Raw genomic sequence first — 114,374 nt, forward strand, 5'->3', positions numbered from 1 at the left:
CAGTGTGACCTTGAACTTGACATTCTTCTGCCTCTTCCTTCTCAGCTGTAGGATTACAGGGGTGCACCAACTCTGCCACTTCCAGCATAGTTTTCTTTTCTTTCCTGTTTTTCTTCCTTCCATCCTTTTCTCTCAAGGCTCAACTGGTACTGGAGGCTATGTGATCAGAACAGATAGATAGAGGAGCTGGGGAGAAGAGTCACAGAAGAACCAGGTCAAGGACAGGAGTAAACTAGAATCAAACCCTAAGAAGGAAAGGCTTATTTATTTAGCCAGTCCTGGGGCTTGAACTCAGGGCATGGGTACTGTCCTGAACTTCTTTTGCTCAAGGCTAGCATTCTACCACTTGAGCCACAGTGCCACTTCTGGCTTTTTTTTTTTTTTTTTTTTTTTTTGCCAGTCCTGGGCTTAAGCTTGTCGGGGTCCTTCATCCCCAGTCCCTCTTGAGGAGGGATGGGAAAAACACACCCCAACCAGTCCAAGCCACGAGAGGAGAGGGCCCACTGTCCTCCCGCATTCAGCCTTGCATCTCCGGAGCACGAACAGAAATGCCATGCACCTTCCTCAAGGCAGGAATCTTTCTCTCTCTAAAACTCCCCTCCTTATATTGGGTGCGGGAGCCTATCAGCACAACAGGTGGGCAGGATAAAGAGGTCCACTTGTTTACCCCTACTACAGGTCTCAGCAGAAAGTTATTAGAATGGCATTGGCCCCCAACAAAGCTCAGGGCCTGAGCACTGTCCTTGGATTTTTCTCAAGGCTAGAACTCTACCACTTGAGTCTCAGCACCACTTCTGGCTTTTTCTAAGTATGTGGTACCAAGGAATCAAACCCGGGTCTTTGCATGCTAGGCAAGCACTCTACCACTAGGCCGAACTCCCAGCCCCACTTCTGGCTTTTTGTTGTTGCTTATGTGGTTATGAGAAATTGAACCCAGGGCTTCATGCATGCTAGACAAGCACTCTACCACTAAGTCACCTTCCTAGCCTTGAAAGGCTTTAAAGTAGAGCATTAGATTTATCATTTTAAAAGCATTGCTCAGCCAGGCACTAGTGGCTCATGCCTAAAATCATAGCTACTCAGGTGGCTAAGATCCGAGAATTGCAGTTTTAAGCCAGCCCAGGTAGTGAGAGTTTGTGACTCTTTTTTTTTTTCATATATTTTTTTATTGTAATTAACAGAAGGGTTACATTATATTCACCACCAAATAGAGGGTGCATTACTTCACAAACATTGATACCCTTTCTCATGTCTTGGTCCCCATTTCCCTCCCCCCACCCCTGTGAGACTCTTATCTCTAATTAACCACCAAAAGCCAGAAGTGGGAGTGTGCCTCAGGCTATAGAGCACTGGCCTAGAGTGAAAAAGTTAAGGGAAAATGCCCAGTCCCTGAGTTCAAGCCCCAGGTCAGGCAGGAAAACAAAAAAAGGAAGACAGGGAGAGGGAGAAGAAGAGGAAATGTAATGCAGCCCAGCACTCGAGTGTCAAGAGAGTGTGGATCCAATCTGGGTTCATAGAAAAGAAAGAATAAAGTAGAAAAAGGAGGAGAGAGATGGAGGAAGAAGAGAAAAGGGAAGAGGAGAAAGGAGAAGAAAAGGAGATGGATGAAAGGGAGAGGAAGAAGAAGAAAGAAGGAAGAGGAAGAGTGAGAGGGGCACCAAGGGCCAGCCTGAAGTCCCCCAGAGCAGAGCGAGATGGCAAGTATCCATGACCCAGCCCTTCCCCAATTATGGAGGAGAAAACAACACTGAGCCAGGAGCTGTGTCAGCCATGAAAGTGCAGCAGATCTCAGATTTATTGTGTGGGCAATTAGTTATATATGTTGTACCCAAATTCCTAGAACCCCGAAAAGACCACCAGAGGCCACAGTCAAAGCTAAAAAGCAAGGGTCGTTTATTACGAGTCTAGACTCGGACCTCCGCGTACCCGTAGCCAGCAACTCTAAGAGGTCCTGAACAAGGACCTGATTGGCTATTTGGTAACTCAAACCACTGGTCGAATCAGAGCTCAGGTGTCTAACCACTGAGCATCAAGCTGTTGCCACCTGAGGTTCAAGTACATGGGCCCTGAGCAAGGGGGGAGGAGGTCATTCCCAGAACATGGGATGATCTTGGCACAACATTCCCCTCTTTCCCATGATACTTCTAGAGCCAATCTTGGATCTCTGCATACCATAATCACACAAGGGCCTAAGAGTCCAGCTAAGGCAGAAAACAGGGTTGTCAACCAAGGGGGAAAATTCCTTCACTTTACTCCCTTTCCCATTTTAACACCATTAGGTGGAAATGCACAACTATGAGTATTTACCCACACAGAGTCCCTGTCCAGATACTGCCCATAACTATTATTGATTTTGGCGGCGTAACTTAATTTTTTAACAGGCTACTTTTGGTCCAATCAATCTTCCAAGTTGTCTCGGCCGAGGGTTCTATGAGGTCTGGAAATGGATCCACTGACTTGGCATGGGTGTAATGGATCCAAGAAGCTACTCCGTCTACCTTGAGGGCGGTGAGGGTGGCGAGTATTGTCAGGATGACCTGAAAGGGCCCTTTCCATCATGGCTCCAGATTTTCTTGCCGGTGGTGTTTCACGAGTACCCAATTACCCGATCTATAGCGATGAGGCACCAGAGGTGGTTCCGTCTGGTACAGGTCCCTCAACTTGGGCCAGACTTCTTGGTGAGCCCTTTGGAGGGCTTGGAGTGAAAACAAAAGTTCAAAATCACCATCCTCTTCTTTTTTTAACAAGATTTTCTTTAAGATTGGGTAGTATAGGAGGAGGTCTACCAAACATTATTTCATAGGGGGTAAGTCCTAGTTTAAAAGGGGAGTTTCGAACCCTGAACAGAGCATAGGGGAGAAGAGCTACCCAGTGTGTGCACCAGTCTCCATGGTCAAGTTAGTTAGGATCTCTTTTAATGTTCTATTCATTCTCTCTACCTGTCCTGAACTTTGGGGTCTGTAGGCACAATGTAATTTCCAATCTGCCCCAAGTATGGAAGCCAGTTCCTGACTTACCTTCCAAACAAATGCAGGTCCATTGTCCAAACCTATCATTACTGGAAATCCATACCTGGGTAAGATGTCCTCTAGTATCTTCTTGGCCACTATCTGTGCAGTTTCCCTTTCTGTGGGGAAGGCCTCGACCCATCCTGAGAAGGTATCTACAAAAACTAGCAAATACTTATATCCATACTTCCCTGGTCTTACTTTGCCCCGGCCCGCGGGGTTCAGTCAACTGAGACCCGAGAGGGAATCGTACCTAAATGAGTGGGACAGCCAAACACAAGGAAATGAGACCAAGACAGTGTTCTGATCAAGGTCTGTTTATTGAAAGTCACAGGGGGTTTATATAGGGCTTTAAAGCAGGGGCTAGCGCGGCAGAATTTTTAATTTGCAAGAATATCATGGTAAGCAGGAAACGGGGCCTGAGAAAACAGGACATGGGGCAAGTTAACCTGTCAAGATAACAGTTCAAATATTCCTTAACATAAGGCAGAGCAGTCTATAGATTATCTTTGCAAGATAGCTGTCCGGATGTCTCTAAACACAGAGCAAAGCAATCAGTAAATAAAGATAATGATCCAGATGTCTCTTAGCACAAAGTAAGTGGCCTAAAAGTTTTTTACTAAGCCTATCATATTAAAAGTATTAGGCAGCAAGTTAAGAGACCCTGAGGCAGTCTCCAACATTACTTCAGTAAAGTCAACCTCCCAATAGGCTCCTGGCTTGTCCCCTTGCTGCCTTGCCCCTAAATTTTGCTGATTTCTCCTTACATTATTTAGTTGACATACTCTGCAACCTGAAATAATCTGATCAATTTTGATGGCTGCCTCCTTAATTCGTAGTCCAGTTTGTCTTATTAAGTCTTGCATCTTTCTGGCTCCCAGATGAGTACTATGGTGAATTTTTTTTTTTTGCCAGTCCTGGGCTTGAGCTCAGGGCCTGAGCACTGTCCTTGGACTTTCTCAAGGCTAGAGCTCTACCACTTGAGCCTCAGCACCACTTCTGGCTTTTTCTATATATGTGGTACCAAGGAATCAAACCCGGGTCTTTGTGCATGCTAGGCAAGCACTATAACCACTAGGCCAAACTCCGGCCCATATGGTGAATTTTTTGTAGCACCTTCATCCCTAATTTTTCTGGGAGTACTATGTGATTCCTGGAATCTCTCCACCATCCATCGAGGAGCTGTACCATAGGTAGTTTCTCAACCCATTGCAAGTCTTCCTCCGTATACCCTGGGATCGGTGGTAAAACTCTGGGTCCTGGGCCTGGGAGTTGGAGGGCTAGAGCTGGAGTTGAAGATAAAGCCACCTCCCGGGCAGTCTGGTCAGCCAGATGATTGCCCCTGGACATAAGATCTACAGGTTTCTGGTGTCCTGGGCAATGGACTATTGCCAGTTTCTTTGGTTCCCAAAGAGCAGCCAAGAGTGCCAATATTTCCTCCTTATTTTTGATGGTCTTTCCTTCTGCTGTGAGGAGGCCCCTCTTCTCTGTATATTGCCCCGTGTATATGGGCGGTGGCAAAAGCATACCGACTGTATAAACTGTCAGTCTTTCATCCTTACCCTTAGAGCTTGGGTTGAAGCCACCAGTTCCCCTCTTTGTGCTGACGTTCCTGTAGGCAGGGACTCAGCCCCGATTACTTCAGTCTCTGAGACTACTGCAGCCCCTGCATACCTCTGTTCTTGGTGCATAAAGCTGCTTCCATCGGTGAACCAGACAATCTCCGCATCTGACAGAGGCTTATCTTGCAAATCCTCTCTTACTCCATGCACTTGGGCCAAAACCTCAGCACAATTATGAAGTGAGGCTTCCAGGTCTGGATCGGGCAGTAGCGAGGCCGGGTTAAGAGCAGTTGGAGACTGGAAGAGAATCTTAAGAAGAGGGTATAACCATAGTCCTTGATAATGAATAAGCCGGGCGTTACTGAGCCATTGGTCTGGGGGCTGTTTGAGAATGCCCTCGATGACTAACATGGAAGTTTTTTCTTTTTCGGGCATTCCCTAGCCCAGAGACCAAACCCTTTGCAGTAAGCACATTGATCTTTGCTCAAATCTCGACCTGGAGGCCTCGAAGATTGTGGGCCACGTGAACCTCTTTGTGGTGGTCTTCCCTGTTGAACTACAGCAGCCTGTACTTTAATCATTCTCTCTTGGCTCACACCAAGTAGAGTCCAGCGGCAATTCTCCTCTGCTTCAGAGCTCTCCAGGGCTCTGCCATTCCCCAGCCCTGCACGTTTCTCCTAATCACCTGCTTTCTGCCTATGACCCCTGTCTGGACCTTCTGACACCCAATTTTGTGTTGCCAATGAGTTGGAAGTCTTATTTCTACTAAGGGGATTTGTTAGTGGTTCCTTCAGTATCTTCCATCTGTACTGTGTTTTATTTGTTTTGGTGTTTAGCTTTGCTTTGTTTTGTCTATTTTTATACCACTACTGGGGCTTGAGCTCAGAGCCTAGGTGCTGTCCCTGAGCTTTTTTGCTCAAGGTTGGCACCTGACCACTTGAGCCACAGTTCCCTCTCAGGCTTTTTGCTGTTTCATTAGAGATTTTGGTGTTTCCTGGAGATAAGAGTCTCATAGACTTTTCTGCTTGGGCTGGCTTTGAACCATCATCCTCAGATCTCAGCCTTCTGAGTAGGCAGGGTTCCAGGCTTGAACTACTGGTGCAGATTTTGGTTTTGTGCTTTTCAAGCTCATCTTCCTTCTGAGAATGCAGAGTATGGAATACCATGACAAACTCGCAATGCTATTTTTTGTGCTAGGCCTGGGGCTTGAACTCAGGGCCTGGACACTGTCCTTGACCTTTCTCAAGGCTAGAGGTCTATCACTTGAGCCACAGCACCCCTTCTGGCTTTTTCCATGTTTGCGGTACAGGGCTTCCTGCATGCTAGGCAAGCACTTTATCACACACTTCTGGCCCTCAATACTATTTTTAACTGCTCTCCAGTGCCTAGGAAATTAGTCCAAATGATGTCCTGACATGAAAGACGTGACCTGAAATCCATAGGAAAAGCAGAGCTGGGCCACAAATCAACATAAACCAGGTTCTCAGCTGCATGCCCTTTTTCACAAGTTCTTTCCATTAGTTCAGAAGCTTGAGAAACCCATTGAATGCTGTTTCTGGATCGGATGAACTCTAGGCAATGGTTTTCAGTGGAGAGTTACTGAGGAATCCTATCACATGCAGTCACAGACAAAGCACCTGTGCATTTATGGCTTAAAGAAAACTGCCTTACTGGGTGCGGTGGCTCACGCCTGGAATTCTAACTACTCAGGAGGCTGAAATCTGAGGATTGTGGTTCAAAGCTAGCCTGGGCACAAAAGAACGTGAGAGTATTATCTCCAATTAATCACTAAAAAAATGGGAAGTGGGGCAGGAGCTCAAGAGGTAGGGCAGTATTCTTGACTGAGGAGCTCAGAGACAGTGCTCAGGCCCAGAGTTCAAGCCCCATGATGGACAAAAAAAGAAAGAAAGAAAGAAAGAAGGATAAAGAAAAAAGAAAACTGTCTGAAGCTGGGTGCTGGTGTTACGTGCTTATAAACTGAGATACTCAGGAGGCTGAGAGATGAAGATTGAGGTTTGAAGCCAGCTCAGGTAGAAAAGTTAGTGAAACATTTATCTTCATCTAGCCACCAAAAAGCCACTAATGAAGCTGTGGCTTAAGGGGTAGAGCATCAACAGAGTGAGCATTCAGGGACAACACCAAGACAGAGTTCAAGCCCTAATACTCTCACCGAAGAAATGGAAAGAAGGAAGGAAGGAAGGAAGGAAGGAAGGAAGGAAGGAAGGAAGGAAGGAAGGAAGGAAGGAAGGAAGCTTTCCAAGGACACTAGCAATGCTACTTACTGTCTTGTAGCTCATGACTGATCTTGTATTCACAGGAATGGGACTGAACTTTTGAACCAGACAGACCTGCAGTCAAAACTAAGCTTGTAAACCATGTGCCCCTGCCTTGTAGTTGGAAACCAGCAAAGACAGGAAAATCTGTGAGCCTCTTATCTCCAATTAACTGTCAAAAAGCCAGAAATGCCTTTTTGTGGATTAAGTGGTAGAGTGCTAGCCTTGAGGAAAAAAAAATCTTAGGGGCAGTGCCCAGGCCCTGAGTTCAAGCCTCAGGACCAGCACATATGTCCACAGGCAGGTGTGCATGTGCGCATATAGGCACACGCGCGCACACACACACTGATAGCAGTGCGAATGCCTTAGTTGAGCTCCAGGAGCCTTCATCTCCTCACTCCAGAAGACTTCTCTGAGGGCCTAAAATAGGGCAACTACTCCTGGGTTGTTCTCTCCTGGGACATGTAGCCCTTCCTTATGATACTTGTCACATGTGTGATTTAAGAGTAAATTGTAGTTACTTGAGTAAAGTTTGTCTCTTCCACCACTTGGTAAATCCCAGTAAGAGCAGAGTGCAAACTTGCTCTACTTTGTCCAACCAAGGCTGAGCACGTAGGAAATACTTATTACCTACATGCTATTGAGATGACAAATAAATTAGCAGGTCGATGGATGGATGGATGGGTGGATGGGTGGATGGATGGATGGATGGATGGGTGGATGGGTGGGTGGATGGATGGATGGATGGGTGGGTGGATGGATAGATGGATGGATAGATGGGTGGATGGGTGGGTGGATGGATGGGTGGATGGATGGATGGATGGATGGATGGGTGGATGGATGGATGGATGGATGGGTGGATGGGTGGATGGGTGGATGGGTGGATGGGTGGATGGATGGGTGGATGGGTGGATGGATGGATGGGTGGGTGGATGGATGGATGGATGGATGGATAGATGGGTGGATGGGTGGATGGGTGGATGGATGGATGGGTGGATGGGTGGATGGGTGGGTGGGTGGGTGGATGGGTGGATGGGTGGGTGGGTGGATGGGTGGGTGGGTGGATGGGTGGATGGGTGGATGGGTGGATGGGTGGGTGAATGGATATTGAGAGATATGTTGAGATCCTAATTCGTGGCTAGAATTGAAAAGCTGATCCTTCCTTAGACATCGATGCGCTTCCAATTTCTTTATGGTCAGAACTATACCATGTCCTTACCAGCAGCCCCCACTCTCTCAGCTTCCTCTCTTCCCTCGGTGTGGACACACACACACACACACACACACACACACACACACACACACACGGCCGGTCCAGCTTCAGGCCGCGCCTGCCCTCTGCTGGCAGAAAGGTGAGCACGAACTTCATGGTACTTTGTTACTGGATCCTGAGCAAGGCCAAGGGCTGAGGTCTGAGCCCAGTAGAGTCCAGAGAGCTTCTGCAGGACTGAACTTCTCACATCCAAAGAAGTGTCCTGTCGCCAGGCATGGTGGCTCATGCCTGTAATCCTAGCTAGGAGGCTGAGAGCTGAGGATCGTGGTTTAAAGCAAGCCTAGGCACTAAAGAACAAGAGACTAATCACAAGAAAACAGGGAGTGGGGCTGTGGCTTCAGGAGTAGGGCAGTAGACTTGAGTTGAAGAGTTCAGGGACAACGCCCAGGCCCAGAGTTCAAGCCCCATGACCCACAAGAAAAGAAAGGAAAGAAAGAAAAGAAAGAATCAGGATCTATTTATTCATGAGGTTTCCACCCCAATAATAGTCACCTTCCAAAGGCCTCTACATGATATTTAGTCTCATATCACTCTCTTTAATACCTCATGTTGGGAATTATATTTTAACATATGAACTTTTTTTTTCTATTGTTCGTCGTGGGGCTTGAACTCTGGGCCTAGGCACTGTCCCTGAGTTCTTCAGCTCAAGGATAGTGCTCTACTACTATGAGCCACAGTGCCAGTTCCGGCTTTCTGGTAGTTAACTGGAGATAAGATTCTCTTTTAAAACTTTTTAATGTATTTTTATTGTAATTAATAGAAGGGTTACATTATATTCACCAGATAATGGAGATAAGAATCGCATAGACTTTCCTGCCCAGGCTGGCTTTAAACTGCCATCCTCAGATCTCAGACTCCTGAGTGAGGAGCTAAAAAGCGCCCCCATTCTGAAGCAGCAGCCATCCTGTTGTTTACATTAAACTATGAGTGACCCAGAGCACCCATGAAGAAACAGGATTGTGGTGTCCATAAGTTCCAGGAACTGACTTGTTGGTGTTAAAATTAGATTTTACGTAAAATCCAAGGATAGCATTTGTTTTCCAAGCCATAAAACTACCCTCACACAGCTGAATAGGACTCGACCGGCGTGGGAACCTCCCGTTAGCTCCCACCGCCCTGATGTCCCTGACCCCCACCTTATCTCACTCAAACACCTGGTTGCTGTGTTGCTGTAAATCTGTGGTGTTTGCCTTTAAAAGCCCTGTAAAATTTCAGCTCAGGCCTCCTCCTAAGCTCTGCTGTGTCGATGTGAGGAGAAAGCCCGAGCTGCAGCCCGCCTGAATAAAGCCTTGCTTTTGCATTTGGGAGCATCTGACTCTCGGTGGTCACCTTGGTGGTCATCCTGAGACTTGGGCATTACACTGAGTAGCTAGGATTCCAGGCATGAGCTCCCTGTTTTAAGAGTAAATAAAACTTAATTACCTCAGGATGAGTAGACAAACTGCGGTGACAAAGACTTCAAGAGTGACATCAAAGTTGTTGCCCTTAGAACACAAAAGACAACATTGCCTTTATCTGCAGTGGAAAATGCAATTGTAACAGAGGAGGTGAGGGAGCATAATCACTCTTATTTGACAGGATTACGTTTGAAGTATTAGATATTTAAGGGAAGATACCAAATAGTATCCTTAGTATACCAAGGTATACTAAGGATAAAGACCAGGAAGGGCCCAAAGAGAGACAGAGAGAGCTGGCTGAAAGGTGGACTTTGGGAATTAAAGATTCAGTGGAATTTAAAGCTTTGAGGAAACTAGCTATGACAACCGAAGGAGATGCAGACAGCCAGCAGAGAAGCAGTCGCTGACCCCTCCAATTTCCACCAGGGAAGATAAGGAAAGTTGGGATGAGACTGAGAACCAAAGCATTGCAAACTAAAGAGTTAGGAAACCAATGCAAGCCAGAGATCAACAAATCACCCAGGAAACAGTGCTTTGGCGGCCTTGTTGCTGTCACAGGAAGCCTTGCCCCCGAGCCATGGCACTCAGGAGGAAACAGAGTTCCACTGTGCCTGAGATGACTGGCCTAGAAATAGAGTGCCTTCTGTGGTGACTAGAAAAGGAATCCCAATTTGAGTTGTGGTTTTGGTCCTAGAAGAGGGAGTGAGCGCCTGGAGACCGAGCACCTGGCAGCTCACTTCCTCCTCAGACAGGCAGGCCTCTCATGAGGCACAGGATTTTTTGTAGCCACTCCTGCCCTCTGCTGGTAGGAGAAGGCACTGACATGTCTTCATTACACCTCATTGGACCTAGAGGACTCAAATGGGCCCCCTCCCTCTTCCTCCCAGTTCTAGTCCCTCCATCCCACCACACTGACTTTGGGGTTTCTTTCTGAGGCCATTTAGAGACCCACCTGAGGATTTAGGTTATCATGGAATACTAATGCAATTTTCATGTTGAAGACTCTGGAATCATCCTCAACATGAATGTAATTCCAGGTCAGCTGGTTTCATCTCCCCACTACTGTGTTCCTCACTTCTAAAAGGAAGGCATTAGGATAAAAGACCTCACAGATTCCCCCTTTATTTGGGTGGGGGAAGCTGGGACTTGAACTCAGGGCGTAGGCACTGCCCTGAGCTTCTTTTGCTCAAGGCAAAAGCAGTACTGTACCACTTGGGCCACAGTGCCACTTCTGGCTTTTTCTGTGTATGTAGTACTGAGGAATCAAACCCAGGGCTTCATGAGTACTAAGGAAGTACTCTACCACTGAGCCACATTCCTAGCCCCTACAGATTGCTTTTTTTTTTTTTTTTTTTTGCCAGTCTTGGGCCAGTCTTGGACTTTCTCAAGGCTAGAGCTCTACCACTTGAGCCTCAGCACCACTTCTGGCTTTTTTCTATGTATGTGGTACTGAGGAATCGAACCCCGGTATTTGTGCATGCTAGGCAAGCACTCTACCACTAGGCCAAGGCCAAACTCCCGGCCCCTAGATTGCTTTTTATTATTTCACACTCTCACTGGTTCTCTGAACCAGCAACAAGGAATGAGTGTGTGTGTGTGTGTGTGTGTGTGTGAGAGAGAGAGAGAGAGAGAGAGAGAGAGAGAGTCTGTTCAAAAGAATGGGTATACAGTGGGGGCGACCAGCCGCAATCCCTTCTGGGATAAGCTTAGTTGCTCTCCTCCATTCTTTAGAAGTTACCCAGCTTTCTTCAAGCAGTACCCACAGCTGCATGTAGCTGGTACAGGGAGGTAATGATGAGTGCTTTACCCTGAGCACAGTGCACAGTGCCCATAGCTGAAGAAACTTGAAGTGCTGGACGGCAAGGTAGCTTTGAGCAACCCTGTGGCCAAACACAACGGTCCCTCTTATCTCCGTGCAGAAAGGCCTTCCTGGGACTGCTATTTTACATCATCCCCCAATTACAAAGAATAATGTAATGACATTAGCCAAGACACTGAAGGAGAGCTCATGATAATCAAACGCTAGCACAGGCCCATGTGTCACCGTCTTTTTGAACTAAAAAGTTACCCCAAGTAGCCAGAATCATTTCCTTTACATATGTCTGTATTCATTCCTGTGTCAAACGGGGTCTTCGCTGCGATTTGAGGTTGGTGACACAGTTTCCAAATAGAGATATTTCAGTGCTTTCTGTCATTTAGGTCATTTGGATTGAATCTAAAAGCGAGGAGCTGAGTACACACAGAGGGACCTGTACAGAGCCAATCAGGAAAATGGGCATGGAGGTGTCTGAACAAAATTGTTTGAACCATTTAAAGAATGGTTGAGGACAAGCAGGAGCCTGACTCAGGCGTCAGGATACCGTAACAAGACTGGTTGTCATATATCGGGATATTGCACTATCATTACTGAGCAAATAGATGAGATGACAGTTCAGGGGTGAGGATTGGCGTGTATGGAGACTCCTGAGCTTTTGCCTTAAAAGAAGAGACAGAAGGGACTGGGAGTTTGACCTAGTGGTAGAATGCCTGCCTAGCATGCACGTTAACCTGGGTTCGATTCCTCAGTATCACATGCACAGAAAAAGCCAGAAGTGGTTCTGTGGCTCAAGTGGTAGAGCACCAGCCTTGAGGAAAGTCAAGGACAGTGCTCAGGCTCTGAGTTTAGTCCCCAGGACTGGCAAAAAAAAAAAAAAAACACAGACAGACAGACAAAAGTACTGGGAAGGTGGCTTAGTGGTAAAGTGCTTGTCTGTTATGCATGCATGCATGAAGCCCTGGGTTTGATTCCTCAGTACCACATACACAGAAAAAGCCATATGTGGTGCTGTGGCTAGAATGCTAGCCTTGACTGTAGTCTCAAGTCTAGAACAATCAGTCAGTCTTTGGTGCTAATCTTTTATCATGGCCAACTGCAAGGATACCTCTCAGATTAGGCCATGATATAAATTTTACATGTAGATATCTCATGTAAATGATCTAAACTTGTTTTATTTCCTATAACCATAAGTGCAAGCCCTTCTTACACACACAGACACAGCTGAGCCCCCATGCATCACAGGTTGCAAGTTCCATACTGACATCCACAGGATGGGGGGGGCAAAAAATGTTTGACTCTTGTCTCCAATAAACCATCAAAAATCCAGAAGTAGAATTATGGTTCAAGTGATAAAATGCTAGCCTTGAGCAATAAAGTTCAGGTACAGTGCCCAGGCCCTGAGTTCAAGTCCTAGGACTGGCACACAAACACACACACAAGAACTTCCTTCATGAGCCCAGCCAGGCTTCAAACTACTTAGATCCCCCCCCCCCTTTCTGTTGTACTGTGCTTGCTAGGCAAATAGCTGCTGTTTTAATTCGGCCCTGTCTGCTTTTAGGGTTACTTCCTTGGATAGAGACTCTTGTTTTATACCAGACTTAACTCCTCCTATCTATATCTCCCGAGTAACTTGAATTAAGGATAGGTACTACCATGCTACTTCACTCGCTGGTTGAGATGGGTAATGGGTGTCTGTATTTTTTGCCTGAGGTACCTTGGATCTGGAATGGTCATGATCTCTAACTACAAAGTATCTGGTGTCTAAGCATGAATCACCTTGTCCATTCCTTAGCATCCTCTGCCTGCCCCTTCCAGTATTTGAATTTTGGATCTGAACACAATCTTCCTATGATAAGCTTTTCTTTTTCTTTTTCTTTTTTCTTTTTTCTTTTTTTTTGCCTGTCCTTGGGCTTGAACTGAGGGCCTGACCACCAGAAAACTGGAAGTGGCACTGTGGCTCAAGTGTTAGAGTGCTAATGTTAAGCTGAAGAGCTCAGGGACAGCTCCCAGGCCCAAAGTTCAAGCTCCACAGGTGATAAAGGAAGAAAGAAACAAAAAAAGAAAGAAAGAAAGAAAGAAAGAAAGAAAGAAAGAAAGAAAGAAAGAAAGAAAGAAAGAAAGGAGAAAAATGAATTTAAGGAAGAAATAAAGGGGAAAGAAAATGATAATGGAAAAAGAAAGAAAGTAGGAGAGTTAGTGGCCACCTATAATCTTAGACATAAGAAGAAAGAGGCAGAAGAATGTCAAGTTCAAGGTCAGCTTGAGCTCCATGGCTCATGACTCCATGAGCTCCATAGCTGAGTGTTAGAGTATCTGCCTAGCATGTCGAAGGCACAGGAATCATCCTCAGAAAACAAAGGGGTGGGGAGAAAGGCATGAAGCAAAGACTAAACAGGCAAAAGTCAACATCATCTGATTCCCAGTAACTCAACAAGGGGCAAAGAGCCCCGGCTGAGTCTCCTAAGCAGAGCCACTGCAGCCAACACGGCACCCATGGCACTCTGAGCTCAGCGTGAGGCGCTGGGATTACAGTGGCAAAAGTCAAGATGGCACCTCCTGCTAGGAGAATGATTACAAGAGAATGGTGAAGGGAAGAAGCAATGAGATTTCACTCAGGTCTGTGACTCACTAATTGTAGAATCTTGGCAGACCCTCTTTTTTTTTTTCCAGTAAAAGAATGTACCACTTTATAAAGTCCAGTTTATGAGATTCGAAGATTTCCAGTCCAAATCTGTGTATAAATTACAGGTTAGAGGACAGAGTGGAGGGCTAATTCAAGTTACTAAAACAATCTGTTCTATTACATACACAAGATGCTCACACCTGTAATGCTTGCTACTCAGGAGGCTGAGATCTGAGGATTGCAGTTCAAAGCCAGCCCAGGCACCAAGGAGACTCTTATCTCTAATTAATCTCTAGAAAATGGGAAGTGGTTCAAAGGTAGGGCGGTAGCCTTGAGTTAAAGAGCTCAGGGACAGTGCCCAGGCCCAGAGTTCAAGCCACATGACCCACAAAAAAAAAAAAATGCTTTGAAGTTTCTTATAATGGTTCACTGGTACCTTAAAAAATAGGACAGGATTTAATAGAATAGATGAAATGTCCTCCAAATACTTAACTTTTGGACATAGTTCAATGGGCTCTGGTAAACAGTAGAGGTGTAGAGAAATGGCACAGAACCCATCCTCCATAAGTTACAAAAATGACTGCCTCATGCAGACATGAAATACATTCCTTTTGGTTTCAAATGGTCTTAGCTCTTCAAACTAGCAGCTGAAATTTAAAAGAATTTCCAAATGAATCAACACTGTTGTTTTCATAAACTAGATGGAGCAATCTCTGCCAGAATGCAGAAGTTGATCATAACTGAAATGTAGATGTAGAGAGTAAAAGTGTAAATGGAGGGAGAGGAAATGCTATTAAAACTAAAGCTGACCAAGACATGAGAAAGGGTATCAATGTATGTGAAGTAATGTACCTTCCATCTGGCAAATGTAATGTAACCCTTCTATTAATTACAATAAAAAATATATGAAAAAAAAGAAAACACAAATTAAAAAAAAAAAAACAAAGCTGTTTTTCCTCTCATGGCCTCTGGCCCCTAGACACATAGAACAGGCAGCCTATGCAGAAAAAATGTCTGTGCTCTGTTAGACACGCCTTTATCCATAAAATCTTTGGCATAATGACCTCTGGGTGGTACATAGGGGCTCAGCTGTGTCTGTGGGTGGAAACTGGGCATGAGCCTATGGTTACAGGAAATGCAACAAGTTTATATCATGTACACAAATACAAAGTACTTGAAGTGTTGGTTTTTTGGTGGGTCATGGGGCTTCAACTCGGCCTGGGCATTGTCTCTGAGCTCTTCAGCTCAAGGCTGCCACCCTACCCTTGAGCCAAGCTCCACTTCCCATTTTCTAGAGGTTAATTGGAGATAAGAGTCTCACATCCTTTTGTGCCAGGTCTGGCTTTGAACCAAGATCCTCAGATCTCAGCCTCCTGAGTAGCTAGGATTTACAGCATGTGTGATGATTATAAGCATCTGGCAGGTGACATCACTGAGTGAGCAGGCAAGACAATGTCAAGAGGGGGGAGGCAGCCAGAGAGACTGCTGGGCCAGTGCTCTCTTCATTGCAGTGATGGGGACTCAGTCTCCCTCTCCCCGCAAGCAGGACTGCAGAGGACACAGGAGTGGAAACTTGTCTGTGAAATGGACCTGTCTTTCTGGACTTGGTCTTCCAGTGGCCTGAGGAGGCACAGCTTCCAGAGCCACAGGGGTGCAGCAGGCAGTGTGTGTGTGGGGGGGGGGGTGCACACAGCGCCTCCCCTGTGCACAGGAAGACATGGGGTGGCCTTCCTCACAGCACAGCAGCCAGCAGCACTGCCCTGGCTGGAGGCAAGTGAAGAAAAGGAAGTGGGCTGCTTGCCCAAGAGATCCATGTGCCAGCTGTGGTTTTGCAAGCTCCACACCCAGTGCCCACTTGACCCTGCCCACGCCACTCCCAGGGCCTGCACTATATCTACTGAGCCAAGTGGGGGCCAGTTGTCCCAATCCCCCAGACAACCAGCGGCTGTGTTGTCACCCGGGAGTGGCACGCAGACACAGGTAGGACGCGGGGCCCTAGAGCTGAGGGCCAGGGCTGGGCTGGGCAGCACTTGAGGGAGGGCTAGGAGGCAGACAGGGCCCAGGGGGTTGCAGTTTGGGAGGGATGGAGGGAGAATGAGTAGGGGACCCCACAGCACACAAGTGAGCCGGGGTGCAGGCGCACTGAGCTCTCTCCTTTCTTGCAGGAAGCATGGGGCCAGGGCTGCTGGGGTGCAGAGCTGCTGTCCTGCTGGGGGTGATGGTGCTCATGGGAATGCTGACCCCATCCGAGGCGCCACCCCCGGGTTTCACCCCGACTCAGTGGTTTGAAACCCAGCACATCAATATGGTCTACCCACAATGCAATGCTGCCATGACTGTGATTAATGGTCATACTGGGGTTTGCAAAAACAAGAATACTTTTCTTCATACAAGTTACGTTGATGCTGCTCGTGTTTGTAACACCTCAATTACAAGATGCCGTAACCCTAGACAAAACAACTGTCATGACAGTCCAAATGCGGTGGACATAACAGACTGTGACCTCATAGCCTCAGTTTACCCAAACTGCAACTATCGTCAGACACAAGCAGTCAAGTTCTACACGATTGCTTGTGACCCCAAAACTCCACGGGACACGGTTCCATATCCGGTGGTTCCGGTTCACCTGGATAAGACATTTTAGCTCCTGTTGCAGCATTCCCTGCGTGGCTCACCTCCAGCTCCACTGCCAGCCTGAAGAGCCAGCTCCTCCATCACCCTGCACGCGGGATCCTCCCCTCCTCCAGTCCCCACCCCTTCCTGCCTCGCTCACCTCTGTGACCTATGCAATAAACATCTTTGCAGAAGCATCTAGATGCTGTGTGTCTGAGTTTACTGCTCTACTCTCCTTAGCCACTCTCTGGCCTGGACACATGGCCTGAGGCTTTGGGGAGTAGAGAGATGGGAGGGTGACGGGCTGTTTGCAGCAGAGGAGGAGAAGCTTTTCCTTTTTGTTTCCTGAGGCCAGCAACCATGGAGTGCAGAGTTGTGTCTCTGACAAAGACCCAGTGAACAGAGTGCTGTGCTCAGGCTCCTCTGAGGTCTCTCCACTCTCTGTGTTGACCTGGGCTTTCTTGTAAGGCCCTGGGGTGTCAAGTTGTGTGTTCATTTCTTGGTTTTAACTGACACAATTATTTTCAGATTTATGGGATACAGTGTGGCTTTTGTGATAATCATAAGATGTACAATGATTAAATCCAGATAAATGCCACTCCATCACTTACCATGTTGGCTCATTCAAAGTCCTCTCTGGCAGTTATTTTGAAATACACAGTAATCTCTTCTGAAATGAAGAGTATCCAAGTGTTTTCTTACAGTCTTCAAGTATGTGTTTGTTCTGCTGGTTTCTTTGTTCTGCAGGACTTAATCTGATAAGAGTCTCAGGCCTGTTGAACTCTGAGGATTGTGGTTCAAAGCCTTCCTGGGTATGAAAGTCCACAATAATCTTATCTCTGATTAACTAGCAGAAAATTGGAAGTAGGGCTGTGGCTCAAAATAGTAAAGTGCTAGCTTTGGGCTGAAGAGCTGAGACAGCACCCAGGCCCAGAGTTCTAGCTCCATGACCACCACCAACAACAACGAAGTAGGTGAGCCAGGCACTGTGGCTCACACCTGTCACCTCAGCTATTCAGGAGGCTGAGATCTGAGGATCAAGATTCTTGAGCTAACAAGTTTAGTGTTTTGAGGAAATAATGAATACAACAAAATGAGTAAGAAATTGTTAGGTTAGTTCCAAAATTACCTTTTCTCGCATGTCTTTAAGAAAATGTCTTAGTCATGTGGTGATTGAGGAGTTCACTGCTTAGCATTGGCAAAGGTGAGAAAAGCTAAAGGACAATAGCCAGGCCAGAGTTCAGCCTGAGTATGGGCACAAGAAAAAAAGAAAGGAAGGCCAAGGGCTCACACTTGTAATCCTAGCTTCTCAGGAGGCTGAGCTCTGAGGATCATAGTTCAAAGCCAGCTCAGGCACAAAAGTCTGTGAGACTCTTTTCTCCAATTAGCCACCAGAAAACTGGAAGTGGCGCTGTGGCTCAAGAGGTGGGGTGATAGCCTTGGTCTGAAGAGCCTGAGCTCAGGGTTCAAGTCGAACATCCAAGAAAAAAACGAAATGAGCGAAGAAAAAGGAAGGAAAAAAAAGGAAGAAAGGCAGGGAGGGAGGGAGAAAGGAAAGTACTTAAGCTATAAAGGACATCTGAAAATGAGAAAGTACAATTTGCTCACTATTTTTATATATGTGACTAGAAACAAAACTGTTCTTACTTGAATCTAAGTGTATGCAATACATATAAATATTACTTTCACTCTCCCAAGTATTTGAACTCTGGAATTCTGACACAATAATGTTGATCTCTGCAAGGAAACACTACTGAACAATGCTTACCAGGTCTGATGGATACACAGTCACACACACACACACACACACACACACACACACCCCACATACCCTGCCTCATAGATGGGGTTTACATTACAAACCATCAGAGGAAAGCTGACATCTTGGATAGGATAGAACCCTTTAATTCTAATGCCATTTCCATCTGAATGTAGCACTTTCCTCATACACCGTGTGTGTGTGTGTGTGTGTGTGTGTGTGTGTGTGTGTGTGTGTGTGTCAGTTCTGAGGCTTGACCTCAGGAATAGGGTACTAAAGTACAGCTTGTTTCTTGTTTGTTTGCTTGTTTTTGGCCAGTCTGGGACTTGAACTCAGGGCCTGGGCACTATTCTGGGGTTTTCTCAAGGCTAGCACTCTATCACTTGAGCCACAGTGCCACTTCTGGTTTTTTATGTGTATGTGGAACTGAGGAATCAAACCCAGAGCTTCTTGCATGCTAGGCAGGCACTCACCACTAGACTATGCTCTGGGCTGTAAAGTATAGCTTTTTCACTCAAGGCTACTGCTCTACCATTTGTGCCGGAGCTTCACTCGCAGCTTTTTTTCTGGTTAATTGAAAGTAGAGTCTCACAGACTTTCCTGACTGAACTAGCTTTGAACTACAAGGTAACAGCTTAAGCTCCCACCATTCTACTCACAGTCTGGTCTTAACTTCTCCAAATTCAATAGTAAAACTTTAAGTGAACTTCTTCCTTCTTAACACTTTACAGTAAAATATGTATTTTTAGTGTAGACTTTTAGCACTTTCACTATACAATTTTTCTCCTTATTAGGTCAAGAGCTTCCACCTTTTTACTTAAAGGAGGCACATATAGCTTCTCTTTGATATATGTACTTTGGCAACATCACTGCTTTTAAACTCTGAAGCCACAATTAAGAAAAATAATTGTTACCTGATTTCAAGTACCTCAATACCATGAGAGCCAACAGGATAATAAAGAATACTATTAGAGGGCCAGGAGTTTGGCCTAGTGATAGAGTGCTTGCCTCACATGCATGAAGACCCAGGTTCAATTCCTTGGTACCTCATAAGTAGGAAAGTGGCATTGTGGCTCAAGTGGTAAAACACTAGCCTTGAGGAAAGCCGAATGATAGTGCTCAGGCCCTGTGTTCAAGAACCAGGACTGGAAAAAAAAATACTACTAGGTAGATGCCAAGGGAAGAAAATCCATGAGATCTTTAGTCTCCAATTAACAACCAAAATAAGTGAAAGTGGAGTTGTGGCTCAAGTGGAAGAGTGCTAGATTTGAGCACAAAAGATCAGAAACAGTGATTAGGCCCTGAGTTCAAGGCCCATAACCAAAAATAAAAAAGTATACTCAACAACTTTACACTTGTAATTTATATAAATTCATTAATGGAATTTCCCACTGTAGGTTTTCAAAACAAAGTGGACACAGGGAACTAAAACCATGGAAACTGTGTATTAAGAGTCACCACACTGTGAAAAATCACACACAAGGAAATCCTTGTTGTCTTGTGGCCAGTGACATATCTGCACATCTGGATGGTAAAATGTTGTTAACCTATGACAGAAACTACACACACAATGGTACAGATAAGCACACACACATATACATATACATACACCAAGAAGTGACCCTTTGCATTTTTTGCCACTCCCAGGACTTGAACTGAGGGCCTGGGCACTGTCCTTGGGCTTTCTCAAGGCTGGTGTTTTACCACTTGAGCCACAGCACCACCTCTGGCTTTTTCTATGTATGTGGTGTAGAGGACTCAAACCCAGGGCTTTGTGCATCCTAGGCAAGCAGTCTACCACTAGGCCATGCTCCCTAACCCTGTTTGCATTTATACTTGGGCATATTTTATATACATATATATGTATATAAAACACACACACAACACACACACACACACACACACACACACACACAATGAGAAGTTGTTAAGAAAATGAATACTCATTGACTTGACAAGAACACAGAGGTGGTAGTGGCCCATGCCCTCAGTAACTCAGGAGGCAGAGTAGGAGGGCTCAACTTTAAAGCCAGGCTAGGAAAAATTCAAAAGTCTCTCTCTAAAACGTCTGAGAATATAGTTCAAGTGCTGGATCATTTTTCAGAGATTTTCAGAGGCCCTTGGGTTTAATCCCACCAAAAAACAAAACAAAACAAAACAAAATAAAACCTAGGACCTAAAAAGAGTTAATATAGAAGGAAAAACAAACTCAAAATGTCTTAGTCACAGTGTATGGGGAACACAAGCTGTCATCCAACTCAGTTGAGTCCTGGTGTGTGTGTGTCGTGGGGCTTGAACTCTGGGCCTAGGTGCTGTCCTTGAGATCTTCAGCTCAAAGCTAGTGCTCTACCACATTGAGCCACTTCTGGTTTTCTGGTGGTTAATTGGAGATGTGCCCAAACTGGCTTTGAACCATGATCTTCTGATCTCAGCCTCCTGAGTAGCTAGAATTACAGGGGTGAGCCACCTGCGCCCAGCTGAGTCCTGGCACTTATTGAAGATAGCTGCAGATCCCATGGTTGAGAGCTCAGTCTTCAAGGCCCCCCTCACTTCTGATGCCAGTTATAAGCTCCAAGTTATTTTACCTGGTTTCTGTGCATACACTAGGTGGGGTTTCCCTATTGTCCTCCTCTAGGGCCATGAGTTTGGCCTAGTGGTAGAGTGCTTGCCTAGCATGCACGAAGACCCGGGTTCAATTCCTAAGTGCCACATACATAGAAAAAAGCCCAGGACTGGCAAAACAAAAACAAAAACAAAAACCTAATGCCCTTCCAGGTCATAAAGTTCATTCCCAACGTATCATCTTGTGAACATGGCTGTTAACTGGTTCCCCCTTCTTCCTTTGTCTCATTGTCTTGTTTTCCCCATCCCCTTCCCTAATTCAAATAAACAAATAAGTGTATATACAATACACCAGGTCAAATCCAGCAATACCAGGGGATAAACCATAAGGTTAAAAAAAAAAAGGAAAGAAATAACTTGAAAAAAGATGGGAAAAAGATGGTGCTGACACACTAAGGACCCATCCTAGCTCTTGCCCACAGAGAGAGAGAGAGAGAGAGAGAGAGAGACAGACAGACAGACAGACAGACAGACAGAGAGACAGAGACAGACAGAGAGACAGAGACAGACAGAGAGAGACAGACAGAGACAGACAGAGACAGAGACAGAGAGTTTAGGGGGGAGAAAGGGGAGTCCCAGGAGCTAACTCCCCTAAGAAATCAACAACTACGAAAGTAGGAAGAAACAGAGAACCATAGGAAATGAAAAAGAAAAACAGAAAAAGTGCATCTCCAACTCACTCAAAGAAAAAGAATCCCGAGGACCCCTCCCCCAACCCTCGTGGGGAGCCTCTGAGCCACAAAAGCGGGGCCAAGAACTCCAGGACTGCAGCAGGCTGCAGAATTCAGATGCAGGAAAATCACACTGCCTGGGCTTAGGACAACACAGGCAGCAGCTGAGACAGCAGGGGAGACACACAGACTAGGAAGGAGCCTTCAACACCCTAGAACAGCCCACGACCAGACACGGGATCCCCCATTCCCCTCAGGAGAGCAGTGCTGGTGATGAGCTACCAGACCCCTCTTCGCTCCTGCCCAGGAAGGAACGTCAGATGCTAGAGGACAAGGAGCCCAGAGCCCTGCCCCCAACTCCACTCCCCAGCCCAGGCCATAGAGACTGGAGACTGACAGACACTAAGACACTAAGACCACAGCACTAATCATGAAGAAAGCGCGCATGCGCATTCATGGGCCAACATCTGGCAGGGTGCTCTGCTGCTGGGAGCTGGTGGGCAAACCAGCAACAGTGGTGCTATGTAGCTGAGCCATGGGCATGCGCACAGCCAACAACTGCCCTGACTGGGAATCAGATGTGCCCTCTGCCCTATTATGGAAAACTCCAACTCACACATCTTTGACTGGGCCCTGCTGCTGGGAACCAGGCAGGCAAATCAGTAACAGCTGCGTTTATCTGACTGAGACCTGGATGTACAACTTCAAGCCCCTGTTGGGAACCCATGGGCATGCCAGCAAAGGCTGAGCACTTCTGAATGCTTAGACACAGCACCACTTCCAGCTTTTTCTATGTATGTAGCACCAAGGAATCGAACCCGAGTCTTTGTGCATACTAGGCAAAGCACTTGACCACTAGGTCAAACTCCCTGCCCTCCCCACTTCTGTTTTAATCTGTCTACCTCTCAGTGTTTTCTATTTAATCTGTAGCCTGGTATTCCAACATGTTGCCTCAGGTTATGCCTAGCAACATCTCCACTTTCCACTCCCTCGTGATAGGAGTTGACTGACAATTATCAGCATATACTACACCTTTCCAGGTCCATTCTCTAAGGGTGTGTGTGTGTGTGTGTGTGTGTGTGTGTGTGTGTGTTTTGTTTTGTTTTGCCAGTCCTGGGGCTGAACTCAGAGCCTGAGCTGACTGTCCTTGGACACTTTTGCTCTGCAACTTGAGCCACAGCGCCACTTCCAGTTTTTCTGAATATGTGGTACCATGGAATCAAACCTAGGGTTTCCTGCATGCTAGGCAAGTGACCCTCCTTAAATCGCTAAGTGAAGAGGAAAGAAAGCAAGCATTGAGAGCAAATTGTCTGTCCAGAGCATAGCTCAAAGACTCCTTACACAGCCTTGATGCTAGTGGGTCATGTTGCTTCTACAGCACTGAAAGTCTGGGTATTTTTCTCAAAAGCATATGGCTTTGAACCCTCTTCTCACCCTGTCTTTCCTGGATGGACCTCCCTAGTTCATTTGATAGACAGTCCTTTAAAGAGCACACATTATTTTGTCATAGCAACAATGCCTTTTCACAGCACAGACTAGATTTAGGGGGGAAACTATAAATGCTCTCTTGTTACAATTTCAGATTGACACAAAGTCACCTATTATTCAAGCCTTTAAAGCTGGCTCCAGGTCCATTTTGGAGTTTGTGTGTGCTGTTACACTCAGTTTGGGGCCAGAGTTATTATCTCTTGATCTCTGAAGAATGGGAGTTCATCCTATTGAAACTCTGCACTTAGCCTTTGTTGCTCAAGTAGAAGCTACACTCCTCACATCCACATAAAACCAACTGAGAAGCTTATCTGTGCTTTCTCTCTTTCTTTTTGTTTGTGCCATTCCTAGAGTTTGAGCTCAGGGCCTGGGCATTGTACTTGGGCTTTCTCAAAGCTTGCGCTCTACCACTTGAGCCACAGTACCACTTCCTGTTTTTGCTGTGTATGTGGCACCGAGGAATCGAACCCTGGGCTTTGTGTATGCTAGGCAAACACATGGTGTTTTCTTAACGAAGCCTTCTGAAAAGCTCTGATTCTGATGTTCTTCATTGTGAACTTGGTTTCTTATCAGCTTTTTAGTAAGATCACATGACTGGCTTAGTTTTAAACAGGTGTCTTTTTTTTAAAGATATAATTTAGAAACTATCAAATCCATACAAGTTATTTTTCAATTCACTGAGTCTTGGCAAATTCCTGGAGATTGTCCATTGGCCACCATAACCCAGCTAGATAGCATGTGATCACTCTAAGGAGTTTATTCATGCATGTTGTCAGCTCCAATCTTAATCAGATTTGTGTTTATGAATTTTTCTTTTCTGTATCCCATATAAATGGGATAATACAAACTGGGTAGTATTTTGTATCTAGCTTTATTCACCTAGTAATGTTTTTGAGGTTCATCCTTTTGTGATGCATATTGATTCTTCATTCCTTTTTATTGCTGAATAGTATTCCATTTCATAGAAACAATGCATTTGGAGCCAGGAGCATGGCCTAGTGGTAGAATGCTTGCCTAATATCCATGAAACCCTGGGTTCAATTCCTCGGTACCACGTATACAGAAAAAAGCCAGAAGTTGTACTGACTTAAGTGGTAGAGTGCTAGCCTTGAGAAAGCCCAAGGACAGTGCCCAGGCCCTGAGTTCAAGCCCCAGGACTGGCAAAAAAAAAAAAAATTCATTTTCCTTATCTATTCGGCAGCTGATGGTCATCTGGATTAGTTCCATCTTTTGGACACTACAAATAATGCTGTATGCACACTTGTATAAAGGTGTTTGTGTGGGTATATGCTTTCTTTCTCTTAGCACATTCCTAGGAGTGGAATAGCTAGGTTTTACAATAAATTGCTGAGCTTTTCTAAAAACCTTAACTAATGTGTATCATTTTACATTGCCACCGGCGAAGTGTAAAGTGTTCAGTCTCTTCACATCCTTGTCACTGTCAGTACTGAGTCTTCATATGTAATTACAGTCATTCTGAAGTATGTGCAGGAGCCGCTCAACGTCATTTTTATTTGCATTTCCCTAATGATTAAGTTTAGGTAGTTTTTCATGTTCATATTGGTCTGACTCCAGTGAAATGTATCTTCAAGTCATTTGCTCATTTTTCAATTGACTTTTCTTATTATTGAAAATTATCTTCATATATTTTTCTACACATTTCCTTTCCAAATATGACTATTTTCTTATTTTTTATATATATGTATATATACATAATAAACTTTCATATATACACACATGAAGTAAAATTTCTAAAATCTGGGCTGGGAGTTTGGTCTAGTGGTAGAGGGCTTACCTAGAATGCACAAAGACCCAGGTTCGATTCCTTAGTACCACATACATAGAAAAAGCCAGAAAGTGGAGCTGTGGCTCAAGTGGTAGAGCTCTAGCCTTGAGAAATCCCAAGGACAGAGCTCAGGCCCTGAGTTCAAGCCCCAGAACTGGCAATAACTAAATAAATAAATATTTTTTTTGAAAAAAACTTAAAAATGTGATTGAAATGACCTATTTACTTTCTCCGGTTATTTTTACTGTAATTACAGTTTAATAAGTCAGGTAATGAGCCTATTTCTTAATGGACCATGTTACTCCTTCCCTCACTCTCTCCCAGTTTTTCCCTCCTATCCCCATCCACAAGTTGCCCAGTTCATTTTCAACCAAGTGTCTAGTGGTACACTGCTGCATTTCTTCACCCTTTTCCCTCCATTTCTGTGCCACCACCTACCCTGCTAAATAGAGAGAAATAAAATACACAACACCAAAGGAAAAACCTCTGTTTCCATTTCCTGGAGTTCCTTTCCATACAAGATACAACTTTCATAAACATGTTTTATTTGCTTTATTACCATGAGAACTGAAGTTACTGTCATGTCCTATTAAAGGGAAATCAATCTAAAATACATACTGGTGCTTTTTAAAAGATAGCAATTTACTATTTTATCTAAGTGATATCTAATAATATATAATATACTATTTAATTTGGTATCTTATCTGTGACAAAAAATGTTGATTATCCATTCAAAATTTTCATTAATATCTGAACCAATCTTGGTGAAAATACAACAAAGATTCAAGAATTATTGAGGGCAATACACATTATAAAGACATTATATCCCACATTTGTTGCATGTTCTTTAAAAGGTACTTAATCAAAGCCTAATTTGCATTTCGGCTAATTTTGTATTTCAGTATTTGCTTTACAACAGATTAAATTATCTCATTTTTTTCATTTATTTATTTACTTTTTGTAAGGTTTGCAAAAAGGAAATTCCACACAATTCAAGAGAAGTGGGTTTATTGTGAGAGGAAGAGGGCAGAACACCAGCTGCCCAAGATGGAGTCAATTGGATCAAGAGAGCTCATGGTGGGAAGAGATTATATATGGGAGGGGGTGTGGCCACAGGAGAAGCAGAGGTGACCTCTGAGGATGGGGAAATACCTCAGTCTGGTGGCTCCCACTGTCGTATGCCAGTCTCCAGGGTTATGGGTGCTGGGTGGGATTTCCAGGGTGCATGCAGAGAGAGAGCTAAAGGAAGGGGCCATTTCTTCCAGGCAGACCTAACACATATGCATTGGGCTTGAGCACTGTCCTTTAGCTTTCTTCCCTCAAGGCTAGCATTTGAGCCACACCTCCATTTCAAGCTAGTTGCTGGTTAACTGAAGTCTCCAAGATTTTCCTGTCCACATTAACTTCACTCCACATCCTCAGCTTCAGGAGTAGCTAAAATTACAGGATTAAATCTTAATTCTAACAACTTCACAGGGCAGCAACTATTATCTCAGTGCTCAAGAATTCAACTTCAGAATGACAGACCGTACAGAACAAGCATTTTATCCTTATTCCCGGACTCCCTCATAACAAAAACTAGTCATCAATATTACATTACTGCTGCCCTATTCCTGACACAAATTGGTAATATGAAATAAAGTACTACAAAACTTCAGTGTGGCAGCACAATCCAAAAACCAGGAACACTGAAAAGGAGGAAAACACAATTGTTGCATACACCTCAAGTTTCCTATAACACATTCAGACTAGAAGTCTGCTTTACTAAAATCCAATCTTAATGATCCAAACATAAACCACATTTTTAACTTTCCTCATATTTTATCCCATAATTATGGTATTTGGACTTTTTCAGATACAGCAACAAGGAACTCTTATCACCAGATTTCAAGGCCATAACTATTAAGTTGGTTTAAATTGTTGCTACAAAACTTAAAAAGAAGAAAAGAAAAAAAGAACCTCTGTTTAGGCTGGGAGTTTGGTCTGGCAGTAGAGGGCTTGCCTAGCATGCACAAAGCAATATGTTCGATTCCTCTGTACCACATAGATAGAAAGCCAGAAGTGGTGCTGTGACTCAAGCAGTAGAGTGCCAGCCTTGGGGAAAAGGTCCAAGCACAGTGTTCAAGCCCTGAGTCCAAGCTCCAGGACTGGCAAAAAAAAAAAAAATCTGTTTAAACTCTGTTTTTGACCCTGAGCACTTTTATCTTCTGAAGTCTCTCCTTAATTACAAATGAGATTAAGAACAGAAGCTGCTTCATAAGACTGGGGGAACCCAAAGTATTGTAAGTTTCTGGTACCGTGTCTGGTACATACATGCAAGGATGAGTTCGTCTTGAAGAAAAACTAACAAATCCAAGAAGGAAATATACTTATTAACCCGGTTCAATATTTATTAAACTACTTAATAAATTACTTCTATTATCTTTAGCCGCCTTAAAAAAGTGACATGATTTGCCTTGTGTCATATTTTTGTTACAGTATTCTCCCCCTTTTAACACAGAGAAACAACCCGACTCAGAATTTTCCAGGGAGGAGAAGCAGGACACGGGTAAGGTACTGCATCCAGAAATCACCGTTTCCAGGCCAGTCCCGCACAGTCCAAACCCACCAACGCCGTCCCGCCGTCTGCTCAGCCACTCCGCGGAAGACCGCGTCCACGCCCGTTGTGACGTCATGACGTTCCCACAAGTCCCGCCCACACAGCATTTCCGCTCCACGGAGCTCTACATAGTGATTGCTTATTGGCTACTAGCACACATTCGCTTTTCTCATTGGCTACCACTGTCCCGGAAAGCTCTGCGGAGAGGCCTTACCGCGATGTTAGGCTCAGGGTCGCTGGTGCTTCCACTTCCGCTTCCGGCTCACGTCTGAAGCCATGGCGACCGCTCGGGAGCTAAGGTTCTTGTCACCGGGCCGGTGGTGCCGTACCGTTCGACAAGTTCCCGGAGCCCGGGTAAATGCGTACTTCTTCTGTAGGACAGTCCCCTTTCCGTCTTGCAACTTTCTGCCTTCTAATCAGCATTTCTTTCCCGGCCTGCAGACTCTCGCCGCCCAGGCATCTATCCAGATAGATAACCAGACTGATTTCCTGCAGAAGAAGCCCCATCGTAAACACCCGGGCATCCTGCACCTCCCGCACCTGCGGCTGCCGCAGACCCTGGCCAGCGCCGCGCAGCTGCAGCTGCTTGGTGAGTTACTGCCGGGCAGCGAGGCCGCGAAAGAAACGGACCCGGTCCTCACGCCCTCTATTCCTCTTTTTATCTTTGACCTGTAGAGAAACCGATACCTAACATGGACAAGCGGGTGCAAGCACTGACCAATTATCTCTGGAGCCGACACTTGCCCGTAGAACCCGAAGAGTTAAGACAAAAAGCTATGGATCTTGAGAAAAAAATCCTGGAGAATCCAGGTAGGATACAAGAAGAGCTAAGGAAAAGGCAAGACCACCGAACTGGGATGTTTTTATTTAGATGAAATAAAAGGTCTTGGATAGCTCCCTGCCCAGTACTGGCTCTGAGCTTTCCTATTCTCTGCAAGGATAGGAAAATGAGTATAGTTTAGGGGCTGGGAGTTTGGCCTGGTAGTAGAGTGCTTGCCTAGCATGCACAAAGACCTGGGTTCGATTCCTTGGTGCTACATACATAGAAAAAGTCCAGAAGTGGTGCTGAGGCTCACGTGGTAGAGATCTAGCCTTGAGAAAACCCAAAGACGGTGCTCAGGCCCTGAGTTTCAAGCCCCAGGACTAGTAGAAAAAGAAAAATTAGTATAGTGTATCCATTTATTTTTACAACTGCAAGTTCCTCCATATTTTCTTATCAGTAGATTAATGCCAGACAGCATAGAGGGAAACAATCATGAGACCGATTTTCACGTTCTTTCGTTCCCCATGTGGCATCTTAAGTTGTCACATTCTTAGTTTCAGGGGAGTGGAAGAAATGTGCAAAATATTGCTCTTATCCTTTCAGTCTCACAACTCTACTATAAAACTTGTGGGAAAGGGTTGCTTAAGTTAAACTGCTGTTAGAGGCAAAATACTGATATACTCTAGTTGTGGTGGTGATTTGTTTTGTTTTTCTTGCGGTGGTGTTTGTTTGAACTCGAGGCTTTTTTACTTGCCAGGCACATGTTCTTTTGCTTGAGCACCACCTCTAGTCTTTTTTTTTTTACTGTTTTTTTTTTTCATATATTTTTATTGTAATTAATAAAAGGGTTACATTATATTCACTAGATAGAAGGTGCATTACTTCACAAACATTGATACCCTTTCTCATGTCTTGGTCCCCATTTTCTTCCCCCCACCCCTACCCCTCATCTTGTTTTCCCCCCTTCCCTATCCAATTTCAGATAACCAAATATGCATGTATACAATATATCAGATAACAAGGTGAAATACTGTAACAATTTGAAATAACCAAGGGACAGCAAAAGAGATGAGAGATAACAGTACATTAAGGACAACAATCACTCATTATATGGCTTTTGTTTCTATATCCTAGAGGTCCTTTCATTTAGCATCATACTATATGGCCTTATGTATCTAGGTTTTGTTCTTTTGTAAATCTCTGCTAGGAGAGCCCAAGGTTTCTACTGATTATAACAAATGAGGGAAACCATTGAGCCTATGTAGAACATATGCTCTGGTTATTTTTGAGATAGGGTCTTGCTTTTTGCCCAAGTCAGTCTAGACCTCAGTCTTATATACTTGCTACTATAACCTGACAAGCATGTGCCATACTCCCACTTTTTATGTTGAGATGAGAGCTTACAAACTGTTTTGTCCAAGTCAGCCATCTCTACCCATTCTCCACCTCCAAAGCAGCTATGATTACAGGCATACACCTGTAGCATCCAGGCTGCTATTGTTACTCTCACCCAAAGTCTTTCTCTAGATTTGGCATCTCTCTTGGCCTCTGAGGCTTTCCTTTGGTAGCAGTGGGGGAGACTGAATAAGCAATACAGTTATTGGAACCAATCCCTGTTCTCCCTAGGTCCTCACTTCCAGTCCTTCTTCTCATCCCAGACTCATTTCAGACAGAGGAGAAACTCCGTGAAGCAGTACTACGTGCCCTGCGCAGAACAACCTACCATTGGCAAAATCTAAAGTAAGGAGGACTACAAAGGGTGAAAAAGATACATAGAGCTGAGCTCCGATGGCTCATGCCTGTAATCCTAGCTATTTAGGAGGCTGAGATCTAAGGATCACAGTTTAAAACCCGCAGTCCAGGCACAAAAAGGCTGGGAGACTCATCTCCACTTAACCACCAGAAAACTGGAAATGGTACTGTGGCTCAAGTGGTAGAGTGCTAGCCTTGAGCTGAAAAGCTCAGGGACAACACCCAGACTCAGAGTCCCACCACTGACCAAAAAAAAAAAAAAACTAAAGAAAGAAACGGTTAAGGGGATAGGGATGAGATTGGGTGTAATACAATATAAATGTGTAGAGCTATAACAATAAAATTGCCCTTGGTATAACTTAATATAAGACTAAAAGAAAAGAACTTGAGATAGAGAGTTGGGAATAAATTACAAGTTGGAATTCTAGAAAGCTACCTAACCCTTGTGTGTTGGAAGGAGAGGGCTGAGCTGGAAGAGCGCTTTCTAAAACGTGTTCTCCATAAGTTTAGAAAGTAACTGAGATTGAGATGGTTAGTCAGTAGGTGTGACTCCAGGGATGGGTGTGTGATTTTCATGGCAGCTACAATGAAGAACTGAGCCTGCTGTATATGGCAGCAAGACTGGATGGTGGCTTTGCAGCAGTCTCCAGGGCATTCCATGAGGTAAAAGTCTCGACTGCATCCTAAGCATGTGTGTCCTATCTGTGTGTGGAATTCAGGGCCTGCCCACTGTCCCTTAGCCTTGTGTGCTTGAGGCTAGTGCCCTATCACTGAGCCATAACTCACATCCATTAATTAGTCTCCTTGAGAAGGATTCTTTTGGTGTCTACACATTGTTTTAAAAGGTTCACTTTCTCCCCAGAAAGGATTCTGTGACCCAAAGAAGGTTTTAGAATCACTGTTTTAGAACCTTCCTACCTGAAAAGTATTGAGTCTCAAAATACATTCCCCTCTCCTCTATAATCATCCCCCTAACTCATACTTACTAGATTTCTAAGTCTCTGTCTTTTGTGGACCATTCTACATTTCCTCAGATCCATTCTAGAATTCCAGAGTTCAAGCCACAAACTTTGATGGACTTTGGATCTGGTACTGGTTCTGTTACCTGGTGAGTACTTTTCCTCAGCATGTTTTTGTCAAATTTATCCTTTTTTTTTTTCCCCATCATTTCAGTATCAGGAGACTGGAAAACCAGAGGTGGAATAGGAAAGTTGGACCTACAGTGTTACTTCCCTCAGAGGGCCAGCCAGAACTTAAATGTCAAATTTAGTATTTTGGAATGCAGTATCAATAATAGTTTTTAACATACTGGTCAAAGTTTTTCTCTCAAAGATTTTTTTTTTTTTTTCCAGTCCTGGGGCTTGAACCTAAGGGTTTTTCTCAAGGCTAGCGTTCTGCCACTTGAGCCAAAGTACCACTCTCGGTTTTGTTCTGTGTATGTGGTACGGAGGAATCAAACCTGGTACTTCATGTATGCTAGGCAAACACTCTACCACTAGGCCCCACTTCTGGCCCCACTTCTAACAGATTTTTTAAGTCTACTTGTTTCTCAAAAATTGTGAATGAAATAACATTGCTAGTTTTTGTAACTCTAACATAACACTCTTTCCCCAGGAGTGGAATTGGGAAGAGGAGTAACTAGGAATGACTGTTGTTATGAGAACTCATAGGTGGTTTTGTTATCCCAGGGCTGCTCACAGCACTTGGGGCCAGAGCCTACGTGAATATGTGTGTGTGGACAATTCAACTGCTATGTTGAACTTGGCAGAAAAGCTACTAAAAGGTGAGAGCAAGCTATAAGAGAGGGCACTTGCAAAGCTGAGGAAAGAAATATGAGAAAGAGTACTTTATTGGGAAATAGAGATATGACTAAAACTAATAAGAAGAACCTTAAAACAGAGCGTATTAGAAGCCTTTGGCAGACTGATACACAGAATAGGGAAACTGCCCTTTATAATTTACTTATACTATTACCTCTTATTCTTTTTTTTTTTTTTTTTTTTTTTTTTTTGCCAGTGCTGGGGTTGAACTCAGGGCCTGAACACTGTCCTTGGGCTTTCTCAAGGCTAACACTGTACCCCTTGAGCCACAGCACCACTTCCATCTTTTTCTATGTATGTGTTACCGAGAACTTGAACCCGCTTCTTCATGCATGCTAGGCAAGCACTCTTACCACTAGGCAAAACTCCCAGTCCAACCTCTCATTCTTATCTAGTGTTTTGTTTTAATTTGATATTCAAGATCATGTGTTTGGCTCACTATCTCTTCCGTTTTTACCAGTGGTCATAAGCTTCATCTTTATTTTTTTATTTTTTTTGTCCCTGAGTTCTTCAGCTCAAGACTATCACTCTACCCCCTGAGCCACAGCACCTCTCGTTTATATTCTTAGTTATCACATCTCTTCCTTCCTTAGGTGGTTTGGAATCGGGAGAGCCTTACATTCCAGGTGTCTTTTTCAGACAATTTCTACCTGTATCACCCAAGGCAAGTAGCACGGTTTATTCTAAGTGTGGAATATACAGATAGAGCAATGTGGACTCACCTTTGTAATCCAGCAACTAATATTGGAAGATAAAAGAAAGCAATAAAGAGACTAGGGCAAGAGTTTAGGGGGTCTGTTATAGTCTGGGAATGTGGAGATGCTTTGTCATTTCCTTGTGTTGGTCCTCAGGTACAATTTGATATAGTCGTATCAGCCTTTGCCCTAAGTGAACTGCCCAGCAAGGCTTGGCGCACTAAGGTGGTTCAGACTTTGTGGCGTAAGACAAACCATTTTCTGGTGAGTTGAAATCCCTTTCCTCCTTCAAGCAGCTTGTGGTCTCGGTGCCTTCCCTCCTTGTCTGCTTTTATTTATTTATTTATTTATTTATTTATTTTTTTTGCCAGTCCTGGGCTTGAGATCAGGGCCTGAGCCCTGTCCTTGGACTTTCTCAAGGCTAGAGCTCTACCACTTGAGCCTCAGCACCATTTCCGGCTTTTATCTATGTATGTGGTACCAAGGAATCAAACCCGGGTCTTCGTGCATGCTAGGCAAGCACTTTAACCACTAGGCCAACCTCCTGGCCCCCCTTGTCTGCTTTTATGAACATTTTTTCTCCTTTGTGAATCTCTGAGTGCCTCCTTAGTCTCTGTTTCCCTTTCAGGACTCTTACTTATCTGTTGCTTTTCTTAGCCGAAGACCTTGACAATGTCTTGTAATTCAAAGCTTCTGCTTATTTCCACCATTTGTGAACAGGTATTGGTAGAGAATGGAACAAAGGCTGGGCACCGCCTTCTCATGGAAGCCAGGGACCTAGTCCTTAAGGTATGTTTTCTTGTCCTTCCTTCAGCCTTCTCCCTTACCTTACCTTTTTGTTGTGAATTACTATTTCTTTCTTAAAAACTATACTCCAGGAGTTTGACCTAGTGGTAGAATCCTTGCCTAGCATACACAAGGACCCGAGTTCTATTCCCTAGTACCACAGACATAGAAAAAAGCTGGAAGTGGTGCTGTGGCTCAAGTGGTAGAGCTCTAGCCTTGAGAAAGCTCAAGGACAGTGTTCAGGTTCTAAGTTCAAACCCCAGGACTGGCCAAAAAAAAAAAAACCCTAAAGTGACTATGTCATACATTTACAGTGGTGACTCAGTCACTAGACACACAAGGTGATGATACAAGGAAGTAGTTGGCAGGTGAGAACCTATAGATCAAATCTAGTCTAACACCAGTTTTTGAATATGCTATGATATTCATGTTTCTGTTGTCATTGACTATTTTACTACAAACTACTGAGCTGAGTTATTCAAATAGATATATTTTGCCTACTTCCTGGCTATTTATCAACTAGTTTACTGGCTGGGGCACTGGTGGCTTAGGCCTGTAATCCTAGTTATTCCAGAGGCTGAAATCTGAGAATCACATTCAAAGTCAGCCCAGACAGAAAAGTCACTGTAAGACTTTTATCTCCAGTTAACCATTCAAAAACTGAAAGTGGAGCTGTGGCTCAAGATGGTAAAGCATTAGCCTTGAGAAAAAGAGTACTGTGCCCAGCACCGAATTCAAGCCCCATCACCAATAAAACAACAACAAAAAAATAGTTTACTGATCCCTAATCTAGGACATTGTTTACCCAAGAACACTATCTCTATTTTTGTTTTGAGAGGCTGCTGACAAGGGAGCACACTATACCATGTGCCAAGTTACTGCTACGAAGAGAAAGTTCTTTGTTTAGAGTATTAGAGACTAGCCAGCTTAACTCAAAGAACATAGTTCATCATTATTGGAATTCACTAAAAGTCTTCATTTACTAAGTACCAAGATTGAATTATGAAAATAAATCCCATATACTGGGTACCAGTCTTTGCCTGTAATCCTAGCTACTCAGGAGGCTGAGTCCTAGCCTCTCGGGAGCATCAGTACCGGCAGAGAGTGGCAGGGAGGGAAGGAGGGAGAGTGAAGGAGAGGGAGGAAGGGATTCCCTCTATGCCCTAGGCCCAGCTTTATTTCTTTTGATTTTAGGGAACAGAGAAGGTATCTTTGGACCCTCGACCTAGTTTTGTCTTTGCTCCGGTGAGTATTATTTCCTCTAGTTCAGACACACAGATCTGAATTCAAGTGTGACCAGGAAAAGAGAGAATAAAACTATGCTACTTGCTGTTCCTCTGTGTCCTTAATCTACTTTTTTCCTAGTAATTCTTGTATCTACTCCTGTTCTCCTTTCTCCCTGGCCCCTCTTGGCTCTGTCATGGTTAAATTTTATGATGGCTGGTTCTTTTGTCTTATCTCATGTCTTCATTTGTGTTCACAGTGTCCCCATGAACTTCCTTGTCCCCAGTTGACAACTTCTCCGCCCCTGGCGTGTAGCTTCTCCCAGGCTTATCATCCCATCCCCTTCAGCTGGGTGTGTATCCTAAGAATTTTGCAATGGGGAGAAATCACCTGGGAAAACAGGAAGAAAAAGAGTCAGAGGTGGGAAGGGTTGGCAATTGGCAAGTGTATAGGTTAGCCAGCAGATCTTAGAACCTGCATGTATACAAAATAGAATATGCAAAAGGAATGCAGGATTATGGGAGAAAGCCAAAATGTTGCCCCCTATATAACTTTTTTTTTTTTTTTTTCTGATTTTTCTCTTAGAACAAGAGACCAAAGGAGGAAATTTTCTCTATGGTGATCCTGACCAGAGGGTCTCCAGAGGAAACTAATCGCTGGCCCCGTCTGACCCAGCCTATCCTTAAACGGCCTCGCCATGTGCACTGTCACCTGTGCTGTCCAGATGGCCGCATGGAGCATGCAGTCATCACAGCCCGCCGGCATGGCAAGGATTTGTATCGCTGTGCCCGCGTCAGCTCCTGGGGAGACCTTTTACCTGCTATTGTTTCCGCTCAGTCTCCCCCGTCCTCTACTGATAACCCTCTGAGAGATGACAAGAGTGTGTCACAAGCCTCCCATCACCTCTGCCAGAGCTAAAGTAGTCTGATGTCTAGGAGAGAGCCAGTTTCCCTATGTGTCTGCATTTCAATGACTGTAGTAAATTGTTTAAGAATAAAAGTGGATTTTAACGTATTGGCATCCATTGTCCTGGCCTATACCGCAATGGGGAGAATCCCAAGATGCTCTGCTTCTCATACAACCCTGGAGCTCAGTCTTCTGTAAGACTGTGCTGCTTCTGGGGCCGGGAGTTTGGCCTAGTGGTTAAAGTGCTTGCCTAGCATGCACTAAGGCCCGGGTTCGATTCCTTGGTACCACATACATAGAAAAAAGCTGGAAGTGGTGCTGAGGCTCAAGTGGTAGAGCTCTAACCTTGAGAAAGCCCAAGGACAGTGCTCAGGCCCTGAGCTCAAGCCCAGGACTGGCCCTCCCCCCTCCCCCCCCAAAAAAAGATTGCTGCTTCTTTCAGACACCAGGACTTCTGGGCAGACACTCCAGGAACAGTGGGGAAAGCTACCCCCAGCTTCCAGAAAACTGGCTCAACAGGTCTCAAGGATATTATGGGCCACCTAAACAGCAACTCCCCCCCCTTCCCCCCATGCCAGTATCTTTTTATGTGTGTTTTTTTCTTATTTTTTTGTTTGTTCAACACACACACACATATACACACCAGTGACACTGGGGTTTGAATTCAAGACCTTGCACTTGCTAGCAGGCACTGTACCACTTGAGCCACACCTCCAGCCTTTTTTTTTTCAATGGGGTCTTGGTAATTTTCTGCCTAGGTTCGCCTCACATCCTGGTCCTCCTGAGTAGTTAGAATTATACACTGAGCCACTGTGCCTATTTCATTTTTGAGATATTGTCTCACTGAGTAGTCTGGATTATCCTTGACCTCAGGATCCTCCGACTTGAGCCTCCCAGTACTGAGATGGGATGTGTGCACTTCCATGCTTTCCTTCCGTTTTGCAGGGTCCCTCTGCTTCACTGAGGTCTTCTCTCAAGATTGGTTCCGATCATGTCCTAGTGGTCCATTGTCACATTTGTATATCTAAGCAAGATACGTGTGTGTGTGTGTGTGTGTGTGTGTGAGAGAGAGAGAGAGAGAGCCCTCTGGGGCTTAAACTCAAGGTTTGGGGACTATTCCTGAGCAGCTTTTGCTCAAGGCTAGCACTGTATCACTTGAGCCATAGCTCCATTTCTGGCTCTTTTGGTAGTAGAGATAGGAATCTCATGGATGGGTTGGGATCATGGCCTAGTGGGAGAGTGCTCGAAGCCCTGGTTCAAGCCCTGGGTTCTATTCCTTGGTACCACATAAAAGAAAAATCCAGAAGTGGTGCAATGGCTCAAGTGGTAGAGCTCTAGCATCGAGAAAGCCCAAGGACAGTGCCCAAGTCCTTACTTCAAGCCCCAGGACTGGCCAAAAGATATTTTCATGGACTTTCCTGCCCCAGCAGGCTCTGAACTACCATCCTTAGATCTCAGCCTCTTGGATAGCTAGGATTACAGATGTGAGCCACTAGCTCACATTTTTTGTTTGGTTCATGGCTCAAGCAGATTTATCTTAAAATGTAAGACATGCCAGACTAATGACTTGGCTCAAATAAGTACTTAGACCTGGGTCTAATTCCTAGTATCAACAAACAACGAATTGTCCCTTTACACTTCTTATTAGAAAATGCCAGCAGATCCCAGGCAGATTTGTACACCATACACAACTAACTCACTGAAAACCCCTTACAGAGTTTAATTAAGAGTATATAAGAAGTGACTGGGAGTTTGGCCTAGTGGTAGAGTGCTTGCCTAGCATGCATGAAGACCCGGGTTTCATTCCTCGGTACCACATGCATAGAAAAAAAGCCAGAAATGGTGCTGAGGCTCAAGTGGTAGAGCTCTAGCCTTGCTAAAGTTCAAGGACAGTGCTCAGGCCCTGAGCTCAAGCCCAGAACTGCCCCCCCCCCCGAAAAAAATAGAGTACATAAGAAAAATCCAGAAATGGAGTGGTGCTGTGGCTCAAGTGGTAGCCTAGAGAAATCTCAGAGACAGTGCTCAGGCCCTGAGTTCAAGCCCCAGGACTGGCAAAAAGAAAGAAAGAAAGAAAGAAAGAAAGAAAGAAAGAAAGAAAGAAAGAAAGAAAGAAAGAAAGAAAGAAAGAAAGAAAGAGAGAGAGAGAGAAAAGAAAGAAAGGGCTGGGAGTTTGGCCTAGTGGTAGAGTGCTTGCCTTGCATGCACGAAGACCCGGGTTCAATTCCTCGATACCACATACATAGAAAAAAGCTGGAAGTGGTGCTGAGGCTCAAGTGGTAGAGCTCAATCCTTGAGAAAGTCCAAGGACAGTGCTCAGGCCCTGAGCTCAAGCACAGGACTGGCCAAAAAAAAAAAAAAAAAAAAAGAGAGAGAGAAAAAGAAAGAAAGAAAGAAGAAAGAATATCAGAGAGAGTACCCTCTGAAAAGGAAAACAGTACACCATAAATCCACCTTTCCCTAACAAGCATGACTGTTACATGTGGAAAGAGCGCAGAAGAGGAACCCGTGGGGAAAAAAATAATTTTAGTCTTAGCTTTAGTGGACATCTGGTGGACCATTATTTTTTTGTGATATAACAAAATTTCCAACTGTAATTGTAGGAATGGCAAGGAGACTAAAGGTCACCTTGACCAGGGAAAGAATATGCTTTACCTGCTTTATTTTTTTTTCTGTGTATATGTGTGTAACTTTAGGTAAAAATGATTCAACTCCCTTGGAAGAGGGGTAAAAATAATTTTGTTATGATTCAAGTCTCTTAGAGGAAAAAAATGTAATGGGGGCTTAGTTACAGAAATGTGGAGTTGAGACAGTTTCAATGTTGCAATGCTAGAAATCTCCATTCTTCACTGACTTTGCCATGCCTGGAGCTATTTTTCTGGAATTACAGGAAAGGGGAGTCCCCTCATTTGCTAGTTGCCACAAGTCACAGCTGCAGCACCTCTCAGCTTCACCTCTACCCCCAAGTGGCCCCAAATCCCCTCTGAAAAGCTTGGGTTCAGATATCAGCATAGCAACCTTGGGATGCGGTGGAGAGGGCTTGGAAGGCTTAGATCAAATATCCTGAAGGGGGACCAGATTGTCCTCCATGCAAAATAACTGAGAAGTAGTTAGCAGAAATTGTCCTATTTGGGGTTAGGTCAACCCCAGGCATAAGCCACAACTCTCAAGAGCTCTTGGATTAGTCATAGCCTTGAAGAAAAGGAGACAGCACTGAGCGGTGCCTGGCAGGGAGTCTGGAGTTTCTGGTTTGGAAGCTCAGGAAGGCGTGAGCCAGGGGAGGGGCCTCCAGGTAGGGGAGGGCCCATAGCTAGGCAGGGCCCTACTGAGCTATGCAGCCAAGCTGTGCTATAGCAGAAGCAAGCAGGACAAGGGATACGAGGACAGCAAGCGTCTCCTGAGACTCAGGAGAGTGAAGACACTCCTGACTACCCAAGATACCCCTCTACCCCTCCTGCTCCACTTGAGGCTTCTGCTTGTCTTGCACCCCACAAATGGAGGCATTACTGGGGGCCAAAATTGGTTGCCTGTTTGCCCTGCTGGTTCTTACCCTGGGCTGTGGCCTTATTCCTATCTGTTTCAAATGGTTCCGGATTGATGCAGCTACAGGTACAGCCCTACTCAATCTTTGTCCCTTTACCCTTAGTCTCACCCTGTTCTAACTCCTGGCTTTCATTCTCTCACCATTCTCAAGCTCCAGATATTGGGATACTGCCTTGTTACTCTTTAGTCATCTGTGTTTATCTCCTTCTTGCCAACTAGATTGTAATTTCTGCTTTTTCTTTTTTTTTTTTTAATGAGGTCGTCGCCATCAAGTCCTCAGCCTTCTGGGTTGCATCTCTGCTGGTGTTTTCCTAGGAGCTGGGCTTATGCATATGAGCACTGAAGCCCTGGAGGGCATTGAATCAGAGATCCAGAAGTTTATGGGCCAGGTGAGAAGCAACAATGGCAGAGTTGAGCATTGGGGCTGCAAAGCCAGAGTGATAAAGAGAATCTAGGAATGGAAAAGAGAGGGAATGTTATGACCAAAGACAAGGGTAAGATGGCAGGGAGGATAATAGCTCTTGTGGGTATGGAGAATGATGAAAACAGGTCAGATTGGACTTTAAGGAAAACAGTGTTGCTGAAAGGTCAGAGCAGGAAGGTGAGCTGTTGCCGCCTCCCGTCTAATTTCTGTTTCTTCCTTCCTAGAACAGTACAAAAAGGAAAGGAAATTCTTCTGATGCTGCCAGTTCCACTCAGGTAAGTATCTTCTACCAGTCCTTAGGGGGCGAAGAGACCCAGAGATTCCTTTTATACTCAGATGTTTTTAAGAGGAATATGTGAAAAATACCAAGACTCCCTCCTCTCAGCTTAGATAGTATGACAGAAAGGAGTCCAGTTCATTTATGAAGCCCCAGAAAAGGTTTTGCTTTTCCTCCTTTCCTTATATTCTCTCTCTCTCCATATATATTTATATATATGTATGTGTGTACATATATATAAATATATACAATATATACACGTGTGTGTGTGTGTGCCAATACTAGGGTTTGAACTCAGAACTTGGGCACTGTCACTTAGCTTTATCTGCTCAAGGCTGGGGCTCTTAGCATTGAGCCACAGTGCCAGCATTTCCACCTTTTTGGTGGGTCATTGGGAACAGGGTCTCGCAGGCTTTCTGACCTGGGTGATCCTCAGATCTCACCACTGGAGCCAGGCTTCTTTTCTGTATGTTTCCATATCTATGGATACTGTGTTGCTTAGCCCCTCTGGAATACTTATTCTTAGTTTCATTCTCCTCCTCTTAAATTCCCAATCCCGTACCCATCCAATGGTCCATCTTTCTTGCCTCCCAGCTCACAGCCCCCTTTCTGTTCGTAGGTGGAATATCCCTATGGAGAACTCCTCATCTCCCTTGGCTTTTTCTTGGTCTTCTTTTTGGAGTCATTTGCATTGCAGTGCTGTCCTGGGGCTGCTGGAGGATCAACACTACAGGAAGAGGAATGGGGTGGTGGATCTAATGGTTTTGGATTCCACAGCCACCCACCTCTCCCCTCTCCCCCACGGGGTCCCCTTCGAGCCCTCGTCCTCTTGCTCTCACTCTCCTTCCACTCAGTGTTCGAAGGTCTAGCTGTGGGGCTGCAGACCACAATAGCAGGCACCATACAACTCTGTGTTGCTGTCCTGGCTCATAAGGGGCTGGTCGTGTTTGGTGTAGGACTGCGGCTGGTGAAGTTAGGAACGGGATCACGGTGGGCTACATTTTCCATACTGGCATTAGCTCTCATGTCCCCCTTGGGCCTAGCCTTAGGGATGAGTGTGGCTACTGGGGACTCTGAAGGGGGTCAGGGCTTAGCCCAAGCTGTATTAGAAGGTGTGGCAGCTGGCACATTTCTGTATGTCACCTTCCTAGAAATTCTACCCCGGGAGCTAGCTGGTCCTGGCGCCCCCCTGACTAAGTGGTGCTGTGTGGCTGCTGGTTTCACCTTTATGGCTATTATTGCCTTATGGGCCTGAAAGAGTCCCGCTTGTGGTGAGAGATCTATCTAGAAGGATTCCTCCCTGCACCAGGAGACAATTCTCCATGGCTTTGGCTCTCAGAGTTGTTGGGTTTTTTTTTCCCTGAGACTAAAGGACATTGATGAGAGATATCATTCCCCAGAAAGTAAACCCTACATTTTCTTCTTTTTTTGAGAATTATAAAGAGGTTACTAGTGGGGCTGTGTTCCACACAGGAGAGGGAGGAACATGTCGTCTCTGCCCATCCAGGTAGATCCTTTCTAACACTGAAGGTAGTGATAGGTGGTACTCTGCTAGGTGGGCAGAGAAAGAGAGAGAGAGTGCTCACCTATCCTGGCAGGAGATCTAGGGCAGGGTGGAGTTCAGGTAAGGGGGGTGGGGGACATTCCGCGGATAAAGCTGTAAACCCTGCCTTTAACCCACTTGAGATCCGTTTTGTCACTTAGAACTAAGGAATACTTAGGTTCTACGTTTATTGATGTGGAGAACTGACAAAAATGTCATCACTTCAGGGTTGATGTTTCTCCTGTTGATGCTGCTGCTATGTTTTAATAAAATACCATTTGACCCTCTCCCTTCAGCTATATTGTAGTTTATTTCTTCAACTATTTAGAAGCTGTCCTGTAAGGAAAGTTGGATGCAGCGTTTTCATTTGGAATTGGGATCCTAGCTATTCAGCCAGTGGCAGGCCATGCCCTAGGCATGAAAACATGGTTGAATTCTGTACGTATGTGTGTGTGTGTGTGTGTGTGTGTGTGTGTGTGTGTGTGTGTGCCTGCGCATATGCACACCAGTTCTAGGGCTTGCACTCAGGGCCTAGGTACTTCCCCTGAACTTTTTGTTGTTGTTGTTCAGTGTTAGTGTTAATACTATTTGGGCCACAGCTCCAATTCCAGCTTTCCCCCCCCCCAGTAGTTTACTCCTGCCCAGGCTGCTTTAAATGATAATCTTTACATCTCAGCCTCCTGAGTAGCTAAGATTACAGGCATAAGCCACTGGTTCCAATTTTTAAAAGCCTCTTTCCCCTTACCCACAGTTGTTCAGCCAGCATTCCCAGAGTTTACAGGGAAACAGCTTTCAAAGTGGAAAGCAGGGGAAATCAGCCAGGCACCAGAAGATCATGATTATAATCCTAGCCACACAGAAAGCTGATATCTGAGGGTGGTAGTTCAAAGCTAGCCCAGGCAGAAAAGTCTGTGAGACCTTTATCTGCAATAATTACCAAAAAGGTGGAAGTGGAACTCTGGCTCAGTGAAAGAATGCCAGCCTTAAGGAAAAAACTAAAGGACAGTGCCTAGTCACTGAGTTCAAGCCCGAATACCAGCACACAAATAGAGAAGTCAATGTTTTTCCTACATTAACCATCTTACCCCACTCTCAGTACCACCTGTGAGCCGTCCACAATGTGCCCGGCAGCCTCTCATCAGACTAAATGGAGTCTGATTCTATCAAGTTCTCGTTTTTCCCATCAAGCCCTCTGTGGCCTGAGGAACACTATTGTTTTCTTGAACCTCTGTCTCTTTCTGCTAGTCTCAGGTAGAAGAATTAAAAAACAGTATGTTGGAGCCAGGAGTTTGATCTAGTGGTAGAGTGCTTGCCTAGCATGCATGAAGACCCAAGTTCAATTCCTCAGTACCACATACATAGAAGTGGTGCTATGGCTCAAGTGGCAGAGCTCTAGCCTTGAGAAAAAGTCCAAGGACAGTGCTCAGGCCCTGAGCTCAAGCCCCAGGACTGGCCAAACACACACACACACACACACACACACACACACACACACACACACACACACCAAGACCCAGTATGCGTAGAGAGCAGAAAAGGCTCTAGATAATTATTTAGGCTGACTACTTGGCTTTGCTACCACTTAGTGGCTTTCCTTCTTCTTGCCCTAACAGTTGTCTTTCAGTTTGGGTAACCCTTACAGTGTGTTGTTTTCCTTAGAAAGGAGTAAGGAAAAACTCAAAAGCAGGTTATGGGTTATATAGAACCAGGGTGAACTGGATAATGCCTGCCACACAGCCCCCTCTCCTCCCAGCACACAGAGAAAGAGAAGCTGCCCCTGAGAGCACACACGAGCTCACACACACACACCCTTACCAATTTGTCTCCTGATATTTTATAAGTGTGGAAACCTAAATAGTCATGTGGTCAAGGTCTCCTAAATCTGTCAATAGAAGATGGATGGGGGATTCCTTCATCTCCCCAATTTCCTAACAAAACCCCAGGTCCAGCCGGGTGCAGTGGCTTATGCCTCGAATCCTAGCTACTCAGGAGGCTGAGATCTGAGGATCACGGTTCAAATCCAGCCTGGGCACTAAAGAATGTGACTTTTCTCCAGTTAACCATTAGAAGACGGGAAGTGAGGCTGTGGCTCAAAGGGTAGGATGGGAGCCTTGAGCTGAAGAGCTCAGGGACAGCACACAGGCCAAGTTCAAGCCCCATGACTGACCAAAAAAAAACAAACAAAAACAACCCACCAGATCCTTGAAATCCTCACCAGGAAAACTAATGTTGAGAGAGGTGAAACTTTTAGCAACAGTTTATTTTAGTATAACATGGTTAAAGTAAGGTTTCTTTATACTAAAACATTTCAGAATAACAAGGTGAAATAAGTGCCTTTGTGTGTCTCTTCCTGTTCCCCATGTAGGAAATAGGAGTTAAAGACTCAAAACGATGGCAGTATGAGATTCTTGTAAGGTTCACCGAAAAGAGTCTGCCACATGGTTCCTGCAGAAAAGAATTTATTGGGAAGAACGTAGACTGCTGCCCTGTGCAAGATGGAGGGTGCAAGGGGAAGGGAAGATTGACTATATAGAGAGAGGGTAAGGAGGGGGTGTGGCAGCAGCTAAGACCTTAGAGCCTAGCCCCCCCCCCATCCTAGCCGGCAGTTACCTGGGTGGGGGCAAGGACTTGTTAGGGAGGGGGCATCCAGCCTCCCACCCCCACCTCAGTACTCTAAGCAGCCCCAACACTGGTTCTGGATAGACAAGAATGGGTTCTACTTATTCTAAACTTTCAAGATGTTTGGGGGCCTACCCAACATAGGTATTAGGGCGGGCAGGGAACTTTAGGCTTTCTTGTCTCAGATTAACTTTTTATCTTTTCTGTCTTTACAAGCATCCACCCAGAGTCGCCACATTTTCTAAGCAGAGGGTAGATTTAAATAGAGTCCAGTCTCCCACCCCCTCCCCGACTTTGTAACAGCCTTTAACTGGAGAGAAGCTTAACGGCTTTGCTGATTGCTTCCTTGTTCTAGTTGCTTAGCCTTGATTTTTTATATATATATTTATTTAAAATAGCATTTCCCTGTCTCCTCACCTATTTCTTCCGCTTGGCCTCTTTACATCTCATTTCCTTGTTTACCAAATAGGAACTATAAACCTAGTTTATACACTCAGCGATTGGTGAGAAAGCAAGTCTCAGACAAAAAAAAAAAATATATATATATATATGTATATCTATACATATAGTGGATGGATGGATAGATAGCTAGAAAGAGAAGAGAGAAGAGTCTTGGGGGGGAAACTTCCTTAAACCACCCTTTTATTATGTTGTGTTTTCTCTTCAGTATGAAATTCAAGACCATATAATACACTCTGAACAGCATATTTCGAATTAAACACTGTACTGTTGCTTTCATACACATTATTTCAACTTCACGGCCCTTGCCCCCCTCTACCCCCTCCCTCCCACTGCGCTGCAGTTACATCTTACCCTGCAGTAAGTCTAGGCAAACTAGCATTCAGCATAGTTAAATAACTTGATTACCTGGCAGCTGGGCTTCAACCTTGTTTTGCAAAAAGCTCTGTAAATAGATTCTCTCCTCCTTTCTCACCTTTACTTATCTTTTCTCCTATCTTCCATTCATATGCTAGGATCCCAGAACAAAGCATATATAGTAGTACACTGGGTAATTAAGACAGGTTTGATAAAGGGAGTATTTATTTAGTCAGATGTGGGTGGGATTTAGACAAAGCAAGAAATGATGCAATACCTTAAGGTTGAGTGGATTATAATTAGACTTTTACCTAGGCTGAAGAGACTAAGGTCTCGAGTCCTTGCTTGGGGATTAAGTCTCAGCCCTGTGTCCTCACCTGTTTACAAAAATCTATCAAGTTTCTGTTTCTGAGATGTTTTCCTAGTGAGATGTACAAATTCCCAGACACAATCTCCTTACACTCATTGGAATGTCACTCTTCCCCCCTCCCCCTATTCCAATTTTTTCCCCCCCAGTTCTGGGGCTTAAACTCGGCCTCAGCCTTGTCCTTGGGCTTTCCTCAAGGGTAGAATTCTACCACTTGAGCCACAGCACCACTGCCAGCTTTTTCTATGTATGTGATACCAAGGAATCAAACCTGAGTGTTCATACATGCTAGGCAAGCAGTCTACCACTAGGCTAAAACTCCCAGCTCCCCAGCCCACATAACATCTCCTTCTTAGAACTGACTCCCCTACCCTGAATTCCCATGGTCCACAGAATGTGACCCAAGTGACTGTCCCCTACAATTTTGTTTAAATTCTGCCCATACCTGACTTCTGCTGCTGCCTCCATTACTGCTTGGAAAAGGCCTGCAGGGCCGAGAGTTTGGCCTAATGTTAGAGTGCTTGCCTAGCATGCACAAAAATCCAGGTTCTATTCCTCAGTACCATATATATATATATATATATATATATATATATATATATATGTATGTATGTATGTATATATATGCCGGAAGTGATGCTGTGGCTCAAGTGGTAGAGCTCTGGCCTTGAGAAAGCCCAAGGACAGTGCTCAGGCCCAGACTTCAAGGCCCAGGATTGGAAAAAAAAAAAAAAAAAAAAAGGCCTGCAGGTCTATCCTCCAATAAAGGCTTGAGCCCATATCAGTTGCTCACCTCTCATTTCTTACAAAGGGAAGGGAGATGGCTGGGAGTTTGGCCTAGTGGTAGAGTACTTGCCTAGCATGCACGTGGACCTGGGTTCGATTCCTCAGTACCTCATACATCAAAAAAGGGCCTGAAGTTGTGCTGTGGCTCAAGTGGTAGAGCTCTAGCCTTGAGAAAGCCCAAAGACAGTCCTCAGGCCCTGAGTGCAAGCTGCAGGACTGGCAAACAATAAAGGGGAGTGGGCGCAGGAAAAAACCTCTCCTTCTAATCTTTAATCTGCTTTGCTTCCCATATCTTGCTGGATGAACCCAATCAGAAACCAAAGGACAGAAATACCTGCTTGGTATATGATCTCATGAGGCAGAGCACATAATATGGAGACCTAGAGTAGTGAGCTGATGTCTTTCATCTCACTGATTCTCTGCTATATCGAACTGAAGTTATCTTGATAGGAATTGGGTAGGGATGAATGGAAAAGAACACAATTCTATGGAAGCTAGAGAGCAATTTCCAGTATGGAGGGTTTGGATGACTGTAAGAAAGAAGACAGGAAGTGCATTAGCCTGTTGTATCTCTTCCCAGGGTTTGTAGGTCATTTGATGTTATCAGCATTGAGGCAGATGAGGCAGAGGTTGAGATATTTCAAGCTCAGGTGATCCGGTACTTTCTGTTGTTGTTAATTTCTTCCCTCGCAGGGGCCTTGTCTTTCCTCTCAGCTTCTCTTCATTAAGTCATCCGTGCTTTTTTTTTTTGTCCCTTTCCCTGAAATTCTTATCATCCAGAACCAGGAGCATCTGTAACTTGGTAAGTGGGTTTAGAGTTGGATTAAAGGTAGAAAGCGATTCCTTACAGAGAGTATTGGAAGAATATCCACACCAGGGAAAGGAAAACCATTTTGTTTTGTCATTTCCAGACAATATGAGTTCCCAGCGGGGGGCCAGAGAAGGACGTAGGAGAGAAGATGAAGATAATAAGAAAAGAAAGGATAACTGTAGATATAAGAACCATAGGCAAACCGAGAGCTGGCACTTAGGACTAGATGACAGATATTGGAAGAGGCTTTGCTTCAGCCAGTTTTAAAGAGATAAAGCCTCTAGGCTGGGGAACTGTAATCTCAGGAGGCTTAGATCTGCAGATTGTGATTCCAAGTCAGCGCTGGCAGGAAAGTCCAGGAGACTCCTATCTTCAAATAACCAGCAAAAGTGGAGAACTTAGCTTAAATGAAAAAGCTAAGGGACAGCACCTAAGCCCCAAGTTCAAGCCCCAGTATTGGGGGAGGGAGGAAATAACTAACTAGAAAGAGCTGAAAAATAAAAATAGCCAGATATTGTAGTGTACACTTGCAATTCCAGCATTCGAGAGCTTGAAGTAGGAAGATAAGATTAGGAGTTCCAGACTAGTCTAGCAATTCACAAAGGGGAGGAGGGAAGGAGGGTGGGGAGAAGAGGAGGAAAAGGAAGAATTGAATGCCAGAGACTCATGGCTATAATTCTAACTACTCAGGAGGCTAAGATCTAAGGATCTTGGTTCAAAGCCAGCCTAGGCGGGAAGGTCTATGTAATTCATTTCTAATTAACCATTTAAAAATAGAAGTTGAGCTGTGGCTGAAGTGGTAGAGTGCTATCCTTAAGCAAAAAGCTCAGGGCCAGGGCCCATATCCTGGGTTCAAGCCTGAGGACTGGCATCAAAAAAAAAAAAAAAAAAAAAAAAAGGAGGAAGAGAAGAAAAGATTTGAGGAATAGAAAAAAGGTTAAGAGGAAACTAGTAAAATAATCAAGAGAAAATATGGACAATATTCTTGTCTTTTCAACCTATTCCTATTTCCCCACCTCTTACCCTCCACTCCCTAAGTAAACAGAACATCCTTTAAAGAGTCAGGTTTCCATTTCTGCCACCAATAAATGGTTCTGTGAGGTAACCCTTTGGAATTCTGGTAACCTTCGCTTTTCTTTTTTTCTTTTTTTTTTTTTTGCCAATCCCAGAACTTGAACTCAGGGCCTAGGCACTGTCCTTGGGCTTTCTCAAGGCTAGAGCTCTACCACTTGAGCCACTGCACTACTTCTGGCTTTTTTTTTTTTTCTAGGTATGTGGTACCGAGGAATCAAACTCAGGGCTTCATGCATGCTAGGCAAGCACTCTACCACTGGGCCATGCTCCCAGCCCCACATTCCCTTTTCTTTAACGCTGAGGGTTTGGTTTGGATATGGAAGTTGCAGGATGACAACTTGTGGAGTGAGATGGGAATAGCATGCAAGAGCTTCTCTGGAGCAGGGTGAGAGGTCAGTCCTATCAGGATAAGAACATCCAACAATAATAACGAAGTCCTGGAGTAATCTGTGAGGCACTGAGCTGCCCTGAAGGAGTCTGGGAACATCTGGCCTCCCTTCTCGTTACAGGAAGTAGTTCTTTCCAGGCTCCAAGCTGATAAAGTCCAAAGAATGGCTGTCAGAACTTGAGTGGGTTGGTATGTGCATACGTTCCAACCATCCAGGCATCCTCCCCTTGCCCCTGACCTGAGGGCCATCCCTTGCTATGAGGAAAAGTGAGCAAAAGGTATGTGGGAGAGATTTCACCTAGGCACCAGGCTGCAGGGATGTCTACAGAATTGTGTTCTGAGTTTCTGTCTTTAGATTTCTCAAATGTCCAATGCATATCACACTTTTACTGTGTACTTAATCCAATTTGAAGGTAATTCTGGTGAGATTGGAGAGAGAGAGAGAGAGAGAGAGAGAGAGAGAGAGAGAGAGAGAGAGAGAGAGACAGAGACAGAGACAGAGACAGAGACAGAGACAGAGACAGAGACAGAGAGAGGAAATATATTACATTATCCTGGGCACCATATAGTTTACCACACATCTGGCTTCTAGTCAGACCAGACTCTCTGACATCGTAACCACTTAGGAGGCTGAGATCTGAGGACCACAGGTTAAAGCCAGCCCCAGCAGATAAATCTGAGAGACTCATCTCTAATTAACTAGCTCAATGTGGCTCAAATGGCAGAGTGCCAGCCTAGAGCAAACAAAAAAAGCAAGAAGAATCCTGAGCATAAGCCCCAGTGCCGGCACGCACACACACACACACACACACACACACACACACACGCACACACACACATACACGCACACACAGAGGCAAACTGTTATTTTCCACTTAGTCCTAAAGTCTTGGCAGAAAAGTGGTATTTCCCATAGGGACATTTTCTCTAAGTTTTGGAGTCTCTCCAGTGTTTTAACACCTACCCTCTCACTGCAGTCTGTTGTTAGTGTAATCACGCGTAATTTAAAGACACGTCACTTAGAGATAGGCTCAGAGAAATGAATCGTTGAGGGATTTTGTCATTGTGCAAACATCATAGAGTGTGTTTACCCAAAGAATGCTATAACATTGCCAGGTTCTCTGGGACCACCATCATATAACGTTGTCACTGAATTGGCTGAAATGTTATGTGACCCTACTTCGCAGACTCACCTGTGAAACTCTCCGTGCTATCCAAATTTCTCATGAAGAAACAATAGGCCCTTTTTACACTGTTTTTCTGTTCTACTCTCATTGTCATTGAATGTTCTCATTGCTATCTGGAGCTTTAGTTCCCACAGTTTGTGTAGCACTTCTCTTGGGAATGAAGGGAAGATCAACAAGATTTCTAAGCTTGAAGCAAGGGAGGAGTTTGAGTTTGAGTTGTTACACCTCACCCCTGACCTCTGACCTCTGACCTTGAGAATGGACATAAGCTGCAGGATATATCTTGCAGGACATGCATAGTGGGCTGAATTGCAAAGAAAAACAGGGCTGTCGAAAGGGAAATGTAGGAAAGGCCCCCAAGAATTGAGTGGAGTGATTAAGAACCAAACTAACCACAAGGGGGTGCTATGTCTCCATGCGCTGCACTAGACAGCCATGATCAACAAAGTAGGTCAGTCAAGGACAGCAGCCACCTCCTTTCTCTAGCTCCCAGCTTCCTTCTATCTAACCATCTGTCTAGTGCAGACATCTGTAGGAGAGACAGGGCAATTGTCACCGCTTTCATATGAACATCTTTATCACAGACACAGAGGCAAACACAATACACATGAATGTAATTGTCCCCCTATCGAAAGATGACCCTCTTAATAGTCCAAGGAGATAAACTGACACGGGCTTCAACTCTTTTCCTTTTGTTCAATGTGTTTTTCTGGGAGTCAGGTGACCCCAATGACTCTCAAAATGGCCCTTTCTCTTCTTTAGGGTGGCATTCAGCACTTCTTTCTGCACACCCTGCACCGTCACTGAATGTGAGTTTAATATGGCTGCTGACACTTTCAAAAGTGCCTGTTCCGTTTCTGACTCTGACCTACCACATTTAAAATAGATTCAAACCAGGCACAGGTGACTCACATTTGTAATCCTAGCTAGTCAAGAGGCTAAGATACAAAGGATCATGGTTCAAAGCCAGCCCAGGCAGAAAAGTTAATAAGATGCCATCTCCAAAACAACTAGCAAAAAGCCAGACTGGAGACTTGGCTTATCATTGAGCAAGTGAAGACCCTGAGTTCAAACCCCAGTACTGGAGAGGGGGAAAATATTTGTTGTTAGGGGTTAGGGAGCAGCTCACAGATGCAGGATACATTGGATTCTGTCCCAGTCTTCCCTCCCCGAAAGTGCCATGAACATGTCCTATTTCTCAGTCCTAGCAATCAGTGCACCAGAACTAAATGCCAACTGCTTTGTCTGCAGCTCAGCTGCATTGAGGAAAGTGTATAATTGGTTTTTTGTTGACTTTTGTTGTTGTTTTGGTGGTTTTTTATTTTATTTTTTATTTTTATTTTTTGCTGATCTTAGGGCCTGGGCACTTTTCCTCAACTATTTTCACTCTACCACATGAGCCACAGCTCTACTTCTAGCTTCCTGGTAGTTAACGGGGAGATGAGTCTCACAGACTTTCCTTCCCAGGCTGACTCTGAACCACAGTCCTCAGATCTCAACTTTCTGAGTAGCTAAGATACAGATGTGAGCGCTAGCACCAGGCTAGCTTTTGTTTTTTTGTTTTTTTTTTTAAATGAAGCACACTTATAATGGCCAGGTAATAATATCCCATTCACAATATAAATATAAACTGCCTTCTGGTTTTTTAATTCTTGTGCCTCAAGAACCAAGAAACAACTGGCAATAGCTACAAGATATCTGAATTCTGCTTGCTCATGGTTCTTTATATTTGTTAAAAGGCTTCTTGGAAAGCCAGATACTAATGGCTCCTACCCACTCAGGAGGCTGAGATCTAAGGATCAAGGTTCAAAGCCAGCCCAGGCAGAAAAGTCCCTGGTAAGACTCTTATCTCTAATAAAATATTCAAAGAAGCAAGAAGTGGTGTTGTGGCTCAAGTAGTAGAGTGCTAGCCTTGAGCACAGAGTCCGAGGGACAGCATTCATGCCCTGAGTTCAAGCCTCAGGACATGGGGTGAAGGGGAGGGAATTTCTTGGAGAACAAGCTCTCAGAGCCCTGGGACTCTGTGGAAGAAGAATTCCTGAGAGAAAAACTCTATTTTTAGTGTGACCCAAACAGTCTTCCAAACACTGTAAACTAGGAGCAGCCCACATCTGATAACTTTTTTTTTTTATGCCAGCCCTGGGGCTTGAACTCAGGGCCTGTGCACTGTCTTTGAGCTTTCCTCAAGGCTAAAGCTCTACCACTTGAGCCACAGCACCTCTTCTGGCTTTTTTCTATGTATGTGGTACTGAGGAATTGAACCCGGGTGTTTGTGCATGCGAGGCAAGCACTCTACCACTAGGCCAAACTCCTCACCCCTGATAATAATTTTATGAGACCTGTTCCATTAACTGGAATGACCCCCCCAGCAGCTAAAGCAGAGCCCAGGGGTAAGCCACAGGAGAATGAAATATTCTTCTACAGAGTTTCAGCCATCTTTGCATACTTCTTTCTCAAAGATACTGGTGATTGGGCCAGGAATTTGCCCTAGTGGTAGAGTGCTAGCCTAGTATGCACGAAGACCTGGGTTTGATTCCTTTAGTACCACATACATGGGGGGAAAAAAAGGCCAGAAATGGTGCTGTGGCTCAAGTGGCATAGTGCTAGCCTTGAGGAAAAAGCCCAAGGATAGTGCTCAGGCCCTGAGATCAAGCCCCATGACTGGCGCACACACACACACACACACACACACACACACACACACCCTCTAATCCTAGCACCCTAGCTAATTAGGAGGCTGAAATCCTCCTAATTGAGGTTCAAGCCATCCTGAGCAGATATACGCCCCAAGATTCTTATCTACAATTAACCAGCAAAAAGGTAGAGGTGGAACTGTGGTTCAAGTATAGTGTGCCAACACTGAGTGAAAAGCAGGAACCTGAGTCCCTGAGTTCAAGCCCCAGTACTAGCACATGTGCACATGCACTTGCCTACGTGCCCACATAAACACATAATGCTTCTAATAGAAAGAACAATGTTATGTGACTGGAACAATGTTGGGAGCCAGAGTGGAATCAAACTGTACCTTGACTTGCATCAGACGATGGCTATATTGTCTTATTGCTTTCTGGCCCTATTCTATGTAAATGACCTGAGAATTACCATATGAATGTAACACCTGGAGGTTGCCTGGGAGAAGAGGAGGGAAGAAGGGGGAGGGGAAAATAAACGCGGCAGTCTAGTCAGTCTTTGCCTGGACTGCGGACATCCCGGACCCGGTGTGTCTGTCTCTCTTCTTTTTCTTCCTAGTCCTTGTCCCCTATTTCAGGAACCCCAATCTGCGAACCCTGGTTTGCTGCCGGTTGGCCCCGGCATCTGGCGCCCGAACAGGGACCCTGAAAATCTGGGACGAAGGTGAAGGACCCCTCCCTGTGGTGAGTAACACATCGTAGGACTATTAAGAGAGTATAGTCAGGAGTAAAAATTATGGGTCAAGCTAATAGCCATGGGTTATTTCTACCGATCTTAACAGGCCTATTTGAAGCCCACGGAACGCGGGTGGAAAAAGGGGTGCTTCAGAGCTTCCTACAGTTTGTCGAGGAGGCATGCCCGAGGTCTATAGAGGAGGAATTCCAAAAAGCCTGGCAGCGGATAGGAAAAAGAATTCTAGATTATTATGATGTATATGGCCCCGAGAAGACCCCAATAGAGGCTGCTACTGTATGGAGTTTAGTAAGTGAATACATAGATCCTCTACATGAAAATGCTGAACTTAATCTTGAATTAAGGGAACTTTATGAGTTAAAGGACCCTTCTGAAAAACCTGAGGCTGAGCCATATGCCGCAGCCCAAGAGAGTCTAAGTGAGATCTTGAAAAGGGAACAACAACCAGTAGATATTGAGTATCAGAATTCAGGTTTGAATATCAAGGAGGAAAGTTATGATGAGTCAATGGAAGGCCGAATGGCTACGATGGAGAAGAAGTTAGAAGAAATCCTACATTTTCTATCGAAAATGGGGACAGAGCAGAGAGCCCCCCCAGAAGTAGGAAAGAAATATGACCTTCAGGCCACTATGGTGTCTGATTCTAAACCTTACCCCTCACACCCACCGCCTCCGGCTGCAGCCTTACGGCCTCAATCCCTTTCTCAACCTTTAGGCAAGCCTAAAGGCCCTAGCAACAAGTCCCTTTTAACAGGCACTACAACCAGGCACAGTGCATCGCAATTAAACCTGACTCAGGCTGCTAGAGAGAGGGAAGGTATTTCAGGGCCTCGATGCTTCCCTAGTTTAGTTGATTATGATGAACAAGTAAACCATCAACCTGTTCCTGTTAAACTATTACAGGATTTAAAAAATGCCTGCTCCCAATATGGGCCAACTGCCCCTTTTACTCAAGTAATATTGGAGGCCGCGTGTGCTGGTATTGCATGCCCAAATGACTGGAAGCGGCTTGCCAGAGCATGCCTTAGTGCGGGAGAGTACTTATTATGGGAGACAGAGTTCACTGCACAGTGTCGGGCTAAAATTGAAACAAATAGGTCTAAGAACCTGCCTTACACTGTTGATCAGTTGTTAGGAGAGGGAACCTATAAAAACACCAAAGATCAATTGGGTTATGCAAAGGAGGCCTATTTACAAATAAATGCTGCGGCGAGAGAGGCTTGGAAAAAGTTACGCAATTCCAATCGTACAAAAAATCTAGTAGAAGTTAAACAGGGACCAAATGAGCCTTATCTAGAATTTTTGTCTCGATTAATGGAGACTGCAGACCGCCTAGTACAAGATGAGAATGCAAGGGAGATTATAGTTAGACACATAGCCTATGAAAATGCCAACGCCGCCTGTCAGGCAGCTATCAGACCCCATAGGAATAAGGGAGGAATCACGGACTTTATTTCACTGTGTGCTGATATTGGACCCTCCCATGTACAAGGCCTTACTTTAGCCGCCGCTCCTCAAGGAAAGACTGTTACTGAGTCTCTAAAATATAGAGGTCAGCGGCATTCTCGGGCTGCTAGACCCCCAGGGCGTTGCTTCTCTTGTGGACAAATAGGACATTGGATGACGCAATGCCCATGCCAGGCCAGGCAAAAGAGAGAAAAATCACCTGGCACATGTCCACGCTGTGGTAAAGGGAAGCACTGGGCTAAAGATTGCAGGTCAAGAACAGATCGCAATGGCCGCCCGCTTTCGGGAAACTGGAGGAGGGGCCAGCCCCTGGCCCCGCAAAACCATGGGGCAGTCCCTCCCTCTTCTCGGCCACAAGTGCATCTTCTAACAACCCCCCAAGATCAGTCTCCGGCCTCCTCCGTGCCACCCCAGGAAGTGCAGGATTGGACCTCTGTTCCTCCACCTGCTCAGTATTGACCCCAGAGATGGGGACACAAGCTCTCCCCACGGGGGTCTTCGGCCCCCTTCCCCCGGGAGTGGCTGGATTGCTGTTAGGGCGAAGTAGCTCAGCCCTTAAAGGGATACAGATTACACCTGGCAAAATTGACCAGGATTTTACTGGAGAAATCAAAGTTATGGCCTCTGCCCCGAAACACGTGGTATCGATCCCAGCCGGTCAAAAATTAGCACAATTAATATTTGTGCCTTTACCTCCCGGGGAGACTGCTAATTCCCCATGTGGACAGAGAGGATTTAGATCTTCTGATATCTATTGGGTACAAAGCATAAAACAAGAGAGGCCTGAGATGACTATATTTATACAAGAAAAGCCCTTTAAAGGAATATTAGACACTGGAGCAGATGTGTCTGTGATATCTAAAAAACATTGGCCATCCCAATGGCCCCTGACAACCTCTATGACTTCCCTACAGGGGGTTGGGCAAGCAACTGACCCACAGCAGAGCAGTGCGATCCTTGTTTGGAGAGATGAGGAAGGGCACTCTGGTCATTTTCAGCCATTTGTCTTGGATCATCTGCCAATTAATTTATGGGGTCGTGATATCATGGAAAAAATGGGAGTGTATATGTTTAGTCCTAGTGCTGCGGTCACTAAGCAGTTACTTGATCAAGGCCTCCTCCCCTTTAGGGGACTAGGCCGAGCAGCACAGGGGGAGCTAGAGCCACTCCAACCCCAGTCTCACCCTACGAGACAAGGATTGGGGTATCCCTTGACGGGAGCTGTCGTTTGCCCTCCCCCACATGCTGATCCCATAAATTGGCTCTCTGAACGACCGGTATGGGTTGAACAGTGGCCTCTTTCACTAGAAAAGATCATTGCAGTACAGCAGCTAGTACAGGAGCAGCTGGACTTGGGGCATGTGGCCCCTTCTAACTCTCCATGGAATTCTCCAATTTTTGTTATAAAGAAAAAGTCAGGTAAATGGAGGCTGTTACAGGATTTGAGAAAAATAAATGCCACAATGGAACTGATGGGGGCCCTACAGCCTGGCTTGCCTTCACCCATGGCAATCCCAAAGGATACTTATAAGATTATTATAGATTTGAAGGATTGTTTCTATACTATACCCCTGGCGCCTCAAGACTGTAAGCGCTTTGCCTTCAGTGTCCCCTCTGTTAATTTTAAAGAACCCATGAAGCGATATCACTGGCTTGTGCTCCCACAGGGCATGGCAAATAGCCCAACTTTATGTCAAAGTTTTGTGGCTAGAGCCATTTCTTCCACTCGTGAAAAATTTTCTTCTGTTTATATTGTTCATTATATGGATGACATCTTGTTGGCTTGTTCTGACCCTATCGTCGTACGACAAGCCTTTGGACAACTAAAGCAGGATCTGAGCCTCTTTGGCCTTGTAATAGCAGCTGAAAAGGTTCAGGAACACCCGCCTTTTACATATCTAGGCCATATATTAGGCCCACACTATTTTAAAAGCCAAAAAATACAATTAAAAACTTCACACTTAAGAACTCTTCATGATTTTCAGCAATTCTTAGGAGATATAAATTGGCTTCGGCCTTATCTAAAGCTCTCCACAGGAGAGTTAAAACCCCTCTTTGATCTCTTAAAAGGAGATACCAACCCTACATCCTTGCGCGAATTAAATCCTGACGCCAGGAGGGCCATCCAAATTGTAGAAAAGGCAATTTCCCAGCAACAAATGACCTATTGTGACTATTCTAAACCCTGGGGAGTTTACATTTTAGCTACTTCTCACTCCCCAACTGCTGTATTGTGGCAGGATGGCCCACTTTTATGGCTTTATCTACCATCAACACCCGGCAAAGTGCTGACCCCCTACTACGAATTGGTAGCTAATCTGATACACATGTGCCGAGTGGATTCCCGTAAATATTTAGGTCAGGAACCTCATTTTATCTGTGTCCCATATAATTTACAACAACAAGATTGGCTATTCGCCCATTGCGATCCTTGGGCCATTGCTTGGGCCAATTATACGGGAAAAATTTTGCATCACTACCCGTCTAACAAACTTCTCCAATTTGCTGCGTGTCATACGTTTCTATTTCCTTCCATAGTACAGGCCTCGCCTTTATCCTCTGCCGCTTTGGTATTTACAGATGGATCCTCAAATGGAACGGCTGCTCTGACCATTAATGGGAAAACTCAATCTTGGGTTACAGGTTTTTCCTCCGCCCAAGAGGTGGAGTTAGAGGCTGTTTTACAGGCACTCGTCCTGTTACAAGACGAGCCCTTTAACTTATACTCAGACAGTCAATATGTAATCCGTGCTCTTCAAGTCATAGAAACTGTTCCCTTTATTGGAACTACTAACTCCAATATTCAGACCCAATTTCGCCAAATACAAACTTTGCTTTGTTCTCGCAACCACCCCTGTTTTTTTGGCTTTGTTCGAGCTCACACTAATCTTCCTGGCCCTTTAAGTGAAGGCAATGCGGTCACTGACTCCGCCACCAGAGTTTACTTAACTCAGGTTGAACTTGCTAAGCAGTCACATGCCATCCACCATCAAAACAGTCGAGCCTTGCGCCGACAGTTCAAATTATCTAGGGAAGCAGCGAGGCAAATAGTCAAGACTTGCCCCAACTGTGTCCCTTTTTCACCAGCCCCCCATTTAGGTATAAACCCACGAGGACTGCTTTCTAATCACATTTGGCAGATGGATGTCACGCATGTTCCATCATTTGGCCGATTAAAATATGTTCATGTTACTGTAGATACTTATTCTAATTTTATCTTGGCCACCCCCCTTGCTGGGGAAGCCACTAAACATTGTATCTCTCACTGCATTCGATGCTTTGCTGTGATGGGGATTCCCTCGCAAATAAAAACAGATAATGGCCCTGGCTATGCAAGCCGAGCATTTCAATCCTTCTGCCGTTCCTATAATATCACTCATATTACAGGCATTCCTTACAATCCTCAAGGCCAAGGCATCGTGGAGAGAGCTAATGGATTATTAAAACATCAAATTGCTAAAATACAGAAAGGGGAGTCGTATCCCGCTACCCCTGTGAATATACTTAATCATGCTTTATTTGTTTTAAATTTTTTGAATTTGGATTCAAATAATTTATCTGCTGCTCAGCGATTCTGGGAAAAAAGAGAGCAGCGTGCTTTTGCCTTAGTAAAGTGGAAGGATCCCCTAACTGGTGCTTGGCATGGACCCGATCCTGTTCTAACCTGGGGTCGAGGGCATGTATGTGTTTTTTCACAAGGAGAAAATGACGCCCGCTGGCTGCCTGAACGCTGCGTTCGGATCGTGGAGAGTGACAGTGGCCATCCAAGCAGCGACTCACTGGGCCTACACCCCCAACCCTCCAGTGGTGCATCCTGCGACGTGGAAAGGACCTGAGTTATTTGTGCATGTCTATTGGGACTGCTACTGATCCACTTGTTCCACACATTCATATGAGCTGTGTTTCTCCTCCTTTTACTATTATGTAGGGACCTTTTAACATATTCATTGACTCTACACAATTTAATATGTGACATTATTTTGTCTTTACCATCCCTCTTCTTAATAACCTTTTTTATAAAAGATGCCCAGGTGAAAAGCAAAGGCCTCCAGAGGTAAGTAGAAGTCGGCCGACCCCCTGTATGTCTGTGTTTTGTTTTATTTTTTTTATTCTATTTTATTTAAAAAAAAAAAAAAAAAAAAAAAAAAGGGGTGCACTGTGGGCCTAAAATAGAGGCCTGGGTGGTCAAGGGACGCCTTGACCCCCCTTCCCCTTCTGAGTTTCTTGTCAATATCAAGGCATACCTGAGAGTCCCACCAGCAAGACATGTCTAAATCTAAAAATAACTGTTTGGTGAAAACATTCATTTGAGCTCATGTTTTTTGTGTTAAGTGTATCTGATTGAGTCCAATTTTCTTGTTATATGTCAATGTCTGATTATTTAAAAGTCTCCGTTTGTCTTGTTCGTGTTACATATTTTTCCTTGTCCAGTTTTGTCTTTAAAATTGGTACCATTTCTAAGTATGGATCCTTATGGTTTTTCTGTGCGTACTCAAGCACACATCCTTGTTATTTATTTGAACATTTCTGGGCCTGGTATGGCCCCTCCCAATCCGCTGCAGCTGAGGTGAGCAGAGGCCAGACAAAGCAGCTGCAGGCTTCGTTCAGTTTCCTTTTTCCTACAACCTGCTGAAGTGACAGTCTAGAGACACTTGGTGACAGGACACAGACTTGTCTTAGTTCTCCTAGGTTTAAGACTCCCACCCAACTTTCATCTGCAAAAAGTAATATGTCTGATATCAGAAACAAACTCTGGAAGAATAAATTTCAGCTAAGTTGCCTTGTTAGAAAGCTTTGTTTAAAAACAAAAACAACAACAACAACAACAAAAAACCTGGTTGTCACCTCCAAGAATAAGCTTTGCAAAAACAACAACAACAAAAACAACAAAAAACAACAACAACAAAAAAACCCTCATGGTACTAAAATTTCCGGAAAATGAACGGCCGATATTAATTTTGCGCGCTTTAAGATCTTTGAGTATGAATGTGTGTACGAATGGGTGTGAGTGAACATGTTCAAGGTTAAATTGTCAGCATGCTGTATAAAACAATGGTTGAGCTCATTTGAAACACAAAAGCAATTGGGTAAATCTAAGTCTAAACTTCAAGAAAATTAGTAGGTTTGAATGTTTCCTATGTCTCAAAGGATTATTGCATTGTCTTAAAGAAAAACTGGTAAATATTTTTCTAGATCCTGAAATCTGCATTTTATTGCAAGGCATACAACTGTTTACATTGTAAACATTGTATCCTGTTTAGCACAGAGATGTTAGGGAATTTGGAATTTATTACTTTAAGTTAAAGTTTGGAAACATGTATTAGAGATTTAAATGTGAAATTGTTCATTAACGTCAGAAATTTTGCCTGTCTGTCTTTTCTTGCAAATCTGATGGTAAAATGTGGATAATGTGATTAGTATTTTAAAGGAATGTTTAAAGGTTTATCTCCATGCTATTGGGTGAAAAAAAAAAAAAAGAGGAAACTAAGTCCAGACCTAGACTTTTGGTGCACTGATGTCTATAGTTCTTGCATTAGGGAAAAACTGTTATTTGAGTTTAAATTGTTGTTGGAGTTTAAGACAGTAATCTAAACTGCAAAAAAAAAAAAAAAAAAAAAAAAAAAAAAAAAAAAAAAAAAAAAAGCCCTTTTCTAAAAGGCAAGAGGAGTGACTTGAGCCCTAGGGGGCCTGAAGGCAGAAGGAGTTCTTTGTGCCCTTAAAGGTTTTTCAATTGCAAATAAAGGCTAAGGTGTTGATTGTTTAAGCCAGTATCAGCAAAAGTTTTAAGAACATTGGAAATGGGTTTCTAAACAATATTTGAAAGTGAAATTGTCTTAAATGTTTAAAGAAAGAGAAAAAAGGAAAATCAGGACTACCAAAGTAATTGCTTAATTGCTATTTCAGCTTACTCTTGTAAGTTACTTTATAGCAATCTCCAGAAGGCCCATGGAGAAGGACAGCAGATCCTCATTCAGATGTAAGTTTGGCCCTCACCAAGTTCCAGGTAAGATCATGCTTAGAGACTATTTCTGTATTGACCACCTTGTTGCTTCTAATTGGAGTAAAGTGGCCTTTTGTAGACTCATTGATCTGAAAGCCACAGTTTTGAGCCTGCCCGGGCAAAGCAAAGTCCCTGTGAGACTGTGGTGTCTAATCTGCCAGCAGGATGCTGGGACAGAGTTGCTTTGGAGCTCGAAGTGGCAGAGTGCTAGCTCTGAGCTGAAAAGCTGGGGGGAAGCACTCAAGCACCAAGCTCGGGACTCACAGTGGCAGGGCGCTAGCCTTGAGCTGGAGAGCTGAGAGACAGCGCCCAGACCCTGAGTTCAAATCCAGCAACCAACAAAGTGAATTGCCAATGGGATGTTTATCCCTGTGTGGAGAGACACTACCGGGACAGGAAAGCCTCTGCTTGGATGGCAGAGTTGGTGTCAGATCTTAGAGTCACTTGTGCTTGGCCATTCAAATTAATCAGAGCCGGGAGGTCATAGAATAGTTTGTAAGCATGCCTTACTAATGCCCGTGCCTTTCATAACTGGGCAGGAACTTGTCAATCTTCTGTGATAGTGGGTAGTCTAAAGTCCTAATTGAGCGAATTTTTTTATTTTTGACACCAGCCACAAATTCAGGAAAAGTTTGTGGATCTGAAGCTTGTGTCTCTATTAATCTGTTTAGATCTGACAACTGAAGCATTGTTAAGGTTGCAGAAATTTAGTTCCCCAGACAATCAAGAAAAAGCCTTTGCAAACGGGTGCTAGGTAGGCTGCGCTGTTGTGGCCAAGGATGGTTTGTGCAGTTGTTGAATGTCAAGTATGATTTCTAGTTTGGAGTAGATTGTTGTTCCTGGTGTCTAATCCTTGCAACCCCTTGATAAAACAGGCTAGGCTTCTTAAGGTCCCTGGTCAAGCGTGGAGACGGCGCCCCTGAGTCAGCTTGAAGAAGTCACGGAAGTTGAATCTCCGCCCATCAAATCCCCATTGGACCAAGGGACCAAAGTCATTTTTGGAAAATGTGACAGGATAAATTAGGGGTATAGAAAAGAGTAAAAATTGCACTTGTGTTTCTTTTAAAATAAAAAACGGGGGACATGTTGGGAGCCAGAGTGGAATCAAACTGTACCTTGACTTGCATCAGACGATGGCTATATTGTCTTATTGCTTTCTGGCCCTATTCTATGTAAATGACCTGAGAATTACCATATGAATGTAACACCTGGAGGTTGCCTGGGAGAAGAGGAGGGAAGAAGGGGGAGGGGAAAATAAACGCGGCAGTCTAGTCAGTCTTTGCCTGGACTGCGGACATCCCGGACCCGGTGTGTCTGTCTCTCTTCTTTTTCTTCCTAGTCCTTGTCCCCTATTTCAGGAACCCCAATCTGCGAACCCTGGTTTGCTGCCGGTTGGCCCCGGCAGAACAAAAGACAGTTTCTGTGTGGTGACATTTTGTGAAGTTTTACACTACCTATGCCATCAATCACTCAATCTGTGTCACTTTGGGGAAGGAGGGAGAGGGAGAGAGAGAGAGCACACACTCGAGCTGGGCAAGGAGAGGCCAGGGAAGAAGTATAGGGCAGACATACTCAAAATGCATAATGGTGCTCAGATATCTCTAGTTTTATTGTCACAGCAGAAGTGGGAGCAGGGGGCCACCTTCCACATATAGCACAGTGTGGTCAGAGCCTCAGAGTAGCCCCTCCCATCCTTCCGTCAAGCCCCAAGCAGCCTGATCCCATCCCACACTAGACACACACTGACAGCTACCGAAGTTAGTGAAGCCAAATGGCCCCAGGCCCCTCCTATTGCACCAGCTCCAATCAATGCTTCCACATCCTCAAGAATCATCACCCACCATCTCCCCTTCCAATTTCCTTTTTACATCCGGGATGTTCCTGTCACCTCGTGAGGATCACAGACCCACCAGCAAGCCTCCCTTGAGAGTCATCCATTTAGGCCCATTCCCTGCAGAGATCAGGAAAAGCTATGCCAGCTTTGGTGAATGGAGCCCCAGCCCCAAATGCCCTAAACCTTGCAAATAGGATAAGTAGAGAGACGCTGAAGAAAGCACCCTGACAACTACAAAAACCTCTTAGCCCTCATCTGTGGACATCTGGATCAGGGAGAATAATACATGCCTTCTTCCTCCTTAATACCAAAATGGGAGAGGGGATAATTTAGGGGCCTGGGTGCCTAAGAGATACTAGGACATCTCTCCCAGGAGCTGGGGGTGGGGGGAAGGAGGAAATCACAGGTTAAAGGTCAAGGTTAGGGTAGCAATCAAATGCCAAGATCATTTTCCTGCATGATCGGCCTATTTTCCCTGCTTACTCCCATGCCCTTAGGCACCTCCCAGGTTAGTGCTGTGGGAGGTAAGGCTTGGGTTCTCCATCAGGGCTACACAGGTCACTCAGCAGGAGACCTCCATCGTGTGCCCTGGGGGCCCTGAAGTGAGAGTCCCAGACTCACTACTCTGGGACAGAGTTCGGGAGCGGGAGCGGTTGCCGTCGATGGATGCTGCACTGGTCAGAGAGGCTGTGCGAGATCGGGACAGACGAGTCATACAAGATGAGGCCACTGTGGAGACAGAAGAATAAGTAAGGAGGCAGAGAGGAAACTGGTGACTTGGAGTGAGGTATTTAGGTGAAGACCAAGGATGACCAAGGAATCAGTGAGATTCCTTGGCAGATAGTGATGAGTTCAGAAATCAACATAAATGGTATCACTGGGGCTGGGAGTTTGGCCTAGTGGTAGAGTGCTTGCCTAGCATGCACAAGACCTGGGTTCGATTCCTTAGTACCACATACATAGAAAAAAGCCAGAAATGGTGCTGATGCTTAAGTGGTAGAGCTCTAGCCTTGAGAAAGCCCAAGGACAGTGCTCAGGCCCTGAGCTCAAGCCCAGGACTGGCAAATAAATAAATAAATAAAAATAAATGGTATCACCTCACACCTGTCATCTGAAATGACTCAGGAAATGGAGATCTTAGGATCATGGTTCGAAGTTAGCCCCAACTAGAAAGCCCATTGAGGCTTTCTCCATTAGCCTTTAAAAAGCGGGAAGTGGAGCTATATATATAGCTCAAGTGTAGAGCATTAGCCTTGAGCAAAAAAGCTAAGGGACAGCACTTAGACCCTGAGCTCACACTCCAGTGGTAGCACAACCCCCCACCAAAAAAAAACCCCAAAAAACAAAAAAAGCTTTCAGCCGGGCGCGGTGGCTCACACCTGTAATCCTAACTACAAGGGAAGCTGAGATCTGAGGATCACCATTATTCAAAGCCAGCCTGAGCAAGAAAGTCTGTGAGATTCTTGTCTCCAAGTAACCACCAGAAAACAGGAAGTGGTGCTTGGCTCAAAGTAGTAGAGCACTAGTACCTTGAGCTGAAGAGCTCAGGGATAGGCCCGGAGTTCAAGCCCCACAACCAAAAAAAAAAAAAGATTTCACCTCTCCTTTCCCACTCCTCCTTTGGCCCCACAACAGCCTCTATTACTTACTGTAGCCCATGCCTTGCAGAAAGTACTTGAAGGCTTCAGTCAGCTTCCCTGGCTGTGGATATATCAGAAAGACCTGAGGTTAGAGGCCAAGCGGGAGTCCAAGATAGAAAAATGGGGTGTGTCAAAGAGTTCAAAGCAACTGCTATGTTCTCCACTTTCTCATCCATGGTCAGAAGGGTACTCACCTGAGTCAGCTGAGGTTGACCTCCAGAGTCAGCCATCTGCTCAGAAAAGCCAACCCAGGGTTGGGGGGAAAAAGATATACTTGTCAATGAACGGGCCTTCCTTCCCAGCCTCCGCATCCTATCCTGTTGGTTTTTCTTCTCCGTTCCTCTACCCCTCCCCTTCATTTCCATGCCAAGCTCTGGTGGCATACAAGCTGAATTTAGAGAAGAAATATGGCTTAGACAAGGGGCCAGAAGACAAGCTGGACCGAGAGTAGAGTTACTGACCTTAAGGAACGAGGTCTGGGTGGGATCCAGCTTTGAGTTGCATTCCACCTGGAGTAAACAGGATATGAATGAATGAGGCGACTCTCTGCGCACCCCTCTCCCCCAAGACTCTGATTCCCCATCAACCCCCTACTCAGTTCTTCTTTACCAGGAACTAAATTTGTAATGCCACGAAGTTATCTCCCTGTCCTAAATCATTTTCTCCTTAACAAAACACATTTCAGACCACCACCCTCAGATCTAAGCCCTCCCGCACCACCTGAAATTTCCTACTAACCACCGCATCTTCATGTGGTGCTTGATCTCCTACCACCAGCATCACAGGGCACCTGCAGACACAGGAGTGGAGAAAAGGAAGGGATCCCTGACACTCCATCACTTCCTAGAAGAGCAGCTTGAAGCTGGGAGGTGGTAGCTCGTGCCTGGAATCCTAGCTACTCAAGAGGCTGAGATATGAAAATCACAGTCCAAAAACCAACCCAGGCAGATGAATCTGAAAGACTCTTATCTCCATTTAACTAGCAAAAATCCAGAAGTGGGAAGTCTGGCTCAAGTGGTAGAGTGCCAATCATGAACATAAAGCTAGGGGACAGTGTTCAAGTGCTGAAATCAAGCCCCAATACTAGCACACATGCATGTGCCTGCACACACACACACACACACACACACACACACACACACACAGCAGCTTTCTTGTCCCCTGTTGACTACCACGTGGAGAGAAAAAAGGGAAAGATAAGTTTGCGCTGTAGGGTAGGGTAAGAAGTGACAGGAAAACTCCTGGGCAAAGGTTCTTTTCCTAAGGAATAGAGATCCAGAGTGAAGACAAAACCTCACTTCTTTTCTTTTACCTTCTGCTAGTCCTGGGCTTCAACTCAGGGCCTGACCACTGCCCTTGGGCTTTCTCAAGACTAGTGCTCTACCACCATTTCTGGCTTTTTTTCTGTGTATGTGGCACTGAGGAATCAAACCAAGGGCTTCATGCATGTTAGGCAAGCACTCTACCACTAGGCCATGCTCCCAGCCCCAAAGCCTCATTTCTTAAGGTCTTACTTGAGAGTGATCTCACCACCACGCTCAAAGTTCAGGTCTCGGCGGCTACGAGGAATTCAAAGAGTAGAAAATGTAGGTAGTTAATGGACTATCCTTTTACACATAAGTTATCTCCCACTCCCCACACCTCAAGGAAATTATCTTCTTTCTTTATGGTCAATTATTGATGATTAAAAGTGGCAACCAAAGGGGACGATAGTTGGCTAGATCCCAGGCACTGTATTCCTGTATCCCTGATCAGGAGCATCAATTCAAAAGGAAGGGCAAATCTTACTCCTGGGAATTCAAAATTACAATGGAAATAAACAAAAGAAGGCAGAGTGCACCTCATAATCACTCCTGCTGGGGATTCCTAAACTTCTCTGGTTGTACCCCAAGACTCTCTCTGTGGAGTCTGCTTACTTCCCAGAACCCCCACCCCCAGTCTCCTCTGTGCCCCGCCCCCACACACAACCCCAGTTACTGGTTCTATCTCCCTCTCACACTCACACACACAGCCACCCACTTGTTGTAGCTGTTCCAGTACAGTTCAATGTTCTCCAGGTTGGGTGCGTGCGTAATGATATTTCTATACTTTTGTATCAACTCAGAATTTCCAGATAACTCTTCCTGAAGAAGAGAAGAGGAGATGATAAATTGCAGGTTGGAATGAGAAGCCATACAATTGCTGGATGAGACAAGCCTTCTTCCCTTCCCCAAACAATGTCCCAGATAAGGAAGTCACCCCAAGCATTCAAAGCCCTGCTGCATTTCCCCTCTCCCCCAAGCCTCCTCTGCTCCCTCCATCTTCCAGAAGCAATTACCTGGCTGAAAAGATGACCAAGGATCATCTCCGGAATGGAAGAGGTGAGGCCAGTTATCTAGTAGGAAAAGACAGGTAACAAGCAAGTTCAGGATATTAACGGTCTTTACTTTCCTAGCTCATCACCACCTTGAAATGTAAAATTAAGTCAGTGGCACTTCTAAAGTCTAATTGAACCCATATGCAGACTTGCCCTACCCTTAACTGGATCCATACAGAAAGAGTCTCCACCCTAAGTCTCAGAAGAGAGGCTTTCCAAACCTTGTGGGCTGCCCAATCCATCCAACCCTTGGCGTTGGGATCAATGTTGATGAGAACAAGACCTTCAACTGTATCCGGATGGGAAAGCTGAGAGGCAGGAGAAGGAAGGAGGTAAGAGTCACGGAGAGGCTTTGCCCCCTCCCCACTGTTCCACCTGCCACACTGTCGTGCCTGTGCCCATGTACACACTAATAACAATTTCTCCAAATTAGTCAATCATGGTACACCCCCCCCACGTGCCCAGCATCAGTGAGCGTTTACTTCTTACAGCATATCGTGACAGGATGTAAGCTCCAGCTCCAACACCAACTCCAATTATTGTAGAGAAACTATAAAAGGGAAACGTACATGTCACCATCTCAGGCACCCAAAACCTCTCACCATCCTTTCCCAAGGCCACAAACACAGGATGACATCAAAGAGCCTTCACTGGGGCAATGGAGAAAGAAAAGTATCAAAGAGCTGAAGACAGCACTGGTAGTCAGGATAGATCCTGAAAGTCCATTCCCAGTTTTCTCTTAAGAGTTAGTGCCTTAGGCCAGAAGTTTGGCCTAGTGGTAGAATGTTTGCCTATCATGCGCAAAGACCCAGGTTCGATTCCTCAGTACCACATACATAGAAAAAACAGGAAGTGGTGCTGTGGTTCAAGTGATAGAGCTCTAGCCTTGAGGAAAGCTCAAGGACAGTGTTCAGGCCCTGAGTTCAAGCCCCAGGACTGACAAAACGAACATACATGTCTGTCCTATCATGTACCAAAAAGGTTTCATGAGCTTTATGTAGCCTGAGGACTGAACAACTTAAGTGAACAGGGAAAATGGAGGAAGTGGAGACAAGAAGATAGAGAGTGAGATCTGCTGAGAGCCAAGAATGAACAGACCCAGGAGTCAGTACCTCCTTTGCCTTGTGTGGCTTTCATTCTCTTTTCCCCACTCAATCTTCCACCCAAGACTCCCAGTTCACCAGGTGTGGGGAGGAGTGGGAGTGGGAGGGTAAGAGACAGGTCTGTCTGGTTCCTCAGGGATTCCATCACCCACTCTTCCTGCCTAGCTTCTAGATCAGAGAAGACAGGACATGCAGAGCATTTTCCTTCTTCCCCCTTCCTCCACACAGGAGGGATATTCAACTGACTAATCAGAAGTCCAAACCCAAACTAGCCCCGGAACTATGGTGTATGTAAGGGATTCCTTGAATTGACAGGGGGGATTCCTCATGTCAGAAAGACAACTCTGGTCTGGAGGGGTTCCAAGGCCTCTCACTTTAAGTACTGCAGGATGCAAGGGATCATGTCTGCAAGCTGGTCCAGAGATGGATACTGGTATCTGAGGAAGAGAAGAATGTTAAGGAAGATACCGCAGGTACCAGACTGCCCACTCCAAGATGCCTGTCCTATCTTCTCCCCCTCCCTGTCCAGTGGCTCACAGATGGGTTAAGAGCTGATTCTCACCCCAAAGGGAACACAGGAGCCCCCTCTTCCATTCCAGGGGCATCTACATGAACTCGAACGAAGTTTTGGATGATTTCTTGCATATCCCCGAACTGAAACAGTGGCTGGAAACAAGATTTATCTAAAGAAAACCCACATCACCTCAACAACAGAATCACATGAGAAAGGCCTCCCGCATCAGAACCTACCATCTTGTTGGATGCTACAGACAACAGCTTCCCCCAAAAATGCCTGGGAGGATCCCCGCCGGCCCACACTGACCCTCTCTCACCCTGGGTTTTTCCCCTCCCCCTAGCCTCTTCCCAGAAAAGAGAGGGGAAGGAAAGCAACGTCTTACAGTTGAGTCCCACATCATGGTAGGTGAAGATCGCTGGGCGTTTAGGCTTGGGGGTGCCGTAGACAGTAAACGTGACAGAACCATAAGGTGTCTCCACAGAGTGAGTCTGTAGGAAAGCAGACCACCGTCACTGTGGAGTTCGGGTGAGAGGAAAAGAAGGGCTACATAAAAAGTTAGGGAAATGAGGCAGAGCGAAAGAGAGGGGATCTGCAAGAACTTTGGAAAACATGACAGTGGAAGATGGATGTGGACATGAAAAAAAATCAAAGACCGGGGCACATTAAAGAATTCTGAGAAAGGAAGAAGGAAGGAAAGAAGAGAGAGCAGGAGAGGAAAGGATATAAAGAGAGAGAAAAGGGGTACAGGGGGAGAAGAATTCCCTCTTTCCACCCTGGGACTGTCCCCACAAATACTGTTACCTGTCCCTGGTCCAGGAGGATTCGGGCAGCTAACTCAGCCTCCTGGAGAGACACACACACACACAGATAGACACAACCACGAAGAGTCACAAATAGAGACACAGACAGACATAGGGAGGTAGGGAAAGAGAGACAGAAGACAGATTTACACACACACACACACAAAGGAGAGGATGAGGGTTAGTGTAGTGACACGACATAAATGTGGGCTTCCATTTGCAGTACATGTGACAAGAGATGGGGGGAGGTGGAGAAAGTCAGTGCGTGCATCAGAATAAGAGCCATGGCCTTGGGAAGCCAAGAGGCAAAGGGGTCTCAGAGGTCTGAGATTTCATCCGGGAAATCAGGGGGTCTCTAGTAACCTTGGCTGCCTCAGGTGTCTGTCCTGGCAAGAGTGGCTTCTCTTCTGTGATCTGTACCTCCTGCAGCTCCGCCATGATAACCTGGCAGGGTGAGAAAACAACGGGCCTGGGAGGTTACCTCTTATAGCATCCGACTTCCTCTTTAATGCTGGGACAGCTGAGGGGACAGGGAGTCCCAGAGGCTGGAGACTAATAAGAGATATCTAGAGAATTGTTCCTGCCTCCCTTGTCCTTTCCAGGCAGATTGGGAGAAGAGGTTGCAGAAGAGGAATCGGGATACCACTACAGACACTGCTAACCCCGCTGTTGCCCCCCTCCACATCTACACCTCCAGACCCCCCCTTCCCCTAGCCTGGACAGAAATACCAGGGTGGAGCATCAATGTGGCTCCAATTTCCTAAACTATATTTAGGGGACACCCCCCACACACAGTTAAGTTAGGCACAGTGTGAAACCTGTGCTTCAATGACTGGGACCACTGAAGGTTCCAGGGGACAAGGTAGTGAAAGTGTACAGTTGACTATCACTCAGTCTTGAGCAACTCAGGGAAGGGGAGGCGTCTAAAAATGTCCAAAGCCTGTGGCTCACATCTGTAATTCCAGCTCCTCAAGAAGCTGACATCTCAGAGTGGTGATTCACAGTCAACCCAGACAAGAAAGTCTATGAGACTTTTAGCTCCAATTAACCACCAAAAAGCCAGCAATGGAGCTATGGCTCAAGTGATAGAGCTCCCAGCCTTGAGCAAACAAACTGAAGGGCTTACTAGGGCCCTGAGTTCAAGCTGCAGCATGTGCACGCACAAACACACACAGGAGACCAAAGCAATGGCAATCGGAGGGGAAAGACATAACCCAAGGATATAAATATCCAGCCCAACAAATATGCCCTTCCTGAGCCTCAAGGCCTGGCCTCTAACTGCCAGTAAATGAGCACAAGTTCGCTGTTTGAGGGGCCTCAAATGTAGCCCTACAGGGCAGCCTGGCCAAGAAAGAAGTCTGCAGCCCTGGGGGTGGGGTCACTTACTGGGCTCCTATTGGCTGAATGCAACGGGATTAGAGGTCAGGGTTCTCTCTCCTCTGGGGCGGCTGGGGTCTGAGGAAACACAGTTACAAGGTTAATGACATGGGAAACACACCCTAGGTCTTTCGGGGACTGAAAGCCTCTGCTTCCAGGTGACCCTCAGTGTCACCAGCCCTCCCCAATCTCTAGCCCTGAGTCCACCAAGCATGTTCTGCCTAGACTTCTAATCGATACAACCTGGACACAAAGCAAATTGTCAGTCCAGGCTGGGGTAGGGGTTGGCGAGGAGGTGGTGTTGATATGGAAGAATGAGGGTGGCAGGGCTTCTGGAGTCTGCCCCTGGCTTTGCCAGGACCAGTGTCACCTTGGGAGCCGTCGCTCACTATCAATTTCCTTCTTGCACACTGGAAGAGCTGTTTGACAGCTCTGGAGGGTGATCAGAGTTCGACAGCCCCCCCCCCCACCATTGAAAAGTAAACACACGAACAGCTTCGTGCCTTCGTTTCTCTCCACCCAGTCCCAGTGTCGGTCCTGGGGTGGGGGGGAGGGGCAAGGCGTTCCCCCAGCCTCCCCACCGACGGCGGGCCGGCCAGAGATGGGTAGGGCTTAGGGGAAGCAGACAGGCCCGGCACCCGGAACCCGTCCCAGCCAGTTCCTGCGCGGCCCGTCCCTCTGGGGTCCCCACCCCCTTTGCACGGCAGCCCTGGATGGTGGACACGACCCCCCCCACACACCCCCTCCACACACCCCCACCCTCATCCCAGCGCGCCCAGCAGCGATCGGGGCCCCCGCCTTTGTGCGCAGCCGTCGAGCGCACCGTCCTTGCGGGTCCTCGACCGAGCTGGCGGCTCCGGGGGAGCCCGGCGCCCCCCGGCCCCGAGGCCCCACCCCTACCTGCTGGGGCCTCCGCGGTCGCTTCCACCTTCACTTGCCTTTGACTCGGGCCCGCCCCGCCCCGGGCTCCCCGCGGGCCCGCCCCCGGCCCGCCCAGCACGCCCACGGGGCGCGCGGCTCCCCCCGGGCCCGCCCAGGCCCCCCAGGAAACACGCCCCCCTCTACCCCGCCCCAGGCTGTCGCCGCCCAGGGAGCGGCCGGGCTGGGGAGCCTCTTAAGAAACTGCTGGATGCTTCGCACAACACCCTCCAGCCGGGAATATGGGGTGTGCGTGGGGACCCCGTAATCCCACCCGAAATCCCCACGTCCCCTCCCCACGCAGCGCCCCCTCCCCACCTGGCTTTGCCGGTCTCACTCTAATTCCTTCTTCCCGCACACTCAGTGAGGGGATGGGTCGTGGGGAGACCAAGCCCAAGTACCGACACCCCAAGAATTAAACTCCGCCAGCGTGGCAACGGCTAGGTTAAAGGAAGGGGGGCGGGTAGGCGATGATCGCCGCCCCGGAGGCCGGGTCTCAGAGGGGCCGGGGTGGATGGACGGAGGGCGCGCGGGGGCCCGTACCTCCGGCGATCGGCGTCCGGGCGCCCGCTCTCCGGCTGCTCCGCTAGAAGTTCGAAGCGGGGGGCGGGGCGGGGAAGGCTGGGGGCAGCTATAAATAGAGGGCGATCGCAAGGGGGGGGAGAAGGATAGCCAACGGGGACTCCGAGGTCAAGGCCCCAAGGGGGAAGCGAGAGGGGGCTGGGGACCCCCAAGGGTTCGGACTCCGGGTAAACAGGCGAGGAGGCGGAGTTAACCCTGTACGGGTGGAGTGGAGGGGCTTGGGGGAAGGACGCTGTGTCCCGGGCTGAGACCCAAGAGACCCTGTGGCCTCGGCACTAACCCCTCCCAGAAAAGGAGGGTGAGACCAGCTCAGACCGGCTGAGTCCCAACGCCCTAACTAGGGGACTGCTGTGATTCTGTGGTGCCTGGATGGGGTGCGCCAGCCTAGACTCACAGAGGCTGAGAAAAAGCCCCCCCCCCCAGGGCATAGTTAATGTGACTAAGGAAATCCAAAGTTGTCTCAGGCAACATGAAAGCAGCTTGAACTTCTCTTCACCTGCCCCACTTTTCCCGCTCCCCGCCTCCTAGGATCACCCCTCCCCCCCATTCCCATCCCCCCCCCCAATCCCCTGCAGCCTGGTTTCTGAGTTGCCATCTCAGGGGGCCTGGGCGCCAGGCCAGCTGAAAACAATGGCGAATGGAACTTGAGCTGCCAACTGCAACACCATCACAGACTGCCCCCACAAGACCCCCAAACTCCCCCCCCCCCCCGCCTGGGAACTACCCTCCCATCACCACCCACAGCCCCCCTCCAGTCCAAGGAACATCAATGCCCCTTTTCATCCCCACTTGGCAGGTCTATTGGAAAGGAGAGGCCAAGAGGGAGGAGGGGACCCCGGCTAGAAGAACTGGTTAGGCTCAAACCTAGTCTTCAACAGCCCCAAATATGAGACTACTATACCCCCAACTGTAGCACCTAAGTTTTTCTCTATCCCTTGTCCCACTCCCTTCTATTTCCCCAGAAGCTGTGCCACCCAACGCTTTCATGTCTCTTGAACAAGAAAGTAGCCTCAATTCGCCCCACACCCCAGAACTGGGGATCTCAGTAACCCCATTAACTTGGTGGGGGGGGGCCTAGAGTGAGAATTTTTGTCCAAAGCCTTCTCTTGACGTTCTCAAGTTGCCTTACTTAGAGTGGGGGAGGGAAAGACCCGAAGGTTCCAGCATCTAAATCTGTCTCTGGGTCAGAATGACTCAGGGGGAACCTGATCAGGGACTAAGTAGGGGTTTGGGGAGAGCAGGAGGTGGGAAATTTCCACTGAGGCCCCGTATGCGTCCCCAGTCTAGGGGGTCCCATGCAGCATACTGCATGCACAAGTAAAATTGATTCTTCCTTAAAACGGGGTTCTTTTCTGTCAGGAAAGCTCCAAGCCAGACCTGAGTGCAAATGTCCCCAAGGACAATCACCTTTCTCTGAGCCAAAAGCAGCTTCAAACTATGCCTTCAACCATGCATCAGGTCACACACACCTGCTATGTCCAGCCACTTTGTGGATGGAATTAGAAGTATAAAGGTCGGTCATAATGTCTCAGAGTGAAAAGGTACCAACAGGAAAAAGTCAGAGGGAATTAACATTTAAGAGAATAACTCCTGGAACTGTAGTTTCACATTCTTCTCCTGTGAGAAACCAGAGATTCTACTCCACATGATAGACTTTGTATCCCTTGAAGAAAAACAGGCTGAAAATTCAAATATATGTAATAGTATCTGATGATCAAACTATCTTTATGCATAGTGAAACACAGATATGTAAAGCATAGTATTTACTTAGCCTAATTTTTGGTCAATTGTGGGGCTTGAACTCAAGTCCTGTGCACTGTCCTGAACTCTTCAGCTCAAGGCTAGTGATCTACCACTTTGAGCCACAGCACCACTTACACTTCCAGTTTTCTGGTGGCTAACTGGAGATGAGAGTCTCATGGACTTTTCTGCCTGGGCTGGCTTTGAACCATGATCCTTAGATCTCAGCCTCCTGAGTAGCTAGGATTACATGAGTAGATCACCAGCACTCAGCTTATGTCAATCTTCTGTGTCCCTTAAGATTCCAAAATCTCAAGTAATATTTGAGAAACTTCATCACAGGAGATTGTAGTCTCCAATCTGACAGCCATTGTCTTACTTAATTTAGAGGAAGGGAGGGATTTTGTGTCCAGAGTGAACCATACAGATGAGGACAACCATGGAGTGTTTGAACTGTAGAGAGAAGCACTCTGTCTAAGCAGTGAGGACAGGAGGAGAATTTGAGAGGTAGAAATGTAGGAACTATTTGGAAGGATTGAAGAGTAATTACTGTGTTCAGGCTCTTCTCATATGTAATCCCCACTGAGTTAAAGACATTATGATTGTCTTTACTATAGAGATAGAAAACTGAAGCTTGAAGGTACTAAATGTCTTGCTCATGGCAACCCAGCTAATAATGGCATTTCTATTATTTAGAGCCTGCCCAGATTCATTCTACCCCAAAGACCATGCTTTTGCCACTACCAAGTAGATTCTCAACTTACTAAGCTTTTGTGATCTGAGTTAAAAGTGAATGAAGCTTAGTTAGATAGATTGTGGCTAATCTAGTTGCTCTGTGTCTATCTTGTAGAGCTTTTGTCCAAAGAGCATACAGAAAATCCAAAAAACATTATTTGAACTTCACAAAAACTATGCCAGGCATTGATGGCTCACACCTGTAATCCTAGCTACTCAGGAGGCTGAGATCTGAGGATCACAGTTTGAAGCCAGCCTGGGAAGAAAAGTCAGTAAGACTCTTCAATTAACCACAAAAAGCCATAAGTGGAGCTGTGGACAGTGGAGCTCAAGGTCAATGCCCAGACCCAGAGTTCAAGCCCCAGGACTGGCAAAAGAAAAAAGAGGAGGAGGAGGTGATGCAGAAGCAGCACCTTACCTGGAAGATTTTCAGAATCTGAGACTAAACCCCAGTCTGACCTATCTTACCTTGATCTAGTCAGGTCACACAGCCCAAAATGCCTTCTGTTTCCCTTTTGGATTTCAACACTGGAATCCTTTAAAGTTCTTGCTGAAGTTGAATGGCCAAAGCTAGGGGGATTTTCCATGCTGGTCACTACATCCAAGCAAGGAAATGAGACAGGGGAGCAATGGTAAACTGAAGCAAGGGGTTTTCTTTGGGTTTTTTTTTTTGTTGTTTGTGTGTGTGTGTGTGTGTGTGTGTGTGTGTGTGTGTGTATGCTGGTACTGAGACTTGAACTCCGAGCCTGCGTGCTGAAGCTTCACTCTTTCACTCAAGGCTCGTATTCTACTTCTTGAGCTACGCCTCTACTTCTAGCCTTTGGGTAGTTAATTGGGAATAAGAGTCTCATAGATTGTCTTGCTTGGCTGACTTCAAACATGGATGCTCAGTTACCAATCTCCCAAGTAGCTAGGATTACAGCTGAGCCATGGTGCCAGTACAGATGTGGTCAAGAACCTTGCCTGTTATGCGATGAATATTATGTACTCTCACAGTGCACATATTAAAATCAAAACTCTTCAAATGATGGTATTAGGAAGTAGGGCCTTTGAAAAGTTATGATTAGGTTTCCTAAGTGCTAGCATCTCTAAGTAGGATTAGTGCTCTTGTAGAGATTAGTGCCCTTGTAGACAGACCCAGAAAAGCCCTTGCTCCTTTGTCCAACTATATGAAGACACAGTAAGGCACCAGAAAACAGCCCTCACCAGACTTCAAATGGGCTGGTACCATGATCTTAAGATATCTCAACCTTGAGAACCATGAAAAGTAAACTATGATTATTATTATTATTCTTTTTTGGTGGGTCCTGGGCACTGTTCCTGAGCTTTTCAGCTCAAGGCTATCGCCCTACCCCTTGAGCCACAGCGTCACTTCCGGTTTTCTGGTGGTTAATTGGAGATAAGAGTCTCAGCGACTTCAGTGCCTAGACTGGCTTTGAACCATGATCCTCAGATCTCAGCCTCCTGAATAGCTAGGATTACAGGCATGAGCTGCCGCGCCCGGCCCTCCTTAGCTTTTTCAAAGGAAAGCATAAGACAATTTGACCAGGACCCTAAGGATTGGTAAGTTGGGCTGAAATGATGAGGGATTTGATCATCTGAAGACCCCCAAAAGTTGGCAACTTACTCAATCCAGCATTCAAGCCTGAAGACAGAGGTCTTACTAGAGCCAAAAGTGATACCACATGAACACTGTGATGTCATCCCTGCCACACCTTCTCCCTTGCCAGCTGGCCCCCACATACCTTCACACACTTGGACACAAAGGCTAAGAAGGGTCAGACACCAGCCAGACACTCTTAGATACACAGAATGGTGAGGGAATGGGGTTATTCAGTACTCAGCATCTAGTACTAGTATCTGCAGTACAAGGAAGGGGAACTCATGTAAGCTGCAATGGCTAGGATGAGAATGAGGAGGACGTTTGGATGAAAGTAAGGCATGACTCTTCACTTAGCTCTCCCTTTCCCTCTTCTCTCACGCTTGAGGCTCTTTATCAGCATCACCACCAACACCAACAGCTGACCAAGGCACTGTCCCTAAGCTTTCTCAAGGTAAGCACTCCAATTGTGCCACAGCACCACTTCTGGCTTTTTCTGTATATGTGGTACCAAGGAATCAAACCCAGGGCTTTGTACATGCTGGGCAAACACTCTTCCACTAGACCTCACTCCCAGTCCTCCCTTGAGCTTTTTCACTTAAGGCTAGTGCTGTATGGGCCATAGCTATGTTTCCAGCTTTTCAGTGCTTAAAGCTAAGAGTGTCTTGAAGCTGGGCATGGTGGTTCACGCCTGTAATCCTAGCTACTCAGGAGGCTGAAATCTGAGGCTCAAGGTTCAAAGCCATCCTGGGCACAAAAGGACCTGAGATTCTCATCTCCAGGTAACCTCTAGAAAATGGGCGGTAGCCTTGAGCTGAAGAGTCAGGGACGACTCCCAGGCCCAGGGGTAGAGCAGTAGCCTTGAACTGAAGAGCTCAGGGCCAGAGCCCAGGCTGAGTTCAAGCCCCATGACCCACAAAAAAAAAAAAAAAGTGTCATGAACTTTTCTGCCTGAACTGATTTTTGAACCACGATCCTCAGATCTCAGCCTCCTGAGTAGCTAGGATTACAGGCTTGAGCCACTGTGCCAGACTCTGACCCTTCATTTTTACCCTGCAAAGCTTTATGCCTACCATCTATAAGTTTCTCTCTCCAGCAACTGCTTCAAAACAATATATTTAAAGATAAACCAGATGTGGAGCCAAAGTATCTGTTCCCTGTTCACATATCTTTGGTAGCCCATCCTTCTAACCTCCCCCAAAGAAGTAGCAATTTCTTATTTTATATGCTGCGACCCAGGTATCTCTGAATAGATCCGTTGCTCTATCTCCCTCTTGCCTCATCTGTTAGGATTTAGGCTTTGTTAGGAGAGAAATAAAACCAGGCTCAGCTGGGAGGAGGGAGGGAGGGTGAAATCTACTTTCAGCATAGCCCAGAACTGGTTTTGTCTCCCTCACCTCAATCATGGCAGATAAAGTTCAGGAAATCTTTCTGACCACTCAGAACCATAGGAGAGTGGTCAGAAGTAAGTGGCCAACCGAACTCTACGAGCAGAAAGAGGAATTAAATCATAATTGAGTCAGAGGTGTTTTAACTTTTCTTCTTTTGACATGGTTACAGATTCATAGGAAAATGAAAAAAGTACAGAGAGGTTGGTTGGTTTTTGTTTTTGTTGTTATTGTTGTTTTGTTTGTTTGTTTGCCAGTCCTGGGGCTTGAACTCAGAGCATGGGAACTGCCTCGGCTTCTTTTTGCTCAAGGCTGGCACTCTACCACTTGAGTCACAGCACCATTTCTGGCCTTTTCTGTTTATGTGCTACTGAGGCTGAGCCTGATTCATTCCTCTGCCTTCTTAGCAGCAGAACCTGACATTTGGTGATGTTTGGAGGAGATACTGGAGGGGTAGGGAAACAGTACCAGAGAGTAACGGATGAGGCGAGGTAATCTGAAATTCCAGGGGACCAAAGAGAGAGAGTGCACAGCACAGATTGTTTTGATAAAAGAAAGGCAGGTTTGAGATGTAGAAGAGAACTCCGGGCTCCATGGTAGAAGAAGAGAAGAAAGGAGAAGTATAATAGGGCAAGAAAAAAAAATCGGTGATTTCATAAAGAGCAAGCTGGCAATTGGGAGGACGTGGAGTGGTGAGGTTAAAGTATATCTAAAGGTCTCAGGAGGTTCCTGTATCTGGAGTTTCCCATTGTAATGGGGAGGAGAGGGTTACAAAGGAAATGGAAAGACTAAGATGGAAAGCAAGGAGACTGAAGCTGAGTGCCTGTTGCTATGGTGTGAGCTGGGGCCCTGGGCCTCTGTCCAGGAGTCAGGGTCTGGCATGGGGATAGATAGGCACTGCCAACTGGACACAGCTTCTTGGGTGGGTTTACTGTCACTAGGGGAGGGAGGGTAGTGGTAGGAGTGACCAAAAGGTGGTAAACAAGTTGGAAAGAGCCTAAAAGACATTTGATTGCAGTTAAGTTATCCAAACTGAATATCTCCCTAGCTACCTGCTCTCTTGAGGCATTGTCTGCCTTGGACATCAGTGAAAAAAAAATTGTGTCCAGTTTCGCCTGGCTCATGCCTGCATTCACTAGCTATTCAAGTAGCTAAGGTTTGAGGATCAAGACTCAAAAGTGCTGGTGACTCATGCTTGTGATCCTAACTACTCAAGAAGCTGATATCTGAGAACTGTAGTTCGAAGTCAACCCCAAGCAGAAAAGTCTGTGAGACTCTTATCTCCAATAAACTACTTAGAAAAAGCTAGAAGTGAAGGTGTGGACTATCCTTGAGCAAGAGAAGCTCAGAGACAGCACCTAGGCCCTGAGTTCAAGTCCCAAGACCAACAAAAAAGAAGAGGAGGAGGAGGAGGAAGAGGGAGGAGGAGGAGGAGGAGGAGAAAGAAGAAGAGGAAGAGGAGGAAGAAGACAACGATGACCACCACCACCACCAACAACAACAACAAAAAAAACCAGGAAAAATTCAGCCTACACAGGAAAGTCCATGAGATTTTATCAATTAACCACCAAAAGGCCAGAAATTGAAGATGTGGCTCAAGTTAGTAGAGTGCTAGCCTTGAGTGAAAAAGCTAAGGGATAGCCCCCCAGGGCCTGAGTATAAGCCTAATGCTGGCATACACAGAAAGAAGAGAGGGAGGGAGCTGGAGGGGAGAGAGAGAGAGAAGAAAGGAAGGGAGGGCAGAAGAGAGGGAGCGAGGGAAGAAAACTTGTGGAATCAAAATTTGGAAAAGGCAACAGGCAAACCTCCAGTGACCTGTAGAGGGTGGAGGTGATCTGGGAATTAAAGTTCCCTAGTAGAGGCCAATGACACCTATGGGCTCACCATCATACTTTCGGGAACAGAGCAGGTAGAGCCTCTGATTGGTTAGGGTGCTATTGTAGCGACAGCTGGTGGGCGGCTGTCTGGGGCACAGGGTACACACCGTGATAGGGAAGGAGCTCTGGGTGAGTGTGCAATATTCATTGTAGTTCTCACAGAAACTCTCACTATGCTTGCAGTCCTGCTGGATAGCTTCCCACGGGGCGTGGACCACATAATGGATCTCTGGACAAAACCAGTCTTGCATTCTGCCCCGCACATAGGCCATCAGGCCGTTACAGTAGCCACGGAAACCCTTCGGATACACCACTCTGGGGTAGTCGATGTGTAAGTTGCGGAAGTTCTTGATGGCGAGATGAAGTCTGTTGTCCATGACCAGCGTAGGCCCTAGAACAAGTTGGAGGAAAAGGAGCTGAACCACAGCTGGTGTCATTCCTCCTGTACCAAAATGAAGGTGATTGGAGACAGTGTTAGAATGACTATCCATCCCTTCCTTCCCCAAGCCTCCAGAATTCCCCAACTTTCCTTTCTACTGTCTCTACCCTCTAAGAGCTGAGACTGAAAGACAAGGCGCCTGCCCAAGACCACCCAGCTATTCAGCTACCTACAGTCATTCCCCTACCCCCAAACCTCCAGAATCAACAATCAGGCTTCAATCTCACCCAGTCTGTGGGTTGCAACACTCCAGCTGGACCTCGGACAAGAGATGCTTCTGGATTATCCTTGCCACTCGTTCTGATAAATGCAGAGGTAGAAAGAACAGCCTTCAGTGGCAATTCTCTCAGAGTGCTGGGGAAAGGACAGGAGCTGCAGACAGCTGGTGAAGGAATTGCTGCTGCTTCTTCAAGAGGAAGGATAAGGTAGAGGCGAGAGACAGCTTAAAAGGTTTCTGGGTAAAGACCAGTCTGGGGAGTGAGGGGGGAGGGCGGGGAGAGCATCCTTTGAGTCTGAGAAATCTCTGTGCAAGGGAGTTGGATAAGTGGGAGGAAAAAGACATGGCTGTCTGGTCTCTTCTTTTCTGATATTTTCTTCAGAACACTTAGTTCCAATCCCCTTGCCAAAAGTTCCTGAGCTAAGTCTCCTACCTAAGTTCCTGGGCTTTCTTTGATGTCCCTTTGATGTCCCCAGCCCTCTGGCACTGTCATGGATCCAAGGAACAAATGCTCCTTCAATGGCCCCCCAAGAATGGAGTGGCTCCCACTCAGAGGAGCCAATGAGGCCTCTCCACCCCAGTGCCATGGTCATTGTCATCAACCCAGCTTCTCTCATAGAAACATCCCTTACCCCAGTGTTGACCCGTGAGTCAGAGTCTACCTAGGAATCTGTATGACCTAACTGCCTCGCTGAACGCTCAAGCTTGGTAGATTGGCTCTCACAGTGAGATCTAGATTGGGGAGGATGTGGCCATAATCCCTGCCTGTGGAGAGTCAGTGGGTATTTTGTCATCCTGAGAAAGGGTGAGGCTCCTACTTGGCTTTTTCATCTAATATCTATCCCCTTCAGCACAGCCGAAGAGATGGATTTCCCGCCACCAAGTCTTAGGCAGTGACTTTAATAAGCCTCTCAGCTTTAGCTCCCTCCATGGAGTTTTCACCATTTGGGACTTCATTGTGTGTGTGTGTGTGTGTGTGTGTGTGTGCTGGTCCTGCGGCTTGAACTTAAGGCCTGGGCTCTGTCTTTGAGCTTTTTTTTTTTTCTCTCAAGGTAGTGCTCTACCACTTGAGCCACAGCTCCACTTTTGGCCCTTTTTTGGGTGCTTAATTACAGATAAGAATTTTCTGGACTTTCCTACCTGGATTGGCTTGGAACTGTGATCCTCAGATCACAGCTAGGATTACAGGTGTGAGCCATCATTACCCAACTAGACTTCCTTATTTTTAGAAGAGAGTCTGATGTAGTCACAATCTTCCTACCCCCTGGGTGCTGGGATTATAGTTGTGTGCTTGTGATCTACTGCACAACTCCTTCCTTCCTTCCTAAATTGTTTTGTCCTGTGAACTCTAGGCCTCGTGTTCGTTCTTGACTTTTTCATTCAAGGCTGTCACTCTATCACTTGAGCTGCATCTCCCATTTCCGGCTTTTGCTAGTTAATTGGAGATTTGAGTCTTTTGAATTTGTCTTCCTAGCCTGTCTTTGAACTGGGGATCCTCAGATCTCAGCTACCTGAGTAGCTAGGATTTCAGGCATGAGTCACTGGCCACCAGAACTGAACTCCTTCTTAGGAGAAGCCCAATAGGTGAAAACCTTTCACCAACAGAGGAGAGCAGAATACTGAGAGCTCCAAGGCCTGATGCGAGGAGGGGTGTGGGAGCACAGTGAGATATATTGATGTTTCTGGGCTACCATATCCATAACTCCCAGACTTGCTTTATCTATTAACACTAACTAGAGTCCTAAACTCTAGTTTTAAGGATGAATTGTGTGAGGAAGAATCTATCCAACTTACAGTTTTCATCTCCCGTATTGTTTATGTAGGTTTCCTCAGTTTCCTGTGCAAAAAGTCCTAAGAGTGATCCTAGACTCCTCCTCTTCCCTAAGCCATCTTTTGATAGGACCACGGGTCAAGCTCAGAAACTGAGTCCTGGCTCTCTATAACTTACACAATGTGTGCCATCAAATTCAAAGTTACTATATCTCTATGTTTCCATTTCTTTATCTACTCGTGAGAATAGCATTATTCTCTTGAACTCTGGGTCTGGGCGCTGTTTCTAAGCTCTTCAGCTCAAGGCTAGAACTCTGCTCCTTGAGCAACAGCACCACTTCCAGTTTTCTGGTGGTTAATTGGAGATGAGTCTCACAGACTCTTGTGCCCGGGCTGGCTTTGAATCATGATCCTCAGATCTCAGCCTCCTGAGTGGTTAGAATTACAGCCATAAGCCACCAGTGCCTGGCTTAGCTTTGTGTCTTGCATGGGCTGTGATCCAAACTCCATCTCATGAGACATAGGCCTTCCACAGATGTGTGCTTCTGCCCACATCTGTCCCTGAATATGTATCCCTGTCCATTGGGCTATAGCACTGCCTCCCATTCCTGACCTTTCTGTGCTGTACAGTGACTTCATACAAAGGCTTAGTTCTCAAGGCCCACTTCAAAAACCTCTGCTTAGATCACCTCTCCAGAGGGCTGTGAACCCCCAAGCACTAGATGAGGACATAGCCCACACAGGCAGGTGGCTGGCTCCTCAATGAGACAACACTGAGTGGGAGCACGTCAGGGTGGGGCCAGGCTTGGCTGACTCAATCTCAGCTTTGAGGAAGTCAACCACAAAGACTATGGGCCCCGCCTCCAGTTATGCCACTGCTTCTCTTATCTCTCAAGGCTGCAGCTGTCCCGAGAAGAAAATGGGGCTTGTTATGGTTCTTGATCTTCCTCTTCCTCCATTCCACACCCACCCATCGTACCACTCACTCTTCACTCTTCCTTCCACTCAACTCACGTATGATTACAGAAACTGAACTGCACCTAATTCATCAGAACTCAGTATTTAATCATGAATGACCAATGGAAGATGACTCATCATTAGTAGCATGAGATAATATCTGCCTTACTTCATAAATCTGAAGAATAAAAGTGCTTTGGGGTGTCTGTTTGTTTGTTGACTCAGTACTTGAACTCAGGCCCTTGGTGCTGTCCCTTAGCTTTATTTCTCAAGACTGGCTCTCTACCACTTGAGCCACACCAGCACTTCTAGTTTTTTTTTATTTTTTATTTTTTTGGTCAGTCATGGGTCTTGGACTCTGGGCCTAGACACTGTCCCTGAACTCTTCAGCTCAAGGCTATCCCTCCTACACCTTGAGCCACAACCTCATTTCCAGTTTTCTAATGGTTAATTGGAGATAAGAGTCTCACAGTCTTTAGTTCTGGGGCTGGTTTTGACCTGTGATCCTCAGAACTCAGCCTCCTGAGTAGCTAGGATTACTGGCATGAGCCACGGTGCCAGGCCACTTTTAGCTTTTTTGGTGGTTAACTGGAGATAAGAGTCTCAGGGACTCTTCTGCCAGGGCTGGTTTTTCAAACTGTAATGTCGTTCTCATGTATCAGCTTCCCGAGTACTTAGGATTACAGGCATGAGCCACGGGACACAACTTCTGGATCACAAATAATACATAAATGGATAAACCAATGACATCCTTTAGGTTCTGTCCTAACTCACTTTTGACATTTACAAAGCCTCATTCATCCTCTACACAAGCCTGAAAGCAGTGCCCAGCCCCAACTCTCAGCCCTGCTCTACTCATCCTGTAAAACCCTCAGCCCCAGGAAGCTTCAGTGATTATTTTGATACAACTTCCAGTTGTCTGGTGGTAAATTGGTGATAAGAGTCTCATGGGGACTTTTCTGCTCAGGCTGGCTTTGAACCTAGCTAGCATGACAAGCATGAGCCATCATCACCCGGCTAACATAACTTTTTAAGGTAATCATTTGATATTATTTTAAAAAGCATTTTGGGCTAGAAATGTCCCTAAGACTCTTATTTCCCATTAACCAACAAAAATCCAGAAGTAGAGTGACTTAACTGGTAGACTGCCAGTCTTAAGTGAAAAAGTTAAGGGACATCTCCCAAGGCTTGAGTTCAAGCCTCAGTAATGAGGTAAAAGATATTAATAATAATAATAATAAGATTTTTTAAAAGAATAGCCAGGCACTGGTGGCTCACACCTGTAATCCTAGCTACTCAGGAGGCTGAGATCTGAGGAACATGGTTCACACCCAGCCCAGGCACTAAAGTCTGTGAGACTCTTATCTCCAATTAACCACCAGAATACTGGAAGTGTCGTTGTGGCTCAAGTGGTAGAGTGTAGTCTTGAGCTCAGGGACAGTGCCCAGACCCAGAGTTCAAGCTCCACAAGAGCAGAGAGAGAGAGAAAGAGAGAGAGAGAGAGAGACTCTACCACTATGGCCTAGTGGTAGAGTGCTTGCCTAGAATGCATGAAGCCCTGTGTTGGATTTCTCAGTACCACATATACAGAAAAAGCCGGAAGTGGTGCTGTGGCTCAAGTGGTTGCGTATTAAGCTTGTAAAAACTCAAGGACAGGGCCCAGGCTCTGAGTTCAAGCCCCAAGACTGGCAAAACAAAACAAGTAGTTGTAGAAGAGTGTTGCCCACAGTTGTATGTCAACCACAGGCCATTCAATAACATCTGGAGACATTTTCAGGTGTCATAACTGGGAGTTGCTCCTGGAATAAAGTCAGAGGTCCTGTCACACATCCTACACGGGACAGAATAGTGGCCACAGCAAAGACACATCCTGGTATAATCGATGAGATAGTCCAATTGCCTAAGAAGAACACACACGTGCAGTTTATTTAATGCCTTTTTGAAGTCAGTAAATATCAAGATGAAAAAGCTCTTTTCTCTCTGAACTGGGAGAGTTAAGGATCATTTCCTAGGGCCTTAGAATAGTCCTTATGTGACAGTTAAGAGCTAAAGTATATATGGGGTGGGGGACTGGGGAGAAAATCTTCAAGCTCTGGTTGAGGTCCTGATGGGAGAGAGAAATGTCTGAGACTGAGTTAGAAATGTCTGCCCCGACTGCGGCAGCCCAGAGTATCTCACTAAGGAAGTGAGACTTTATTATTCAGAGCTGGCATGGGTTTATGAGTTGACAGTGGCCTGGTTAAAAAAAACAACAACAAAACAAAACCCTCAGCTGCAGGCCAGCTCTGTCTCTCTTATGTTCTAACTTGTCTAAAGGTCTGGAAGCCAAAGATTCCAACCTTCTGTCAGGATTGGCTCTTCCAAACTCCAGCTATTCCAGGAAAGGTCATGAGAATTCAAAGACCTGAATCAAGTCCCACCTCCATCCCAACGTGCTGAGTAGTTCACTTTCTCCAAGTGTAAAAAGTGAGCCCATAGCCATTAGTTATCCAAAGAGCCACGCAATCAGAATACGAGAGAGTAGATCTGTTCCTGCTTGGGCTTTCCATTGGTATCCAGAGGCTGTGTGGAACTCCGGAAGAGAGAAAGAGGCTTGGTTCTGAAGGATGGGCACCAAGCCATGCCGGGCCTTTCTCTCCCCCACCCCCCTTCCCCTTTCCCTCTCTCCCTCCTTTCCCATTCCAGGCTGGAGGAAGCAGCAGCTGTTGTCCTGTGGGGAACGCAGGCAGAGGTCCACCTGGCACGACTGGGGTTTACACACACACACACACACACACACACACACACACACACACACGGGGCAGCCTCGCCCTGCCTCGGGTTGTGCCAATAGCAGTGACTGTGGAAATAGTTGAGGCTGCTCCCTTTTGAGGGAATTTCTTCCTTCCTTTTTTCCCTCAGCAACCATTTTGTTTTTCTGCTCTCCTTTGCTAAGATTTTCTTCGAAGTTTCATTGCCAGACTCCCTGATGAGTGGTTGGCCTGTTGCCCTGCTATTTTTGTTATTCCTAGCCCTGCTCCTTGCATTCCGTCAATGCAATAAAGATAAATTAGCAAAAACCTACTAAATGGAAATGCAAAGTGAGGAAGTGGTGCTGGGCTCAAGTGGTAGAGCCCTGACCTTGAGAAAGCCCTAGGATAGTGAGTGCCCAGGCCCTGAGTTCAAGCCCCAGGACTAGCAAAAAATAAAAATAAAAAAAAAAGAAAGAAATGCAAAGTGAAACAGATCTTGTAAACTGGAAAGTTTACATGAATAAATAAAATCAAACCTATATAATTGAGGCAAAGCAAAGACTTCCAGCCTGAATTGTACTGATGTGGGTTTTAATTCTTTTTTTTTTTTTTCCAGTCCTGGGCTTGAGCTCAGGGGCTGAGCACTGTCCTTGGACTTTCTCAAGGCTAGAGCTTTACCACTTGAGCCTCAGCACTACTTCCGGCATTTTTTGTATGTATGTGGTACCAAGGAATCGAACCCGGGTCTTTGTGCATGCTAGGCAAGCACTTTAACCACTAGGCCAAACTCCCGACCCTCTTTCTTTCTCTCTTTCTTTCTCTCTTTCTTTCTCTCTTTCTCTCTCTCTCTTTCTCTCTCTTTCTCTCTCTCTTTCTCTCTCTCTTTCTCTCTTTCTCTCTCTCTTTCTCTCTTTCTTTCTTGTGTCAGTACTGAAGTTTGAACTCAGGGGTGGGGGGGAGGGGCTAAGCGCTGTTCCTTAGCATTTTTTTTTTTTTTTGCCAGTCTTGGGCTTGAGCTCAGGATCTGAGCACTATCTTGGATTTTCTCAAGGCTAGAACTCTACCACTTGAGCCTCAGCACCACTTCCAGCTTTTTTCTATGTATGTGATACCAAGAATCAAACCTGGGTCTTCGTGCATGCTAGGCAAGCACTCTACCACTAGGCCAAACTCCCCTCCCTGCTTAGCTGATTTACTCAAGGCTGGTACTCCACCACTTGAGCCATAGCTCCCACTTTGGGATTTTTGGTAGTTAATTTGGAGATAACAATATCACAGAGGGACTGAGTATAGTGGCTCATGCCTATAATCCTAGTTACTCAGGAGGGTGAGTTCTGATGATCATGGTTCAAAGCCAGCCTGGGGAAAAAAGAATCAGAGACTCTTATTTCCAATTAACTTCTAGAAAACGGGAAGTAGGGCTTGGCTCAAGGGTAGGGTGGTAGCCTTGAGCTGAAGAGCTCAGGGACAAAACCCAGGCCCAGTTCAAACACCATAACCCACCAAAAAAAAGGGGGGGGCTGGGAGTTTGGCCTAGTGGTAGAGTGCTTGCCTAGCATGCGCGAAGACCTGGGTTCGATTCCTTGGTACCCCACATACATAGCAAAAAAAGCCGGAAGTGGTGCTGAGGCTCAAGTGGTAGAGTGCTAGCCTTGAGCAAGTCCAAGGACAGTGCTCAAGCCCTGAGCTCAAGCCCAGGACTGGCAAAAAAAAACCAACCAAACAACAACAAAAAAATCACAGAGGGCTGGGAATGTGGCTTAGTGATAAAGTACTTTACTAGCATTCATGAAGCCCTGGGCCTGGGTTCAATTCCTCAGGACCACATAAACAAACAAACAAACAAAAAACCCTGGAAGTGGCACTGGGGCTCATGTGATACAGTACTATCCTTGAGCAAAAGAAGCTCAGGGACAGTACCCAGGCCCTAAGTTCAAGCCCCAGGACAGGCAGAGAGAGAGTCAAAGAGAGTGTGTCTCAAAGACTTTCCTGCTTAAGCTGACTTTGCTCAGGCTACCTTCTGACCTCAGTCCTCCGATCTCAACCTCCTAAGTAGCTAGGATTACAGGCATGAGCCACCAGGCTGGCTTCCACTTCAGTTTTCATAGGCAGAGTAAGACCTACATTCCCTTCTCCCTTTGAAGAAAGGCCTTATTTATTTCCTCTGCTTAGCCTTCTGAGTAGCCCAGCACAGTGGATTTGAAGAGCAAACTAAGGTACTTATGGCAGGAAAACACAAGTGCAGCAGGCAGTTCGAATCATGATGTAGAATGGTCTCACTCTAGGAGAACGGAGATGGAAAAGCACCTGAGCTAGGAACTCAACTGAACTGAATTCAATCTCCTGCCTACTCTTCCCACACCAGCCTCCACTCTAATGGCCACACTGACCAGGACTAGTATGCATCTGGTCCACACTCTGCTTTACATCATGGATTCTGTCCCCAGGCATGTGTGCTTCTACAGGAGCAGGTTTTCATATTCCAGCCAGAAGGTTCTGCTGATTCAGGCACCTTAACAAGGAAGCCAGCTGTCCCCACAGCCAAGGCCTGTGTGAATTTATCCTTGACTCTCTTTTGCCATCTAGTGGCGTTTTCTAGCTCTAGCACTACTTTTGTTTTGTTTGGGGAGGGTGACTGGGGATTAAACTGCGGTCTCGAACTAGCTAGGCAGACAATCTCCTTTTTGCTTTAGGTAATTTTTTGAGATCGAGTCTGACTTTTTGTCTTCAATCCTGCACTTCAACCCTCCTATTTTTGTTTTACTTCTTGGAATAACAACGTCCACCACTATATGCAGCCATTGTGCTTCCCACTTAGTTGAAATCACAAGTGTTCACCACTGCTCTCAACCATTAGTCAAGATGCAATGTCATAATCTTTCAATCTCATAATCTTTCTTTGCCCAAGATGGTCTGGAATTGAGATTGCTATATCTCCACCTCCAAAGTATCTAGATTAAAGGGTTGAGTGACTGCACTTGGCTTCTAGCACTTTTTTTTCTTTTAGTAAAAAAATCTTTCATTCTGGGGCTGGGTGCATGGGTTAGTGGTAGAATGCTTGCCTAGCATGCATAAAGCCCTGATCAATTCCTCAGAAGCATATACACAGAAAAAGCTGGTGCTGTGCTGGTGTCGAGTGCTAGCCTTGAGAAAGCTCAAGGACCAGTGCCCAGACCCTGAGTTCGAGCTCCAGGTCTGGCAAAAATAAATAAATAAGCCTTCATCCTCACTTATAACTACTGAAATAATGCCTGCCTGCTCTTGGGGAGGGGAAACACCTCCTCCTTCCTTACTTGAAGGCCTAACTTCTGGGCCAGAACACAAGACTTGTTACTTATGAGGCTTCTCTACAGTTGTAATCTATACAACTGGCCCTTTGTCTCTCTGCTTTAGAACCCATGCAGCGCTCTTTCCATTGGGCTTAGAGTACAAGTCATAGCCTTCTTCCACTTCCCATGTTCTGATCCCTCACACTTCTGTGAACCCCATTCACATAAATAGCTTTGCTGTCGCACCAATCACACACACACACACACACACACACACACATACACACACACACACACACAATGTGTATGCTTTAGGGCCTTTGGCTGCTATTCTCTCTACTTGGAATATCCTCCCTCTAGACTAGTACAAGTTCACTCTCTCATCTTCAAGTCTCTGTCTTTCTTAAAGTTATCTACTTCAATGACCTGCTTAAAAATCACCACCAAAGGGCCAGGAGTTTGGCCTGGTGGTAGAATGCTTGCCTAGCATGCACGAAGACCTAGGTTCGATTCCTTGGTACCACATACTAGAAAAAAGCTGGAAGTGGTGCTGTGGCTCAAGCAGTAGAATCCTAGCCTTGAGAAAAGTCCAAGGACAGTGCTCAGGCCCTGAGTTCAAGCCCTACAACTGGCAAAAATAAATACATAAATAAATAAAATAAAAAAATCACTGCCCACAAAATGGGATGGGGGAGAATGGTAGAGAGGGTGAGATTGATCAGGGGACATAGAAATTTATAGAAATACCCTATGAAGCACCTTTTGTGCAACTCATGTATGCTTATATAAAATTAACATTGTCCACCAAGTTCTATCCTGTCATACTTTTTTTTTTTGCCAGTCTTGGGGCTTGGATTCAGAGCTGGGTATTATCCTTGGGCTTTCTCAAGGCTTGCTCTCTACCATTTGAGCCACAGCACCGCTCGTAGGCTTTTTCTGTGTATGTGGTACTGGGGAATCGAACCCAGGGCTTCGTACATTCAAGGCAGGCCCTCTACCACTAGGCCATGCTCCCAGCCTCTGTAATATTTTTGTCCTTAGCAATCATCACTTTCAGAAAAGGATATTTATATTGTCTCTTCCAATGGACTGTAATTTCCACAAAGGTACAGAGTATTGGAGAATATTCATTCACTGCTATATCTGTCATACACTGACACTTAGAATGTACTCAATAAATATCTGTTAACTGTATGAATAAAATTGAGTATTCACACATGAGTCTGAAAACAAAAGTCCTGCACCTGACAAGTTTCCCAGACCTTCTCACCAATAGACAATGCTTCTTCTTCTAAGCTTTACAGTTCTCTTGAGTGCCACACCCCAAGCTCATAGGAGCCCCTAGAAGAATACAGACTAGGCAGTAATCACCACAAGAACAAAGTAGAAATGGAAGAGCTAAAGTATCATATTGAAAACAACATGCCAACAATGACTTTTTTTTTTCCATCCCTTACAGGGCTTGAACCTTGGGCCTGAGCATTGTCCCTGAGCTCTTCAGCTCAAGGCTATCATTCTACCCCTTGAGCCACAGTGCCACTTCTGGTTTTCTGGTGGTTAATTGGATATGAGTCTTACAGACTTTAGTGCCCAAGCTGACTTTGAACCGTGATCCTCAGATCTCAGCCTCCTGAGTAGCTAGCATTGTAGGCGTGAGCCACTGGCCCCTGGTTAACAATGACATTTTAAATGTCAATATTGGGATTATTCAATGTTTTTTGTTTTGTTTTGGGTTGTTCTAGTGTTGGGGCTTGAACTCAGGGCCTAACTCATAACCCTTGCTTAGCTTTTCCCACTAAAGGCTGGTACTCTACCACTCGATCCACACAGCTCCACTTCCTGCTCTTTGCTAGTTAAATGGGATTTGTTTACCACAAATTGAGGCTTCAAACCTCAATCCTCAGATATCAGCCTCCTTAGTAACTAGAATTATAGACATGAACTACTGGCACTCAGTTCAAGTGCTGGGCTTTAAAAAAAAATACTGTGTGGGGGGCGATAAAGTATGTATGTATTGTTAGGTATTCTCTAAATAAATAAAGCCAGACAGCTTTGATCATCACCTGGAACTGGAGAGGCGACAAGAAATGAATCACTTCGGGACACCTGAGCCAAGGCTTGCTTGCATTGAGATTGTGAAGATTCATTCACCTCCCTTATCTCTTCCCATTTCTTCCAAAGATCATACCTGGATGGCAAAAAACCATGCCAAATCTTCCATCTATACCTATCCCTCAGGTCAGAGAAAAAGCAGTTCTAGTACTAGAGTGGCTGGCTCTTTCTCAAATCATGAGCCAGAGATCTATGTAGGAGGAGATCATTAACAATTCTCCTTGAAATTCCTTGGGTTGACACTTAGGTCAGATACTCTATTAAAGAGTCATTAGAGCCATATGGCCAGTGGCCAAAGACAGTATAGTCTTTGAATTCGAGAACTCAAGCTTCCTCATTGCTGAACACGTTTACACAAGTCCACTAGCACTGTCGGAATCCACTCATTTGGAATGTGTGGATGGGAGGTATGGACCTGACTCATTTCCTGATATAGGGACTGCTCTCCACACAGAAGCAGCACAGCTTGGGCCAACTCGGAAGAAGCCAGAAGCGAAGCCCTCAGAGACCTGACATTCCAGGGTTGAGGCAGCCCCCTCCCCCCACTCCCCACAAGAGCCATAGTACAAGGACAAAGGGAGGAGGAGAAGTCTTTGACAAGATATAAAGGTAAGACAAGAGGAGAGAGGAGGAAGATTGACCGAAGAGATCAAATTGGTAAGTGATAAGATCAACAAAGGAGTTGGGGACACTGGTGGCTCATGTCCTTAATCCTAGCTCCTCAGGAGGCTGAGCTCTGAGGATCAAGGTCAAAGCTAGCTCAAGCAGGAAAGTCTGTGAAACTCTTATCTCCAATGAATCACCAAAAAGCCCAAAGTGAAAGTGTGGAAGTGGAGGAGAAGAAAAGAAAAAGGGGCCGGGAGCATAACCTAGGGCCTAGCATGCACAAAGCCCCGGATTCGATTCCTTGGTACCACATACACAGAAAAAGCCAGAAGTGGTGCTGTGGCTCAAGTGGCAGAGTGCTAGCCTTGAGCAAGATGTGTCCAAGGACAGTGCCCAGGCTCTGAGTTCAAGCCCCAGGACTGGCAAAAAAAAAAAAAAGAAGACAAAGGAGGTACTTTATAAAAGGGTAGGAAGACAGTTATCCTGAGAAGCTAGAGGAATGAAAGAGCAGAGAGAGAGAGAGAGAGAGAGAGAGAGAGAGAGAGAGAGAGAGAGAGAGAGAGAGAGAGAGACAGACAGACAGACAGACAGACAGACAGACTTGGGGCCAGGAGTCTGACCTGGTGGTAGAGTACTGGCCTAGCATGCACTAAGACCTGGGTTCAGTTCCTCGGTACCTACATACATACAAAAAGCTGGAAGAGGTGCTGTGGCTCAAGTGGTAGAGCCCTAGATTTGAGAAAACCCAAGGACAGTGCTCAGGTCCTGAGTTCAAGGCCCCAAAAAATGGAGACTTGAGAGATGGCGGTACAGACATAGGCACATGGAAACACAGAGGGACTGGTGACAAAGAGAGGGTAAGAAGAAACAAAGTTGAATGGTGCTACGCAAAACCTGGCATTAGTGGCTCATCCTGTCTCCTCAGGAGGCTGAGATGTGAGGACCGGCTAGAAACCAGCAGGACAGTCCATTAGACTTCTCTCCAATCAACCACCAAAAGCCAGAAGTACTAGCCTTGAGCAAAAAAGCTCAGGGACAGCGCCCAAGTCCTGAGTTCAAGCCCCAGGACCAGCACAAAAAAACAACCAACAACAACAAAAAGCTAAAGGCCCTAAGGCCCTAAATTCAGTCTATAGAGCTTGGGGTAGGCGGGAGTGAGAGGCATCAAGGACAGTAGACAGGAGATGAGGATGAAAGGTCAGGAGACTACAGACATAGGCTAGGGAATGGGATCAGAACACACGTAAGCACCCAGAGAGGGGGAGAGATGAGATACAAAACCAAAAACAAAGCAGATAGTAGGTGGGAAGGTGAGTGATTTATTGGAATAAGCAAACACAGAAAAGCAGTTTTTCAACTCAACTCTGCTTTCTCACCTCTACCACCTAGCCTTCCATCTTGACTGCTCTCACTAAGAGTGATGACCGAATCCAGAGATAGAGGGTTTTTTTTGCCAGTCCTGGGGCTTGAACTCAAGGCCTGAGCACTGTCCTTGGGCTTTCTCAAGGCTAGAGCTCTACCCCTTGAGCCACAGCACCATTTCTGGCTTTTTCTATGTATGTGGTATAGAGGAATTGAACCCGGGTCTTCATGCATGCTAGACAAGCACTCTACTACTAGGCCAAACTCCCGGACCCAGAGACGGATTCTGCCCTCTGCTGCTGCTCCTGCTGCGGGGCTGCAGGTGGCTGAGGTCCCAGTCAGGGCTAAACCCAGTGACATGACTTCAGCCCAGTGGTTTGACAGCATGTGCAGCTCAGTCCTCAAGCATGCAACTCAGCCATGAGCCGCATCAACCAGTACAACAAAAGCTGCAAAAACCTCAATACCTTCCTGCATGAATCTTTCTCCACTGTGGCCACCACCACCTGCCAGACGCCCGCGATAGCCTGCAAGAATGGCAGGAAGAACTGTCACCAGAGCCCAAAGTCTGTGTCCCTGACCAGCTGTCAACTCACATCTGGCAAGTATCCAGACTGCAAGTACTCAGAGAAACAGCTGAATGCGAAGTACATCGTGGCCTGTGAGCCTCCTCAGCAAAAGGACGCTGGGAAATTCCATGTGGTTCCTGTGCATCTGGACCAAGTTCTTTAGATTTCAAGTTTCCTTACTTTTGTGTGTGTGTGTGTGTGTGTGTGTGTTTGCCAGTCCTTGGACTTGAACTCAGGGCCTGGGGCACTGTCCTGGAGCCTCCTTGTGCTCCAGGATAGTGTTCTACCACTTGAGCCACAGTGCCCCTTCTGGCTTTCTCTATGTATGTGGTACTGGGGAATCGAACCCAGGGCTTCATGCATGCAAGATGAGTACTCTACCACTGAGCCACCTTCCCAGCCCCAGGTTTCCTTACTCTTGTCCAAGCCTCTTTTTTGTTCCTTTTTCCCTGCATGCCTTCTTTTCTTTCATTTCTTGAGGGCTCTTCTGCTTCCACCTCTTCAGAGAGGCAAAGGGGGAGCTAAGAACCCCACTTTCTCCAGAGGGACTGAGCAAACTCAAGGGCATGGGTTTCTTGATCTATGCCTTTGAATGACTCTCCTCTGTCTTATCATGGCCATAAAACAAGGGGGGAGGAAATAAATGAAGAAGAATTGTGTGTAGGTTATACAGTGCACTTTTTGTTCCTAAACCAGAATTCTTCCCAGTTCTGCTATGGAGCTAAAGTGACCTCTGTGGGAGAGGTGGCCAGAAGGAAAACAGAAGACAGAAATGTCACATTATAGTTACATAGAACGTCATGCTTTTCACAGGAATCTCTAGTGAAACAGACTTGACAGAATTACCGCTCCATTTCATGGTTGAAAAATGGAGATTTCAGGAAGCTTAATTATTATGGTGTCAGTGGTTCATACCACTAATCCTAGCTACTCAGGAAGCTGAAATTTGATGATTTGAGATGTGAATCCAGTTTGGCAGGAAATCCATGAGACTCTTACCTCTAATTAACCATCCCAAACTTGGAAGTGGAGGTATGGCTCAAGTAGTAGAACACCAACCTTGAGTGATGTGACTAAAGGACAGCACTCAGGACTTGAGTTCAAGTCCCAGTATGGGCACAAAATCATAAAAAGAAGGCAGGAGGGAAGGAAATAAGGAAGGAAGGAAGGAAGGAAGGAAGGAAGGAAGGAAGGAAGGAAGGAAGGAAGGAAAGCAGGGAGGGAGGGAGGAAAGCAGGGAGGGAGGGAGGAAGGGAGGGGAAAGCTTGATCAGTTAAAGAACTTGTCTAATTGCTTAGTTGCAGAATCTGGACTTAAAAAAAAGGTGTTATTGTGCTAAACACTCCACTACCACTCCAATTGGGCAAGAAAGATAATTTCAGGGACAAGAGTAGGTGAGAGGTCACTGGGAAGAAATGTACACTGAGAGCTCTGAAGGGCCAGTTAGCCTGTTTGGGCTTCAATAAAGGTCATGACTCTTGGACCAAGAGATATTTTTATGAGGTGTCCAGGATTCTAATTCATTTTCACCCTTCCCTTAAACTTCCCCTCCTCCTTCTCTTGCCCACTGCTCTTCTGACCTGGGCTCTGGGCCTGGTGTGGCCTGATACCCTTGGCTTGAAGGCAAAGGGTAAGGGGAGTATCCCAGCTTCATCCCCTGTCCCAGGATCACATTTCCCTTGACCTTAAGGGACTTCTGTGGCCCAGGGCCTAGTTGTCACAAACAGACTAGTGGAACTGCCAGGGCTTCCTTCCTTATGATAGTGATCTCCCTAGCCCTCACCTTTGGCAGTCTGCCCAGGCCTGCTGAGGGGCTGGTGTGGAAATGCCATCTCCCTGTCCCCCTGGACAACAGACACCATTCCTCCCTCCTCCAGTCAAGCTAGAGAGTCTCTGGTGTTCTAGTGGCAGAGTCCTAACACGTGGTCCATAGCCTGACCACCACTGAGCCTTCTCCCCTCTTTTGTCCAAGTCTTAGCTTCTGGCACTGATAGACCCAAACCTTAAACCTCTCTGCCCTGATGAGGGGGGTTCTAAGTTACTGTCACAGCTCCTTTATTCCTAACCAAGATCCGATACGTCCGGCAGCCAGGTGGATATGAATCCTGGATTGGTTGTTCCTTGCTCTACGACCTTGAGCAAATGAATGAAGCTCTCTTCCAACTCTATTCCACGAAGAAGATAAAGCCTGCCTACCAAACAGGATTGCCAAAAGATTTGAAAATGACATTTAAGAAGCTCTTGTCAGCCCCAGGCACTGGAGGTTTTGGATCATGGCAAATGTTAGTACTTGTGGTAGTATGAAAATATCACCTTTGGCACATAGTAGAGCAAGCAAGAAACCCATATAAGTCTTCTGGCACCTTTGCTCTATTACAGGGGTACCCGTGGGTGGGTTAGAAAGGAAATCTAGAGGCAGAGTCCCGCTAGATGATGCATGTGTTTGAGAGGATGAAGGGAGGAGATTGGAGAAGATGATCAAAAGAAAGGAGAACAGAAGGAAGAGAATGGGGGACTGAAGATAAGGAACCAGCAGCAGAGCAGGGTCCTCATAATAATTAATTAATTAATTAAAAAATAAAGCACCAGGTGCTGGGGTGTCATGCCTATAATCCTAGCTACTCAAGAGGCTGAGACATTAGCTGAGAAAAGGCCATGGGGACTCTTATCTCCAGTTTAATCAGCGAAAAGCTGGAGGTAGAGGTGTGATTCACGTGGTAGAGTGCCATCCTTGAGCAGAAAAGTCCAGCAAGAGTGTGAAGCTAGGGGCCGGGAGTTTGGCCTAGTGGTTAAAGTGCTTGCCTAGCATGCACAAAGACCCGGGTTCGATTCCTTGGAACCACATACATAGAAAAAAGCCAGAAGTGGTGCTGAGGCTCAAGTGGTAGAGCTCTAACCTTGAGAAAGTCCAAGAACAGCGCTCAGGCCCTGAGCTCAAGCCCAAGACTGGCAAAAAAAAAAAAAAAAGAGTGTGAAGCTATCAATTCAAAGCTCAGTAATGGCAGGGGGAGAGAGGGGGAGAGAGAGGGAGAGAGAGAGAGACAGAGAGAGAGAGAGAGAGAGGGAGGGAGGGAGGGAGGGAGAGGAGATTATAATCTGTGTTGATTGTGTCCAATGTAGTTGTACCCTTGAGGCAGTACTAACTGGAAAGTAGCACATGAGAAAGATATTGGGAGACTTCAGAGAATCTGGAATATTCTTTTCATCATCTGAGTATAGTTACTGTGTGAAAATTCATTAAACTGTCCACTTAAGATTTGTGTGGCTGAGCACCAGGGGTTTGCCCCTGTATTCCTAGCTACTCAGGAGGCTGAGATCTGTGGTTTACAGTTCAAAGTTACCCTGAGCAGGGAAGTCCCCAAGACTCTTATTTCCAATTAACCACAAAGAAAAGAAAAAGAAAAAAAAAGCCCCAAGTAGAGCTGTGGCTCAATGATACAGCATTAGCCTTGAGTACAAAAAACTCAGGGACAGTGCCCAAGCCCTGAGTTCAAGTCCCAGGATCTTCACAAAGAAAGTAAAAATTAGCAAGGAGGGAGAGAGGGAGGAAGGAAGGAAGGAAAGGAGGGAGGGAGGGAGGGAGGGAGGGAGGAGAAAAGAAGGGAAGATGCAAACTTTAAGTTCACACAAAAAGTTCTACATAAAATATAGTTCTTAAGTATGAATTTATTTATAAGGTAAGTGCTGATATTTGCAAAAATGTCATTATACAATGAAACTAAAGAATTATAATTTAATTTGTGTTGTTCTGCATTGTATTATTTGTTTAACAGCATTTTTCTTGTTATTTATTAGACTACTATAAGTATTTTGAACCCAAATACACACATTTGAACTCAGGGCCTGGGCACTGTCCTTGGACACTTTTTGCTTAAGGCTAGTGCTCTTCCACTTGAGCTACAGTGTCACTTCCAGCTGTGTGTGTGTGTGTGTGTGTGTGTGTGTGTGTGTGTGTGTTGGTCATGGGGCTTGAACTCAGCCTGGGAGCTGTCCCTGAGCTCTTCAGTTCAAGGCTACTACAGTATCCATTGAGCCAAGCCCCATTTCCCGGTTTTTCTAGAGGTTAACTGGAGATAAGATTCTCAGGTCCCGGGGGAGGGTAATGGGGACCAAGACATGTGGAAGGGTATCAATGTATGTGAATTAATGCACCTTCTATCTGGCAAATATCATGTAACCCTTTTATTAAATACAATAAAAAATATTTTTTAAAAAAAAGAGTCTCAGGTCCTTTTGTGCCTGGGCTGGCTTTGAACCACAATCCTCAGATCTCAACCTCCTGAGTAGTTAGGATTACAGACGTGAGCTACCACGCCTGGCTACTTCCAGCTTTTTCTATGTATGTGGTATCAAGAAATTGAACCCAGGACTTCATGCATGCTAGGTGAACACTGTATCTGTAGGCTATGCTCCTGGCCCTAATTTTCTTATTTTTAACTATGTGAAATTTTTACTAATTGTTTTATATATAATAGTACAAACTTTTCAACCATTTTTATTATAGTTTCCTTTTAATAAGAAATATATCTTTATTCTCCTTTTTTTTTTTTGCCAATGCCACAGCTCCACTTCTAGTTTTTTTTCTGTGTATGTGGTTCTAGGGAATCGAACCCAGAGCTTCATGCATGCTAGGCAAGCATGTACCACTAGGTTACTCTCCTGGTCCACGAAATCTATCTTTATACTTCAACTGATTAATAGAGCTGAAACAATTTACTAGGCACCAATTGCTCACTTACAAAAGAAGCTGTGAGCCCAAAGATATGATTTGAGGCTTGCCCAAGCAGAAAAATTCACTAGACCATCAAGCCAAAAGCTGGTGGCTCATGCCTACAGTTGTAACTACTCAGGAAGATAATTTGTGAGGATTAAAGTTTGAACTCAAATGAGCTTCAAAGTCTATCTCCAATTAACCAGCAAAAACTCAGAATTGAAGGTATCAGCTGGGTGTTGGTGACTCACACCTATAATTCTAACTACTCTAGAGGCTGATTCAAAGCCAGCCTGGCCAAGAAAAGCTGTGAGACTCTTATCTCCAGTTACCAACACAGATTTTGTTGAGCAGTAACCTTGAACAAACAAACAAAAAAGCTAAGGAACAGAGTCTAGGACCTGAGTTCAAGACCCTATACACACACAAAGAAAACAGAGTCCAGTGAAGAAAATCACTCAGAGGTTGAATATGTGGCCTAGTGGTAGAGTGCTCTCCTAGCATGCGCGAAGCCCTAGGTTCAATTCCTCAGTACCATATACATAGAAAAAAGCCAAAAGTGGTGCTCTGGTTCAAATGGTAGAGCGCTACTCTTGAGAAAGCTCAAGGACAGTGCCCAGGCCCTGAGTTCAAGCCCTAGACGTGGCAAAAAAAAGATAAAAAAAGAAAGAAAGTAAGAAAATCACCCAAGAACTGGAATTAGGGTGAGCTGACTTTCCTATCAGTCAATTCTCCAAGATAGATTAGGTAGGGGATCCTTCTGTATTTCACTGGCTCTATGTACTGCAGTAAGAATGTCATCAACATCACGAGGAAAACTAGAGAATCAGTGCAAAGGGCTCTTGACTTCAAGGGCAAGTATGCAAAGAGTAAATGCCTTTGAGACGGGGACCTCTCTTTTGGTGGATTTCCTTACCCTCTGTGTGGTATCAGTGGCACCAAGAGATAACTCTTGATCTATAATTATAAACTACACACCAACAACAACCAACTTGCTTCTTTAGATCTCAGCCTCCTGAGTCACTAAGCTTTTAGGTCTGAGTCAACAGCACCAGAGCAGACATTGTATGTTTCTTCCTCCTTTAAAGTTGCTATGTTAAATGAATCATTGAGCCAGGAATTTGACCTAGTGGTAGAGTGCTTGCCTAGCATGCATAAAACCCAGGTTTGATTCCTCGGTACCACACACATAGAAAAAAGCTGGAAGTGCTGCTGTGGCTCAAGTGGTAGAGCTCCAGCCTTGAGAAAGCCCAAGGACAGTGCCCAGACCCCGAGTTCAAGCCCCGGGACTGGCAAAAAAAAAATAATAATAATAATAAAAGAGTTTAAAATAAATCATTGCTTAATTTTTCCAAAAAAAATTTCTGTTTAAAACTCTGATGGTCAATGTAGTTTATTTACATGTACGAAATAGAATAATGAGGACTGAGAGTGTGGCCTAGTGATAGAGTGCTTGCCTAGCGTGCATGAAGCCCTGGGTTAGATCCCTTAGTATCACATACACAGAAAAAGCCAGAAGTGGTGCTGTGGTTCAAGTGGTAGAGCACTAGCCTTGAGAAAACTCAAGGACAGTGCTCAGGCCCTGAGTTCAAGCCCCAGGACTGGCAAAAAAAAAAAAAGCAATAGAATAATGAAAGCTCTTGGAATTGTTTTAAGGAGAGCAGGGTAAAGGAGATGATACAGGGGGTAAGGTTGATCAGGATACAATGTATATGTGTAAAAATGTCACAGTGAAACTCTCCTTGTAAGACTAATGTGTGTCAATAATAAAAGAATTTCTTGACTCTTTCTTCTTTCTTTCTTTCTTTCTTTCTTTCTTTTCTCTTTCTTTTTCTGTCGGTTGTGGAGCTTGAACTCTGGGCCTGGATGCTGTCCCTAAGCTTCTTTTGCTCAAAGCTAGCACTCTACCACTTGAGCCACAGCTCTACCTCTGGATTTTTCTGGCGATTAATTACAGATAAGAGTCTCAAGGGGACTTTCCTGCTTTATCTGGCTTCAAATTGCAATCCTCAGGTGTCAGCCTTCTGAGTAGCTACATTACAGGCATGAGCCACTTGAGCTCTCTTGAGATTTTTTAATATTAAGTTTACTGTTCCCTCCCCTCCATTATAGAAGATCTCTATGTTTTTCTGTCCTTCTAATTCATCTCTGTTTTCTTTTCTTTTTCTTCTCCTCCTCCCCTTCTTCTTTTTCTTCTTCTCTTCCTCTTCCTCCTCCTCCTCCTCCTTCTTCTCCTCCTCCTTCTTCTTCTTTTGTCAGTCCTAGGTCTTGAACTCAGGGCCTAGACACTGTCCTGGGCTTTCTCAAGGCTAGAGCTCTACCACTTGAGCCACAGCACCACTTTCTGGCTTTTTCTATGTATGTGGTACCCAGAAATGAAACCCAGGGCTTTGCGCATGCTAAGCAAGCACTCTACCACTAGGCTTTGCTCCTGGCTCCTGAGCTCTATTTTCCAGTTCATCTTTACTTCTCAATTCCTGCTGATGCTGATGCTCAGGACCCTTCACTGCTTTTTCTTGCTCTTCAGTAGCCGTGAGACAATATCAAGGTCATGTCTTTCCATAGCCATAATTGAACAAACACACATAAAATATAAACTAAATCAGAGAGCTGGTGGTTTATGCCTGGAACTCTAGCTACTCTCGAATCTGAGACCTACATCAGGTGTGGTGGCTCTGCCTGTAATCCTAGCTATTCATGAGGTTGAGATCTGAGGATTGCGGATCAAAGCCAGCCTGGGCACTAAAGTTGGTAAAACTCTAATCTTCAATTAACCACTAGAAAACTGAAAGTGGCGTTGTGGCTCCAGGGGCAGGGTGGCAGGGTTGAGGTGAAGAGCTCAGGGACAGTGCCCAGGCCCAGAGTTCAAGCTGCATGAATGACTGACAAAAAAAAAAAAGGAGATGTGGTTCTAGTGGCTCCAGTGGTAGATTATCAGCCTTACTTAAGGGGGAATAAATAAACATATTAGACCATGAGTTCCTGAGTTCAAGCCCCAGGACTGGCACTATTTTATCTTTTTTTTTTTTCTGTCCTTGGGCTTTCTCAAGGCTAGAGCTCTATTGCTTGAGCCACAGCAACACTTCCAGCTTTTTCCATGTATGTGTTACTAAGGAATTGAACCTGGGTCTTTGTGTATGTTAGGCAAGCACTCTACACTAGGCCAAACTCCTGGCCTCAGTACTGGAACCTAAAAAAAAAAAAACCAGGCCGGGAGTTTGGCCTAGTGGTAGAGTGCTTGCCTAGCACGCACAAAGACCCAGGTTCAATTCCTCGGTACCACGGGCATAGAAAAAAGCTTGGAGTGGTGCTGAGGCTCAAGTGGTAGAGCTCTAGCCTTGAGAAAGTCCGAGGACAGTGCTCAGGCCCTGAGCTCAAACCCAGGACTGGCAAAAAAAAACAAACAAACCCAGAAAAAAAACACCAATGTGTAAATTAGTATACATTGCAGCTTTGGACACAAGATGGAATGACACACATGTACTGGCTTTGGGGCTGTATCAGCTGACAGTCACAGCATTGTATTGAAGGTGTCTTTCCAGTGGCCTCTGAGTACATCTAATTCTGCCTTTCTCATTTAGCAAGTGAGAAAAATAAAGCACAGAGAAATTAAACATGTGCTCATTACTGTCTGGGTAGTTTAGGTGATGACATAAAACTTTTTTTTTTTTGCCAGTCTTGGGCTTGAACTCAGGGCCTGGGCACTGTCCTTGGATACTTTTTGCTCAAGGCTAGTGCTCTGCCACTGGAGCCACAGCACCACTTCCTGCTTTTTCTGTGTATGTGGTACTAAGGAATCAAACCCAGGGCTTCATGCATGGTAGGCAAGCCCTCTACCACTAGGCTACACTCTTAGCCTCTTAAAGCTTTTTTGAACCAGTTCAATGATGGTTTCAAACAGGCACTTTAATTAATAGTCCCAAGTGGATCTTTGACATTTTCCACAACACAAAGACTTGGCAATTCAATTTGAAAATGGACAGATTTCTGGGATTCAGACAAAAACATATCCATCAGAAAGTCTTCAGTACCTATGAGCCTGACATGCTTGCATTCCTGCCCTTTACCTGAGGATTATATTGTGTCAATCAGACAGGGAAAAAAAAACAGTCTGTGACTTGATGTTCAACTAGTGAAGCATGTCCTGAGCCATGTCACTGGCTGTTAGAGATATAAATAAGGACAATAATCAGGAGAAAAGGCCTTGACTTCCCACCATCAGTTCAAGAACAGGGAGAAACATCAGAAAGAGCTCCTGTGCTGGTCCTCCAAGTGGGTCCACAAAACACAACTGTGTTTCACCTTCGGTAAGTGTCCTCATATTTTGTTTTCAGGTTGACACCAACAAAATTGGTGTCTCTTGTGGTTTTATTTGTGGGGTTTTTGGTGCTTGTTCTTGGGTTTCAACTCAAGGCCTGGACACTGTCCCTTAGCTTTTTCTCTCAGGGATGGCAGTTAATTGGAATTAAGAGTCTCACAGACTTGTTTGCTCAGTCTGGCTTCAAACCATGATTCTTAGATCTCAGTATTCTGAGATCTAAGAACAAACCTGTGCTTTCCAGGAGTGTGACCGAGTGGCAGAATTCTTGCCCAGCATGCACAAAGTCCTGGTTTCCAATCTTGGTACCACATACACAAAACAAGCCAGAAGTAGAGCTGTGGCTCCAGTGATACAGTGTTAGAATTACAGGTGTGAGCCACTGGTACCCAAACAGAGTTCAGTTTTCGTGGTCAACTAGAGCCTTAAAACCTGTGCTTTTGGCCTAATGGTAGAGTGCTTGCCTAGCATGCACGAAGACCAGGGTTTGATTCCTTGGTACCACATACATAGGTAAAGGCTGGAAGTGGTGCTGTGGATCAAGTGGTAGAGCAGTAGTCTTGAGGAAAGCCTAAGGACAGTGGTCAGGCCCTGAGTTCAAGCCCCACAACTGGAAAAAAACAAAACAAAACACTGTGCTTTCTCTAGGCTCTGGTGGCTCACACCTGTAATCCTAGCTACTCAGGAGGCTGAGATCTGAGGATCACAGTTCAAAGCCAGCCCAGGCACTAAAGTCTGTGAGACTCTGATCTCTAATTAACTATCACAAAAACAGAAGCGACACTATGGCTCAAGTCGTAGAGTGATAACCTAGAGCTGAAGAGCTCAGGGACAGCACCCAGGCCCCAGAGTTCAAGCCCAGGACTGACCAAAATAAAATAAAATGAAGTACAAGTATGCTTAACAAGCCTGAGTTAACTGAGTTAACTGAGGTGCCTTCTATCACTTAACTAATATTTATAAGACAGCCATGTATGTTGTCATAAGATTTCATTTACTATAACAATGGATAAGAGTTGATTTCCTGGTTCTGATAACTTTGCTGTGGTTATATAGACAAGGGCACTTGCACTTAGGAAATAGTTACTTAAGTAGTAAAGGGTAATAGGCATCTATAACTTATTCTCAAATAGCTAAAAAAAATGTCAGCAATTGGAGAATCCAGAATAAATTTATGTGTTTTTTTTTGTTTGTTTTTTTCCCAGTCCTGGGCTTGAGCTCAGGGCCTGAGCACTGTCCTTGGGCTTTCTCAAAACCAGATCTCTACCACTTGAGCCTCAGCACCACTTCCTGCTTTTTCTGTGTATGTAGTACCTAGGAATCAAACCTGGGTCTTCATCCATGCTAAGCAAGCACTCTACCACTAGGCCAAACTCCAGGCCCTATTTCTGAACTTTTTGTTTGGTGCCAGGACAAGGGCTTGAACTAAGGCCTCATGTTTTTATTCAGCTTTTTCTACTCACTGCTGGTGCTGTGTCACTTGAGATTAAAAAGAGATAAACTCTCTGATTTTTCTGCCTGGGCTTGCTCAAGTCATAATTCTCCTGTCTTAGCCTTCTTAGTAGCTAGTATTACAAGTGTGAATCTCTGGTATCAAGCTTGAAACTTATGTAAATTTGAAATTATTTCAAAGCAAACATCTTTAAAATTAGCTGGGTACCAGTGGCACATGCCTATAATCCTAGCTATTCGGGAGGCTGAGATCTAAGGATTGTAGTCTGAAACCAGCTGGGGCAAGAAAGTCTATAAGACTCTTATCTCCAAATAAGTCATAGAAAAAGCCAGAAGTAGCACTGTTTCTCCAGTCATAGAGTTCTAACCTTAAGCAAAAGAAGCTCAGAGATCTTGCCTAGGCTCAGAGTTGAAACAGAAAACATCAGGGTGGGAGGGGACTTTGAAATTATAAAAAAAAAATGAAAATTCTTTGAAATTTTAAATATACTCTGTCATGCAGTTTTATTCACCATTAAAAAAAAAGCCCACATGTGAAAGGGTATCAATGTATGTGAATTAATGCACCTTCTATCTGGCAAATATCATGTAACCCTTTTACTAATTACAATAAAAAAAAGGCTATAAATTACTCCCCTTGAGTTGGAAATGTAGCTCAATGATAGTGTTTGTCTATAACGTGTGAGGCCCTAATACCACACACACACACACACACACACACACACACACACACACACATTAACAATAATAATAAATAAATAAATAAGTTCCTCTATTGCTTGCAGAAAATAGTTTTAGTGAAATACAGAAAGAGGACATTTGCTTTATGACTCTGTGTACTTCTACAGATCTCTGCTTTTCCTGGGGTGGGTATATTCTAATTTTAGTGAGCTTTTTTCTTAACTTGTTACCTTCCTCAAGATAAGAGCTAGGCTCCAACAACTCACACTTGTAATCCTAATTACTGGGGAGGCATAGAGGGTGGAAGTTTGAGGCCAACACAAGCAGAAAAAGTCCAAAAGATGGAGTCTTACATCAAGGTGCATCTCTAAGTAACCAGCAAAAAACTGCCCTGGAGACATGGCTCAAATGGCAGTATACCAGCCTAGCTACCCTCAAAACTCTGAGTTCAACTCCAGAACAGAAATGGAAGGAAGGGTTGGGTGCAGTGGCTCACGCCTGTAATCCCAGCTATTCAGGAGGCTGAGATCTGAGGGTCGTGGTTCAAAGCCTGCCCAAGTACTAAAGTCTATGAGACTCTTCTTTCCAATTAACCACCAGAAAATCTGTTGTTCTCATTCCACGATCTTCAGTGGGCTAGAATACCAGTCAGAAAAGATCCCAATTCACCATCCTGCTCTGTCAGCGGTTCCTGTCTCAGACAACCATATTTCTTTTGCTGCAGTGAGAAAGCAAGCCACAAAATGGAGAAATGAGGCTGACTCCTCAACCTTAATCCCAACCTTCCCAGCAGCACAGCGCCAGCCCGGGAGTGCCTTGACCTACATTTTTTTCAGTGATTGCTTTCCCTTCATGATGATACCCCAGAGACTCAAAAAAGAAACAGGGGTGTGGAAAGAATAGGAGTTTGAGCTACTGAGAGGCCGCCAGTAAAATCCTGTGCTAGACATTATGGCTGAATGATGCCAGTGAATCTTTCTTTCTTTCTTTCTTTCTTTTTTCTGTTGGTCGTGGGGCTTGAATTCTGGGCCTGGGCCCTATCCCTAAGCTCTTCAGCTCAGGGCTAACACTCTACCACTTGAGCCACAGTGCCACTTTCAGTTTTCTGGTGGTTAATTAGGGATAAGAGTCTCATGGACTTTAGTGCCTGGGCTAGCTTTGAACCATGATCCTCAGATCTCAGCCTCCTGAGTAGCTAGGATTACAGGCATAAACCACCTGTGCCAGATGGGTATTTCTTTAACTGTGCCAAGTTTCAGTTTGTTTTTATATATAATACTGTGTGTGTGTGTGTGTGGTAATTATGTTCACCTAAGAAAAATATGGTGAGGATTAAACATAAGTGTTGAAAAGTATAAAAAGGTTATCTGTGGGCTGGGAATGTGGCTTAGTGGTAGAGTGCTTGCCTAGCATGCATGAAGCCCTGGGTTTGATTCCTCAGTACCACATACACAGAAAAAGCCAAAAATGGCACTGTGACTGAAGTGCTAGCACACTAACCTTGAGCAAAAGAAGCTCAGGGACACTGCCCAGGCCCTGAGTTCAAGCCCTAGGACTGGCAAAAAAAAAAATCCCAAAAAGGTTATCTGTTTGCAGGTGTCAGTGGCACTATTCAAGAGGCTCAAATCTGAGGATCTGAGCTCAAAGCCATCTTGGGAAGGAAACTACATGAGACTCTTATCTTTAATTGATCATCAAAAAGACAGAAATAGGCCAATGGCTCACCAGTTTTGCAGGAAAAAGCTAAGGGTCAGGCGGGGGGGGGGTGCTAACGTCTGTAATCCTAGCTACTCAGGAGGCTGAGATCTGAGGATCACGGTTTAAAGCCAGCCCAGCACTAAAGAACGTGAGACTCTTATCTCCAATTAATCTCTAGAAAGTGGGGAAGTGGAGCTGCAGCTCAGGGGTAGGGTGGTAGCCTTGAGCTGAAGAGCTCAGGGATAGCACCCAGGCCCAGAGTTCAAGCCCCATGATCCACCAAAACAAAAACAGAAAAAAGAAAAGGATCAGAGCCTAGACCTAATATTCAAATCCCAGTACTGGCACACACACACACACACACACACACACACACACACACACACACACATCTGCTTAGACCAAACAATAATAAATCAGGTGAGGTTCTCATAAGGACTATCAGGTCTTGATAACAGGCTCATCCCCATCTCTCTGTTCCATTGTCTCCTTAGGAAAAATGGCACCCGTCAAGACAGCATCCCAATCCTTGCTGCTGCTCCTGCTGCTGGAGCTGCAGGTGGCTGAGGTCCCAGTCAGGGCTAAACCCAGTGACATGACTTCAGCCCAGTGGTTTGACACTCAGCATGTGCAGCTCAGTCCTCAAGCATGCAACTCAGCCATGAGCCGCATCAACCAGTACAACAAAAGCTGCAAAAACCTCAATACCTTCCTGCATGAATCTTTCTCCACTGTGGCCACCACCACCTGCCAGACGCCCGCGATAGCCTGCAAGAATGGCAGGAAGAACTGTCACCAGAGCCCAAAGTCTGTGTCCCTGACCAACTGTCAACTCACATCTGGCAAGTATCCAGACTGCAAGTACTCAGAGAAACAGCTGAATGCGAAGTACATCGTGGCCTGTGAGCCTCCTCAGCAAAAGGACGACCAGGCATACTCTCTGGTTCCGGTTCACTTCGATAATACTGTCTAGGGCCTGACCCCGTCTGTGTGTTCTGCATGGCTTCAAGAGCATTTCTTCCTCAGAACACTTTGCTAACCTTTATCCTCCTTGCAACTACAAAACCAGCCTGGCTTTGCTCTTCCTCAGGGGCTTTCTACTGCTACTACTTCCTTTGCTTTCTCCGTGTCTGGTACTAAGTGACTCCTGTGAAATCAAGAGCTGGGGATCTCATTGAAGATGAGGGTTTTGTGGGACTGCGGGCTTAGGGAATGTTGGAAAGTCTCTTATAGGATAGAACGTAAAACTAGACATGTAACCTGAATTAGGACCTGGGACACACACACAGGGGTGTTATCTATACCATGTGCAGGGGTGTTAACTGAGAATGGTGATCAGAAGAATGTGTTGCAGGCTCTTTGGGTCAGACAAAGGAGTATGTCCTTGATTGTAGTCACTGAATGACTGCAATTCTTCGTGTGGTGTTTTCCTGTTTGGAGGGAAGCAGAAGGTTTGCTAGAGGTATCAGATTTAATTGTCCTGCAGGCAAGAGGGAGGACATATCCTCAGCCTTCAGATTTGGAAGATTGGCCTTTACTCTGTTGCCTTACCCCACACGCCCCTGTGTGTGTGTGTGTGTGTGCCACTAGTGGTGCTTTAACTCAGAACTGTGCACTCTTGCTTAGGTTTATCCACTTGAGGCTGGAGCACTCACTTGAGACACAGACCCATCTCCCATTTTTTCAGTGGAGATAAGAGTCTCAGAGTTCTCTGCTCAGACTGGCTTTTTACTGCAGTCCTCAGATCTCAGCTTCCTAGGATTAGGGGTGAGAACTACAGGTATACAGTGGCCAATTTTTCTGTCACCTAGACAGCAGTATGGCGGTCCCAGGTTCCATGCTGGGGAGAAAGGAGGGAAGAACACATTCCAGGAAAGATCTAGAGAGTTTGTGATCCACATCTGAGTGTATGCTTCACTGGGATGATCCAGAAAGGTATGCCCTTTCCTTGGAAAGTTTAGAATCAGGCCCTACAAAGCAAGCTTTGTTTATTTGCTTTTGTGAGGTTTGGTTTGCTTTGGTTTTAGACAGGCTTTCACTATGTAGTCTAGGCTGATCTCAACTTCGCAATCCTCTGTCTGCATCCAAAATAAATGTTGATTAAATGCATTGCTTTGCTTTGTTTTATTGGGCTGGAGATCAAAACCAGGGCATGCTAACTTGTTTTTTTTTTTTTTTTTTAGCCAGCCCTAGGGCTTGAACTCAGGGCTTGGGTGCTGTCCCTGAGCTTCTGTGTGCCCAAGACTAGCACTCTAACACTTGAGCCCCAGGGCCTCTTCCTGCTTTTTCTGAGTAGTTTATTGGAGATAAGAGTCTGCCCAGGCTGACTTTAAACCGGGATCCTCAGATATCAGCCTCCTGAGTAGCTAAAAATTATTAATTCGTGTTTCTTTAATGAGTTTCTCTTTCCTGGTAAAGCAATCCGTCTAGATTAATACTTTATTAAAATGCAATATTGTAATTCAATAAAAAATGCCAGGAACTGGTTGGAACATACAGATAAAGAAAATGAAAAGCCTAAATTTTTTTATTACTAAAGTTAATTACTGTTAAATTACTATGTCCAATTGCTGTAAAAGTTTGCTTCCTCTCAATTTCTGTACTTGATAAATATTCCCCCAGAGAAAAATATATACAGATTATACATATATGTACACATATATACCAACATAGGACACACAAAGCAGGGCATGATGTCTCATGCTTATAATCCCAGCATAGGAAGGGAGAGGCAAGAGGATCACAAGTTCAAAACCAGCCTAGGTGAATGTCTCAAAAACAAAAATACAAACTAAAACAGAACTTGAGAGTTGTAGCTCAAATGCTAGAGTGCTTGCAAGCATGAGGTCCTGGGTTCAATCCCCAGAAGTACCAAAGAAAATTTCTTTTAAAGTCAGGTGCTGGTGGCTCACACCCATAATCCTGAGGATTGAGATTTGAAGCCAGCCTGGACAGAAAAAAAAATCTGTGAAACTCTTACCATCGACTAACCAGCAAAAATCCGGAAGTGAAGCTATGGCTCAAGTAGTAGAGCTCAGCACTGGGCAAAATAGCTAAAGAACAGCACCCAGGCCCTGAGTTAAAGCCATAGTACTGGCACAAAAATAAATAAATAAATACACACACACAATACATTTGACATACATACTCCCCCCCCACACACACATACATGCATGCACACATTGGAACAATCTCACGTGCACACTCAATAGTCAGGCAGCTCCTCTTCTTCCTCTACCATTTATTGTTTGCGCCACATTCCCAGACTTCCCTCCTCATATCTTCAAAGTGATTTCCCCCCAAAGATTATGACTCAGAATAAGAAAAGTTTGTTTGTCGAAACATGGAGTGGCAGAGAAAGTATAAAATCCAGAAATTCGAATTCCCAATCCCCTTCCAAGACTTAAGCTGACCTCCCCTTCCCCACCCCCTCCACAGCCCAGCACACCAGGCTCTCTGCCCATCATTACAATCCATTGCCTACTCCTGAAGTGAGAGAGAGAAAAAATAGCAGTCTTCTCACACCCTGGCTTCTGCCCAGAATCACAAGCAGACTCCTTCCTGTGTCTGCTCTGTAAATGTGGGGTTTCTCAGGGTCCTATTCTTAGCTCTTTTTTTTTTCTCAGACTACACTATGTGTGTGCATATGCACGTGTATGTACGCACACACATAGCAGTACTGAAACTTGAATTCAGAAACGTGTGCTCCCCTCCCCTTACCTCTTTCTTGTCATTTCTAGGGCTTGAACTCAGGGTCTAAGCACTGTCCTTGGGATCTCCACTTGAGCCTCAGCACCACTTCTGGCCTTTTCTATGTATGTGGTACCAAGGAATCAAACCCCTGTCTTCGTGCATGCTAGACAAGCATTCTTACTACTAGGTCAAACTTCCAGCCCCAGAATCTTGCTCTCTTGCTTGGCTTTTTTTATTCAAGACTGGTGCTGTACCACTTAAGCCACACCTCTACCTTCTAACCTTTTGTTAGTTAACTGGAGCTAAGAGTCGCATGAACTTTTCTGCTCAGGCTGGTTTTGAATCAAGAACCTCAGAACTGAGCCTCCCAAGTAGTAGAAATACAGATGTAAACTACTGGGGCCTTCCATTTTCCTTTTGTCAAGTAGCTTCTAATCTTAATCTGTGTCTGAGGCCAAGGGAACAGTTGCTTAGCACGAGCTGGAGTGAGGGTCATATGCTAGGTTAGTGAAGTCACAGATTCATTCTTGTTTAGGTGGTGACAAGGGGTCACATCAAACTTTATCACCTGACAGACAGAAGAGAACAATGAATCAAATGGATTCCAGAACACTTTTTCTTCTTGTCATCCTAGGGTCTCATTCACTCTCTGGTCTGAAGTTCGCTGTCTCTAGAGGGTTAATCTTCGCTTCATTTCTCTGGACTAACATTAGATCTATAACAGGACTTAGGCAACACCAGAAGAAAACTATTCAATATCTGTAAGACTTATGGCCCCAGAAGCTTACGAAGCATGTGGAAAGAATTCAGAATGGAGTAAACGCTCAACTAGTCTAATTATATCCAAACAAGTAGTGTAGCAACCAGGGTAGGAGGTTCTGACTTCCGAGCGTAGGCTGAGGCATTAGATGGAGTGTAATTTGAATCTAGGAGCCATGGGTTATAAAACTGGTCCATTCAGAGTAATGACACAGCACCCATGAAATAGGGTTCATTGTGTGTGTGTGTGTGTGTGTGTGTGTGTGTGTGTGTGTGTGTGTGTATTGTTGTTGTTGTTGTTGTGTGTGTTTTGGGGGAAACAAGTGGAATCCAGAGAAGGCTGCTCAAAGTCTTGGGACAAAAATCTCTACTGGATGTGCTGCATCACTGACAATATGTTTCAAGAACATCTCTTGGGAAGAGGATTCCCAGTCTTCTGTGATGGTATCATTATCTCATAGTGGGTAAGTATATTTTAATGGCCAAAATATTAGAATTAAGGACAATAATATTTTTTTTGCCAGTACTGGGGCTTGAACTCAGGGCCTTTTCACTGTCCTTGTGCTTTCTCAAGGCTCTACAACTTGAGCCACAGCACCACTTCCAGACTTTTCTGTGAATGTGGTACCGAGGGCTTCATGCAGCTAGGACAGGCACTCTACCAGTAGGCCATACTCCAGGCCTGACAATAATATTTATATTTATTTTTATCTTTTGCCAGTCCTGGGCTTGAACTCAGGGCCTGAGCACTGTCCTTGGGCTTTCTCAAGGCTGGAGCTCTACCACTTGAGCCCCAGTGCTACTTCTGTCGTTTTCTGTGTATGTGGTACTGAGGAATTGAACCAGGTCTTCGTGCATGCTAGGCAAGCACTCTCCCACTAGGCCAAACTCCCGGCTGACAATAATATTTTTTAAATCAAATTAAACACACAGCATTAAGAAATTTAAGGAATCTGTATATATTGAGTATTTCAGTTAATTTAATATTAAGAGAAATTAGGCCTGACTGTGTAAGTAAATGGTAGAGTGCCTGTCTAGCATATATAAGGTGCTACGTTCAATCTAAGGAGGAGAAGAGAAAAAAACAGAGACACCTACAGACACAGAGACATGAATTTAATCTAAAAAAAATTAGACTTACCATTCTATCTTTAAATATATTCGATTTGAAATGGAACTTTCCTTTAAAATTAGTGTGAGAGCCAGATGCTTGTAATCCTAGCTACTCAGGAGGCTGAAATCTGAGGATCACAGTTCAAAGCCAGCCCAAGCATAAATAGTCTGTGAGACTCTTATTTCCAATTAACCACCAGAAAACCAGAAGTGGCACTGTGGCGCAAGTGGTAGAGTGCTAGCCTTGAGCTAAAGAGCTTAGGGACAACACCCAGGCCCAGAGTTCAAGCCCCATGACCGACAAAGAAAAAAAGAAAAGAAAATTAGTCTTAGGACATTTAAGAAAAACATAGAAATGAAATTACACTATTTATAAACTGTTAGATTTCTAAGAGTTTTAGAGGTAGTCTAAAAGTTATAAGAATATTCACGACTGTTTCATTGGCTATTCCAGATGACTAGACTATTTTATAAAAGCATGAAATAATATAATAGTACAATTATAAAAATATTTCAATGTTTAAAGAATTGCACTAACTACACTGATAAATGATACCAACTTTCTTAGTGCTCAAATACAATCCTTTATGACGGCAATTAGAACTTATTTGTAAGTTAAACAGAAAAGCTTAAAGGAGAACTAAGTTTCTGATTTGCAGCATTACCATAGGGAACATAATTTTTTAAAAGCAAAATGGTCCTCTAAAGAAGTGTGTGTGTGAGTGTGTGTGTGTGTGCATGCACACACACTGCACTTGAATTCAGTGCCTAGGTGCTGTCCTTTAGGTTTTCACTCAGGACTGGCACTCTATCACTTGAGCCACAGCTCTACTTCCAGCTTTTTGGTGGTGATAGGAGATAAGGGTCTCATGGACTTTACTGCCTGGCTGACTTTCAAATATGACAGCAAAGTCAGGTTTTCACATATGTAGTCTCTGGTGGCTCCATGTGTGTTGATTTTTCTGGGAACTATTTATTTATTTGCCAGTCATGGGGCTTGAACTCAGGGCTGAGCAATGTTCTTGGGCCTTTTCTCAAGGCTAGAGCTCTGCCACTTGAGCCACAGCACAACTTCCAGCTTTTTCTGTGTATGTAGTACCAAGGAATAGAACCTGGGTCTTTTTGCATGCTAGGCAAGCACTCTACCACTAGACCAAACTCTGGGCCCTTTAGAAGCAAAGAAGGGCACTGATGATACAGAAACACCTCCACTCCCTATTTCCCATAATGCATTCCTTCCATTCCTCCTCCCCCCAACCCCTTCACCAACTCAGGCTCAAGGGCGCAAGGACACTGATGCTAGAAGAATTGAGTCCAGATCTCTATCTCTCCTCTTGTCCCACTGCACTAACTCCGGGCAGGTTATTCTTGGAGTTAGGAACAGTCTGCCATTAAGTTCTGACAGAACTGGACAGGGGAGTTGAGCTTCCCTGAGGCTCTGTGGTGTGGGCAGACAAGTTCAGCAAAGTAAACTTCAAGAATATTTAGAATTCAGATGCTATCCTCAGTGAGGACTTTGCTTTCTTGGCCAAGCTTGGAGTTTTGAGACTATATATTACCAAGAAAAGTGCCTTAATAGAGTGCTTGTCTGGAAAACTGGTGTGTGTGTGTGTGTGTGTGTGTGTGTGTGTGTGTGTGTGTGTATGCGCGCGCACATGTATGTGTTCTTGGAGAGTTAGAGGAAGTAAGGTGCAGTATTTGGCCCATTATAGATTCTTTTCTTCTTTGTGAGATAATGTCCTTGTGTAGCATACTATATTACATCTTTTTCATAAGGGTGTGTATACTGTGGCTTGAACTCAGAGCCTTGAGCCTTTGCTTGTTTTTTTTTTTGGTTTTGTTGGTTTTTTTTTTTTTTTGCCAGTCCTGGGCTTGGGCTCAGGGCCTGAGCACTGTCCCTGGATTTTCTCAAGGCTAGGGCTCTACCACTTGAGTCAGAGTACCACTTCTGGCTTTTTTCTATATATGTGGTACCAAGGAATCGAACCTGGATCTTCATGCATGCTAGGCAAGCACTCTTACCATTAGGCCAAACACTGGCCCCTATTTTTTTTTCACCCAAAAATGGTGCTCTACCACTCAAGCCATGTCCGTACTTCTAATTTTTGCTAGTCAGTTGTATGTAAGAGTCTCTATCTGCCCAAGTTGGCTTTGAACCAGATCTCAGCTTCCCGAGTACTCATGAGCCACTGGTGCCTGCTTTGACACCTTATCTTGATACATGGAAATATACCAATGCTATGTGAAGAAACAAAACATAAAATCATTCTTTAATGGATTACCACTATATATCAAAGTGGTTTTGTGTTCATACATCCACCAAACCCATAAGTGAATTTGGAGTCTTTCCAAATGTCTTTTGAAGACATATATCCTCCAGGCTCTCGTAACAAAACGAACTTACATCAGAGTCAGATGATGTTCCTATTTATTCTATCCTATGTAGTTCCCGTTTGTACACATCTGCCCAGGGGCAAAGAACGGCGAGGGCTAAGTCCAGGTTGAGGAAAAAGCTATGCAGCTGACCTCTGCCCAGTTTCTACCACTCACTCTCCCCCCTCCCCCCCACCGCCCCAATCTTGTTCAGTGAGCTTTGCTTCCCCCTCACAGCTCAGCTTGCATCTGGTAATACCTTTGAGGATCCGATCAGACACCTAGCTAGAAAAGAGCAATGCCAAAATAGACACAGTTCTTACTTCATAGCTATTTTTAGATTATTTGTGGCAGGAGGTGGATTTTTTTATTTTTATTTTTGTGGGTCCTAGGGCTTGCACTGGGCCTAGGCAATGTCCCTGAGCTCTTCAGCCCAAGGCTACTGCCCTACCCTTGAAACAAGCCCCATTTCCCGTTTTCTAGGGGTTAATTGGAAATAAGAGTCTCAGATCCTTTTGTGCCTGGGCTGACTTTGAACCTTGATCCACAGATCTCAGCCTCCTGAGTTGCTAGGATTACTGGTGTGAGCCACCACACCCAGCAGTAGATGCATTTTTTATGTTAAAAAATCAGACGGAGTTGAATAGTATGCATAAATAAATTATAGGCATTAGATGGCCAAGTCATATTAACTGCCTCTCAACCCCTTTAGTTCTTTTCCTTTAGGACACCTCAGGATTTAATCACTCTCTGTCTTCTGTTTTGGTGGAATTGTGATATATTTGCACTCATATTTCTTCTGCTACTGCAATAGTTTGAAGAAAATCTGCTTTTAGGGCTGGAAGTTTGACCTAGTGGTAGAGTGCTTTCCTAGCATGCATGAAGACCCAGGTTCGAGTCCTCCATACCAAATACATAGAAGGAAGGAAAAAAAAAAAAACAACAAACCTGAGGGC

At 45.3% G+C, this 114,374-nt stretch overlaps 6 protein-coding genes and 1 pseudogene across 9 annotated transcripts; 5 read left to right on the plus strand and 2 right to left on the minus strand.

Moving 5' to 3' along the window:
* The first annotated feature begins 15,864 nt into the window (after positions 1-15,864).
* Positions 15,865-16,759, plus strand: LOC150066453 (eosinophil cationic protein-like). Its single transcript, XM_090354984.1, has 2 exons — positions 15,865-15,932; positions 16,118-16,759. Exon 2 carries the CDS (start codon positions 16,123-16,125, stop codon positions 16,594-16,596), a length of 474 nt encoding a protein of 157 aa, XP_090211110.1. The 5' UTR covers positions 15,865-15,932; positions 16,118-16,122; the 3' UTR covers positions 16,597-16,759.
* A 10,973-nt stretch (positions 16,760-27,732) lies between these two features.
* On the plus strand, positions 27,733-35,544 carry Mettl17 (methyltransferase like 17). Its single transcript, XM_090320283.1, has 13 exons — positions 27,733-27,844; positions 27,932-28,079; positions 28,166-28,300; positions 29,912-29,993; positions 30,587-30,668; positions 31,040-31,113; positions 31,694-31,788; positions 32,419-32,489; positions 32,677-32,784; positions 33,241-33,309; positions 34,501-34,551; positions 34,790-34,882; positions 35,116-35,544. The coding sequence occupies exons 1-13, from the start codon at positions 27,767-27,769 to the stop codon at positions 35,446-35,448; spliced, it is 1,419 nt and encodes a 472-aa protein (XP_090176409.1). The 5' UTR covers positions 27,733-27,766; the 3' UTR covers positions 35,449-35,544.
* A 3,383-nt stretch (positions 35,545-38,927) lies between these two features.
* On the plus strand, positions 38,928-40,932 carry Slc39a2 (solute carrier family 39 member 2). The gene is made up of 4 exons (XM_090354998.1): positions 38,928-39,042; positions 39,235-39,365; positions 39,625-39,675; positions 40,297-40,932. Exons 1-4 carry the CDS (start codon positions 38,928-38,930, stop codon positions 40,930-40,932), a joined length of 933 nt encoding a protein of 310 aa, XP_090211124.1.
* Positions 40,933-61,705: 20,773 nt separating this feature from the next.
* Positions 61,706-71,316, minus strand: Ndrg2 (NDRG family member 2). 4 transcript variants are annotated; one of them, XM_090320295.1, is made up of 17 exons: positions 71,209-71,316; positions 69,757-69,825; positions 68,734-68,814; positions 68,372-68,413; positions 67,953-68,058; positions 67,616-67,736; positions 67,428-67,490; positions 66,440-66,500; positions 66,172-66,258; positions 65,912-65,968; positions 65,614-65,717; positions 65,109-65,153; positions 64,333-64,384; positions 64,056-64,103; positions 63,789-63,824; positions 63,604-63,655; positions 61,706-62,683 (listed from the first exon to the last, which is right to left on the minus strand). In XM_090320295.1, exons 3-17 carry the CDS (start codon positions 68,806-68,808, stop codon positions 62,517-62,519), a joined length of 1,116 nt encoding a protein of 371 aa, XP_090176421.1. In that variant the 5' UTR covers positions 68,809-68,814; positions 69,757-69,825; positions 71,209-71,316; the 3' UTR covers positions 61,706-62,516. The 4 variants fall into 4 exon arrangements, with proteins under 4 accessions (XP_090176421.1, XP_090176430.1, XP_090176447.1 ...); XM_090320304.1 differs by lacking the exon at positions 71,209-71,316 and adding an exon at positions 70,648-70,732; XM_090320321.1 differs by lacking the exon at positions 68,372-68,413.
* Positions 71,317-78,562: 7,246 nt separating this feature from the next.
* On the minus strand, positions 78,563-79,329 carry Rnase13 (ribonuclease A family member 13 (inactive)). The gene is made up of 2 exons (XM_090355013.1): positions 79,254-79,329; positions 78,563-79,029 (listed from the first exon to the last, which is right to left on the minus strand). The coding sequence occupies exon 2, from the start codon at positions 79,022-79,024 to the stop codon at positions 78,563-78,565; it is 462 nt and encodes a 153-aa protein (XP_090211139.1). The 5' UTR covers positions 79,025-79,029; positions 79,254-79,329.
* Positions 79,330-91,915: 12,586 nt separating this feature from the next.
* On the plus strand, positions 91,916-92,783 carry LOC150066458 (ribonuclease 7-like; annotated as a pseudogene).
* A 13,196-nt stretch (positions 92,784-105,979) lies between these two features.
* Positions 105,980-106,453, plus strand: LOC150066459 (ribonuclease 7-like). The gene has a single exon (XM_090355025.1). It carries the CDS (start codon positions 105,980-105,982, stop codon positions 106,451-106,453), a length of 474 nt encoding a protein of 157 aa, XP_090211151.1.
* Positions 106,454-114,374: the final 7,921 nt, after the last annotated feature.

The sequence above is a fragment of the Megascapheus bottae genome, chromosome 2 (genome assembly GCF_031878675.1).
Source record: "Megascapheus bottae isolate mThoBot1 chromosome 2, mThoBot2.hap1, whole genome shotgun sequence".
Lineage (NCBI taxonomy): Eukaryota > Metazoa > Chordata > Mammalia > Rodentia > Geomyidae > Megascapheus > Megascapheus bottae.

Bases quoted from the DNA above. Each gene is read 5' to 3' on its own strand.
- Rnase13 (XM_090355013.1), bottom strand. From the start codon at position 79,024: ATGACACCAGCTGTGGTTCAGCTCCTTTTCCTCCAACTTGTTCTAGGG.
- Slc39a2 (XM_090354998.1), top strand. From the start codon at position 38,928: ATGGAGGCATTACTGGGGGCCAAAATTGGTTGCCTGTTTGCCCTGCTG. The intron at 39,366-39,624 runs GTGAGAAGCAAC...CTTCCTTCCTAG, and splicing joins TCCAGAAGTTTATGGGCCAG to AACAGTACAAAAAGGAAAGG. The intron at 39,676-40,296 runs GTAAGTATCTTC...TTCTGTTCGTAG, and splicing joins ATGCTGCCAGTTCCACTCAG to GTGGAATATCCCTATGGAGA.
- LOC150066459 (XM_090355025.1), top strand. From the start codon at position 105,980: ATGGCACCCGTCAAGACAGCATCCCAATCCTTGCTGCTGCTCCTGCTG.
- Mettl17 (XM_090320283.1), top strand. From the start codon at position 27,767: ATGGCGACCGCTCGGGAGCTAAGGTTCTTGTCACCGGGCCGGTGGTGC. The intron at 28,301-29,911 runs GTAGGATACAAG...TTCTCATCCCAG, and splicing joins AAAAATCCTGGAGAATCCAG to ACTCATTTCAGACAGAGGAG. The intron at 33,310-34,500 runs GTATGTTTTCTT...TTTTGATTTTAG, and splicing joins CCAGGGACCTAGTCCTTAAG to GGAACAGAGAAGGTATCTTT.
- LOC150066453 (XM_090354984.1), top strand. From the start codon at position 16,123: ATGGGGCCAGGGCTGCTGGGGTGCAGAGCTGCTGTCCTGCTGGGGGTG.
- Ndrg2 (XM_090320295.1), bottom strand. From the start codon at position 68,808: ATGGCGGAGCTGCAGGAGGTACAGATCACAGAAGAGAAGCCACTCTTG. The intron at 65,969-66,171 runs GTTTGGAAAGCC...TTTTCCTACTAG, and splicing joins TGGATTGGGCAGCCCACAAG to ATAACTGGCCTCACCTCTTC. The intron at 65,718-65,911 runs GTAATTGCTTCT...TCTCTTCTTCAG, and splicing joins TTGGTCATCTTTTCAGCCAG to GAAGAGTTATCTGGAAATTC.